Genomic DNA, 144,179 nt, shown 5'->3' with positions numbered 1-144,179 from the left:
CGCCGGGGGCGTCATGGCTCGGGTGGTTAGGGCGCCGTGCCATGAATGCGGGCGACCTGGGTTCGATTCCGGCCCGGGGTCGTTTCCCGATCCCTTCCCGTCTCTCTCTCTCCCGCTCGTTTCCTGTCTCTACACTGTCCTATCCAATAAAGGTGCAAAAAGCCCAAAAAAATATCTTAAAAAAAAAAAATTATCGCCGTTAAAATTGAGTCAAGTTAACACGATAATAATGCGACATTTTTGACAGCACTAATTTAAATGCAGTTAATAACAATAAGCCTGCAATAACAAAATGCCTTCTTGTAGTAACTAGCATTTTCTTGTAGTAACGAGATGTTTCCTTCCAGTAACGAGGTGTTTCCTTGTAATAGCTAGATATTTCCTTGTATTAGCAAGACGTTTCCTTGTAGTCATGTTTCCTTGTAGTAACGAGATGTTTCCTTGTAGTAACGAAGTGTTTCCTTGTAATAGCGAGATATTTCCTTGTAGTCATGGTTCCTTGTAGTAACGAGATGCTTCCTTGTAGTAACAAGGTGTTTCCTTCTAATAGCAAGATATTTCCTTGTAATAACGAGACGTTTCCTTGTAGTAACAAGATGTTTCCTTCTAATGATGAGATGTTTCCTTGTAGTAACGAGATATTTCCTTCTAGTAAGGATATGTCGTCGTGTAATAACAAGATATTGCTTAAAGTAACAAGATGTTTCCTTGTAGTAATGAGATGTTTTCTTCTAGTAACAGAATGTCTTCTTATAACTAACAAATTGTAAATAACAAGATGTTTGTCTACTTGTAACGAGTTACTTTCTTGTAATACGAATGTGTTTGTTTATTTATTTATTTGTTTGTTTGTTTGTTTGTTTGTTTTTGCATGGCAAGCATGGAAATTAAGTTATTCTGAAACAGGTCCTTGGATATAATTTTAATAAATAGATTAATAAATAAATGACGTCAGACCCCTAATCCAAATAACATTCAAACAGTGCACAGGGAGCACATCTTTGACCCATGCTGATGAAACTGAAAGTAAACAAAGTGTGCAGGTTCACCATGAAACACACTTTGTCATCACACACAGAAATCTGTTCTGTTTATCTGCTCTTTAAATAATCACACAGAGATCTGCTCTTTAAATAATCACACAGAGATCTGCTCTTTAAATAATCACACAGAGATCTGCTCTTTAAATGATCACACAGAGATCTGCTCTTTAAATGATCACACAGAGATCTGCTCTTTAAATGATCACACAGAGATCTGCTCTTTAAATGATCACACAGAGATCTGCTCTTTAAATAATCACACAGAGATCTGCTCTTTAAATGATCACACAGAGATCTGCTCTTTAAATGATCACACAGAGATCTGCTCTTTAAATAATCACACAGAGATCTGCTCTTTAAATGATCACAGAGATCTGCTCTTTAAATAATCACACAGAGACCTGCTCTTTAAATGATCACACAGAGATCTGCTCTTTAAATGATCACACAGAGATCTGCTCTTTAAATAATCACACAGAGATCTGCTCTTTAAATGATCACACAGAGATCTGCTCTTTAAATGATCACACAGAGATCTGCTCTTTAAATAATCACACAGAGATCTGCTCTTTAAATGATCACAGAGATCTGCTCTTTAAATAATCACACAGAGACCTGCTCTTTAAATGATCACACAGAGATCTGCTCTTTAAATAATCACACAGAGATCTGCTCTTTAAATAATCACACAGAGATCTGCTCTTTAAATAATCACACAGAGATCTGCTCTTTAAATAATCACACAGAGATCTGCTCTTTAAATGATCACACAGAGATCTGCTCTTTAAATGATCACACAGAGATCTGTTCTTTAAATGATCACACAGAGATCTGCTCTTTAAATAATCACACAGAGATCTGCTCTTTAAATGATCACACAGAGATCTGCTCTTTAAATGATCACACAGAGATCTGCTCTTTAAATAATCACACAGAGATCTGCTCTTTAAATGATCACACAGAGATCTGCTCTTTAAATAATCACACAGAGATCTGCTCTTTAAATGATCACAGAGATCTGCTCTTTAAATGATCACACAGAGACCTGCTCTTTAAATGATCACACAGAGATCTGCTCTTTAAATGATCACACAGAGATCTGCTCTTTAAATGATCACACAGAGATCTGCTCTTTAAATAATCACACAGAGATCTGCTCTTTAAATAATCACACAGAGATCTGCTCTTTAAATGATCACACAGAGATCTGCTCTTTAAATAATCACACAGAGACCTGCTCTTTAAATGATCACACAGAGATCTGCTCTTTAAATAATCACACAGAGATCTGCTCTTTAAATAATCACACAGAGATCTGCTCTTTAAATAATCACACAGAGATCTGCTCTTTAAATGATCACACAGAGATCTGCTCTTTAAATAATCACACAGAGATCTGCTCTTTAAATAATCACACAGAGATCTGCTCTTTAAATGATCACACAGAGATCTGCTCTTTAAATGATCACACAGAGATCTGCTCTTTAAATAATCACACAGAGATCTGCTCTTTAAATGATCACAGAGATCTGCTCTTTAAATAATCACACAGAGACCTGCTCTTTAAATGATCACACAGAGATCTGCTCTTTAAATGATCACACAGAGATCTGCTCTTTAAATGATCACACAGAGATCTGCTCTTTAAATAATCACACAGAGATCTGCTCTTTAAATAATCACACAGAGATCTGCTCTTTAAATGATCACACAGAGATCTGCTCTTTAAATAATCACACAGAGACCTGCTCTTTAAATGATCACACAGAGATCTGCTCTTTAAATAATCACACAGAGATCTGCTCTTTAAATAATCACACAGAGGTCTGCTCTTTAAATGATCACACAGAGATCTGCTCTTTAAATGATCACACAGAGATCTGCTCTTTAAATAATCACACAGAGATCTGCTCTTTAAATAATCACACAGAGATCTGCTCTTTAAATGATCACACAGAGATCTGCTCTTTAAATAATCACACAGAGATCTGCTCTTTAAATAATCACACAGAGATCTGCTCTTTAAATGATCACACAGAGATCTGCTCTTTAAATAATCACACAGAGATCTGCTCTTTAAATAATCACACAGAGATCTGCTCTTTAAATGATCACACAGAGATCTGCTCTTTAAATGATCACACAGAGATCTGCTCTTTAAATAATCACACAGAGATCTGCTCTTTAAATGATCACACAGAGATCTGCTCTTTAAATAATCACAGAGATCTGCTCTTTAAATAATCACACAGAGATCTGCTCTTTAAATAATCACACAGAGATCTGTTTTGTTTATTTTCTCTCAGACTCCTGTCAGTGCTGCAGCGCCGCTGAATAACGGTTTAAACGGCTCCAGACCAGTAAGCGCTGAACTGGTTTTCCAGTCTGACAGCACGCGCGATGTTTCTTCTCAGTCAGTTACGAGACTTTAATCTTTCACGCCACGCGGTATCGGTCTGGTTTACAGACAGAAACGCATCCCCGGTTCCTGGGGTTTAATCATCTGTGAGCTAATAATTCATTCATCACTAATAAGGAGCGCGCGCCGCGGCTCATCACCGCGCTAAACTTTAGCCTCGTTTTTAAACAAAGTGCCGAGTGTCGCCATTCCGGTTCCCGTCACTCGGTGTCATTGTGTAACTCGGACCGTTAGAAAGTTCATTTCCGCGAGTTGGGCTGGAGTCGGGTTTTAGAACGCCTGTCGGTATTTTAAAATAATAATTATAATAATAATCATAATCATTTTATAAATGTGTTAAATGTGTTGACTGTATTTCACGACGCTGCTGTTCTCGTCGGAATGTAAGAGAGGAATCCAGCTCGCGACGCGACTCGGCTGCGTTCCAAACCCCACACTCACCTACTACATAGTACAGACTACTAATCTACCACCATTCACTGTACTGGAGTGGACTGTAGTGTAGTGTACTGGACTGTAGTGTAGTAGAGTGTAGTGTAGTGGAGTGTACTGTAGTGTGGAGTGTACTGTAGTGTGGAGTGGAGAAAAGTGGACTGTAGTGGAGTGGAGTGGAATGGAGTGTACTGTAATGGAGTGGAGTGTCCTGGAGTGACATGTACTGTAGTGGAGTGGAGTGTACTGTAGTGGAGTGTACTGGACTGTAGTGTAGTGTAGTGTAGTGTAGTGTAGTGTACTGTAGTGTGGAGTGTACTGTAGTGTGGAGTGGAGAAAAGTGGACTGTAGTGGAGTGGAGTGGAATGGAGTGTACTGTAATGGAGTGGAGTGTCCTGGAGTGGCATGTACTGTAGTGGAGTGGAGTGTACTGTAGTGGAGTGTACTGTTGTGGAGTGGAGTGGAGTGTACTGTAGTGTACTGTAGTGTGGAGTGTACTGTAGTGGAATGGAGTGTACTGTAATGGAGTGGAGTGTCCTGGAGTGGCGTGTACTGTAGTGGAGTGGAGTGGAGTGTACTGTAGTGGAGTGGAGTGGAGTGTACTGTTGTGGAGTGGAGTGTACTGTAGTGTACTGTAGTGTGGAGTGTACTGTAGTGGAGTGGAGTGTACTGTAGTGGAGTGTACTGTTGTGGAGTGGAGTGGAGTGTACTGTAGTGGAGTGTACTGTAGTGTGGAGTGGAGTGTACTGTAGTGTGGAGTGTACTGTAGTGTGGAGTGGAGTGTACTGTAGTGTGGAGTGTACTGTAGTGGAGTGGAGAAAAGTGTACTGTAGAGGAGTGGAGTGAAGAAAAGTGGACTGGAGTGGAGTGGAGTGGAGTGGAGTGGAATGGAGTGTACTGTAATGGAGTGGAGTGTCCTGGAGTGGCGTGTACTGTAGTGGAGTGGAGTGTACTGTAGTGGAGTGTAGTGGAGTGTACTGTTGTGGAGTGGAGTGTACTGTAGTGTACTGTAGTGTGGAGTGTACTGAAGTGGAGTAGAGTGTACTGTAGTGGAGTGTACTGTTGTGGAGTGGAGTGGAGTGGAGTGGAGTGTACTGTAGTGGAGTGGAGTGGAGTGTACTGTAGTGGAGTGGAGTGTACTGTAGTAGAGTGTACTGTTGTGGAGTGGAGTGTACTGTAGTGGAGTGTACTGTAGTGTGGAGTGTACTGTAGTGGAGTGGAGTGGAGTGTACTGTAGTGGAGTGTACTGTAGTGGAGTGGAGTGTACTGTAGTGGAGTGGAGTGTACTGTAGTAGAGTGTACTGTTGTGGAGTGGAGTGTACTGTAGTGGAGTGTACTGTAGTGTGGAGTGTACTGTTGTGGAGTGGAGTGGAGTGTACTGTAGTGGAGTGTACTGTTGTGGAGTGGAGTGGAGTGTACTGTAGTGGAGTGGAGTGTACTGTAGTGGAGTGGAGTGTACTGTTGTGGAGTGGAGTGTACTGTAGTGGAGTGTACTGTAGTGTGGAGTGTACTGTAGTGGAGTGGAGTGGAGTGTACTGTAGTGGAGTGTACTGTAGTGGAGTGGAGTGTACTGTAGTGGAGTGGAGTGTACTGTAGTAGAGTGTACTGTTGTGGAGTGGAGTGTACTGTAGTGGAGTGTACTGTAGTGTGGAGTGTACTGTTGTGGAGTGGAGTGGAGTGTACTGTAGTGGAGTGTACTGTTGTGGAGTGGAGTGGAGTGTACTGTAGTGGAGTGGAGTGTACTGTAGTGGAGTGGAGTGTACTGTTGTGGAGTGGAGTGTACTGTAGTGGAGTGTACTGTAGTGTGGAGTGTACTGTAGTGGAGTGGAGTGTACTGTAGTGTAGTGTACTGTACTGTAGTGTACTGTAGTGTACTGTACTGTAGTGTAGTGGAGTGTACTGTACTGTAGTGTAGTGTACTGTACTGTAGTGTAGTGGAGTGTACTGTAGTGTAGTGTAGTGTAGTGTACTGTACTGTAGTGCAGTGTAGTGTACTGTAGTGTAGTGTAGTGTAGTGTAGTGTATTGTACTGTACTGTAGTGTAGTGGAGTGTACTGTAGTGTAGTGTAGTGTAGTGTAGTGTACTGTAGTGCAGTGGAGTGTACTGTAGTGTAGTAAATGTATCACGCCGCTGCTGCTGTTTAGTCGCCTACGGTAGTGCGGATTGGGACACAGCAGCCCTCTGACTTTGACAGCTTCCCAGCGAGCCCTAACAGCGGTGCTGCTGCAGTGCCTCCTGTCTGTCTGCTGTCCGTTAAATTGTGTCAAAAGCTTCGAGAAAACACCAGATATTATTCCATGTTATTAAAACAACATCTCAATATTTAATATAAAGTGAACAAAGCCATATTTGGCTATAATTATGATGTCAAGTCAGGTATAAAGTTGCGTCAAACAGATACAGAATGAGGAGTCAGAGAGAGAGAGAGAGAGAGAGAGACACTTACCTCGGCAGGGAGTGGAAACGTCTTGTCAAGTTGCATAAAACTGCCGCAGAAATCTCCGGATAGATTCACAGGGAGAGAAAGGAAAGGAAAGGAAAGGAAAGGAAAAGCGGCGAGACAACCTGAGCTGCCCGTGTGTCCGCTTCCACCAGCGGGCTGTGCGCACTCTCTCTCTCTCTCGCTCTCTCACTCTCTCAACCGCCCACTTCCGGTGTTGTTTCCTCGCTCTTGTTTTCTCTCATCTGTCTTTCTTCTTTGCTATTTATGCGCTGTATCCGCTGAGCGCTTATAAGCGCCTATAAACTGCGCGCCACTGTGTTTTGTTTTGGTCGCGCGGATCTCACAGGCTCACGAGGTCGCCAGGAGGCGTGAGCGCGCGCGAGAGAGGCGACCTGAGTGAGTCGCGCGCCTTCCGAAATATTCCCGGCGGTCGCACACGCGCGCGCGCACATTTACACTACTGTGCAGAAGTCTGAGGCGCAAATAAACAAACATCTCATCTCATTATCTCTAGCCGCTTTATCCTGTTCTACAGGGTCGCAGGCAAGCTGGAGCCTATCCCAGCTGACTACGGGCGAAAGGCGGGGTACACCCTGGACAAGTCGCCAGGTCATCACAGGGCTGACACATAGACACAGACAACCATTCACACTCACATTCACACCTACGGTCAATTTAGAGTCACCAGTTAACCTAACCTGCATGTCTTTGGACTGTGGGGGAAACCGGAGCACCCGGAGGAAACCCACACGGACACGGGGAGAACATGCAAACTCCGCACAGAAAGGCCCTCGCCGGCCAAGGGGGCTCGAACCCGGACCTTCTTGCTGTGAGGCGACAGCGCTAACCACTACACCACCGTGCCGCCCATAAACAAACATCTCTCATCTCATCTCATTATCTCTAGCCGCTTTATCCTTCTACAGGGTCGCAGGCAAGCTGGAGCCTATCCCAGCTGACTACGGGCGAAAGGCGGGGTACACCCTGGACAAGTCGCCAGGTCATCACAGGGCTGACACATAGACACAGACAACCATTCACACTCACATTCACACCTACGGTCAATTTAGAATCACCAGTTAACCTAACCTGCATGTCTTTGGACTGTGGTGGAAACCGGAGCACCCGGAGGAAACCCACACGGACACGGGGAGAACATGCAAACTCCGCACAGAAAGGCCCTCGCCGGCCAAGGGGGCTCGAACCCGGACCTTCTTGCTGTGAGGCGACACCGCTAACCACTACACCACCGTGCCACCCATAAACAAACATAATGAAATTAATAATAATGAACAGCAGTGAGCCATAATACATGAAACAGTCAGTATTTGGTGTGAGACGACCCTTTGCTTGAAAAAACTAGATAGAATAGATGGGGATGCCTCCGCCTGGTAGACTACACGCCTTATTGTGATTTGGTGATGGACATTTGACCGCACAGTAATCTTGACCTGTGACCTTTTAACTTCAAAATCTAATCAGTTCATGTTTGTCCCCAAATGCACAAATGGTGAAAGTTTGGTGAAATTCCTTTCATTTGCCTTGGAGATATTGCGTTCACAAGGTTTTCGGACAGACATTTGACCTCACAGTGACCTTGACCTTAGACCTTTTGATCTCAAAATCTAATATTTTCATCCTTGTCCCAAAGTGCACAAATGGTGAAAGTTTGGTGAAATTCCTTTCATTAGCCTTTGAGATATCTTGTTCACAAGGTTTCAGGACGAACGCACGGACGGACGCACGCAACCCAAAAACATAATGCCTCCTGCACCTTAAGGTGGCAGAGGCATAAAAATAGTAGTTTGAGGTACAATGAGTGCAGTTTGATAAGGAAATGAGCTGTAGGTTTTACTAAGCATCTTACAGAACCAGCCACAGTTCTTCTGGACACTTTTGCCGCTTTTCCACTACAAACGCGGCTGAGTCGGGCTGGCTGGAAGTGGGTGGACACATTGGGTGGAGTTAGCGAAAGTGGGTGGACGTCAGGTGATGTCGTTAAGCAGCGCAAACAGTGACATCAGTGACCTTTTAAGCGGTAGTCTCACGACCCGAATAGTAAACAATAAACATGGAGGACATGGAGTCGTTAGTGTTGCTGGTCTTGGTGCTGTGGCTTGTTGTCACCGACAACGCGGACAGATACTGGCAAGAGCGTATAGATGAGGCGAGGCGCATAAGGCTTCAGAAATTCTCGTAATTCTTCTTCTTCCGGGTTTACGGTGTTTACAGATCCCAGCGCGCTCGCGGGGCGTGTGTGGGCATGTGAGGACACTCCTCCTCACCAATCAGTGCACAGGGGAGTGTCTCCTCACGCCCCCAACCTCACTCGGCACGGCTTGGCTCGCTTCAGCCCCACTCCAAAACGGTGCGAGTTTTAGGGGCTAAGCAGGGCTGAAACGAGCTGAGTCGTGCTGGTTTTTGGTAGTCGAAACGCGAGCCGTGTCGGGCTGAAGTGAGCTGAAGCGAGCTGAAGTGAGCTGAAAAAGGGTAGTGGAAAAGGGCCATTTGACTGTCACACTCGCATCTTCATTTTGCACCAAAACCCAGTAGCCTTCATTATGTTTTCTTTTTTAATCTGAAAAGTGCTCGCTTATGGAATATGTTGCTCAGATACAAAAAAAATTTTCTGTAACATTTAATTTTGTGCTGGAACTCTAAAATGTTTTTGTACTGACACAATAATGTAGAAGTCCATCCATCCATCATCTGAGGCGGGCAAGACTATGGGTGAGAGGCAGGGTACACCCTGGACAAGTTGCCAGGTCATCGCAGGGCTGACACATAGACACAAACAACCACTCACACTCACGTTCACACCTACGGTCAATTTAGAGCCACCAATTAGCCTAACCTGCATGTCTTTGGACTGTGGGGGAAACCAGAGGAAACCCACGCAGACACGGGGAGAACATGCAAACTCCACACAGAAAGGTCCTCACCGGCCACTGGGCTCAAACCCAGGACCTTCTTCCTGGGAGGCGACAGTGCTAACCACTACACCACCATGCCACCCCCTTTAAATACCATCCATCCATCCATCCATCCATCCATTATCTGTAACCACTTATCCTGTCCTACAGGGTCACAGGCAAGCTGGAGCCTATCCCAGCTGACTATGGGCGAGAGGCGGGGTACACCCTGGACAAGTTGCCAGGTCATCGTAGGGCTGACACATAGACACAGACAACCAATCACACTCACGTTCACGTTCACACCTACGGTCAATTTAGAGCCACCAATTAGCCTAACCTGTATGCCTTTGGACTGTGGGGGAAACCGGAGCACCCAGAGGAAACCCACACAGACACGGGGAGAACATGCAAACTCCACACAGAAAGGCCCTCGCCGGCCACTGGGCTCGAACCCAGGACCTTCTTGCTGTGAGGCAACAGTGCTAACCACTACACCACCATGCCACCCCTTTTAAATACCATCCATCCATCCATTGTCTGTAGCCGCTTATCCTGTCCTACAGGGTCACAGGCAAGCTGGAGCCCATCCCAGCTGACTATGGGCGAGAGGTGGGTGTGGCAGCAGGGGCGTGGCCAAGCAGCAGTCTGTGAATGAAGGGCGGGGTCAGGGATAATGGCTAAGTCATTCCACCTGCTGTCAATTAATGTGTGTGTGTGTGTCTCTGTTTGTTACGGGGACGGAGCATAAAAGGAGAGAGAGAGCAGAGAAAGGGAGCTCTCTCCCCACCCACAATGCATGTGTGTGTGTGAGTGAGTGAGTGATGAAAGGAAGCAAGCTGAAAATCCCGAATAAAAAGATATTCGTACAAATATCAACTCTCGCCTGCCGTGCTTCTGTGCTCCACCCACATCAGGAAGTATTACAGTGGTGCCAAAACCCGGGAGCACAGAAGAGAACCACCCCTGGAGTCCCCGCCATTCGAAGAGCTCATCCTTGCCCTCGCTACCGCCCAGCAGAACCAGCATCAAGCACTGATTGCCCTCCGAAAGGAGCAGGAGCAACACTTCGAAGCCTTGATGCTGGCCCAGCAGGAAGATTGCCAGGCGTTCCGGCACCAGCTTGCATCCGCAGGGGCGTCGACCACCGCTGCCGTCACCCTCACAAAGATGGGACCGCAGGACGATCCGGAAGCGTTCCTCGCTCTTTTCGAGCATGCAGCCAAGGCGTGGGGGTGGCTGCATGAGCAGCGCACAGCGCGCCTTCTCCCGCTCCTGACTGGCGAGGTGCAGCTCGCAGTGCAGCAGCTCCCTGCTGACAGCCGGCTGGTCTACGCTGACCTAACGAAAGCCATCCTGCAGCAGCTCGGCTGCTCCCCGGAGCAACATCGCCAGCGCTTCCGGATGCTGGCATTGGAGGAAGTCGGCCGGCCGTTTGCATTCGGCCAGCAACTCCGGGACATCTGCCGGCGGTGGCTGAGGGCGGAAGACTGCGACGCCGACAAGATCATCGATCTGGTGGCACTGGAGCAGTTTGTCTTTCAACTTCTGGAAGGAACGGCGGAATGGGTCCAGTGTCATCACCTGGCGTCGCTGGAGCGAGCCATCGAGCTGGCGGAGGACCATCTGGAGGTGGCTCCGACGGCAGGCAGACGAGGTGTCTCCCCTCTTCTCCCCGCTTCTCTTCTCTCTCTCTCTCTCTCTCTCTCTCTGTCTCTCTCTCTTTTCTCCCCGTCTCTCACCCCCTCCCCACCCCGTTCCCCTGGCATGGAGGTGGCGGCTGGCTCCTCCCCAGCCGGCCCATCGCACCCGTGGTGTCCTTCTCTCTCCCTCTCTTGTGTCTGTGTTGTCTCCCCCTCAGGTGAGTGACACCCATAACACCAGTGCAGAGGGAAAGCCTGGGCCAGTGTGCTGGCGCGGCGGGGAATCGGAGCATCTCCAAGGTCAGAGCTCCGCAAGGGAGGTGGGTGCTATAATCTGGATCCCCGATGCCCCAGAAACCGCCCCGATCGGGCCGGAACATATCGCATACCGGTGAGTATTCAAGGGGCTACATATCACGCTTTGGTGGATTCTGGTTGTAATCAGACCTCAATTCATCAACGCCTGGTGCAAGGTGAGGCATTGGGGGGAGTATAAGCGGTGAAAGTGTTGTGTGTGCACGGGGATGTTCACCATTACCCTCTAGTGTCTGTCCAAATTCAATTCCGGGACCAAATGCATAGAATAAAGGCGGCAGTTAGTCCCCGTCTCACCCACTCGTTGATTTTGAGTACTGATTAGCCGGGATTTAAAAACCTAATGGAATATTTAACACACAGTGGGTCCTGCACTAGTAGGTCACAGGAAGGTCCCGGTGTGGCGTTGACTGGAGAAACTGTCACAGAGCCGTCTACGTCAACACCGCGACAGAGTAAGGAGCAGCCCGCTCCTCCTCCCTCTCTCAGGGATTCCCTTGGGGATTTCCCGTTAGAGCAGTCATGAGACAAGACTCTGCAGCATGCGTTTGACCAAGTGAGAGTAATCGATGGTCAAACTCTTCAGCCAAGCGCAGCACCAATCATCCTCTATTTTGCCATTATTAAACATAGATTGTACCGAGTGACACAGGACACTCAAACCAAGGAACAAATAACCCAGTTGTTAATCCCAAAGAGCCGTAGGGAACTCTTGTTCCATGTGGCTCACTTTAATCCCATGGCTGGACACTTGGGGCAAGACAAAACACTAGCCCGAATAATGGCCCGATTCTATTGGCCAGGAATTCGCGGGGATGTCTGTCGGTGGTGGCATGCCGTGAATGCCAATTAGTAAATCCCGCGGCCACTCCAAAAGCGCCTTTGGCCCTCTTCCTCTAATTGAGACCCCGTTTGAGTGAATTTGGATGGATCTCGTCGGGTCATTAGATCGGTCAGCACGGGGATATTGCTTTATTTTAGTTCTAGTGGACTATGCAAAGCGATATCCGGAAGCAGTGCCTCTCCGCAATATCTCAGCACGCAGTATTGCTGAAGTGGTCTTCCGCTTTATCTCCCGGGTTGGGATTCCGAAAGAAATCCTGACAGACCAAGGCACTTCGTTTATGTCACACACACTGCGCGAGCTGTACGGGTTCCTGGGGATTAAGTCTATCCGCACCAGTGTCTATCACCCACAAACGGATGGCTTAGTAGAGCGATTTAACCAAACACTCAAAAACATAATACATAAATTCGTAAGTGAAGATGCGCGTAATTGGGATAAGTGGCTCGAGCCCCTGTTGTTCGCAGTATGAGAGGTCCTGCAAGCCTCCATGGAGTTTTCGCCCTTCGAATTATTATATGGGCATAAGCCGCATGGCATTCTGGACGTGCTACAGGAAAATTGGGAGGAGGGACCTTCACCGAGTAAAAATGAAATCCACAACGTTCTTGACCTGCATGCAAAACTCCACACCCTCACGCACCTAACCCAGGAGAATTTACAGCAGGCACAAGAACATCAAAGCCAGCTGTATGACAGGGGCACGTGCCTTAGAGAGTTCACGCCGGGAGACAAAGTGCTCGTATTATTGCCCACATCGAGTTCTAAATTAGTCGCCAAGTGGCAAGGGTCCTTTGAGGTCACACGGCGAGTCGGGGACGTCGACTATGAGGTGAAGCGAATGGATAGGGGTGGGGTACTGCAAATCTACCACCTCAACCTTTTAAAACGCTGGAATGAGGGGGTCCCTGTGGCGTTGGCATCGGTAGTCCCAGAGAAGGCAGAGCTGGGGCCGGAGATAAAAAAGATAACATCTCGGACCACTCCGGTCCCTTGTGGAGACCACCTCTCACCGGCCCAACTCACGGAGGTAGCCAAGTTGCAGAAGGAATTTTCCGACGTGTTCTCGTCCCTTCCTGGTCGTACCCACCTCACAGAACACCACATTGAAACAACCCCGGGGGTGGTAGTGCATAGCTGCCTTTACCGCTTGCCCGAACACAAGAAAAAGGTGGTTCAGGACGAACTCAAGGCCATGCTTGAAATAGGCATAGTCGAGGAGTCCCACAGTGACTGGAGCAGCCCAGTGGTCCTGGTTCCCAAGACCGACGGGTCGGTCCGGTTCTGTGTGGACTATAGAAAGGTCAACGTGGTGTCTAAATTCGATGCATACCCAATGTCTCGCATTGATGAGTTGCTTGATCAGTTAGGTGCTGCTCGCTTTTATTCGACACTGGATCTAACAAAGGGATATTGGCAGATCCCCTTGACTCCTCTATCCCAAGAGAAAACGGCCTTTTCCACACCGTTTGGATTACACCAATTTGTCACGCTCCCTTTTGGGTTGTTTGGGGCGCCTGCTATGTTCCAGCGGCTTATGGACAGGGTCCTTCGCCCTCACGCTGCCTACACGGCCGCCTATCTAGACAACATCGTAATCTACAGTAATGATTGGCCGCAGCACTTGGAACACCTGAGGGCTGTTCTAAAGTCGCTGAGGCGAGTGGGCCTCACAGCTAACCCAAAAAAGTGTGCAATTGGGCGGGTGGAAGTATGGTATCTGGGGTTCCACTTGGGCCATGGGCAGGTGCGTCCCCAAATTAACAAGACCGCAGCAATTGCGGCCTGCCCGAGGCCCAAGACCAAAAAGGAGGTGAGACGGTTCTTGGGGCTGGCTGGCTATTATCGTAGGTTTCTACCTAATTATTCGGACGTCACCAGCCCGCTAACCGATCTCACTAAAAAGGGGGCTCCAGATCCGGCCCAGTAGACGGAGCAGTGCCAACAGGCCTTCTCTGAGGTAAAAGCTGCACTGTGTGGGGGGCCACTTTTACACTCCCCTGACTTCTCTCTCCCATTTATTTTGCAGACTGATGCATCGGACAGAGGGCTGGGGGCCATTTTGTCCCAGGAGGTGGAGGGCAAGGAACGCCCCGTGCTGTACATCAGCCGGAAACTGTCGATGCGTGAAAGCAGGTACAGCACAATCGAGAAGGAGTGTCTCGCCATCAAGTGGGCGGTCCTCGCCCTCTGATACTACCTGCTGGGGCGCCCTTTCACTCTCTGTTTGGACCACACACCTCTTCAGTGGCTCCACTGCATGAAGGATGCCAATGCGCGGATCACCCGTTGGTATCTCGCCCTCCAACCATTTAAGTTCGAGGTGATCCACAGGCCGGGGGCGCAGATGGTGGTGGCGGACTTCCTGTCCCGTCGGGGGGGGGGGGGGGGGGGGGGGGGTCAGCTTCAGGCCAGACGGCTCCCCGGCCTGAGTCGGGCGGTGGGGGTATGTGGCAGCAGGGGCGTGGCCAAGCAGCAGTCTGTGAATAGAGGGCGGGGTCAGGGAAGGTAAGTGGCTAAGTCATTCCACCTGCTGTCAATTAATGTGTGTGTGTGTGTCTCTGTTTGTTACAGGGATGGAGCATAAAAGGAGAGAGAGAGAGCAGAGAAAGGGAGCTTTCTCCCCAACCACAATGCATGTGTGTGTGTGAGTGATGAAAGGAAGCAAGCTGAAAAGCCCGAATAAAAAGATATTCATACAAATATCAACTCTTGCCTGCCATGCTTCTGTGCTCCACCCACATCAGGAAGTATTACAGTGGGGTACACCCTGGACAAGTCGGCAGGTCATCGAAGGGCTGACACATTGACACAAACAACCACTCACACTCACGTTCACACCTACGGTCAATTTAGAGCCACCAATTAGCCTAACCTGCATGCCTTTGGACTGTGGGGGAAAACATAGCACCCGGAAGAAACCCACGCAGACACAGGGAGAACATGCAAACTCCACACAGAAAGGCCCTCGCCGGCCACTGGGCTCAAACCCAGGACCTTCTTGCTGTGAGGCGACAGTGCTAACCACTACACCACCGAGCCACCCCCTTTAAATACCATCCATCCATTATTTGTAACCGCTTTATCCTGTCCTACAGGGTCACAGGCAAGCTGGAGCCCATCCCAGCTGACTATGGGCGAGAGGCGGGGTACACCCTGGACAAGTCGCCAGGTCATCGCAGGGCTGACACAGAGACACAAACAACCATTCATACTCACGTTCACACCTACGCTCAATTTAGAGTCACCAGTTAACCTAACCTGCATGTCTTTGGACTGTGGGGGAAACCGGAGCACCTGGAAGAAACTCACGCAGACACGGGGAGAACATGCAAACTCCACACAGAAAGGTCCTCGCCGGCTCTGATTGGGCACTACTAGGCTATCAGCTCATATACCATGAGTAGAGAAAAACAAAATGGCGGTGTTTTGCTGAACTAACCGAGGACGAAATAAAAACTATACTCCAAAACAAAACCCCAAAAAATACAAAAAAAAAGCAACAAAATATGGAATTAAGGATGGTACGGATGTATGTTTTTTTTTCAAGAATTATTATTATTGCATTTTTCACAAATTGCTCCTGTCATTTCGCCAGTTCGTTTACATCCTAAGCGGAAATGATTTTGCCGGACGTTTTGTATCGTTTTTATTTACCAAATTTGCAAAAAAAAAAATGCTCTGTTTCTCAAAATCCAGTGAATGTGGATAGAATAAAACAGTTATTCCACTCAATCTCGTTGTACATGGCTTATAGCCGATGTATATCAGGTCATGTACGGCTCGATTTCATGGAATAACTGTTAAATAGGAATTGAGTTTAATAGGTCTACTGGTATTTTTAATATAACATTTCTTCTCATTGAAGTTTATTTGTGTAATTTTGATTTATCATTATTCCTTTTTTAAAGCTTGTTCGCCACACAGTGTTTCTTAATGCTGTGGATCTCAGGTCAGTCCTCAGACCCATCGAGTCGATCCACATTTTTTGTTCTAGCTCACTTCACACAACAGAAGCACAAGGTAAACATGTGGATGATCTCAGGGGCCTGAGGATTGACTTGAGAACCAGTGGCCTAATCCAGTAAACTAACTAAACCTAGTGGCTTTCTTTAAAGTTTGAACTGGCTCCATGCTCATCTCGATTTGCGTTTGTGATAGAACACAGATGTTTGATTCATGTGCCTGTTCAGTTAATCTTCAGATAAATTTCCTCACATGATTCTTCCAAACTTAAAAGGAATGCCATCAGTCAAGATATGAACTCACAAAATATGCGCCCAGGCGTCCTATGGCTTCAAATATTCAACTTTTTTTTTTACCTCAGCACGGTGAACCTGGTTTCCCAAGACTTGAATTTCAATGAGTTGAGTCTCAATAAAGAAAAAAAAATCAATAAAATCAAATTATCCATTTTTTTTTTTTTTTTTTTACCCCAAGCATCATGAATTTGGGCTTCATTACATCATGAGCTTTATGGTCTAGAGTCTAGATGTTGTGGTTGCATCCTAAATTAGGCACAAATATACAGTAGTACGCTATGAAGAGGTAGTGCCATTATTTCCGGAGAGAGGTGCTCTAGTTTGATGCATAATACATGTAGTTTATAAGAAGGGAAGAACAAAAAAACCCCACCAACCATCTGTATGATTTTGCCCTTTCTGAATGACCCAAAGCACAAAACCTATGCAACCAAGAGCTTTGTTTAATTATTATTAAAAGGGTTTAGCGTTAAACAATACAAGTAGAGCATTTCCTCTGATTCACTTAGCGACACCGTTAAAGTGAATTTAATATCCCTAAACTACACTTTTTACCTTCTAGAAAGCAACAATCATTATGTTGACCGACCATGTGTTTTCGAACCATAGCTGATCCAAAAGGCCATAAATTAATGGAAAATCAATAAGATCAGATGATTTTCACGTTCTCTGCCGAGACTGAACCGGAAGATCCCGAAGGAGTGTGTGACGTCACGTGTAACAATTCGGATATCAGTTTCGTCCCCGTGCGCAGCAGTGGTTAGACCAGCTTCGGTATGGAATCATGTTTTGGAGAGAATTCTGATAGTGATTGGGATTCTTATATGTCAGATGAAGGGACAAATGATTATCAAGGATATTCCAGAGCAAATGGTTATCTTTTCGAGCCCCCAAGACGAGAAACAGATGCCAGTTCACTCAGTTCACGACAGTCCCGCTCACTGCCGATAGCGCACCACCAGCCAGAGAGAATCGGAAACACAGATTGGTTTGTGGATTTTTATTCTAAGCTGGCCGCTGCAAAATATAGGGAACATATTTACATGTACCTCAATAAATGCAGAAATATAATCTTTAAAATGTAAACTTATTCAGTGTAATTATTGAAAGAAAATATAAAGTGGACGATAATAGGGGAATCAACGAACTGATCAAATGTCATTTATTAAATAAATGGGTTTCTTTTTGCTCCAGTAATTCTCATGTGGTCGTTCTGGTGGCAATGAACACTTGATCACTTGATGAATCAGATTTATTATAAGTAAGTGACACGAAATCTGCCCGCTTCGTTTGCACAAACCTCACCCACTGTCGCTTTAGATTAATGTCATTTCTTGGAAATTCATGAACTCAATGTCCTGTTGTATATAGATTTGAACATCCAAACACAACACAGCACTTTCACATTGTTATTTTTGTAAGATTCCAACAACAATATCCAATTTCAGTTCCTAAACAAGCATGGAGTCAGATGAACGGAAATGACCCAGATAACCGGGGTTCCACGCATGATGTCATGTAGATTAGCCCTGAGGTAAGGCTGCCTTTTTGTCACTCACCTTTATCCTGCTCTACATTGTGGTGGATTTCAAGAAGACTGGATGCGAGGCGGGAATACATGCCACAATGCACACACACCTTCTTCTTCATCCCATAACCCACAGTAGGGGCACCACTGATGACATTTTAGCAGTCCATCATTGGTGTGTCTAGGCCGAGCCCATCCCCCTTCCAAGTTTTATCAATGGACAATTTGGAGTAGTCAGTTAACCTAACTGCTCTGGGAAACCGGAGCACCCAGAGGAAACCCATGCAGACACGGGGAGAACATACAAACTCCACACAGACAGGCCCTCGTCAGCCACTGGGCTTGAACCACTACACCACCGTGCTGCCCATCCATTCACATCTAGGAGTGATTTATCTTTGCCAGTCTACCAGCATGGTTGTGGGAGGTCAGAGTGAGGCTACATCCACACGACAACGGCAACGAGATTTTTTTTTTTTTAAATATCATGTCCACATGGGCAACGGATCAGTAAAATATCAGGTACATATGGCAACGCAACGCTTGCTGAAAACGATGCAATACACATGCCACACCTCTACGTGCGCTGTAAGACAGTCCCATCGGAGACACCAGAACAATAGAAGAAGTAGACGCATGCGCATAAACCCCTTCTTCTGTAGCATCAGCCACATAAAGTTTTGATTATTAATCAGTAGCGTAAAACGAAAGACGCGGAAAGAGGAATGAATGGGGGTAGATGGAAGCCGGTACGCCAACATTCTGATATCCTCCAGAATTCTTTAATGGTCCGGAATAAATTGAATGCTACATGTTGATGGATTACTTTGTTCTTCTACGCCCTTTTTGAGGAATGTATTGTCGGACTTAAACCAACATCTGAAGAGGTGAGATCGCTCCTTTTTTTTCCCTATTTTTGCTGGCGGGATTGTTTCTGTTTTTGGAAAGCAGTGAAAATATTTTGTAAGTACGTTTCATGAACCAAGTTATAGGATTTGTTGACAACTCGCATCGAGTTCGTTACACTTCTATCCAGCATGAAGCACTGACAGTCATGTGGTTGTGATGTCATCGTAAACAAATCCGTTCTACTCATCCAGACGACTTTGCAACGGCGCCGTTGCCAGATTTTTCCACTCTGGAACCCGTTCTCAAAAGATTTCGTTTTGGGGCACCCAAAACGCCGGTGCTGTGTGGACGCCAGGCCGAAACGATAAACAATTTTATCAGATTCACCTGAATCCGTTGCTGTGTGGACAGGGCCTGAAACAGACAACCTGGAGGAAACCCTCATGGACATTCGTAGAACAGACAGTAACCTGAGATCAGGATTGAACCAGGAATCCTGGAGCTGTAAGGCAGCAACACAATCCACATAGCTTTTTAAAGTAAGACTTTTGAGATTAATAGCATAAATAAACTGGGTTTTTTTAAATACATTATATATCAGTATAATTTGTCTATAATTTTGAGCATATCCCATAGATAGTGTTCGCCCATTTTTGACTCCTATTTCACTTCTTCTTGATGCTTGTTCACTTCAGTTATTTTTTAATATGTGAATTTTTTTTTTAGAAAAAGTTTTCTTTTTTTCAGAATTCAAAATACAATTTACATTCAGTATGACTTTGGATTTCTAACCAGAAGCACTTCTGGTCAGTAAAAAAAAGGAACCACAACTCGCCAAAACAGCAGAACAGCTACCGACACGCCTGGAACACACACACTTCTCAGAACTGTTTTGCACGTACTGTATTTTGTACATTAAACACCATCATTGCAACAGCTTAAAGAAACTGGATATGATTTCTAATAATATAAGCATGAAAGGCAATCAACACATTGAAACTAATATCTAATCAAAATAGTTTTACTTCTGGTGCTCAGAATGCAAGTTTATTTTCCAACTTGTGAATGTATAAGATTCAATAATTGTACTCATTTTAAATGAGATATTAAAAAAAAATCTTTAAAAAAAAAATTCCAGCCAGGACATTTACAAAATAACTACAGAGGCGACACAAAAGATAATACAGTGAAGTCAATTTAAGAAAAAAAAATCACAGGGCCTTCACTGAAAATTGTTACAGGGAGAGAGAGAGAGAGAGAGAGAGAGAGAGAGAGAGAGAGAGAGAGAGATGGAGGGGGAGGAAGGGGAAGGGAGAGAGGGGAGAGAGAGAGAGAGAGAGAGAGAGAGGAGGGGAGAAGGGGAAGAGGGAGAGGGGTGGGGGAGAGAGAGGGGTGGGGGAGAGGGCGAAAGAGGGAGGCAGGGAGAGGGGAGGGAGAGGGAGAGAGGGAAAGAGAGAAGGGGAAGAGAGGGAGAGGTGGGGGGAGAGAGAGGGGTGGGGGAGAGGGCGAAAGAGAGAGAGAGAGGCAGGGATGGGGGAGGGAGAGGGAGAGGGGGAAGAGAGAGAGGGGGTGAGAGGGGTGAGGAGAGGGAGAGAGAGAGGCAGGGAGAGGGGGAGGGAGAGAGAGAAGTAAAGAGAGAGGGGAAGAGGGAGGGGGAGGGAGGAGAAGGAGAGAGGGGGAGAGAGAAAGAGAGAGAAGCTTTGTATGCATTCCTCAGGTTTATTATGCTGATCTGGCACCAGGTTTTAAGGGTGAAGTCATGGCCTAACAGTTAGAGAAGCAGCTTTAGGACCAAAAGGTCACAGGTTTGATTCCCCGGACCAGCAGGAATGGCTGAAGTGAGCAAGGCACTGAACCCCCAATCATGTTGTACTTCAGTCTGGATAAGAGATTCTGCTAAATGTCTGTATAGCGTAAGGTTTTGCTCCACACAGGTTAATGAACTGTGCATCCGGGAAGAGAGGAGATCCGCTCCCTCAAACTGCACCTGCAGGTCTTCATGATGGATCTCTGAAAGCTATCAGAGAACTAGGGAACGTTTTAAATCTTCTTTTTAAATGCTGTCTGATGTCCATGGAGTAAATTACAATTACAGTGAAAGCAGAGACGTTTCTCCTTCTCCTTTCCAAACCCAAAAAGTTACCCTTAAAGGAAAAAAGGGCGGAGCTGAACAGCCCTGTTGTGCTGTAGAACTGCAGGACGAGTTTATTTCTGGGTCAGAAAAATGGAAACAGAGATTTACAAACCAGAGATTCAGTGCAATTTTGTGAATTATAAATCTTCAGGTGTGTATTTGAAAATATATTATTATTATTTATCTTTTTTTAATTATTTGTTTATAGGTCAAAGAACACCTTAATATCACAAACCACAGCTTTAATATTAATGAGTTAAAAAGAACACAAACCTTTTTTTTAAGCATGTCATAAGATGTGCCTCTTGGAGGATGTTGAAAGTGTACACACACACACACACACACACCTCATTGCATTGAGATGCTGACTTGGCACAGATGTCTGGGATTGATAGCGGCATTGCGAAAGTAAATCAAGTTCTAATCAAATGAACATCTATGAACTGCAGTGTTTTCAGAGATCTTCACGGAACTCACACACCATCTGTCAGTCAATAGTCTCTCACAATGCACAGGGAAACCACCACTGAAAGAAAGAAAGCACAACTTTATTCATCACACACTTGTGAAATTTCCTCTCTGCATTTAACCCATCTGAAGCAGTGAACACACACATGCACAATGAGTGTGCACACACATACCCAGAGCAGCGGGCAGCCATGCCAACAGCGCCCGGGGAGCAGTTGGGAGTTAAGTGCTTCAGCCCAAGGCCGTCCCATATTAACCTAACCGCGTGTCTTTGGACTGTGGGGGAAACCGGAGCACCCGGAGGAAACCCACACAGACATGGGGAGAACATGCAAACTCCATACAGAAAGGCCCTCGACAGCCACTGGGTTCGAACCCAGAACCTTCTTGCTGTGAGGCAACCGTGCTAACCACTACACCACCGTGCCACCACTGTATTGTAAACGGAGCGAGTGTGTGTGTGTGTGTGTGTGTACCTGCCGCAAAATTACAGAAATGTCAGATCTTTCAGGTTGTTTCTCAGACTGGATTGCTGTCTTCACTGGACTAACCCTCTCTTTGCTATGTTTTCAGATCCACACTGTCAGATTGTGGAAAAACACTCAAGCAAGCACTGCCCCCTGCTGGTTAACTCATGCAACTACAACTACTCATAGAGACAAAACAGGGCACAGCATTTCTACAGTGTGTTCGTGTATCCACACAATATGACCAAACCTTTAAGACCACACAGTAATTGAGAAAGAATTTTTCTATTCCCTGGTTGTATCTTCTCCTCATCCTTCACAGCTAACGGTGTTGGTCAGGAGACTGCGTCAGCGCTTTCACTCCGGCTCCCAGTGACGGCGCATCCGTCAAGACGTTCAGCAAATATTAATCTTTATGAAGTCTGTATTCACAACTCCATACATTTAATTTCCACTGAAATGCAAATGAGCTTTTCAAAGATTTTTGCTATTTGACAGATATTTAACAGTTATTCCATGAAATCGAGTCATACATGAGCTGATAGACGACAAGGAGCGTAGCACCGAGTTGGTAATAAGCCATGTATGACGAGATTGAGTGGAATAACTGTTTTATTCTATCCACATTCACTGGATTTTGAGAAACAGAGCATTTTTATTTATTTATGCTTTTTGCAAATTTGATAAATAAAAACTTTATACAAAACGTCCAACAAAATAATTTCCGCTTAGAATGTAAACAAACCGGCGAAATGACAGGAGCAATTTGTGGAAAATGCGATAATAATTCTTGAAATTTTATTTTATTTTTTTTAAAGACACGTTCTTACCGGGGCAGCACGGTGGTGTAGTGGTTAGCGCTGTCACCTCACAGCAAGAAGGTCCGGGTTCGAGCCCCATGGCCGGCGAGGGCCTTTCTGTGCGGAGTTTGCATGTTCTCGCCGTGTCCGCGTGGGTTTCCTCCGGGTGCTCCGGTTTCCCCCACAGCCCAAAGACATGCAGGTTAGGTTAACTGGTGACTCTAAATTGACCGTAGGTGTGAATGTGAGTGTGAATGGTTGTCTGTGTCTATGTGTCAGCCCTGTGATGACCTGGCGACTTGTCCAGGGTGTACCCCGCCTTTCGCCCGTAGTCAGCTGGGATAGGCTCCAGCTTGCCTGCGACCCTGTAGAACAGGATAAAGCGGCTAGAGATAATGAGATGAGATGAGACGTTCTTACCATCAAATACTTTTATTCCATATTTTGTTGCTTTTTTTTTTACTTTTTGGGGTTTTGTTTTCAAGTAGAGTTTTTATTTTGTTCTCGGTTGGTTCAGCAACACGCTCCGCCATTTTGTTTCTCTACTCACTGTATATGAGCTGATATCCTTGTAGTAGAGGAGCCAATCAGAGCGCGCGATTGCTCATATCCAGTGAATGTGGATAGAATAAAAGCTGATATTCCCTTGAAATGTTCGCCTTTATAGATGTTGAATGATTGTTGTGTAATTTTGCTAGCCTGGCAAGCCAGACTAAATGTGAATATTTAGTCTGGCCTCGATCCGTAGACATTTCCGACGGGGGTGGGTAGGGACAACCCGCTGTCTTTCAAACTGTCTCTGTGCGTACAGGCCAGCGCTGTCCAATCAGCGCAACAGTGACTGTGACGTAGTCAGAGCGCGCAGTGGGGGAGACCTTGAAATAACTAATTTTTCAAAATGCGTATTAATTAATAAACAGGTTCTAGATATTAAGAAGTTTGGAGATAATGACCACAAGTTTGGAGTCTGTACCACATACACATTTTTTTCCCAAGTGTTTTTCAAGGGTTTGGTTAAACTGTTTTTGAGAGTTTTTATTTAGAGGTGTTTGGTGAAATAATTTCCCTTAAATTTAAAATAACGGGAAAATAAGAAACAATCAAAAAGTAATGTTTCAAAGCTGTTTATTAATTCTTCGTACTGCACAAACTAGCCCCATCCTTTTGGCTACGAGCGGAGCCAGCTGGTAGATCAGACTTTTGCCATAGACGGTCGGCAAAACAGCGAAAACGTCCTTCTTGAAAAGGAATGAGCGGAGAGCCTCTTCCTGCTCATGTTTCAACGAAAACTCCAAGTCTAATTCTTCTAAAACTGATTCCAAAGCGGAGTCAAACGCGCGCTGTTCACTAGCCGCAGCCATCTTTCCTGTTGCGCTTTCTCCAGCGTCGCGCAGCTTTGTCGTCACTCCTGCAAAAGCCCGCCCAAAGAATCCAAACAAAAACCTTGCGTTGTGATTGGCGGGCACAATTTGATGCCCGGGGTGTTTTTGTTTATATGGTGCGAGGCTAGACCCATTCGCTAGGCAAAAAATATTTTTGGCCGCTAGGCGGGTGGGTCTAGTTTACTAGGCTATAATTTTGCTCCAGTTGTTTTTGTACCTAGTGGTCAAAAAAGGAATTGCATCAGGTGCTAATAGAAGCCCTATGAACATATTCAGTGGAGGAGCAGCAACACCTGGACAGTTAATGACTGTAATTTAGAATATAAACAGAGAGAGAGAGAGAGAGAGAGAGAGAGGGGTCCATAAGTATATGGACAGTGACCATTTCGCCTCTGTGCACCACCGCACTGGATTTGAAATGAAGCCATTGTGATGATTCAAGCTTCCAGTTTTAATTCAAGGGGTTAAACAATAATATTGCACTTTAGGAACTTATCTGTGAAGATACTCAGTCATCCAGGTACATAGTAATCTGTGGTTGGTAGAAGAGAGCAACTGGACTTGCTTGAAGATTCTTGAAGACGTTTCGCCTCTCATCTGAAGGCTTCCTCAGTTCTGTCTGACTAATAGGGAGTATTCAGTATTTATCCTCTCATGGATCATCATAGAATCCAAATCAGAATGCTGATGGCTGCATTGTAGGTGGCTGATAAAAGATGTCTTAGACACCCACCTCTGTTCAGTGATGGTCGTTCCAGGTTGACAAAAATGAACGATCCTCTCTGGCTAAGATGTCTGCCAGTTTTCTGGAAGTCCTCTCATACTCCCACACCAGTCAAAGGGGTCTCATCCCAAAGTGCGTAGAAACATATCTGTGAAGAATCTCAGTCATCCAGGTACATAGTAATCTGTGGTTGGTAGAAGAGAGCAACTGGACTTGCTTGAAGATTCTTGAAGACGTTTCGCCTCTCATCTGAAGGCTTCCTCAGTTCTGTCTGACTAATAGGGAGTATTCAAGTATATATTATCAAGAATATATATCAAGTATATATTCACAGATATGTTTCTATGTGGGGCGGCACGGTGGTGTAGTGGTTAGCGCTGTCGCCTCACAGCAAGAAGGTCCGGGTTCGAGCCCCATGGCCGGCGAGGGCCTTTCTGTGTGGAGTTTGCATGTTCTCTCCGTGTCTGCGTGGGTTTCCTCCGGGTGCTCCGGTTTCCCCCACAGTCCAAAGACATGCATGTTAGGTTAACTGGTGACTCTAAATTGACCGTAGGTGTGAATGTGAGTGTGAATGGTTGTCTGTGTCTATGTGTCAGCCCTGTGATGACCTGGCGACTTGTCCAGGGTGTACCCCGCCTTTCGCCCGTAGTCAGCTGGGATAGGCTCCAGCTTGCCTGCGACCCTGTAGAACAGGATAAAGCGGCTACAGATAATGAGATGAGATGACATGTTTCTACGCACTTTGGGATGAGATCCCTTCGACTGGTGTGGGAGTATGAGGCTACGTTTACATTAGACCGTATCTGTCTCGTTTTCTTCGCGGATGCACTGTCCGTTTACATTAAACCACCTGGAAAAGCCGGGAAACGGGAATCCGCCAGCGTCCACATATTCAATCTAGATCGTATCTGGTCCGGTGCTGTGTAAACATTGAGAATACGCGGATACGCTGTGCTGAGCTCTAGCTGGCGTCGTCATTGGACAACGTCACTGTGACATCCACCTTCCTGATTCGCTGGCGTTAGTCATGTGACGCGACTGCTGAAAAACGGTGCGGACTTCCGCCTTGTATCACCTTTCATTAAAGAGTATAAAAGTATGAAAATACTGCAAATACTGATGCAAATACTGCCCATTGTGTAGTTATGATTGTCTTTAGGCTTGCCATCCTTCCACTTGCAAGTGGTAAGTGATATGCGCTGGGATCACACACACAGCGGCTCAGTCCCGAATCGTGGCTTGTGCACTACACTCGCGCGCTCTGTGAGCTGCGCAGGGCCGGAGTGCGCACCCTCCAGAGGGCACTCGCTGTTCAGGGCAGAGTGATTTGGAGTGCAGGATGCCTGCAGAGCCGAGCGTATCCGTGTATTGGTGTTGCTGTGTGCACGGCTAACGGTTTTAGTGTAAACGCGAATCGTTTTAAGAACGTTAATCTGATGAGCCGCTGATTCGACGTAATGTAAACGTAGCCTGAGAGGACTTCCAGAAAACTGGCAGACATCTTAGCCAGAGAGGATCGTTCATTTTTGTCAACCTGGAACGACCATCACTGAACAGAGGTGGGTGTCTATGACATCTTTTATCAGCCACCTACAATGCAGCCATCAGCATTCTGATTCGGATTCTATGATGATCCATGAGAGGATAAATACTGAATACTCCCTATTAGTCAGACAGAACTGAGGATGTCTTCAGATGAGAGGTGAAACATCTTCAAGAATCTTCAAGCAAGTCCAGTTGCTCTCTTCTACCAACCACAGATCACTTTAGGAACTACGGCCATTTTTTTTAAAACATCGTCCCTCCATTTTCACAGGCTCAGAAATAATCGACTGATAAGCAGTTTTACGGACAGGTGTATTCTGTTTCCTCATTATTTCATGTTCATTTGCTGCCTAATATGGCAGGTGCTATTGTATTGAGATAATAAGTGTTATTCACATCACCGCTCAGTGGTTTTAATGTTATGGCTGATCTGTGTATATAATACAGTTAGGTCCATAACTATTTGGATAGTGACCCAAGTCACTTGTGAAGGTGATGAGTTGGAAGCAGGAAAAATGGGCAAGCATGAGGATCTGTACACTGGAGTGGCTAATCATCCTTTCTTGCAGCTGAAATACAAAGGACGCAGCTCTGAGGCACTTTGAGAATGGCCAAATTGTAATGGCGAGACGACTGGGTTAGAACATCTCCAAAACAACAGGTCTGGTGTGGTGTTCTCAGTATATAATGGTTAGTACCTACAAAAAAGTACTCCAACTGGTGAACCTGTGACAGTGTCAAGCTAAGGGCACTCAAGAATGCCCACCTGTCTGGTTCAATCCCACAGAAGAACAACTTCTTCTTCTTCACCCATCCAGTGTGTTCTGGGTTGGGTCCCCTTTTCTAGGGTTTCTTGGCTAAGTTAGTACAGCCAGCTAACCATTTATTTGATCATGGACAATTTAGAGTAGCCAATTAGCCTAACTGCATGTCTTTGGACTGTGGGGGGAACCAGATCACCCAGAGGAAACCCATGCAGACAAGGGGAGAACATTCAAACTCCACACAGCAAGGCCCCTCATCGGCTGTGAGGTTCAAACCTGGAACCTTCTTGCCGTGAGACGACAGTGTACCACTGCGCCACCCACAGAAGAGCTATTGTAGCACAAATTGCTGAAAATGTTTATACTGGCTATGATAGAAAGGTGTCAGAATACATAATGCATCACAGGTTGCCGCATATGGGGCTGTGTAGCCGCAGAGTGGTCAAAGTGCCCACACTGATCCCTGTCCACCACCAAAAGCACCTACAATGAGCAGGTGAGCATCAGAACTGGACCCTGGAGCAATGGAACCCTTACCGAGGGAAGAGATGGCACCAGGACACACTGTGGACACCAGGACAGCCTTCCAAGTAGTGTTCGGGAATCAGACACAGTCTCAGCATTTAAGTCTAGGCTGAAAACATATGGCATCTGTTTAGTCAAGCCTTTTGTTAATGGTGTTTATGAGGTAAAGGTGTAGATCTGGAGGGTCCTCAGACATAGAGTGTTTTGGTAAACTGGGATGTATGGATGCTGTCAGTCCCCCACTCGCTTGCTCACTCGAGTTTGTTGACGGTGTAGTGGCTGGCTGCTTTATGTCCCGGGGCTCCCTCATACCTGTGTTACCTTCTGGCTCTCCCCTTTTAGTTATGCTGTTAGTTTTGCCGGAGTCCCTGCTTGTACTCAGTGCAATATGTATACTGTACCTACTTATTCAGGTGACATTGGGCATACCTAACAACCTGTGTTTTCTCTCTCTTCTCTTGCTCCCCCCCAATCTGTCCCTCTGAGTTACATGTCAATCCTGGGATCGAGGTGCTGACCTCTTCTGCTCCATCCTGATGCTCTATGTCTGGTCAGAGTCTCATCACATCGCTCCTGTAGAGGACGGCCCCATATGGACAGTTGAAAGTCACACTTGGAAGACACTCTGGACACTTACAGTGATGCTTTTATGGCTGAGGACTACAGTTAGCTTGCTAACTTTAGGACTGCAGTTGTCATGAACAGTTTTGCACTCAAGTTTCCATCACTGAAGAGTTATAACATCAACGAAACTGACTTTATGTTAAAACTGTTAATGTTATAGTCATGTTGTCTGTTGTTGTCCACGTGAGGATGGGTTCCCTTTTGGGTCTGGTTCCTTCCTCATGTCGTCTGAGGGAGTTTTTCCTTGCCATCGTCGCTACGGGCTTGCTCATTGGGGATAGATTAAGGATAAAATTGGCTCATGTCTTGGGTCATTCAGATTCTGTAAAGCTGCTTTGGGACAATGTCTATTGTTAAAAGCGCTATACAAACAAACTTGACTTGACTGTGTGAAGAAGGCAAGTGTGATGCACTAGACGATGTTCTGCTGGAAAACCTTGTGCCCTGGCATTCATGTGGATGTTACTTTGATGCGAACCACCTACCTAAACATTGCTCCAGCCCAAGTGCACCTCTTCATGGTAACGGTATTCCTGAATAACAGCAGTGGCCCCTTTCAGCAGGAGAATACCCCCTGACACACGGCAAAAACTGTTCAGGAATGGTTTGAGGAACATGCCAGAGTTCAAGGTGTTGACTTTGCTTCAGATTCCCCAATCTCAATCTGATTGAGCATCTATGGGATGCACAGGACAAACAAGTCAGATTCATGGAGGTCCGACCTCGCAACATGCAGGATTTAAAGTATCTGCTGCTAAGGTCTTGGTGCCAGATACTACAGCACACCTTCAGAGGTCTTGTGGATCCTCTAGGTTCCTCTTGTGCCACCAAAACAGCTCTGACCCATTGAGGCATGGACTCCACAAGACCTCTGAAGGTGTGCTGTGGTATCTTATGTGGGATCAGACCAGACAGGTTGTAGTGGATGGACTACAACAGCAGAAGACTACAGGTTCCAATCCTTTTAGCCAAGGAGAAAAATCTGGGGCTATCATGGGCACAGACCACGGGCGATTGCTCTAAGACAATGAGGGAGGCTCAGCCTCCTCTAAAAATGACGAACATCGTGTAGGATGAATTGCGCTAGGTTTATGTTATAGCCGACCTTATAACATTGCTATTTCAGATCCAGAATCATAGAAATATATGTGCTCAACCCAACTACAGTGCGAAATCATTCTGTTATAACTTTCCCCAGTTCGCCTAATGTGTGCGTGAGTTTTTCCCCCTCGTGACAGCGCGATGCAGCCCAGCCTCAGTGGATTGGGAGCTCTGCACTTGTCAATCTCAAAATGCAAGACAGTTATTGGACAAATACTGCGAAAACGCCCGCCCACGGAGTCTCACAGACTCCCAGCCTCAGTGGACTTCGACGGCATTTGGGAGCTCTGCGCTTGTCAATCTCAAAATGCAAGACGGTTATTGGACAAATACTGCGAAAATGCCCACCCATGGACTCCCAGCCTCACAGTGGGAGGGACATAGCAGTTTCCGCGAGGAGACTGGTGATTGGTGAAAGCGGCCGGATATTTTCTTTGATTGACAGCTCGTTTCAACTATAGACAGGCAGCAGTGAATCTCAGTTCAGTTCCATGCGGATTCGCAAGTGCTGTGGTGTATTGTAAGAGATCAGCTTACATTTCGATTTCATTCATTACATAGGGTTTCTACCAGCTTTTTTAGTTTGTATATATTTTCATTGTAAATAAAGTGTAAATATAGTGTTGTCAAGTTTGCTATCTTAGTTCCAGAAATTTCGTTTATTTGAGTGACTGAACTTGAACTTGAGGGGGCTAGTCAGCTAGCAAGAAAGCTGCGCACGGATGCCAAGCATTGCGGATTTAATTTTGGCGAAGCCATTTGCCAGTCTTCCTTTCGAGGAAAAAATTAAAATTAAAGAGCAGGGTAGACCAACGCCTCAAATTGACTTGGTGAAAAAGGTAGGGAATAATACTCGTTCCTTTCAGCTCTCCTGGTACGAGAAAGTGAATTGGCTAACAGCAAGTGACCCACATCAACAACAGTAAATAGGCTACTTTAGTAATATGTCATGGATGGACCAAAAATATAGAATCTATTTAAAATGTTTATGCTGAGTATATTATATTGGGATATATATTTTTCTGGATATGAATTAAACACAGCTACAATTTGGAAAACATTTTTAAACAAAAACACAGCCGAGAACATTTCACACTACAGACCTGGATTAAAAGTGAAGGGTTATCAAAATTGTCAATAAAACATTTCTCAGTCAAAATAAGTAAAATATAGGGAAAGTGTCATTGAATGAAATGTGTGGCACCCAGCTCTATGTTTGGCTCCCCAAGGTCAGTGCTTGTGCCTATTCCAGAACACTCTGCTGTTACTGCTGAGGTTCCTGACAAAGAGCTGCTTTCAATAATGATCAATTTTTAAACAACATGTCACAATTTTAAAATATAAAATGTTAAAATATACCCCCCCCCAACACCACCATCATGTATATTGGACAGTAGGCTAATGGGCCAAAAGAACCTGTTATTTCACAGTTTGTGCCCCTGCCAACAATCAGCCAGATCAGAGGCAAAATTTATGTTTTTTCTTTTAAAATCTGGAAATATCGTAACCGACCAGCCTCCCCTGTTTGAAAGACTACCAGCCGCCACTGGCACAGACCCACTGAAACTGGACAGCTAGAAACTGGGGGAGTGATCTTCAACTAATTAAATTTAGAACCCTTATGGGTTCCTCATTTGTCCATCTCAGGAAGAGGCCCAAGTAGTCCCAAGCTAAAATGTCATTGGATGTACTATACTGGGCACCAAATTTTATCAAGTCTTGGGCATGAGGGCCAGCGCAGTGGTTAGCACGATTGCCTCATAGCAAGGTTCTGGGTTCAAGCCCAGTACCTGGCGGCAGCCTTTCTATGTGGAGTTTGCATGTTCTTCCCATGCCTGCGTGGGTTTCCTCCGGGTGCTCCAATTTCCCCCCACAGTCCAAAGACATGCAGTTAGGTTAACCAGCTACTCTAAATGGCGAATGGTTGTTTCCCAAGCCTGGAAATGGGAGGGTTGCGGCAGGAAGGGCGTCCGGCGTAAAACTATGCTCCAATTAATATGACATGTGGATCAACATGACCCTACACTTAAATTTGGCTTGATATCAATTCTATTAAATCTTTTCTTAGATGTTAGTTGAATAGGGAAAAAAAAGAAAAAAGATGTGCGTGCATTTGGGCCGTTAAAGAAAGTAACAATAAGTAATAGCCCCCTTTTTCTTTAACAGCATCCTGCATGATTTTATATACAAGGAATAGAGCAATGATAATTAAACAGCACTGTGTAAAATTAAATATGAAATGACTGGGGCAGTTATTTCTGATTCACTCAACACGTCTGGTGGAAGTGATGAACGGTGAATGTGACCAGGACATTTGCCCTGGTCACATTCACTACTCATCACTTCCACCAGACATACACTAGGCGGAAAGAAAAAAAAAAAAGTGCATAGAGACTATGAACTTAAAACCTACTAAATAAGCAAAAATGAGCTCGCTCTGTCTCTCTGCTCTTATGCGACAGGAATATGCATGATGCTCCAACACTACGTTTCTGACTGAAAAGAAGACAAAAACTAATGTAGGTTGTTGATTTTTTTTTTTTTAATTAAAAGTTATGCAGCCACTGTACAGAGAGCTCACAGGCAGGGAAATTTACAACACAGGACCTACAAATGCTCAGGGTAATGCACTGGGCAGTGTCCGACAAAATTAGTGCAGAAGGCCGACATCTTTAAATTAAAACAAAATTAGAGATACGAAGAATAATAAAAGATATGATTATACAGTCCTCATTCAGACACTGGTATAGAATCTTTGAGACATATTCAAATAAGGACAGCAATAAGAAGTGGACTGAAAATAATTACTGAAAACGTAAAGGTGGCGAATATCAGCCTCTGGGGGTAAGGCCAGGACGGTCATCTTTAACATCAGGAATCTATTATATTAATCTTTCTGCTTTTTTTTTCCCCTTCCTTAATTTCTTTACTGGTGTAAATGCTAAAGTCATATAATTACACTTACTCTTCATCATGCAAAAAACAAGATAAAAAAAAAAAGAGGAATTAATTTAACAGCTACTGAAATGGTGTAATCGAATCTTTCCGCCTCCCAATCTGCTGGTTAAATAAGTGCATATGGAGGGACGAAATGCTTCTGTTAAATACGTAACTGTTATACTGTAAATACTGATCACCAAATAAATTTGGGTTTCTGAGTAACAACCTGAGTAACAAGGATCTAAATGATTCAGACTTAAGGCTGGGTTCTGATCTTACCCACTGTATGCTGGACAGTGAATGATAGCAGAGCTGCTGCTAGCACCCGTGTCCATCTGTCTCTCTCTCTCTCTCTCACACACACACACACGAACACAGTATCTATGGACAACAGACAAACAGGAGGGGAAACGTATAGAGAATATAATACAATTAGCTCAAGGGGCCACTTTTTCCATGACACATATACAGCATTAGCTTACATGGGGGAAAATATAACCGTTACACAAAGCCGACATGAACATAATACACTTTGAGATAATTCTAAAAGAGTACATAAAAATAAGTACTATATAATATGGGAATCCATAGGTTAAGATCCAAAAAAAAAAAAAAAAAAAAACACATTACAGGTTTTATTTCTTTTGCAATATCAAACAAAATGGCACATACAATCAGTGCAAAGCTGTGACTCTTTCATGAGCCTTTTCTCTTTCTTTCTTTCTGAATGGTAACCACTCCATCCAAAATGGTTTATTAAGAAGGATTCACTTCGACAACCCACCAATCCAAAGTAGCAAATGTTTACAAGTGTTAGGAGAGTTCAGAGAAACACACGAAGAGTACAAGATCTAGTGAAAAGAGTTAAGAGTGCAAAGAGTAGCACCTATCTGAGAGCGATACGTAAAGAGGACGTGCTAAGGATGTGTCTCTCTCTCTCTCTCTCGTTCTCTCTCAATATATATGGCAGAAACAGCTAGAAGCGAAAGGTTAAACGCGGCTCGGCTGATCTGCACGAACCCGTCTCACATGGGCGAGGCCACATCTGTGTTCATGTCCATGTCCAGAGTGAGGGATTCTGGGAAAATAAGAGAAAGATGGTTGTGACACTCAAAGAGAAACAACCATGTGTGTGTGTGTGTGTGTGTGTGTTTTAATATTACAGACGGTATGATGATTGATCCAGTCCATCATACAAGTTTTTCCACACTGGTACAATGAACGTGAAAAACAACTCTGTATAAATAATCCACAGAACGTGATAGAACAGAGTGAAAAACCATGAAGGACCGGATAAAACAGAATAAAAAGAGTTTTATTCCTTATTTGTAAACATTAAGATTCATTAAAAAAACAAAATTGTAAATAAATAAACAAATTAATCAACTAACTTTAAAAAAAAATTAGACACGGATTATAAATAATGAATAAATAAATAATTATTAATACATAAATAAAACAACTTAATAAACAAATAATAAATAAAATTGAATGAATAAAAAATTCATAGTCATTCAATTTTATTTATTTTTGATTTATTCATAATTTATTATTTACAATTTATTGACTTTTTCCATTTATTTATTTATTGACAATTTTTAATTTTTATTATTCATTTTTATTTATTATTTCCATTCAGTTCAGTGCTCATTCAATTTTATATCCGGTCTAAATTTTAGTGTCTTGTTTTTAAAGCCTGTTTAGTAGAATAATTTTTTTTTTTTTTTTACTTCTGCCAATAAAGTAGTATGAAAGAAAGAAATGAAAGAAAATTATAATCTAGAATATACTGAAACTGTATTTTAAACTAGGATATAAAATTTTGGCTATACTGCATGCTAGTACACAGCAGTTTGTAACTGTATACAATAGAACGTAATAGTATTTTATAGCAGCATGAGAGCATGGATTAAAGCAAAAAAAAAATTATTTGACTGAAAATTTACGGGGGGTTATGGGTGGATTTCGATGAAATTCTACGGGGGGGGGGGGGGGGGGGGGGGGTTATGGGTGGATTTCGATGAAATTCTGAGAATGGTTAACTTAGAACTGATAACTTTATCATCAATTAATTAATGGATGGGCGGCACGGTGGTGTAGTGGTTAGCGCTGTCGCCTCACAGCAAGAAGGTCCTGGGTTCGAGCCCCGGGGCCGGCGAGGGCCTTTCTGTGCGGAGTTTGCATGTTCTCCCCGTGTCCGCGTGGGTTTCCTCCGGGTGCTCCGGTTTCCCCCACAGTCCAAAGACATGCAGGTTAGGTTAACTGGTGACTCTAAATTGACCGTAGGTGTGAATGTGAGTGTGAATGGTTGTCTGTGTCTATGTGTCAGCCCTGTGATGACCTGGCGACTTGTCCAGGGTGTACCCCGCCTTTCGCCTGTAGTCAGCTGGGATAGGCTCCAGCTTGCCTGCGACCCTGTAGAAGGATAAAGCGGCTAGAGATAATGTGAATGTGATGTGTGTAATTAATGGATTAATATATTCAATTTATTGCACTTTCTTTCCATTGCTTCCGTATATTATTTTTTTGTGGCAAACCACACAAATGCAAGCGTCTGGAATGTTTAGTTTTTTGCACCATGAACTAAATGGCTTTCCGTTTTCACCTATTTCGTACAGCCAAGCCCACCTCCACTTGTTTTACACCTTTATCGATGGCAGACACATCAGTACCTTCTTTCATGTAAAGTGCATCCATGCTGCCGAAACCGAAAGCAGAACAACATGCTCCTCTATGCTCGACGTCAATATAGAAAAAAGTTTGGATCTTCGCTTACATTAAAATTAAAATTATAATTTGACCTTACTTTGTGTTGAATACGACTTCAAAAACAATTCAAGATTTTATTAAGAGAAATATTGTGGCCAACACGAGTGTTAAGTTACCTAAAAGATCGCGTGAAGTTGGCTGCTATCTACTTTGCGTTCGTTCTCATTTTCCTCCATCATTTCATAGGCCAGAAACAGATGTTTTGACGTAATTTAACTTAGTAGGCTATGATTATTATTTAACCGTAGTCTTCTAGACATTTTGACTGTTTGGGGCATTGAACGCTGGTGTATGATTTTCAGGGAATAAAGTTTAGCGCATGTCGGAACATCATTGCGCTCGCAGCCTCCAACTCCTCAAACCTCCTTTAAATTGTGATCCAACATAGGCTATAAGGCACGGTTCTAACATACCTTACACATTGGCCTAACGAAAATAATAATTGTTGGGGCGTCTGCTGATTTGTTAGCTATAAATTTAGGTCTAATTACTTCTGACAGTCTGCGAGCATTGCACCGTCGGGTCTTCAAGTCTGGCTGAAGCAGAGGAGCGGGCTTTCCGGGGTTTATTTTTTCATTTTTTTTTTTTACATGCTCTATTTCTATATGTCCAGGTTTGAACTAAGTCATTTTGGCAAGATTTAATTTAATACAAAACAGAAATGGTCAGACGCAAGCACGGCAAGCACATGGGAATGCCAATTTTGACAGCGCATGTTTTTTTAATGCCGCACCGTAGACAGCGAACGTTTAAACATGATCAAACATAGGAAATGAACGACACAAAGCATGGCTCAAAAACAAAAAAGTTAAATAAACCCTGCTGATAGTTGATGATGTTGCAACACATCAGTGTTATAACCCAATCTCTACCCAACCACCCGTCATTTTAATTCTCCTCGGATCAGCACCGACCTCACATTTGGCCTTGGGAGAGTTCAGTTGACGGAAATCCATCACACGACGGAAAACTTTAATCCATGTGAGAGAGAGAGTGAGAGTGTTTGTGTGTGTGTGTGTGTGTGTGTGTGTGTTTGTGCGCGCGCGCGTTACCGAGAGGTCCAGGATTGGCCTCTGCCTCATTATGCATCAGAGAGTCGAGAGTGCGAGGAGACATGGGGAACAGGTCACTTGTGTTACCAGAGTTCGTCCTGAATTTAAAAAACACACATACACACACTGATAAGAAAAACTTCACAGACATGTTAAAGGGGAACTGAAGGCAAATTTTTTATTATCAAAATTCTCTCTCATTTTATTAAATATCGGAATGCATTTCTGATCGCTATTTTGTCACTGCTATAGCAAGCAATGAGTGTTTGAAATATGCTCTGTAATATATCAGTCCATATCAAAGCAATGGCCGTAAACGAGATTCGTTGAGACCTGTGCGAGACATCGTAGGACGGAAGTAAAACGTACAGCGGAAATCAAAGCAACCGACATCTGCCAACATTGTCAAAAGACGCGCGCGCCTTCTTTCGAATGCTGACGTAATCAAGCCGGAAGTTTTCCCTGTGTCCAAAATCGCTCCCTGGACACTATATAGTAGGGACGCCATTTTGTCGTGCTGTCCGAAACCTTAGTGAGGATTATGTAGGAAATGCGCTCAGTATAATATCACAAAAATACATGCATGTATTTATTATTTTGAAAACCTACCAGCCGCCTGATCTGGCACGTTTTAATTGTGCGACAGTAATGACGTAAATACCAGCGTGACGGACTCGTCCTTATCCTGTCGTCTTTCCAACTCTTCTCTATTCCACGTTGGTTCGGCGTCGTATAGAATAATCTCCATCACTGATGAAGCTGGCAAATCTCAAAATTAATCTAAACTGGAATGATATGGCGATCTGGCCGCTGTGTAAACGGTTTTCCAAATGGCGGCGCTGACACTTCATGTTTGAAGTCTTGCACAAGTTTCGTGACGATCGCGCGGATAAACGACGCCTGCTGTCGACCAAACGAACTACATTCAACATGGCTAAAAACCGAAAAGGCAGATAAGTGTAACATAATAATATGCCGATACGAGTCACGATATAAGGTTAATAAAACCGAAAACGTAATTAACACGCTAATTAAGAAATAAAACAAGTTTAAAAATGACTTCAGTTCCCCTTTAATGAACTGTATATTTTATATATGCAATTGCAGGAACACATGCCTCATAATAACTTTCTTTCTCTAAAACCCCCACACACAGTGCATCATGGACATATACAGAATGGTTCAAAACACGTTTCCAGTCAAGCATACTCATCAGAAAAATGGAAATGAATGTTAGTCAGAGGTTCGGTATAGGAGGCCGAGTCAGTAAAAGAGCAAGAACAATCTCATTTTGCACTTTTCCATATGAGCTTTAAGTCAAATTGATTAATGTGTAGAGCACACTGAAAGCCTTTTTTTCCCCTCCTCAAATGACCAGTAGTTGTTTTTTTTTGCTCCATTCTACACTTGGGGTGCTTTGTCACACACGGGTTTGTGATCGATTGCGTAAAAAGAAAAAAAAATTGCAAACTTTTCATTACAACCTGAAATCAGAGCACTAAGTAAGTCGTAAACTCGGTAATTTTACTAGATAGGATTTGTACTGCTCAATAAAAACATGACGTTGCCTATCACAGTGCAGACAATGGAAGGATCTGACAGACAAAATACGCTCTCAGGCCATGTACACACATAGCCGGGTATTTTTAAAACCGAACATTTCCCCCCCCTCCGTTTATAAAAATGTTTTATCCACACCACCTCGTCTTCGAAAAAAATCCCTTCCACACATAACCCAACATCTGCGTTTTCAATCACATTCATAAGCATTCCAAACCTGTAGATGGCATTATTTCCCCAAATCCTACCCCCTAATCACATCAGCAGTAGTTGGGCTTCTAAAATTAAACATGTAAATAGCACCTGCACAATAATTAACGCTTTCAAGGCACTACTCCGATCCATTACTCTTTGTCCATGCTTAATCTGGCTTCTGCAGTAAACAAAGGTCGCACGTTTGACGTCAGGGCAGATTTGTTGTCATTTTTTGGCGCAGATTGTGACGTTCTAAAACGCAAAACTCCGGTTATCTCTGTCTACACGAAAAGGCATACACGGAGTTTTCAAAAATCTTCACTTTGCCCGGAGTTCTTTTAAATATTTGTTTTTGATGTGTTTTCATGTGGATGACAGGCCAAAACGTAGAAAAATATCTTCGATTTAGCAGATACCCGGCTACGTGTGGACGGGGTCTCAGAGCCGGAAGTACAACTGAAAGTCTCCTTTAATCCCACTTGTTATTGCTTTTACAAGGAACAAGACTCCTGCATTAACAGTAAACTGGTGGAAACGTGGCTTAGCTCTGGCACAATGTCGATGGAAAAAAAGGGCACTTGTGTAATTTGTACGAGAAAAAGGTTGCTGTATGTGGGAAATTGAGCTGCTGAAGTGTGACTCAGGATCCAGGAAAACAGCATTATTTTGTGGGGGAACCATTTTAAAATTGCACAGATAATAAGACAAGAAAAAGTTAAACCAATGACTGTTTAAAAAAAAAAAAAAACATGGATGGTGCAGCTCCATGCCCTTCTGTTCTATATACCTCATCTCATCTCATCTCATTATCTCTAGCCGCTTTATCCTGTTCTACAGGGTCGCAGGCAAGCTGGAGCCTATCCCAGCTGACTACGACATGAAGCCAAAATTTGGAGCCAGAGCCTTTGCGGTACAGACGAGAGTTGAAATCAGGTACACCGAAGTCATTTGGTCGACCCGCCCCCTTCTTCCAATACAAAGGTCCAACACGTCACCAGAGCTATCAGTCATTTCATTCCCAAGTGTCTCTACGCCTTACAATATAGAACAACGCTTTAAAGTGCATATCACGGGTAAATTCAGGAGCAAGATCAATATAATTCTCCTATTTTATATTAAACTTGGGTCAAATATCTGTCACATTTTGCGCAATTTTTTTTACCTTCCGCAATACCAGAAAAATTAGTTGAAATCGAGCCATTTGAGGCGAATTGGTCCGCCTCTGAAAAAACTTGCCGTTTGGATTTCCCGGCAAACATTGATTTTCGTGACGTCGCGTGCGGGACGCCTCCTTCTGAATCCTACGTCAGCGCTGGTTTGTTTATGAGAAAACGACCTGGTAGTTTTCTGCAAATTTCTTCAACGTTATCGCGTAATTATTAAAATGGTTAACAGATGTATCGTAGGAGGGTGTAGCAACACCAATCTTGATGGGATTAGTGCTCATCGTTTCCCAAAAGACCGGACAATGAGAGAGAAATGGGAGCGCTTGGTCTACACAGGCTGTGCACTGAAACCGTGCAAAGCCCGCGCAGCCTGCTGGCACTTCCGCAGGTGACGTCACGAATCTGGCTCCAGGCTCCCTTGGGATTTTTCCAGACGCGTTTTATTATTTTATTTTTTTCTGCTGTAGACAGATGGCCTTGTGCAAAATTACCCTTCTGGATGAGTGTGTAAAGGGACATACTTTCATATTAAAAAAAAAAACCAAATTGGTCCAGAATATGCACTTTAAAAACAAACTTTTGGCGAAAAATACAAATATGTGCAGATATCATCTCATTATCTCTAGCCGCTTTATCCTTCTACAGGGTCGCAGGCAAGCTGGAGCCTATCCCAGCTGACTACGGGCGAAAGGCGGGGTACACCCTGGACAAGTCGCCAGGTCATCACAGGGCTGACACATAGACACAGACAACCATTCACACTCACATTCACACCTACGGTCAATTTAGAGTCACCAGTTAACCTAACCTGCATGTCTTTGGACTGTGGGGGAAACCGGAGCACCTGGAGGAAACCCACGCGGACACGGGGAGAACATGCAAACTCCACACAGAAAGGCCCTCGCCGGCCCCGGGGCTCGAACCCAGGACCTTCTTGCTGTGAGGCGACAGCGCTAACCACTACACCACCGTGCCGCCCTTGTGTAGATATCAGCATCAAGAAAACTAATGGTGATGATACACGGGGCAACTTTTTGGGCAATGTTGCCGAGTAATGTTGCTGGGCAATTGCGTTTTGACTCTTTTCTATTGAGATTGGGCAACATTGCTTCTTTCTGAATGGTTTTGATAATCTCTGGCAACTTTTTGAGATAAGCCAATCAGAATGCGAGTATCGAGTCATGTGACCTCCGGTGAGGTTCGGATCAGAAATTTCAAACAAATATGGCGGCCGCTCAGTGTCAGTGGAGTGAAGAGACTCCTCATCTGTTTTTATGCCGGTAAGTTGTTATTTTAATATTCTATATGGAGGAATTTACCTCACCAAAGCTCTAAAAAACAACAGACAGCTTGATTAAATGGTCACAGCAAAAATTAAGACATCGATTTTTTTTTTAGCTAACTGTAAACTGCCGTTGCTAACTGTTGTTGCCCTGAAAAGTTGCCCTGTGTCTCACCTAGTTGCCCGTTGCCAGCAACTTTGCTCGGCAACATTGCCCAAAAAGTTGCCCCGTGTATCATCACCATAACTGTTTGAATCGGACACTGTAGATGAAGAGACACGGTTTTGATGGGAAAAGTGATATTTGTCACTGAAACACTTGGGGATGGGCGGGGCAACACAATTACATTGCAGTCAGCCAGGAGGGGCGCTAAACCTGTAGTGGCTTCCATTTTTAAAGACCTTACACTGTCCATGGTGTGTGTGTGTGTGTTTTTATTTTAAACAGTCACTGAGAAACACAGATACAGAGAGACTGAAGTCATCCCTTTGAGTACTGATTTTACTGAATGAGCCTCCTTCACCTGGACACAACAACAACATACACAAAGTGGAAATAATGTGACCAAGGAACCTCAGTGGCCCTTGGTCAAAAATGGGAGAAATTAGTTTGAGGTAAACAAAAGATAAGAAATAGTCAGGCCTCCTTTCCTGTAAGAGCAGCTCTGCTGAGTGTTAGTGATGATGTTAATTAAATGAAAACCAACACCATTGACACAAAATGGACAGAAAAAACAAGAGGGTGAACTTTGATACCATAAAGTCTGTTTAAAAAGGAAAAAAAAAAAAGCCTCCCCCCACACACACACATGCGCGCACACACACACGCACACACAATGCCTTTATGAAAAAAATGTTCCACAAAATAGAAGATTATACTGCGCTCCAAAGCACACACGCATGAAAAGGTTAAGATTGCTCAGGTAGGGGAAGAAAATGAGATTAATGTGAGATGAGGGGAAAGAGGCGAGGGGTGGGGCCTGTACAACTGTCTCCTCCCTGTGCAGCTGTCAATCAATCCAGATTAGACTGGCTGATCTGCCATTTATATATTTTGGCGGGAGGGGGGGAAAGAGATGACTGGGCAGTAGTGTAGTGGTTAGCACTATCGCCTCAGAGCAAGAAGGTTCTGGGTTCGAGCCCAGCAGCCGACGAGGGCCTTTCTGTATGGCGTTTGCATGTTCTTTGTGTGGGTTTGCTCCGGTTTCCCCCACAGTCCAAACACATGCAGTTAGGTTAACTGGTTACTCTCAATTGCCTATAGGTGTGAATGGTTATAATTAAGGCTGGCACGATTTGCGTATTGCATCATCCAGAAATATTGTGACACCTTACCCTAACTGTTCGCTTTTGTTTTCAAAAGATTTTCGTTGAAGAAACTCACGATTTTTACTTCTGTTCAGCTCCGACGCGTCTTGCAACAGAGGCCGCCATTTTAGATCTCGCAAAAATCCCGCTCGCTTAAACAGGGATCTGTTAGAAGCGGACGTGAATATGCGAGATTTCATTTCTAAGCCGGCGCCATCTATCGTTTCTGCTTTACGTTTTTACGGTAGTGTGGTTGGTGATAACTCGCTCGTGGCTAGTTAATCAGTACTTATTTGATATATTTCACAAATCCTATCATATTTGTTAGAAAAGTGAAGGAGGATAAAATGCCCATAGCGAACGCGCTTTCTCGACTGCTGGAGATACAGTTACGGCCCAAAGGGCATCGCTCGGCCCAGAAAATGTGGGCATCCTGCTGTTCTTAAAAAAGAACATGTAATTTATCTCGGTCAAAACAGCTAATACAGGAAATGAGCATATTCAAACATACTTTTCTTGTTTTTGTCTTCTTAATTACATTTGACCAAAATGCCAGATAATGTACAGTGTATCGCGAAAATATCGTGACCACCGTATCGCGATACGTATCGTATCGTGACCCTACCCAGCGATGCCACCCTTAGGTATAATCCAGTAGAAGGTAACAGAAAACCACTACTATAATCCTTCCGGACAAACTTTGATGGCTGAAGAGCGGACCTGCCATCAGGCAAAACACTGAAGAAGACGACGACTGCTCTTCTTGCATATTTTTGAGTGATAACGTCCAGTGAACTGATCCGTCATGGCCAATTGACTACATTTTTTTTTTTTACAACTATTCCTTTCAGCATTTAGAGCACAGTATAGATAAGACCCTGCTATTAGGCCCTGTCCAAATCCAAGGACTTCACCTGTCGTGAAAAAGCCATATGTACTGCACGTAACAGTAAATAATGGCAGAACAGCATGTTGCAGTAACAATGTTATTCTCATTACTTTCTGTTCTGTTGATTGCAATGATTTCGGATTTTCATGCATTGCAGTGTTGGAGCAGTGATGAGGATGAAGTGTTGGAGTGGACAGGACCTTCTGTCTCCGTCTCTCTCCCTCACACACACACACTCTTAAAGTGCCATTCCACCATTGGATGTATTCTTTGGCATAAAATACAATATATTTTGACAACATATATAAATGGTATCACTAGACAGAGCAATCTTTTAGCTTCAGAATGATATATCAAACATAATTTTTTGACAACGACAAGTATATTAATTTTGCGACCAAACTCACCTACCCTTTTAATTTCCGCGCGTGATGTCATCGGCAGGTTCCCCTTCTTGTGTACCACGTGACGTGGCACATATTATCAGCAATGGCGGATAGAATGCGATAAAAATAATACCAATAAATCTAGCTAATACCAATAAATCTAGCTAACTGAAAGATTAACTCAAAATTTTTCGCAATTTTTTTGGCCCCCATATACGAGGAGAAATGACTCTCTCACTTTGGGGGTTTCCTGGTCTAAAAATAGACCGACACGTGGTACACAAGAAGGGGAACCTGCCGATGACATCACGTGCGGAAATTAAAAGGGTAGGTGACTTTGGTCGCAAAATTAATATACTTATCGTTGTCAAAAAATTATGTTTGATATATCATTTTGAAGCTAAAAGATTTCTCTATCTAGTCATGTTGTCATAAAATATATTGTATTTTATGCCAAAGAGTACATCCAATGGTGGAATGGCACTTTAAAGTCAAATGAGACCTTACATAGAGTTAGACAAAAGGATTCCAGTGTTAACAGTTTTTGTAGGAGTGTTCCATCACTGATGCTATCGTTATGCAGAACAGAATTGTATCAAGACACTCTCTCTCTCTCACACACACACACACACACACACACACACACACACACACACCAGCTCCCTAGTGCCTACCCAGGGAAGCCGTTAGCCAGCAGTTCACTGTCCGGAAGGTCCATGAAGATGGAAGGACACCTATGGAAAGAGGTCAGTTTACAGCCTGCGCGCGCACACACACACACACACGTGCGCGCGCACACCATGTACAGCCACGTAAACACAAGTGCACACACCTCTCCACACATGGCTTTCAAGCATGAGGTTTCAACAAAGCAAAATGAACCTTAAAACCCATTTTTACTCCTTGGCCTTTAACTCCGCATGAGACTCTGCTCTTGTTTTAGTGTTTGCTTTTATTTATTGTTTTATTGTTTCTAATTGTTTTTAAAAACAACGAAACAACTGTTCTACTGTCGGTTTTATTTATTTCATTGCTTTTAATTGTTTTATATGTCTTTATGTACAGCACTTTTTCAACTACGGTTGTTTTAAAGTGCTATATAAATAAAGTTGAGTTCAAATATTTTCCACTGCTTCAGAGTAACATAAGCTCTATTCTGTTTATTCTCTATTCAAACTATGGATGGATGGATGGACGCTAAGCTCTCACTAAGCTCTTTTCCTATTACGGTCACTGTTTGAATTTTAAAAACCTCCCATGTACCCTACGTCCGGCGTACGACGTTAAACTACATCCCTGGTCCTCCAGTTTGGGGGCTGGACAACAGAGCAATCATCTACTTCTGTAAAAACTTATACGGTTACTGAATCCAAGCCGAAGTACCCTTTCAAGCAACAAAAAAAAGTCACTTTTGTGCCCCAAATCTCCTCTCTTCCAGCATCTTCTAGATCAATATTGTTGAATGCAGGGTGAGGTTTTTGATGAGACACAACTCATGACAGCAGCAAGTCTTAAAACACACAGAGCTGGTTCGTGTGTTTAAAGTCATTGGGCATGAAATAGCTAAACATTACAGTTGAACTTGGAATACAGAAGTACAGAGATGTCATGGCTCTGATGTGCTATCCAGTGGACGATGCTTTTAAAGGGGAACTGAAGGAAAATTTTTTATGATCAAAATTCTATTTCTCTCATTTTATTAAATATAGGAATGCATTTCTGATTGCTATTTTGTCACTGCTAGAGCAAGCTATGAGTGTTTGAAATACGCTCTGTAATATATCAGTCCATATCAAAGCAATGGCTGTAAACGAGATTCGTTGAGACCTGTGCGAGACATCGTAGGACGGAAGTAAAACGTACAGCGGAAATCAAAGCGACCGACATCTGCCAACGTTGTCAAAAGACGCACCGTGTTCGAAATCGCTCCCTGGGCACTATATAGTAGGGACGCCATTTTGTAGTGCTGTCCGAAACCTTAGTGAGGACTATGCAGGAAATGCGCTCAGTATAATATCACAAAAATACATGCATGTATTTATTATTTTGAAAACCTACCAGCGGCCTGACCTGGCACGTTTTAATTGTGCGACAGTAATGACGTAAATACCAGCGCGACGGACTCGTCCTTATCCTGTCGTCTTTCTCAGTCGGTTCGAAGTCGTATGGAATAATCTCCATGTCACGTACGCGAAGGAGGCGGATGTACAGTATGTGCAGAAGTATACAGTTTAATAAAGTGCAGAATATATATACAGTGAGACGATATATACACAGGCGAACAATCCAAAACGGCAGGCGAGATCAAAAACGAGAAAACAGGCAACAGGGTCGGTCGAGGCACAAATGCCGCTTTTCCACTACAAACGCGGCTGAGTCGGGCTGAGCCGTGCCGTGCTGAGTCGAGCTGAGTGGGGCTGTTGGAGTTGCATTTCAACTACAACCGCGCTGAACCGTGCTGGCTGGAAGTGGGTGGACACATTGGGTGGAGTTAGCAAAAGTGGGTGGACATCACGTGATGTCGTTAGGCGGCGCAAACAGTGACATCAGTGACCTTTTAAGCGGTAGTCTCACGACCCGGATAGTAAACAATAAACATGGAGTCGTTAGTGTTGCTGGTCTTGGTGCTGTGGCTTGTTGTCACCGACAACGCCAACAGATACTGGCAAGAGCGTATAGATGAGGCGAGGCGCATAAGGCTTCAGAAATTCTCGTAATTCTTCTCCTTCCGGGTTTACGGTGTTTACAGATCCCAGCGTGCTCGCGGGGCGTGTGGGGGCGTGTGAGGACACTCCTCCTCACCAATCAGTGCACAGGGGAGTGTCTCCTCACGCCCCTAGCCCCACTCGGCTCGGTTTGGCTTGCTTCAGCCCCACTCCAAAACCATGCAAGTTTTGGGTGCTGAGTAGGGCTGAAGCGAGCTGAGTCGTGCTGCTCTGAGGTAGTCGAAACGCGAGCCGTGTCGGGCTGAAGTGAACTGAAAAAGGGTAGTGGAAAAGGGCCAAAACAGTACATCAAAGGCTAAGCAAGGACAAGAACAAGAAACAGGAAATCAAGACAACGGGTAGAAAGGCTCGGTAATGCGTACAGGCGTATCGTAATACTTCACGATACAAATGCGTCAGCACAGTCCTTAAACAGGCAAACACACAGTTCCTTAATTGAGCTCAGGTGCGCCTTGTTCACGGCGCGCGTGCTGGAGTCCACTCGGCGCGCCTTCACGTGCACGCGCTACAGCGCGCAGGACTGACACTCCGTCACTGATGAAGCTGGCAAATCTCGAAATTAATCTAAACTGGAATGATATGGCGATCTGGCCGCTGTGTAAACGGTTTTCAAAATGGCGGCGCTGACACTTCACGTTGCACAAGTCTCGTGAAGATTGCATGGATAAGCGACACCTGCTGTCGACCAAACGAACTACATTCAACATGGGTTAAAAACCGAAAAGGCTGATAAGTGTAATATAATAATAATAATAATAAGCCGATACAAGTCATGATATAAGGTTACTAAAACCGAAAACGTAATTGAATAACATGTTAATTAAGAAATAAAGCAAGTTTAAAAATAACTTCAGTTCCCCTTTAAGCCTCCAGATGTACACAAGATACACAAGCCAGTGATATGAACCATGCAGCTCGTCTTGCTGTTGCTTCTGCATGCACAAAGTCATGCGTCACGTATAAACCAATCTGTAGACGCCCGGTCTCATGGCATCACGAAGATTTAAACTTGATGCTTTAAAATGTTTTTCAGTACCACTTCTTCCTCACGTACAATGCCACTGCTGGCTGTTTCTACGAGTCACTCCAGTGCTGTATATACGTTTAGAAATCTGAGCAACACTATTATTACTTCTAAGCCATTTCTTTCGTGCAAACACTAAAGCGCAGAACATGAGAACATGTTTTCATACAGAACATGATTTACATATGAACAAAGTGGCCAGAATGTTATTTAGGTCTCAACAAAGAGTTTCTAATAACACAATCACCTGCTGTCGTGCAACATAACATTTGCCTTCTCTATATGTATTTAGTTCCTCTCCGCTGTCTTTATGCATTCAGGGCTGAGAAGACGACATGGTGAGGTGGCGAGTGGAAAGTTTCCTGGCTTCATGTGGGAAGTTTGTAAAGAAAACATCCTCTTTCTGTTTTGCTTCTCAGGCGAGCAGCGTGTGGACAGAGGAAACAGGCGAACGGGAGATTCCAGAGATGCCCTCTTCTCTCTCTCTCTCTCTCACACACACATACACACACACAAAGAAAAGTAACGGCCACTTACGGGGTGACGCAGATGAACTTGGTCTTCAGGTACGGCTGAGTGACTGGAAATAAAAACAGTAAACATACACGTGAGTACTCCTTATATTCAGGAACCCGCACAAACACAAGACAAGACACGCATGATGATGACGACATTCCTGCCAAGTGTGGATCTGACAGCAGCTCTGGTTTACACGCATCATGATATTTTCAGAAAACACGACAGCATCCAGAGGAAGCCTTGTCAACTAAAAACACTGTATTTGGTTTTTCACACACACACACACACACACACAAAAAAAAAAGAGCGCAATTTCCACGCAGAACTTTCCATCATTTTCAAACATCTCTAGAAAACAATTCTGAGTACGCTGTTACTTTCCTGACCTCTTGTACAACAAGGACTTTATAACATAACCAAAGATGGATTTATTTTTTTTAAATAAAAAAGAAGAAAGAAGAATTCTTCAGTGCAATGTTACAGGTTTAAAGTTTGGAGCAACACATGAGCCTGTTTGAGTGGAACATCCACAGTCACATCTCACCTGGATACGACCATATTTCAAGATGAATAAATGAAAAACGTTGCACTGCTGTCTTCTCCACTAAACACTGCACTTCTAGCTGCACTGAATATTCCATGCATGTAAAAATCAAGTCTCTCTCAATAAACACTTTCACTTCTCCATTTATTTTCTCCGGAGAGAGAAACAGACCGCGGTCAAAACCGTTTTCATCGTACTGTAAATTTCCTAACTTAGTTTTCAGCCTATTCTTCTCTGACCTGTTCCTTTCAAAGGAGAGCAACATTATAATTTGGGAAAATAATAAATGCGTCTTAGAAGCTAGGAACAAACAAATAAATAAATATGTAGATAAATGTTCACATGAAATGTGGGTGTACCCTGCATGTACAGGAAAACTCTCCATAACGTACAGCAAAGCCAGCATAAAAATAACATGAAAAATGCAGTGACTGAGTTATAACACCGAGGAAGAATGGGGCAACTGTTCAGAGGATATGTAAAGAGACTGAAAGCAGTTTTTAAGGCAAATAGTGTGTATACTTCAGGGCTCTACGTTAACTTTGAGACATAGAAATCTGGTTGCCCGAACTCAGAACATGGTTGCCCAAATATTACATACTTTTTTCCTTTGAATATGCCACAAACACATATGCTTACAACACAATGTTCACTCGCATGCTCTACTAATGCCTCTTAAATAGGGGTCGACCGATAATTGGCCTGGCCGATATATCGGGCCGATATTCTGCATTTTTAGGGTTAAAGTAGAGTGGGGTAATACGCCCCCGTGGGGTAATACGCCCCCGGCCTGTTTTACCCAAAATAACCACCAGATGGCGCAAAGTTACATTTCTATTGTTGCTATGGACTGGCTTGACAACGGGGATATACAAATATCCACTGTGGATCGCATATCAGCAACGCAGCAGAGAGAAATCAAATTTCATGGTAAGTGATATAATTTTCAGATATCAGTAAAACTGTATTTAGATAGCTGCTATTTCGTCAGATATCACAGCTGTGTATGTGGTATGAGTAGACAAGTCAGTACGTTAAAAAAATACATTAGGTATAAAAAGTTGAATCACATTTTGAAAGTAAGACCCTTTTTTGTAAAAGTGTAGTCTGTGGGGTAAAACGCCCCCTTAATGGCGGGGTAAATGGCCCCCAGGGGGCATCGTTTCCTTTTATCATAATTACTGTATTTCATACATTTCTGAATAGCAGATACATAGTTTTTAATAACATCTCGCTTACCTGGTTGAGTAAAGCAAGTAATTTGAACTTAATATTAAAAATAATTGAAATTAAAAAAAAAATTTGAAATTAAAATGCGAAATATAATAAAATAATGCATCTATTCATTAATTCAGGGATATTTTCTTGTTTCTTTCACATTACAGGCTTAAGTAAACACTTTTGCTATCCAAACAGCTTTTTTTGAGTGAGGGGGCCTATTGCCTCACCTCAGGGGGCCTTTTACTCCACTGGGGGGGTAAAAGGCCCCCTTGGCACAATGTTTGTTTTTGTTTTTTTAAAAAAAAAATTTAAGTATTAACTTTAGGCAAACTTTAGGTGGCATTATTGTTCATGTCACTGTTGTCAAAAACTATGATTAAAACTAAACACATGGTTCATTTCAACTTGGAGAAAAACTGAATTTTCATTAAGGGGGGCTTTTTCCCCCACTCTACTCTATCGGTATCGGCCATAATTTCCACCGATATGCCGATAACATGCCTTTTTGCAGCCATTTCGTTCCTAACGCGACTGTCACTGCACGTCCTTTCCTGCACTCGCCTCTCTGAGTTCAAGAACACGGTCCCGCCCACCACAACATCTGATTTGTTTGGCACAAGAGATATAGCCAATCGACACGTGTAGCTAAACGCTGTGAACTGTTTCAAGGCGGCCGTACGGGCACTCGGGCAGAAGCGGCACAAGGGATACAGCCAATCAACACGCGTAGCTAAACGCTGTGAACTGTTTCAAGGCGGCCGTATGGGCACTCGGGCAGAAGCAGACCCCACTTCAAGGTAAGGACACGCTGCTTTTGCCGCAATAAGTCACAAACACACAAGTTGCAAAAGCACAACATCATTATATGTTTACATTCTTCAACTACTACTCATTAAAATTGTCCATTTGCATCTGTGTAGCCAGGCAAACTTAGCTTACGGAAGGAAGCACTTGAATTAGCCTACAACCAACTAGTCTCGCTGAAACTACATGTAATGCTTCCTTCACTACAATATAATCCTCCTAAATTGGGAATATTAGGCTTGGGCATTAAAAGCATTAGAATGTAGATGGTTACTTGTTAAGTTGTTACATAATAGGGAGTGATAGCCTACTTTATGTTTGATTTTACTTTTTAAAAAATGCTGCAGGCAGCTCCCTACACTTGATTTGTTATTTAAAAACTACTTGAAGTTGGTAAGTCTTACTTAGTTCTTAGTGGAAAAGAATCCAGAGTGTATTTTCATTTATTTTCCACTGAAAATGGTGAGCTGTAATATAGTAGGGAGTGATTTATTTTTTTAATTGGTGAATATTTATTTTATTATTATTTTATTTCTCATTTTATTCTAACTAATGTTTGACTTTATTGTACAAATGCTGCTGGCATCTCCCTGCACAAAATTTCATGTTCAATTTTACAATTAAACATACATTTCATGGATATGAAGGTCTGTGTCAGTGTGTGCTATGTTTAATTTCATGTGAATTATAATGTTTACATTTATCGGTTGCACATATCGGTTATCGGCATCCCAATTCCATAATAATCGGTATCGGCCCTGAAAAAAACATATCAGTCGATCCCTACTCTTAAAAGCTTATTTTGTTGATTTTCTTATCTTTCTTTGTGTTCCCTTGGTTTCTGAGTTCAATTATATTGTGTCTAACCACTTTTTGTGTAAACCACCATGAATGTGCATTGTGTTCTTCTTTTGTGTGCTCATAATTCTATAATTCCACAATTACAATCCAGGAAACTCTGAATACCAGCTGGGAATAACAGTTATTTGCCTTTTCACCTCATACAGTTTCTTTGAATCCACTGATGAGCTTGATTGAGTTTTCTTTTTCTTCTCTTTCTTGTCTTCGTTTATTTTAAAACCAAATTTCTCCAAACCAGACATAATGCCAAAGTTTGTGACTTTAATGTTTATTTTATTTTATTTATTATTCAACCTTCTCAGACGCTGTCTGTATCAACAAGCATTGACACTAGCGCCCCGTGCGAGTAATGCGGTAATTAGTCATGTAGTGAAGGACATACCAATAGAACACTGAATATGCACTACGCGATAATTATTAGCAATGGGAAACTGCATTGCGAGCCCGCGATGTGCAAATGTGAATTCCGCTAGTTGTTGAACATCCCGTAATGATAACATGGACGCGGTCTTTCCGAGTCAAACAATCGCAAATCGTGATGGGATTTCATCATAATATGAATGAATAAACATCGTTTTTCACGTAAGTTGACATATTTGGGTAGTTGCCCGATCGGGCAAGCATTTGTGAGAGTCTGATTGTCCGAATCTATTGAATGGTTGCCCCGGGCAATCGGGCTACTGTTAATGTCGAGCCCTGTACTTAAATTATTCCACAAAATCAAGTTGTACATGAGCTGATAGCTGACGAGGCATGTAGCGCTGAGTTGGCTATAAGCCATGTACAACAAGATTGAGTGGAATAACTGTTTTATTCTATCCACATTCATTGGATTTTGAGAAACAGAGCATCTATCTATCTATCTATCTATCTATCTATCTATCTATCTATCTATCTATCTATCTATCTATCTATCTATCTATCTATCTATCTATCTATCATCTGTAGCCGCTTATCCTGTTCAGGGTCGCGGGCAACCTGGAGCCTATCCCAGCTGACTATAGGTGAGAGGCGGGCTACACCCTGGACAGGTCATCGCAGGGCTGACACAGACACAAACAACCATTCACACACACTCTCATTCACACCTACGGTCAATTTAGAGCCACCAGTTAACCTAACCTGCATGTCTTTGGACTGTTGGGGAACCTGGAGCACCCGGAGGAAACCCACGCGGACACGGGGAGAACATGCAAACTCCACACAGAAAGGCCCTCGTTGGCCACGGGGCTCGAACCAGGACCGTCTTGCTGTGAGGCGACAGTGCTAACCACTACATCACCGTGCCGCCCCAGGGCATTTTTATTTTTTGCAAATTCGATAAATAAATACTTTATACAAAACGTCCGACAAAATTTCTGCTGAGAATGTAGACAAACCGGCGAAATGACAGGAGCAATTTGTGAAAAATGCGATAATGATAATTCCTGAAAAAAAAAGATACACTCTTACCATCAAATACTTTTATTCCATATTTTATTGCTTTTTTTTGTATTTTTGGGGGTTTTGTTTTCGAGTAGAGTTTTTATTTCGTCCTCGGTTGTTTCAGCAACACGCGCCGCCATTTTGTTTTTCTCTACTCACGATATACGAGTCGATAGCCTAGTAGTAGAGTAGCCAATCAGAGCACACGATTAATCATATCCAGTGAATGTGGATAGAATAAATTAACATATCCTATTAGGACATTGTTACTTGTGCTGATGAAAGACCCAATTCATGATGTGGTATCCAAAAGTTTTGTAGTTTTTATTTAGATGTAAGGGTGTGCAAACAACAGTGTGTATATCATTTTCACTTCACAGAGAAACCACCGACAGAGTTCAGAGTGGTGTGAGTGAGTGAGTGAGTGTGCGCATGCGTGCGTGCCATCTGCTGCAGACAGCAACTGAAAGCTCTTACCACATCCGGATAAATCCTGGATGTCTGCATCAGGCTGGGCTTCTGGCCTGCAGTACTTCCCAAAGGCCTCCTCTTTTGGGATGTCGGGGAAAAGGTAGACGAGCGGAGACACCAGGATGTTTGTGGCGTCCATGATCTTGTAGCCCATGATGATTTCGGCGAAGGACATGCTGTTCAGCTGCTGCTTAGTGTACGGCTCCACTGACTGGATCTGTGTCTTACCTAAAACACACGCACATGCGGTGTTTTCAGAATTCTACAAATCAGGTGCTGATAAAGGTCTACTACTTACAAGAAAACGAGGCAGGGATTAAAACTGATCTCACACACACACACTCACCACTGATGTCTTTCTCCACCCAGGTGAACGTGATGCCACCCTCCTTACTACTCTCACTGAAACGCAGCAGAAATGTCCCAGGAGGCTTTGGGCTCAAGATGGCTCTCTCCCTCTCCTTACTGATGAAGCCCATGATATACCTGTTACGCAAAAACATGTCCACAAGCACACACACACACACACACACACACCCAAATGAATTTAGCAAAGTAGGAACAGTGGGGCTTTGCTTATTGCCACACAGTAAGATTACAGTACAAGTTCACTGAGACTTAGGTTTGGGCAGAATATTAAAAATACTGATCTAACCAATATTATATCACATTACTCATCAAAAAAAATCCTGTGCAGGGATTGGCCAAGGACGGCTCACGTGACATAAAATAGCTCCATCATTGATTAAGCAATATATCTTGTGATATTTAAAAATAAATAAATAAATATTTAAAAAAAAAAAAGATACAGTGCGAGTCAGGCATGGTATATCCTGGATATACCATGCCTGACTCACACCATATCTTTTTTTTTTTAAATATCAAAGATATGGTGCGAGTCAGGCATGGTATATCCTGGACATACCATAAATCAAAGTTGCAATTTCAAGCTTTACGGCCAACTCGAGTCTTTTTCATCTATTTATTTTTAAATTTTACAATAAAAGAGACAATATATACGTTATTTACCAGCTGGGAGGTCCGTATCGTGAAATACCGTGACCAAGGTCTTGAAAGTACTGACCGCGGCCCTCTGGGCTGAGATAACACTGAAAGTAATGTCCGTGATTTGGTGTATATATAGAACATTTCAGCCAGGGGGATTTTCAACTGAACACGTTAAAATAAAATCACACAAATCAATAGTTTTAACAGCTTTCTGATTTTTAATTGTTTTAACGTGCTGCTTGAGCTCCTTTTCAAATAACAAAAATAATGGTTTAGTAACCAACTCGAGTCACAGCTGCGGCTCCGCGAGCATTTCTGTGTGTGCAGATCGACGTGGCATGATCATGCCTGGCGAGGCAGGTGACAGCATGGTGTAAACAAACAAATAAATAATAAAATAAAAAGTAATAACAAATGATTAAAAAAAAGAAAAAAAAAAAAGTGATAGCATGGTACATTGTACATGTGCAGACTGAAGGCCGCTCCAGTGTAAACCACAAACATGGCTGCTTCCAGTGACTTTATGCTGAGATTCAATTTTAACGCTTTCGGTTTGGAATTTTTTGATGAGGGATATAAATCTAATATACCATGCACTGAGAGGCTCTGGTTGAAATTATGGATTCTCTGAGGTGACTGGCATAGGATTACCGTACCATTCTGAGGGGCGCAGCCACGAAGAAAATAGTACTATGCCATGTTTTTTTTTTTTCGTTTTCGTTTCCGGTTGAGAGTACGTCGTGCGCATTCTGGCTGCCGCTTCTCACCAGAGCTTTTTTTTTTTATTTTATTTCTTTTTCAATTTTCATTTTATTTATTTATTTTTTCTGTGTGTTTGTGTAGTTTGATGTTTGTTTGAGTGTTTTGTCCGCCGGCTTTAGTGTAGCTCCGGACCCAGTTTTGGGCGTCGGTTCCCTCCAGGCCTTGGTACGCTGTGGGTGATGCCTGTGCTCCCAGTTATGGACTGCAGTGAGCTCGCTGCTCATTTAACATTCGTGGTTGTCCAGCGCTCTGCGCTTTAATGTTTGGCGTGATGTTCCGAGCGATGTTGCTCGGTGGCGTCGCGGCGGCTGTGCAGGCGGATTGGGACACACCAGCGCTCTGCGTGGCGGAGCTTCTTTGCTCGCTTTGTGGATCCACGGCGTGGTGTTCGAGCGATGTGGCTGACGGCGTCACGGCGGCTGTGCTGGAGATGTGGGACTCGTTTTCATGCGCCTTTTGGTGGGACTGTGGCTGCTACACCACTGGAATTACATCTTGACCCCTACTTGGTGGACTTTTTACTTTTATTTTTTATTATTTATTAATTTATTATGTTTTATTGTTATTATTTTTTTCTTTGTCTATAATTGTAAAGCGTCCTTGGGTTTCTTGAAAGGCGCTATAGAAGTTGAACTTATTATTATGCCGGTCACCTCAGAGAATCCATAATTTCAACCGGAGCCTGTCAGTGCATGGTATATTTGATTACTATTTTACAGAAGAGATAGGATTTTTAAGCTCGATTTCTGTGCAATATTGGCTACATGGGTTATGTGCATTTTAAACCAATTGCATTTTAACAGGAAGGAGTGGCAGCTCTGTTGTTTACATGCACACACAGACACACACACCACTGTCACCACACCTACCCATCACTGTCAGTGTATATTGCTGTCGCAATTCCCACCACTTTCCCACACTCAGATAAATCAGTCAACAACGGAGGAAAACAAAGCCTAATTCCTAAAAAGAACATGCGTGGGTCGGCAATGTCAAAACAGGTCGGTGACGACACTCAGAGTGATGTAGAAACGCTGCAACTAAACGTAGCAGCATGATGAATTAATTTCACCACCTTAAACCACATCACCCGGTGCAGTGAAAGAGAAACATACAGCTTTGTTTTTAAGCGCTGTGCCATAATCACAGAAAATGTGGCACATAAAAACTCATAAATATTGAACCTTTGAAACAATTTAAGGCTTTCGTCGTATCCTATCACCATTTCTGTTATGAGATAAGAGAGATTTTTTTAGCCATATCACTCAGCACGAATGAGTGTGTAGTGGGAGTGCAGTAGGCGTGCAAAGGAAATACGCTGTGCATGTAGTGAGAGTGCACTGCGAATACAGTGAGGCGGGAGTCCAGTGCTCAGACACAGAGAGTGCAGTGAGAGTACAGCGGGAGCACTCACCCCTCATTCCACAGAGCCAGAATGTACTTTTTCACCAGGTCAATGATGTTATCCAACCAAACCCAGAATGAGAACCCTTTTCCTGCCATGTTCTCCTGCAACACACACACAAAGCAACATTAAAGGAGAACTGAAGTCATTTTTAAACTGCTTTATTTCTTAATTAACGTGTTATTCAATTACGTTTTCAGTTTTATTAACCTTATATCGTGACTCGTATAGGCATATTATTATTATATTACGCTTATCGGCCTTTTCGGTTTTTAACCCATGTTGAATGTAGTTCGTTTGGTCCACGGCAGGCGTCGCTTATCCGTGTGATCTTCACGAGACTTCAAACATGACGTGTCAGCGCCGCCATTTTGAAAACCGTTTACACAGCGGCCAGATCGCCATATCATTCCAGTTTAGATTAATTTCGAGATTTGCCAGCTTCATCAGTGACGGACTGTCAGTCCTGCGCGCTGTAGCGCGTGCACGTGAAGGCGCACCGAGTGGACTCCAGCACGCGCGCCGTGAACAAGGCGCACCTGAGCTCAATTAAGGAACTGTGTGTTTGCCTGTTTAAGGACTGTGCTGACGCATTTGTATCGCGAAGTATTACGATACGCCTGTACGCATTACCGAGCCTTTCTACCCGTTGTCTTGATTTCCTGTTTCTCGTTCTTGTCCTCGCTTAGCCTTTGATGTACTGTTTGCACCTCGACCGACCCTTTTGCCCGTTTTCTCGTTTTTGATCTCGCCTGCCGTTTTGGATTGTTCGCCTGTGTATATATCGTCTCACTGTATATATATTCTGCACTTTATTAAACTGTATACTTCTGCACATACTGTACATCCGCCTCCCTCGCGTACGTGACGTGGAGATTATTCCATACGACACCAAACCAACTGAGAAAGACGACAGGATAAGGACGAGTCCGTCGTGCTGGTATTTACGTCATTACTGTCGCACAATTAAAACGTGCCAGATCAGGCCGCTGGTAGGTTTTCAAAATAATAAATACATGCATGTATTTTTGTGATATTATACTGAGCGCATTTCCTGCATAGTCCTCACTAAGGTTTCAGACAGCACTACAAAATGGCGTCCCTACTATATAGTGCCCAGGGAGCGATTTCGGACACAGGGTGCGCCTTTTGACAACGTTGGCCGCTTTGATTTACGCTGTGCGTTTTACTTCTGTCCTACGATGTCTCGCACAGGTCTCAAGGAATCTCGTTTACGGCCATTGCTTTGACATATGGACTGATATATTACAGAGCACATTTCAAACACTCATAGCTTGCTCTAGCAGTGACAAAATAGCTATCAGAAATGCGTTCCGATATTTAATAAAATGAGATAAATACAGTTTTGAGAAGAAAAAAAAATCTGCCTTCAGTTTCCCCTTTAAACTGTGATTGGTGTAGTTTGCAATGGGTTAAAACTGAACAAGATCTGTGTAGCAGAAACATACTTTGCAAAACTTGGCCCAAGTGATCTGGCAACCGGAGTAGTTCACACAAGGACCTAAAGGCAAGAAGGAAAGATCAGCAAGTGCAATTATTTATTCATGAAAAAGGTTTTGCGCAAACATGAATAGTTCTTTCTCTCTCAGACATCTAGGGCTGTCAAATTTGTTCAATATTGTCCTGGAATGTAAAGCCTTTTAAAATATTTTACTATCGATATTACTTAAGAAGTGTTTTTGTTCATTTACAAACATTAACAGCATTGTACAACCTACGTCTATGTACTAGACATAATTTAACATTCGACAACAACAAAAGTGAATATGTAAAAAGTAAACAAGAGTGCTCTGAGAGCACAATATCCCCTGCTGGCAACTATACCATAACTCTGGTAAAATGCGACTGAATTGAACGAAATTACAATATGCGTAGTACTGATGTATAACAAAGAATCCTGCCAAGTTTTGTGAAAGTCCTCCAAAAACTGTGAGGGAAGTTGATTTCAGAAAGCAAGCACACTTTGATGAAATTGCCAAAGTACAAGTTTGTTAATCAGGGATCCCAGCAGTAATTGAAAAAAATAGAGGAATGTAAGAAACTATCAGCAGGGGTCAAGGGGGCTGCCTGAAGCTGTTGAGATTTTAACATTTAAAGATGCTATAGAACACATTTTTTACATAGATTTAACATAGAAAAGCAACAGAATTTAACAATAATGTGTATCTATTTGATACCATATTTTGTAATCAATGGCATAAGTGGCAAAAAAAAATTATAAAAATTAGACGAAAATGTAGCTTTGAAGAATATACTTGCCTAAATATTCCACTGATTTTGTTATAATATAACAATAGTAGGGCTGTAACGATACACCCAACTCACGATTCGATTCGTATCGCGATTTTTGACCCACGATTCGATACGCCCACGATTTTTTTTAAAATGTTTTTTTAAAGTAGTAAATTTGACTTCTTAACATTTACTTACTTACATTAACTATTTAATAACAAATAATTCAGACCACTGCAGAGAATGAGTAATATGTATGCAAAAATGAACAAATGTATATCCAAAGACTGTTTTATTTCTCAAAATAATACTGTTGAGCCGGAAGCTCTGTTTTTTTCGGTTCTGAAAAAGTCATTTTTCCAAATCGTGTAAATCCGTTAAGATTTTTTTTTGGGGGGGGGGGGGGGGGGGGTATAGGGGTGGCTCTCTCACTGTCTCACTCTCATAGGGCCAATGATTTTCTGTGATCGCGGAAAACAGATGGAAATTACGGAATTTTTATGGTGAACATTGCTCGCGTGTCAAAATGTAACTGCCGCAGAAGGCTTCCGCCCAAGCAGACATGCTTTCAGTGTTGCCAGATATTGCTAACGTTTTCCACCCCAAAATATGTTCAAAACCAGCCAAAAAGCACCTAAACCTGCCCAATCTGGCAACACTGCATGCCTTTCCGGTCAAGTGATTGTGATTGGCTTGTGGCACACCTAGCCAGCCAATGAGCTGCTTGTTTACAGATTCGCTCCCCGCGTCGCAACCAGAATGGCGACCGCTTAAAAGAAATGAATGCTCTGCCAGTGGCGAGTGTGGACGTTGCGTGACTCGCAGAAGATTGTCGCAGGTCGGCGAAAAAACGACTTACTAATAGATATAAAAAATAAAAGTAATTTAAGTAAGTTTAAAATGTAATTTAAATAAAAAGTAAAGTATTCATAAATTGAAGTTTGGAAGCGCCTCTGTTTTTGGGCTGAGGAGAAGTTTGAAAGGGTGTACCGCGATTCTGCCTTCTTGTATCGCGATACGGATCGTGGCTCTGCGTATCGCGATTTCGATATGCATATTGTTACAGCCCTAAACAATAGTATCCATAGTGCATCTCATTTGTTTATTTTTTTGTTTCAAGCTAATGTCAAAACTAGTCTAATATAAGCCACATTCATTTTTCAAAAATCATGAATATGAGCATAAATCAAATGATTCAGTAATATTAGATATATACATATGTACAGCAAATACTGGAGATATTTGATTTAAACCTTTCTCTTTTTGAAAGGTTTCACTGCAAAGGAATTTAATGCTCTTTTCTGGGGTGCATCTTTCCTCCAGTTTTCTCTGCTTTTGTGTCTCTGATCTTTCCTTCTGCTTTTCTGATGTTCCTGCAGTGCTCTGAATTAAGTTCAACACATTAGAATTAAATTAAGTTCAACGCATTAGAAACAAAAGCACGAACGGAGTTAAAACATGTTTTCTAGCAAATGAGCGCAGCCATATTGTTTTCTCGTTCTATCGCGTACAGTCTCGTGGTATTTACATCAATTTAACTTCCGATCAGCCCGGTAGATGGCGGTAATACACATCGATTGTTAACCGCCAATAAATCGACAGAAGAAGAGCGTTCCCGAATGTCAACGAGAACAAACGAAGCCGACGAAAACGTCGCTAAACAAGCAAACCAAATCAGAACGTATTCTGCTGGTCATTTTACTTAAAGATATTATTAATGGATATACAAGAGATTTAAAAAAAACTTTCGCTAGAAAATAGCGGAATTCCGCTAAATAGCGGACGTCTGGGATCCCTGGTTAATAATCAAGCGCATAACTCTGGTAAAAACTGCCCAAATTAAACGAAATTTCAATCTGCGTATAACTGTCATATAACAAAGGCTTTTGCCAAGTTTGGTGAAATTCCTCTACAAATTGTGAGAGGAGTCAAGGGCAAATACAGCCCCAATTACATACCGTATAACGGCGCCCAAATTACGGGCTTGTCAAAAGGCCCAAAATAGAACATACGAAAATCGCCCAAATTAGAAGAAAATATCCTGTTTCATAAGGGTGGAGAACCCAAAACATTTTTAAATTATTGTTAAATGTCATTTTTTGGCATATATATATTTCAATTTGTTGTTCAGTCACTTCATAACATGAAGTGAACATGAAATGCATCTAGCGATTACTGTAAACCGTGTCTGAGTCTCTGACGTCTGAATGTCGTAAAATAGACTTCCTTTGTTTATGTTGTGAAATTCTCAACGATTCATGATAACACATGAGTAACACAAGCATGTGTGTGACTGAATGAATGAATGAATCTTTTTTTTTTTCCGTTTCCGGTTGAGAGTACGTCGTGCGCATTCTGGCTGCCACTTCTCACCAGAGCTTTTTTTAATTTTATTTTCTTTTTCAATTTTCATTTTATTTATTTATTTTTGTGTGTGTTTGTGTAGTTTGTTGTTTGAGTGTTTTGTCCGCCGGTTGTGGTGTAGCTCCGGACCCAGTTTTGGGCGTTGGTTCCCTCCAGGCCTTGGTTCGCCGTGGGTGATGCCTGCGCTCCCGGCTGTGGACTGCAGTGAGCTCGTTGCTCATTTAACATTCGTGGTTGTCCAGTGCTCTGCGCTTTAACGCTTGGCGTGATGTTCTGAGCGATGTTGCTCGGTGGCGTCGCGGCGGCTGTGCAAGCGGATTGGGACACACCAGCGCTCTGTGTGGCGGAGCTTCTCTGCTCGCTTTGTGGATCCACGGCGTGGTGTTCGAGCGATGTTGCTGGCGGCGTCGCGGCGGCTGTGCTGGAGATGTGGGACTCGTTTTCGTGCGCCTTTTGGTGGGACTGTGGCTGCTACACCACTGGAATTACATCTTGACCCCTACTTGGTGGACTTTTTACTTTTATTTTTTATTATTTACTCATTTATTTATTATTGTTATTTTTTTCTTTGTCTATAATTGTAAAGCGTCCTTGGGTTTTTTGAAAGGCGCTATACAAATTGAACTTATTATTATTATTATTATTATAACACATGGCTGTCGGTTTGTGATACTGCTGATAGTACAGATTGACAAGTGGTCGTCATGCCGGGTCGTGGTAGACCTAAGACAACTGGTAAATCACATAATAAGAACAGCAGTTCATATATTCATGGAAAACGCACAATCAATGGCATTATTAATTCTACAGGCGGGGGAATGGGGAGGTTTATCACACGACAGAACAGTCAGAAGACATCAGACGATATTGTTGACAAGGTCGAGGTCATTGACTTGTCGTCTGCAACAGCTGCCTTACAGTTGCCAGGTACGCTATGGATTTTTATTACATATTTTATGTGAGACTTTTATGTAATCTGCTTTGTACCAGCTTATTGTTAAACTTAAGTGAAAATTATTTTTATCCCATTTATGCCCAAATTAATTTATACCAAATTATATTGGAAGTTGAATTGAAATAGATGTGCGCCCAAATAGATGCTGTGATCATAATTAGGCTTACAAAATATTTTTATCTTTTTTATTTATTCAGAATGTTGGAGAAAACTTTTGACTTTTTAGATACAGCACTACTTTATACTTGCACATGATTATGTAATTTCTATTATTTTTATTGCTCGATATATTTATAATTGGTTAAAAAAAATTACACGTCAAAAATTTTCAGCACGCTACGCGCGAAAATAGTAAAAAAAAAAAAAAATTTTTACGCTCGCTACGGTCGCCATGGTGCCCAAATTAAAAACCTGTCTTTGCCCCTGGGAGTTGATTTCAGAAGAACGTACACCCTCATGAAATTGTCAAAGTACAAGTTATTTAATTTAATCAAGGGTCAAAACTCTGGGAAAATTTTCACAAACAAAATTAAATCGTAATACACGTATTACCGTTATATAAAACAAGGCCTTTTGCCAAGCTTCGAGAAATTCGTCCAAAAATTATGAGAGGAGTTGATTTCAGAACGCAAGCGCACCTTCATGAAATTATGAAAGTACAAGGTTGTTAATCGAGGGCTGTAACTCTGGTAAAATGCGACCGAATTGAACAAAATAACAATATGCGTACTACCGACATATAACAGAGAATCCTGCCAAGTTTTGTGAAATTCCTCCAAAAATTGTGAGAGGAGTTGATTTCAGAAGGTGAGCACCCTTTCCTGGGACGGACAGAAATCGCCACGACATAATCCCCCGTCGGGCCTTTTGGCCAGTGGGGGCTAAAAACACGACAAAGTACGAGACATTTTAATATCAATGTCAATTTTTTTTTTTCCTGCAAGTGTGTAAATTCCAACAGCGTTCATTCCGACAGCCTAGAACAAGCACGCAAAGACATAGCCAAGCATACCAAGCAGTTTCTCAGCCAGTGTGGTGAGTTGCTCAATAGTCAGGCCTCTCTTGGTTGTGGAAGAAAACTGCCAGCTCAGAACTTCAGCCACCTGATCCCATGTACCCACAGGAGGTTTCGTGAAGAAATTTACATTCTGACAGAAAAAAAAAAAAAAGAGAACAAATTTCAGACAGCGTACGCATTCATTCTTTCATCGTCTATCTAAGGTCAGCAGAAAATGGAGCGCAATGCTGTTTTTCATTCACCTTGGGATGATTAGTCAGCATGTTGTACCACAGAATGGACGCCCAGGCATTGGGCATCTGGCAGATATTAGAAATGACGACGACAGGAAGGGAGTGTGTCTGTAGAAAATGAAAGAAAAACTTAAATGAGACAACACTGAAAGTAATGTCCGTGATTTGGTGTATATATAGAGTAGACTGAAAGACACCATTTCTATTTATGGCTTCTTTTAAAGATGAGGTGCATTTGAAAAAAAGACCCATCGATTCTTGTTATTTTAGCCACAGCGACATCTGGAAGGTTTTCCCCAGACCTCTCACATATATGTCAGGGTAATATATAGCTAGACTCCTGGCTAGTTATAAGCCGTTACACAATACTTGGTGTCCTTTTCGTAACTGAGCCTGTACGCTTCTGCTGCCAAGTTAGACAAACCCGAGAGGTCTGATGGTAACAGGCTTTCAGAGATTCTGTGCCTTATGTTAATGTTCATTATCTAGGCCATCGCTACCAGCATCCGTTCATCACATCTGTAGTAGGGCTGCGTACCTAAACGTAACATCAGGTACAGGTACCGGTACAGAGGTTTAGGTACAGGTCCGGACCTGTACCTGAACAATTTGACAAATTAACATGTGTTCTTCTGAACTTCTTCAATAATGACAGACACATTAATAAACTGTTGACAACTTGTCAGTATCTTTATTCAAAGAAAACCGAACATAACTAGGTTTCCTACCTCACTTCTCAGGCCCTGTCCACACGGCAACGGATTCAGGTGAATCTGATAAAATTGTTTATCGTTTCGGCCTGGCGTCCACACGGCACCGGCGTTCTGGGTGCCCCAAAACGAAATCTTTTGAGAACGGGTTCCAGAGTGGAAAGATCTGGCTACGGCGCCGTTGCGAAGTCGTCTGGATGAGTAGAACGGATTTGTTTATGATGACGTCACAACCACATGTGCTTCACGCCGGGTAGAAGTGTAACGAACTCGATGCGAGTTGTCAACAAATCCTATAACTTGGTTCATGAAACGCGCTTACAAAATATTTTCACTGTGAATATTTATTGTGTAATGGTGCAAAGTGAGAGAGTGAGATTCTCTGCCCTTAGGGCAGAGTCAATCCTGCCAGCAAAAATAGGGAAAAAAAAAAGGAGCAATCTCACCTCTTCAGATGTTGGTTTAAGTCCTACAATACATTCCTCAAAAAGGGCGTAGAAGAACAAATTAATCCATCAATGTGTAGCATTCAATTTATTCCGGACCATTAAAGACGCCGCCTTCCGCATAGAATCATACGTCATCCTTGCCGCCATATTGGATGGGGCAAAGCGGAGAATAAAGATGCCTCATTCATGTGCAGCGTTTAACTGTACCAACAGGTTTACCGTCCAAACGAGATCACATGGGATTACCTTTCACAGCTGAGACTGGAAAAATACTTTTCATTGTATTTGGTCATTATAACGTAACTTTACGAACAGATTTTCCTGACTTTGTGGCTAATATGAAGTCTCGCGCATAATAGTTTATGCGCATGCGTCCTTACTTCTTCTATTGTCCTGGTGTCTCCAATGGGACCGTCTTACAGCGCACCTAGAGGTGTGGCATGTGTATTGCATCGTTTTCAGCAAGCGTTGCGTTGCCATATGTACTTGATATTTTACTGATCCGTTGCCCATGTGGACGCGATATATATATTTTTTCAATCTTGTTGTCGTGTGGATGTAGCCTTAGTTAACTTGGGACAAAAAGTCATAAGTTGACTCACAGCGAGACAACTTGCATTCTGGCCCCCTGAAAGCTTTGTTACGTGATCCCAGACCTTACTGGTCTTCCCACGTGGCATGACAAACAAATTCACTCCGCGCAGTCCGCGGCCTTTAACTTGCGCGGCAAAATTACACAAAGCAACAAAGGCCGCCAATGACAGCAAAGGAAAAATGGCTGACTTACTTTTGAGTCTTTTTGACCAATCAGAACGCTGGATCAGTCAAGCTCTCGCAATGTCTCGCGAGACTGTGGCGAGAGGATCTCAAATCAAAGATGGCTCTGCTTTCAAGTTTCAGTGCGGCATTTTACGTCTTTTCCAGTGCTAAATTTTCGTAGGATTTACGCATCTTCGGTCACAAAATAAGCAGATACTTGGTGTAAATTTATATCGGTACAGTACCGGTACTTCATGATCCGGTATGTTGGACCTGTACCGAATCAATTTTCACGGTACAGTACCGGTACGCAGCCCTAACCTGTAGAATACATTCAGTCGAGTTTTAATAATTGAAGTGCTGACAGTGGGCACCATGGCGACAACCATTAGCACAAGCTCGTTAGCAATCAGCAGACTGCACCAATCGCCAGGAGTCATGAAATGGACTTGCAAACCAATTAGCTGTAATGCACTAACATGATTAATCCTAAGTGCCTCTGACTATATGCCGAGGGTCCTGATTCAGACATCTGTCCTACTTTCAGATTTTTAATTGTTGACCAGAGCCTGTGGTTTATATTAAAATGTTCCAGTTTGTGTGTCCTCACCTCAAGGTCGATTTTAAGGCCCTGGTGGTACACTTCTGTCTCAAAGGTGATGAGATGAAGCTCCTCAGTGACGATCAGAGAGGCCTGGAGGTCAGAGGACAAATTCATAAGCGCTCTCTTATTCAGGTTAATTTCTCTGTTAGGTTACTGAATTAGGGTGTGTGTGTGTGTGTGTGTGTGTGTGTGTGTGTGTGTGTGTATATATATATATATATATATATCATGTCACTGTCTATCATAGAGCAGCCACTTACATCGCTGTTGGTCCGGCCACCGTTGCCACACCTCTGTTCTCGCAGAGTCTGTGAAAGAGGACGAGCAGTGAGAACGACATTTCACACATCATAACACAATTAAAGGGGAACTGAAGTCATTTTTAAACTTGCTTTATTTCTTAATTAACATGTTACGTTTTCGGTTTTATTAACCTTATATTGTGACTCGTATCGGCATATTAGTATATTACACTTATCGGCCTTTTTGGTTTTTAGCCATGTTGAATGTAGTTCGTTTGGTCGACGGCAGGCGTCGCTTATCCGCGCGATCGTCGCGAGACTTGTGCGAGACTTCAAACATGAAGTGTCAGCGCCGCCATTTAGAAAACTGTTTACACAGCGGCCAGACCGCCATATCATTCCAATTTAGATTAATTTTGAGATTTGCCAGCTTCATCAGTGATGGAGATTATTCCATACGACGCCGAACCAACGTGGAGTAGAGAAGAGTTGGAAAGACGACGGGATAAGGACGAGTCCGTCACGCTGGTATTTACGTCATTACTGTCGCACAATTAAAACGTGCCAGATCAGGCGGCTGGTGGATTTTCAAAATAATAAATACACGCATGCATTTTTGTGATATTATACTGAGCGCATTTCCTGCATAGTCCTCACTAAGGTTTCGGACAGCACGACAAAATGGTGTCCCTACTATATAGTGTCCAGGGAGCGATTTCGGACACAGGGAAAACTTCCGGCTTGATTACGTCAGCATTCGAAAAAGGGCGCGCGCGTCTTTTGACAACGTTGGCAGATGTCGGTCGCTTTGATTTCCGCTGTACGTTTTAGTTCCGTCCTACGATGTCTCGTACAGGTCTCAACGAATCATGTTTACGGCCATCGCTTTGACATATGGACTGATATATTACAGAGCGTATTTCAAACACTCATAACTTGCTATAGCAGTGACAAAATAGCTATCAGAAATACATTCCTATATTTTATAAAATGAGATAAATAGAATTTTGATAAGCCCTGTGATGACCTGGCGACTTGTCCAGGGTGTACCCCGCCTTTCGCCCGTAGTCAGCTGGGATAGGCTCCAGCTTGCCTGCGACCCTGTAGAACAGGATAAAGCGGCTACAGATAATGAGATGAGATGAGAATTTTGATAATAAAAAAAATTTGCCTTCAGTTCCCCTTTAAGCCAACTGAAATCTATTGGCCGTCACAAACAGCCAAGTCAAGCTAATTATAATAAAGAAGCTTCAGGAAGAAAATGGACATTTTTTTTGCCCTATATGCTACAATGTGCTTATAAAATCTCCCACGGTGCATTTGAGGTCCTCACCAGGTGTTTGAACTCAGCTGACAGGCTGCCATTGTTGGACTCCTCCATGTTCATCACCTTGGTGTTTGTACCCAGGATGTTGAACTTTCGTGACCTGGATGAAGAAAAAACAAGACTTACATTCATACAGGCACAAACGTAATTAAGTGGTATAACATCTACAACTCAATTCACCAAATCTACCTCTTGATAAATACCACATCCAGGATACACATGTAAGCAAACACCCACAAAGTGCATAAGAAAAATTGAGAAGAGAACACATTTGCGGTACGTTCTGTCAAACAGTCAGGTACTTCTACAGTAAACAACGTTATAATGAAATCTATTCGTACGTCATTATCAAAACATTATCACGCTTTTTACAGAGCGTGAAAGGATTTGATAGTTATCAGGCTGCTATCTAACCCTGAGACAATGCTCACAGAAATACGCATTATATATAAAATCTTCTCATCTGACTGTTTGTGTACTGATTATGAAAATAAGGCCCTATGTCGGATCCTGTACGTTAACAGTTACCCATGAATAACTGACCTAGGACTACACTACCGTTCAAAAGTTTGGGGTCACCCAGACAATTGTGTGTTTTCCATGAAAAGTCACACTTTTATTTACCACCATAAGTTGTAAAATGAATAGAAAATATAGTCAAGACGTTTTTCTGGCCATTTTGAGCATTTAATCGACCCCACAAATGTGATGCTCCAGAAACTCAATCTGCTCAAAGGAAGGTCAGTTTTATAACTTCTCTAAAGAGCTCAACTGTTTTCAGCTGTGCTAACATGATTGTACAAGGGTTTTCTAATCATCCATTAGCCTTCTGAGGCAATGAGCAAACACATTGTACCATTAGAACACTGGAGTGAGAGTTGCTGGAAATGGGCCTCTATACACCTATGGAGATATTGCACCAAAAACCAGACATTTGCAGCTAGAATAGTCATTTACCACATTAGCAATGTATAGAGTGGATTTCTGATTAGTTTAAAGTGATCTTCATTGAAAAGAACAGTGCTTTTCTTTCAAAAATAAGGACATTTCAAAGTGACCCCAAACTTTTGAACGGTAGTGTATGAGCAGAACATAAGCTTAAAGCATATACGCAGAGCCATGGCCTCACTTTCATTTATAAATGCCTTGAGACCTCAAGAATGGCACAGGAATAGCTTTAAGCGTAAACAACAAACCTAATATAGTAATTTTTACAATTAAAGTAATTCATATAGGTAGCGGTCTGAGTGAATGACCTTGACGTCCGTAACGTCACAGCAGGAAGTCTATCGGTCTCATTGCCATTTCCGCTATACTAAAACACAGAGCTGACTGCAACTCCGATCCTCCATTTTGAGCTAATTTATCGCCATTCCATGTAGGTGTGTTGGTGGCCGGTGCAGCAACACGACAGAAGGTGGATTTAACGTTGCATTCATGGCCCAAGAATGTTCAAACTGCAAAGATTTAGACGCGTTTTGCGAGTAGTTCACAGGCGCATACGAAGTGCTCTGTACATTTTACTGAAGACTCGTACGAAACCTCTGATCTGCTGAGGAGTGTTGGTTATAAGCCCGTATTGAAAGAGGGTGCAGTATAGGGATGTTAACCGATGACCGTTTGACCGGTGGTTGACCGAATCAACGTTAACCGGTTAATTTTTTTTTGGTTGTCGGTGAAAAAAAAAAATCAATCGTTTTGAAGCTGCCGATTTTGGAGCGGAGAACCTGGAATTCTGTGTTTGTAAACGCTTGGGGCATGCCATGCGGTGTAAGGACGACAGCTGACCAATCAGAAACACCCATTCAGTCATGTCCCGCCCCAGTTAAAGACAGCTGACAAATCAGAAACGCCCATTCAGTCATGTCCCGCCCCAGTTAAAGACAGCTGACAAATCAGAAACGCCCATTCAGTCATGTCCCACCCCAGTTAAAGACAGCTGACAAATCAGAAACACCCATTCAGTCATGTCCCGCCCCAGTTAAAGACAGCTGACAAATCAGAAACACCCATTCAGTCATGTCCCGCCCCAGTTAAAGACAGCTGACAAATCAGAAACACCCATTCAGTCATGTCCTGCCCCAGTTGAACACAGCTGCCACCAGTGTTGCCAGATTGGGCGGTTTCCTGCCCATTTGGGCGGTTTTAAGTGGATTTTGGCGGGTTTTGGACATATTTTGGGCTGGAAAACGTCAGCAGTATCTGGCAACATTGGCTGCCACTCGGCGAAAGAAAAGTGTAGACACAGGGTTTTTAGCTTACAAATTACTATTCTGGTTTTTTTTAATTATTATTATTATTATTATTATTATTAGAAGGCACATGGAGTTTAGTCCTGCCTTGGCCAGTGCATTCTGAAAGTATGTTTCGGTCTGTAGCCAACAATGCATGTTATTGCAGATATCATGCAATACCATGCAGATATCTCTCCACACAAACTAAAGGCGCAGATGCTGACTTTTTCACGGCTTTTTCATGGACTGTAACGGCATTTGCTTATGTAGTAATTTTAATACAGAATTTACTCTGATGAAATTATTCAGACACTCCAACGCCCCCCCTAAAAAAATCGGATCTGCACGAGCCGTGAAAAAGGCGCGCCGTTTGCATCCCTGTTTAAACTCATAGGTTAACTGACTTTAACCGGCTAATGAGGCTCGGTGGTCGGTCAAGATTTTTTTTAGTTTTCGCCATCCCTAGTGCAGTATTAACAATTAAATAAAACTACAAGAAAAGGAAAGATTATTTATTTATTTTTAGAAGGAAAGTGAGTTTAGTTGCACCAGTTCTCCCGGAGCGCGAGCTGAGGGTTGCTGGTAAAACCCAGGACGGAACAGGACGTGGCATATCGCTCGGGCAGTGACCTCCCCGCAATTGTTACTAAAACCGGTGACGTCCCGTTCCGTCCCGGGTTTTAGTAATTGCCTAAGCCGAGCAGTAATGGCGGAATACACGGTAATGGAGAAAGAGTGGAGCAGCCGTCTTATTTCTAAACTGGATATTGCTGCCATCTCGCTCTTATGTGAAAGAAGTGAATGAACAGAGAACTGAACGAACAACTGAAAGTCAGATTGTTTCAAAACAATCAGCCACAAGATCGGCCTTCAAGAAGCGAGAACACAGACGGGTAAGCCCCGACTCTCATTTGGATACAAAACAACACGTTTACCTGCATTTAGATTAATACATGCAACTTGTATTGTGTGTTTAAGTTAGCGGTATAAGATTATTTAATTGGCTTCAGAATGTGATTGTCTCTGATTATTTAATTTTACGTTTTATCAGTGAAAATGCATGCATGTACATGTCTGCTGCATAAGTTATAACACCCATCCTGTTTTAATGAGAGTCAACCCACAATCAATGAAGTCAAATCAGTCTTAGTTGAGCAAGTCGGTAACGGGATTTCTTACTTAACATAAATGTTTATTTATATGACTTTGGTCTATAGCTGTAAAAGGCCTCGGCCTTAAAACCGGTTACCGCAGTGACGTCACGCGCTCAGGGCTGGCTGGCTCAGCGGGGCAGCTCGAATGCCAACTTTGCAGTCGATTTTAACTCTCGAAAAAATATATTTTTATTCCCATTTATGCAGCACACAAGAGTCAAGGATGGAGAGACTATCCACTCTTTAAAAATAAAGATTCTGCGTATCTCCTTAAATTTACACAAGTCTATGCACAATTTATGCAGTTTAATTCCAGCACCATCATACTTCACACTGAAATATCAGAAAAAATATCAAACAACTGGGACTCACCCTCGAATGGCTGCAACATCTCCAGATTCCCTGAAGTTAAACATAGTTTACAATAGTAAATACATCATCAGGTAATGTGCGTGTCAATTTTTTCCTCATTTTGACTGAAAGCATGCACTCACTTGTCGATGCAAACTTTGATTTTCAGCTGGTAATTCAATTCTGGGAATTTCACGAGTAACCTTAAAGAGGGGTGGGGGGAAAAACAAGGGGGGGCATTCGTTACCTTTTGGATCATTTTCTTCTTCTGAACAATCAGTGGTGTGTGTTTAGAGTTATCGACGTTTGAAGGAATCTTACCGAACTTTGTTGGTGAACTGGACTCCTGTCTTTATGACCAGAGGTCTGTCAGGGTGCATTGGCATACATGGCTGTCTCTCGACCACAAATGCACTGCAATGACAGAAACACGTCACAAGGGGCATCTAAAGCTGAGGGATTTAACACCATGTTACATAAGAGTGTCATAACTTTCCCTGACTAACTTCCTGATTTGAAGTGCGTGTGTGTGTAGGGCACCTTTTCATAAGATTGCGAAAGAGGTCTACAATCTTCTCCTCCAGGGCAGGGCGGTGCTGAACTATGGGGTCTCCTTTATATGAAACTTTCTGCTGGAGCTCCTCCAGTTTCTTTATTTGCTGTCTGATCTGTAGTTGAGACTCGGCCAAGGATGTGATCCTGAAAGGAATTCATAGTGATATGATAAGCGATATAAAGCTCCCCACACAAAAACAATAAAACTTCCCCAAAAGCTTTAAATGTACTTTTGCTCTTATTTATTTCACAATGCTCTTGAATTCTCAAACCTGACTGGTCAGAATGTGTTGATTAATTTTCAATACCAGCAGCGAGGAATACAGTGGTGCTTGAAAGTCTGTGAACCCTTTAGAATTTTCTATATTTCTGCATAAATATGACCTAAAACATCATCAGATTTTCACACAAGTCCTAAAAGCAGATAAAGAGAACCCAGTTAAACAAATGAGACAAAATGATTATACTTGGTCATTTATTTATTGAGGAAAATGATCCAATATTACATATCTGTGAGTAGCAAAAGTATGTGAACCTCTAGGATTAGCAGTTAATTTGAAGGTGAAATTAGAGTCGGGTGTTTTCAATCAATGGGATGACAATCAGGTGTGAGTGGGCACCCTGTTTTATTTAAAGAACAGGGATCTATCAAAGTCTGATCTTCACAACACGTTTGTGGAAGTGTATCATGGCACGAACAAAGGAGATTTCTGAGGACCTCGGAAAAAGCATTGTTGATGCTCATCAGGCTGGAAAAGGTTACAAAACCATCTCTAAAGAGTTTGGACTCCACCAATCCACAGTCAGACAGATTGTGTATAAATGGAGGAAATTCAAGACCATTGTTACCCTCCCCAGGAGTGGTCAACCAACAAAGATCACTCCAAGAGCAAGGCGTGTAATAGTCGGCGAGGTCACAAAGGACCCCAGGGTAACTTCTAAGCAACTGAAGGCCTCTCTTACATTGGCTAATGTTAATGTTCCTGAGTCCACCATCAGGAGAACACTAAACAGCAATGGTGTGCATGGCAGGGTTGCAAGGAGAAAGCCACTGCTCTCCAAAAAGAACATTGCTGCTCGTCTGCAGTTTGCTAAAGATCACGTGGACAAGCCAGAAGGCTATTGGAAAAATGTTTTGTGGACGGATGAGACCAAAATAGAACCTTTTGGTTTAAATGAGACGCGTTATGTTTGGAGAAAGGAAAACACTGCATTCCAGCATAAGAACCTTATCCCATCTGTGAAACATGGTGGTGGTAGTATCATGGTTTGGGCCTGTTTTGCTGCATCTGGGCCAGGACGGCTTGCCATCATTGATAGAATTCTAAAGGAAAATGTCAGGACATCTGTCCATGAACTGAATCTCAAGAGAAGGTGGCTCATGCAGCAAGACAACGACCCTAAGCACACAAGTCATTCTACCAAAGAATGGTTAAAGAAGAATAATGTTTTGGAATGGCCAAGTCAAAGTCCTGACCTTAATCCAATCGAAATGTTGTGGAAGGACCTGAAGCGAGCAGTTCATGTGAGGAAACCCACCAACATCCCAGACTTGAAGCTGTTCTGTACAGACGAATGGGATAAAATTCCTCCAAGCCGGTGTGCAGGACTGATCAACAGTTACCGCAAATGTTTAGTTGCAGTTATTGCTGCACAAGGGGGTCACATCAGATACTGAAAGCAAAGGTTCACATACTTTTGCCACTTACAGATATGTAATATTGGATCGTTTTCCTCAATAAATAAATGACCAAGTATAATATTTTTGTCTCGTTTGTTTAACTGGGTTCTCTTTATCTACTTTTAGGACTTGTGTGAAAATCTGATGATGTTTTAGGTCATATTTATGCAGAAATATAGAAAATTCTAAAGGGTTCACAAACTTTCAAGCACCACTGTAGAGCTCTGGTTCTAACACAAATCACAAGTAATATATGTTACTGCATCTATAGTATCTGTATCTATAACAACTAATGGCAGAAGTTCTATGTAATTCAAGCTGAACAACAATTATTCGCTGAAGCTGAAGTGAATATTGGTGAATAATAACCGAGACGGACTCAAGGTTATTATTCGCTGATATTCACTGAGCCTGAGGCAGATAACTGTTTCAGTATAAATACACCGGTGACTAATTTTAAAAAAATCATATTAAAAAATAAATTTTTCAATCTTAAAAAGCGGCATGCAAATGTAATGCGGGTAGGGTTGTATCACTTATCTACACTGAGTCACATAAAATACTTTGCTGTGAAATCGATAAATCACAATTCCACCTTACCTTTGAATAGTTTTAAACCAAACTTCATAGCATTTTTAGCGCTTTTAGGAACAGCATTTTCTTTCATCATTTGTAATTCTTCCTCGCTTACAGTGACTGGACACCGTTTTGGCGAGTTGCTTATCAAGAAATTATTGAATCTCTCGACCAATCAGCGCATGCGATTTCTCTGTATTTATACTCACAGATGTTAACAAATGGTTTGTTTAATATTTATGGAAGGAATCTCCAGTGTCAATGCTTTGTAAAAGTCAGAGGTAAAACCGTAACGAGACGAATCCAGGAGAGAGGAAGCTGCATTTCTCAGTTTCTTAGTAACAAGCTGCATTTTTTTCTTATCAACATCAAGATAACTTGTTTCAAGGACGTTCCACAACAACAAATGTAACTGTAAATGGATAAAAAGAATGAAGTATGATTGTTTAATGCATCAGGCAGCATCAGTCCACTTCACTGTTAATTATTTTCCTGTCACAGTTAATCTATTTATCATTTCTAGCATGGGGCGGCACGGTGGTGTAGCGGTTAGGACTGTCGCCTCACAGCAAGAAGGTTCTGGGTTCGTGTCCAGCAGCCGACGAGGGCCTTTCTGTGTGGAGTTTGCATGCTATGTCTGTGTCGGTTTCCTACACAGTCCAAAGACGTGCAGGTTAGGCTGATTGGTGGCTCTAAATTGACCGTATGCGTGTTTGTGTGAATGGTTGTTTGCCTCTGTGTGTGTCAGCCCTGCGATGACCTGGCGACTTGTCCAGGGTGTACCCCGTCTCTCACCCATGGTCAGCTGGGATAGACTCCAGCTTGCCCACGACCCCGTAGAACAGGATAAGCGGCTACAGATAATGGATGGATTTCTAGCACGTTTGTCCTTTAAACATAGGCTAAATATATTTTTTTTAAACAGGCTTGCTGATATCTGAAGGAGTTAGCATAATGTTAATGGTTTACCGATTTTATCATCAAGGTACATTAACACAGGTCTAATGTGTATGCTGTAGGGCTGCCAGAACAAATTTCACTGTTGAAATACAAGTCCGACTCGAGTTCTCATAACAGATTAACATCTGAATCTTATGTTCTATTCTAGTTAGTGTGCTTGAAAAAAAAAAACCACTATTGTTCTTCTTAAGTTTTATTTTTATTATTATTATTCGTTTTCACCCGTTTTTTGGATCCACTACTCGTCCTAGGGCTTTTGAGATAGAGACACTGTTCCAATGCTGAAACGTAGGGCCCGATCTGGAATGGTGTGCTTGTTAAAATGGCTGCGCTACCCCTTGTCGTTCGTCCGGTATTCCTGTTTCTCGGTAAAATTCCGTGCCATTGAAATGAATGGGAGTGATGACATCATAAGGAGCTCCCCCACTCCAGACGTTAGAGCGCGCGCAGCAGAAAAAAACAAAATTAAAACTGCGACTTTACAGCCAAAATCTGTTTTAAACCCTGTAAAACCTCTGAATTAAATTGAAAAACATAAAAAGGCAGAGAGGAGATTTTACTGCGTGAAGCACAGTGAAATCTCCCTTCAAAATGCTGTGAAAGAGTGTGACGGGCTGAGCCGTGACGCTGACAGAGCGCACAGGCAGCCATTTTTAAAATCACTGCTGTCCTGTCGCTACATTTTTCATCTGTATAATCATTGTCTCATCTCAAAAAGTGGCTCAGGTGGATAAGGCGCCATACCATAAATCCGGGGACCCGGGTTCGATTCCGACCTGAGGTCATTTCCCGATCCCTCCCCGTCTCTCTCTCCCGCTCATTTCCTGTCTCTACACTGTCCTATCCAATAAAGGTGAAAAAAGCCCCCCAAAAAATAAATATCTAAAACTCTTGTTATTACAACTCCGGCTGCAACTCACTCACCGGCATTCAAAACATTCTTCTGTGTCTCGTTTGGGGAAACAGATGGACTGTTCCACTAGGGGTAAAATAGAGGGGTGTCCCGGGGCAGTCCATTGTGATGGGGGTGTTTTAGGGGTAATGACTTAAAAGCCATTTGAAGGGTTCAATAAGGTATTTTTGTGCATGTCAGTTATTGTATGTATTTGAGAGAATGTGGCTTCGTTTGAGCAAGCACACTCCAGCAGTTTCTGCAGAGGAAATGCAATCTAGTTTCAGTTACTCTCTGTAAACAAACTTTGTTTAAACAACCATTGTGTCATCTGATGTAGGAAAAGAACGAGACTGAAAAAAGCAACTTTTCGTGTGGATCTCGAAACGTTTAAAGAGGCATTCCACCATTGGATGTACTCTTTGGCATAAAATACAATATACTTTTATGACAGCATGACTAGACAGAGAAATCTTTTAGCTTCAAAATGATATATCAAACAATTTTTTGACAACGACAAGTATATTCATTTTGCGACCAAAGTCACCTACCCTTTTAATTTCTGCGCGGTAGTGAAACGTGATGTCATCGGCAGGTGCCCCTTCTTGTGTACCACGTGACGTATCCTGCCTCTCGAATTTGTCCTACCAAGCCTACTGCGCATGCGTGAAATCGCCTACTGCGCATGCACGAAATCCAGGAGGGGAGGAAAATTCAACAGTAGTAGTGATGGGAATTTCGGCTCTTTTTCGGGAGCCGGCTCTTTTGGTTCTTCTTACTATAAGGAGCCGGCTCTTTCGGCTCCCAAACGGCTCCTGAGATTTTATTTTTGATTTAATTGCTGCAATTAACTAGTTAATTCTGATTCTATTTCTCCTCTCAGTTATCATCTGTCCTGCTTTTGAAAAGATCCTCTCTGAAGGGACAGATGCTGCCACTATACACATCCTCCGTGCCATCACGTGTGTAAGCCGTGGATAGAGTGCAGCCTTGGTCTCCCACCAGCTTAGTGGGTCTGCGTTTCGCTGTAACAGGGGCTCCTTTGAATGGTAATAGACAACACAAAGACGCAATCGGACAGCAACTTTTTTTGTGAAAGTCTCTCTCTCTCTCTCTCTCTGAGGCACCTAAGGACAAAAAACTAATTCGGCTCCCCAACTCGGCTCCCACCGAAGAGCCGGCTCCCGTCGTTCACTTCAAAGAGCCGGCTCTTTGAACTGGATCGTTCGCGACCGACACATCACTAAACAGTAGTTTTGTCCTACCGATCAGCTGGGCTGATAGAAAATCGGTGAGTATTTCACGCATTTGCCGATTTTTATGTTTTGTGCGTATTGGTCGAGTCTTTGGCCGAGTCAAATAATTTGTAATGACTTGTTGTGAATAATAAAACGGTCTGCATGAGAACTTGCTAATTGTAATGGCGTCATGTGTTCTGCGCATGCGCAGTAGGCTTCGCGCATGCGCAGTAGGCTTGGTAGGACAAATCCAAGAGGTGGGATAACTTTACAGAACACCGACACGTGGTACACAAGAAGGGGCACCTGCTGATGACATCACGTTTCACTACCGCGCGGAAATTAAAAGGGTAGGTGACTTTGGTCGCAAAATTAATATACTTGTCGTTGTCAAAAAATTATGTTTGATATATCATTTTGAAGCTAAAAGATTTCTCCGTCTAGTCATGTTGTCATAAAATATATTGTATTTTATGCCAAAGAGTACATCCAATGGTGGAATGCCTCTTTAAGAAAGGCAAACTTTAGTGACCTTAAAAGTTTACCGTGATTAAACAGATGAAAATCAATATGAAGCAAAAAATACTATCAATTTATATATCTATATTGTTCTCCTTATTTTTAGAATATCTCATTTTCTTTCGAGAAGTAAAAAACAATAGTGTTTTTGAAGTAATCTAAATCAGCGTGAATGTCCAGCACGTCTACCATGTCTCTAGCCGGTCCAGGCAAATGTTTGGAGGACCTCCGATGCAGGCGATCTGCTGTCTCCTTTTCCAATCGGCCAGCTCCTCATCAGTCAGATTCTTCTGCACAAAGTCCATGGCCTGCAGCAGCCCTGCCATGTCAGTCACAATTTGCTGCAAGAAGAACAAAAGACACAACACTCTGTTTATCATCGCCTCTCTGTAGATAGATCACAAAACCGGAGTGCAATGACAACTGTAACGCTATGCACGAGTGTATGATATATTCATTCATTCATTCATTCTCACCCTCCTGAGCTGATCCAGCGCACTCAGCATCTGCTCCAGCTGGGCCATCTTCTGTCTGGTGGCTGCAGCCTGGCTGTTTCCATTCAGGTCCTGGGACAGCTCTGAAAGGAAGTGACGTCAACAGATTTATGATTACAGACGTGAGCACGGAGCAGAACGTAATGAAAACCTTTAGCACCATGCCCTAAAGACACCAAACCTAAAGCGTGAACTGTTTGATTCTTACCTCCTGCACTCTTCAGAGTCTTGTAGTTGAAATCAAAATCATCCTGTAAGTTCTCCAGCATCTTCATTTTTTGCTCCATATCCTGAAATGCAATCGAGTGAGTATTTAAGAAACCATCAACTAAAAAAAAAAAAAAAAAAAAAAAGACAGCGTAACATCTCCAAAAAAAAAAAAAAATGTGAAGCAACTTCGGTACAGGCCTCAGCTGGCTGGTTGAAGTACAATGTGTAGCTCCGCCCATCCCCATGTGTTTCAATGACAAAAGAGCCTATTTTTCATGTCACTTTATTCATCTAAACTGTCTTTCTAGATACAGTGTATAATTCATACAGTTAGTATTCCCAATGCTGATATCTGTACATTTTTCCCCCAAAAAAATTAAACATTATTCTACTATATCATAAGAAGGCATAACTACACTTGGGAATCAAGTGATTGACAGGCTTGGTTGGAAGAGGCCAACTGCAGCACCTGTCTCATGCCCTGTGGGTTCAATACACGGAGTAGCCGAGTTCGTACAGCCTAGTCTGACCTACCATCCATCCATCCATTATCTTTAGCCACTTATCCTGTTCTACAAGGTCACAGGCAAGCTGGAGCCTACCCCAGCTGACCATGGGCGAAAGGCGGGGTACACCCTGGACAAGTCGCTAGGTCATCGCAGGGCTGACCTGACCTACCATTGTTTTATCATTTCTTATAATTTAAATTTAAACGTCTTGACGGGTCATGTCCTGTTCTGATGTTGCGACACACTGTGCAAAGTTCTTTCCATTTCTTGGTAAGTCTAATGCTTCACCATAAAATGGCCAACGTGATCTAATTAGTTATTAGCCAGTCAGTTAACTTCACCACACAATTTACCGTAATATACTTACTTATTTGCACTTTTCTGGACATATGCACTAATACAGCGGCGGCATGGTGGTGTAGTGGTTAGCGCTGTCGCCTCACAGCAAGAAGGTCCGGGTTCGAGCCCCGTGGCCGGCGAGGGCCATTCTGTGCAGAGTTTGCATGTTCTCCCCATGTCCACGTGGGTTTCCTCCGGGTGCTCCGGTTTCCCCCAAAGACATGCAGGTTAGGTTAACTGGTGACTCTAAATTGACTGTAGGTGCACTAATACAAACTCATCTCATCTCATTATCTCTAGCCGCTTTATCCTGTTCTACAGGGTCGCAGGCAAGCTGGAGCCTATCCCAGCTGACTACGGGCGAAAGGCGGGGTACACCCTGGACAAGTTGCCAGGTCATCACAGGGCTGACACATAGACACAGACAACCATTCACACCTACGGTCAATTTAGAGTCACCAGTTAACCTAACCTGCATGTCGTTGGACTGTGGGGGAAACCGGAGCACCCGGAGGAAACCCACGCGGACACGGGGAGAACATGCAAACTCCGCACAGAAAGGCCCTCGCCGGCCACGGGGCTCGAACCCGGACCTTCTTGCTGTGAGGCGACAGCGCTAATCACTACACCACCGTGCTGCCTCTAATACAAACTGTTAACAATTTATATTAAAAATGTCTGAAATACCAAGAGGTTTAATAGGAAAAGAATAGAATAGACTTTTATTGTCACTGCACAGTGGGGTACAACGAAACTGTGGGTGCTCTATTCAAAACAGCGTACAGAAACAAACAGAATAAAAACAATAATAAAATAAATAAAAAACACAACATATAAAAGGCACCATTTTCAATCTGCAATACAAGTTAAAACTTTCAAAAAAAAAGTTCTTAAAATAGTGAAGCAGGTGAAGGTGTGTGTGTGTACACGTGTGCATGAGTGAATTGGGGGGGATTCAGTGATTGTTTATGATGCGTATGGCCCAGGGGAAGAAACTGTTAGAAAGTCTAATGGTGTGGGATTTGACTGATCCATCGCGCTTCTCAGAGGTTAAACAGGTGATGGGCTGGATGTGAGGGGTCTGAGGTTATTGAGTCGACCCTTTTGAGGCAGCAGGACCTTGAGATATCATCCAGGGAGGGCAGAGAGCAGCCGATGATTGTTTGTGCCTAGTTTAATCATGGTTAAAAGGCTAGTTTAATCATGCTAGCTACCTAGCCATATAGCCACCTTGACAGCTGCATCGTTTCATTATTAACGACATCCAGCCAGTCAGCAATGTCGTTAATATTTTGCACAAAAGCTATTATTCATCAGTGAACATATTCACTATACCAATAACATTAGGACAGATTTCAGTAGTCTAGTTAGTGTACAGTGCATTCGGAATAGCCATGTGTCCAAAATAATAACTCATCGAATGAGTAACGTTAGTATGGGAAGAAGGGGGCGGGGCCAATGGGTGGGCATACCTAACTTCAACTCGTCTCTACTACATAGACTCTGGCTCCAAATTTCACAACATCGTGGAGGACTTTTGGCTTCTTTTCTACAGAACAGAAAGCAATCGAGCCACGCCGTCCGTGTTTTTCTTTTTTTTTTTCCACACAGTCATTGCTATCAACCAACATGTACTGATCCAGACAGATCCTGAAGAACCACTTCTAAGAGAAGCCCTGCCCTCTACATTACTGTTACGCTTCTTCAAAACACCCTTGAATCAGCATGATCAGTTAATTACACTTATTACACAAATTATTGGCACCCTTCATGGAAATGTGCTGCCTTTTTTTTTAACTGATTGATATTTAAAGTTGGGCGGCACGGTGGTGTAGTGGTTAGCACTGTCGCCTCACAGCAAGAAGGTCCTGGGTTCGAGCCCCGTAGCCGGCGAGGGCCTTTCTGTGTGGAGTTTGCATGTTGTGTCCGTGTGGGTTTCCTCCGGGTGCGCCGGTTTCCCCCACAGTCCAAAGACATGCAGGTTAGGTTAACTGGTGGCTCTAAATTGACGGTAGGTGTGAATGTGAATGGTTGTTTGTCTCTATGGTGACTTGTCCAAGGTGTGCCCCGCCTCTCGCCCAAAGTCAGCTGGGATAGGCTCCAGCTTGCCTGTAGAACAGGATAAGCAGCTACAGATAATGGATGGATGGATGATATTTAAAGTTTATACTTGAGTAGTCAAGACTGCCATTGGCAAGCTGAGATCGAGTCAAGACCAAATCTTAAGATGGTCAAGGCAAAGTCAAGACTGAGACTGAATACCATCAAATCCTTTTTTCACCCCCAAGGCCTTTACTTCAACTATTTGGCTTCCTTCATGCATGAAACCAACAATGTTTTCAACAAGAAGGAAGAACTTCTCGTCAAACTCTGTGCATGTCAAAAGAAAAGACAACACAAACACCTTTTTTTGGTCGAGAACAAGACCAATGCCCAAAACCGAGATGAGTTCAAGTACAAATGCCAGTATATCTAAGAAGCCCAACTCAATACAGAAATCCTCTTGAGACAGGACTCAAGTCCTACAGCCTAATATAGCAGCACTGGATATATTTTAATATATTTTTACACAAATTGACTTCTTAAGTAGTGCAAAATAGTGCAGTTTTTCAGCAAAATAGTGAAATTATTATTTGGTGAAATGCGTCAATGATAGAATCAATAACATCAAACGTCTTTTTTCAATATTTCACACGTTCTGGTTGATTTTTTTAAGCTTTTTGTTTTATGTTTAATGGCATTTTTAACTACTTATGTGTTTTTTTATTTTTTAATCTGTTGTTCAAGTTCCTTGTGCAGATCAACAAGGACAATTTGGTAAATATTACACATGGGGGAATGCTGCATTTATTTCTAATAGAAAACAGATTTACAAGAAGGGTTTTTGTTCGAGGAAAAAAGGGATGCACTTGCCAAAGTGAATTGTAATAATCATTTTAAACAATATTTTTGCCCTTTAATTCAAAGGGTGGCGATAATTAGAGTCTTGAGGTGCAGGACTTGTAAGAACTGGATTTGCGCCTTACAGTAAACCGCAAAATCTTTTCTTCCCCCAGTCGCATACCAACGAACACCTACCTTGAACAAATTACCTGAATAATAAGTGGTCTCATTAACATCTGTTGAAATTACCAAGATGACTCGCATATTACTCATTCTAGTTCATCGTGGTCATTATTTTGGTTGTTAACGTTAATTAGAAACACTCTGTTGGGTGAAGTTTCACAGTGACACACCTGCACTTTCTTCCTGATGTCCTGCAGTCTGTGCTCCAGGAGCTGCTGTTTCTCCGTCACCACTGTCCCGCTGTGCTGGGCGGCCTGGCCATCCTGTGGAGAAAAGAGAGCAAAACTACTGTGACTGCTGCTCCAGTCTGAAGGAAATCACCTTCAAAAACATCTGATTCAGGGAGTTTTAGGAAAACAAAACAACTGCTAGAGTAAAAGGTGTCATGTTCTGCTTAGCAGTGGTTCTCTCTTAGACCACTGCCTTTGATTTTACAGGAGAAGTTTAAAATGTACTATAAATTACATACATTATTTACCAGCTGGGAGGTCCGTATGGTGAAATACCGTGACCGAGGTCTTGAAAGTACTGTACTGTACAGTATTCAAGGCTGAGGTCACGGTATTTCACCATACGGACCGACCTTAAGCTGGTAAATAATATATATATTTTTTTATTTACCAAATTCTAACAGAAAACGAGAGCACCCGAAAGGGAAAACCGAGACGAGCCACCATTTTGAATCCTCATTCATGGCTGTAATGCAAATGGCTTCCTCCTCGGTATACAAGTGCACTTTCATGGCAGGAAAAAAATCTATATTTTGCCGCCTACGTAGTTCCCTATTTATACAAATAGGAGTCATTCAGGATTCAGCCATGTTTTTGCTCGGCGTTAGCAACAGTTACGGGTTTTTAGCTTTCTTCTGAAATGTTTTAATTTATTTCTTCTTCCTCAGGGTAGTAAAACTCGCTTTCGCTGTGAAGACTGTCGTTATCACTATCCATGCTGTAAAATTAATGCTGTTATGCTGAGACATGCTGGCAAAAATTTATAAGCTTTTCGATAAAAATCTTATAAATAAATCTTATAAAAAAGATAAATGTTGGCAAAAATTGCTACTATGTTTGTTGTTGTTGTGAATGAGTGAGTCGCCAGAGGTCCGTAACCGGGGTCCGTACCGTAGGATACGGACCCGCTCGCCAGCCAATCAGAGCGCAGGATTTGATGGAAACCGGACTGCGAAAAAAATAAATATATATGTTATTTACCAGCTGGGAGGTCCGTATCGTGAAATACCATGACCGAGGTCATGAAAATACTGACGGAGGCCTCTGGGCCTCTTAAGCTGGTAAATAATATATTTATTTTTTCTTTACCAAATTCTAACAGAAAACGAGAGCGCCCAAAAGGCGCATATTTAGGGTAGTATCTCACTGGGCTGCGACAGCCTGCGACTAGTTGGAGACAACAATTGCGATAAAATGTGCGAATTAGCGACAATTTTCATTTGGAATCATAGTGAATTGATATTCGCATATTTTATCGCGATTGTTGTGTCTCCAACTAGTCGCAGGTTGTCGCAGCCCAGTGAGATACACTCGCGCTTCCTGTCTCACGGAAACTGACTTGAGAAGGGTTCGTGATGGCTTTGTGACACCAGCGACGCATTTGCGGCTATTTTGAGAGAAATTTTGTCGCACATGTTCAAAATTTCAGCGAGGAAGGAGCGACACTTTGTGACTCATGCGAGGAAATTGAGAAGCCCCGCGAATGTTTCAAGACACTTTTGAAACTCTCTCGCAAATGACGTTCGCAATTTGTCGCAAGCTGTCACGGCCCAGTGAGATACTGGCTTTAGAACAAACCTGCTACAAGCTTGTCAAAAACCTGTTTGACGAGCTACGTCAGCTCGGAATTTTCCAAAAATAAAAAACTTGATCTAGGCGACACAAAAGCAGGTGCTTTCATCATAGTGAAATGCAAAAAATAAATGTTGACAAAAAATTGCTACTACGTTTGTTGTTGTTGTGAACGAACGAGTCGCCAAAGTTCCGTAACCGGGGTCCGGATTGTAGGATTCCGGACCGCTCGCGAGCCAATCAGAGTGCACGATTTGATGGAAACCGCACCACAAAAAAAAAAAAAAAAAAGATTATTATTATTGTTTCCTCACTTATATTCAGCCATACATCACATCTTATATGTTCGGCTAGTACCTGATCCTCAAACACTATAGCCCCGAGCACTGTTTTCCCATGATTTTATGAAGTATTTGTACAATCCATGCATCGTGATCACATATCGATGGATGTAAAGGCAACATTTTTATCAAATCCTTCATTCCGCCAAAACACAGAGACGCAAAGCCGTGCTGCAGAACAGGGATGGCGGACATGACCACAACTCATCAGTACTGTGAAAAATCATGTCGCAATAAACCAGACTGAACATTAAAATATATGATAATGAGTCAACCAAAAACTCTAATTTTTAAAAAATATTTTGTACTGTGTACTGCAAATAGGTGTCACAAAAGCCCCCCCCCACACACACACATAATCTCCATTTTATTCAGTGGAAATGTTCCAGTGCTTCATGACTGAAGATTCTCAGTCATCCAGGTCATAGTAACTGTGGGTGGTAAAAGAGAGCAACTGGACTTGCTTGAAGATTCTTGAAGATGTTTCACCTCTCATCCGAAAGGCTTCTTCAGTTCTGTCTGACTAATACTCTGTCCACATTAGGGATGCTAACCGATGACCGTTTGACCGGTGGTTGACCGAATCAACGTCAACCGGTTAATTTTTTTTTGGTTGTCGGTTAAAAAAAAAATCAATCGTTTTGAAGCTGCCGATTTTGGAGCGGAGAACCTGGAATTCTGTGTTGTAAACGCTTGGGGCATGCCATGAGGTGTAAGGACAACAGCTGACAAATCAGAAACACCCATTCAGTCATGTCCCGCCCTCCCGCCCCAGTTGAAGACAGCTGACAAATCAGAAACACCCATTCAGTCATGTCCCGCCCTCCCGCCCTAGTTGAAGACAGCTGACAAATCAGAAACACCCATTCAGTCATGTCCCGCCCTCCCGCCCTAGTTGAAGACAGCTGACAAATCAGAAACACCCATTCAGTCATGTCCCGCCCTCCCGCCCTAGTTGAAGACAGCTGACAAATCAGAAACACCCATTCAGTCATGTCCCGCCCTCCCGCCCTAGTTGAAGACAGCTGACAAATCAGAAACACCCATTTCAGTCATGTCCCGCCCTCCCGCCCCAGTTGAACACAGCTGCCACTCGGCAAAAGAAAAGTGTAGACACAGGCTTTTTAGCTTACAAATTACTATTCTGTTTTTTTTTTATTTTATTATTATTAGAAGGCACATGGAGTTTAGTCCTGCCTTGGCCAGTGCATTCTGAAAGTATGTTTCGGTCTGTAGCCAACAATGCATGTTATTGCAGATCATATCTCTCCACATAAACTAAAGGCGCAGATGCCGACTTTTTCACGGCTGAATCGTGCAGATCCGATTTTTTAAAAAAAATTTTAGGGGGGGCGTTGGAGTGTCTGAATAATTTCATCAGAGTAAATTCTGTATTAAAATTACTATATAAGCAAATGCCGTTGAAATTATTCAGACACTCCAACGCCCCCCCTAAAAATTTTTAAAAAAAAAATCGGATCTGCACGATTCAGCCGTGAAAAAGGCAGCATCCGCCAAAAGGCGCACCGTTTGCATCCCTGTTAAACTCATAGGTTAACCGACTTTAACCGGCTAATGAGGCTCGGTGGTCGGTCAAGATTTTTTTTAGTTTTCGCCATCCCTAGTCCACACTAGGGATTTTGTACCGATACGATACTACTTTCGTACCGCAACACCTGTCCAGACTAGCAACTATACCGGTACTGTAGCGGTATAACTGTATCGGTACGAAACCCACAAATGTATGGGTTTCGTACCGGTACAGTATCGGTACTGTAGCACTTCGCTGTAGTCTGGACAGATGAAGCGGCTCTGTATCGATACAAATATAATGCGCATGCGCAATGAACCATTCCTACATCTTCCGGTTATTCATACAATACAATACGCACGTGCTTTCCAGCTGTAAATAAAACGTCAAAATGGCTCAAAACGACCGTGGAGCTACATGGAGCAAAGATGAAGTTATGTGTTTGTTGGAGCTTTGGGGAGACGAGCGATGCCAGGAACAGTTGAGGGGTACACGTCGAAATATCAACGTGTACAGACAACTGTCGAGTGATCTTCTTTCTCAACCGCCTCGTGCGTTTTATACGATTCGACTGCATAAATGACCACCAGAAATACAGACTGTACATTGACAACAAAAAGCACACACACGTTGTTTCATCCGCCATATTCTCAGAAGGAAGTTACTCGGTAACCACGGAAACATTTTGCGCACGCGCATTTCAACTACCGTGAAAGAAAACCGCAAACATTTCTCGCTAGTGTGGACAGATGCACTAAACTGTACCGGTATACTTTGTATCGATACAGTTATACCACTGTCGTACCGGTATAAGTGTGAACACAGTATAATAGGGAGTATCAGGGATTTATCCTCTCATGGATGAGAAGCAAATCCTAAGGTGTCGTTGAGTCATCCTGTTGGTGTGGGTCACTGGGGGCTGGGTGTGAACAGCCTAGAGAGTCGTTGGGGTGATCAGTGGTTGTTGGTTCTCTCTGTCCTCCTGTGAGTCGCTGAAAACAGCTGGGTTTTGGTGTGCATTCAGTTGCCTGGGAAGTGTGCCAAGGACTGCATTGTAGTGGCTGATAAATGGTGTCTTAGACCGCCACCTCTGTTCAGTGATGGCCGCTCCAGGTTGACAAAAATGGCTTCTTTAACTCCTCGCTCATATCAACGATCCTCTCTGGCTAAAATGTGTACGTTGCAATCCTGAAATGAGTGTCCTTTGTTGTTAAGATGAAGATAGACAGCAGAGTCCTGGCCTGAAGAACTGGCCTAAGGACAGAATAGCCAGACACAAACAGGACAACGTAGTGTATGCAATTCAGTGCAGTGAGGAATGCACGGACTCGTTTATTGGGAAAACAAAACAACTGCTTCACAGGCGCATGGCTCAACACAGGACAGCCAGTTCCTCAGGCCAGGACTCTGCTGTCTACCTTCATCTGAAAGTGCATATTCTGGACCAATTTCATTATGTTTTTTTATATGAAAGCATGTCCCTTTACACACTCATCCAGAAAGGTAATTTTGCACAAGGCCATCTGTCTACAGCAGAAAAAAATAAAATAACGAAATGCGTCTGGAAAAATCCCAAGGGAGCCTGGAGCCAGATTCGTGACGTTATCTGCGGAAGCGCCAGCAGGCTGCGAGAGCTTTGCACGGTTTCAGTGCACAGCCTGTGTAGACCAAGCGCTCCCATTTCTCTCTCACTGTCCGGTCTTTTGGGAAACGATGAGTACTAATCCCATCAAGATTGGTGTTGCTACACCCTCCTATGATACATCTGTTAACCATTTTAATAATTACGCGATAACGTTGAAGAAATTTCCAGAAAACCACCAGGTCGTTTTCTCATAAACAAACCAGCGCTGACGTAGGATTCAGAGGGAGGTGTCCCGCACGCGACGTCACGAAAATCAATGTTTCCCAGGAAATCCAAATGCCAAGTTTTTTCAGAGGCGGACCAATTCGCCTCAAATGGTTTGATTTCAACTGAATTTTTCTGGTATTGCGGAAGGTAAAAAAATTGCACAAAATGCAAAAATGTGACAGATGTTTTACCAAAGTTTAATATAAAATAGGAGAATTACATTGATCTTGCTCCTGAATTTACCCGTAATATGCACTTTAACAACAAAGGACACTCATTTCAGGATTGCAATGTACACATTTTAGCTAGAGAGGATCGTTGGGATGAGCGAGGAGTTAAAGAAGCCATTTTTGTCAACCTGGAGCGGCCATCACTGAACAGAGGTGGCGGTCTAAGACACCATTTATCAGCCACTACAATGCAGTCCTTGGCACACTTCCCAGGCAACTGAATGCACACCAAAACCCAGCTGTTTTCAGCGACTCACAGGAGGACAGAGAGAACCAACAACCACTGATCACCCCAACGACTCTCTAGGCCGTTCACACCCAGCCCCCAGTGACCCACACCAACAGGATGACTCAACGACACCTTAGGATTTGCTTCTCATCCATGAGAGGATAAGGTGGGGTTTACATTAGACCGTATCAGCGGATCATCAGGTTAACGTTTTTAAAACGATTAGTGTGCACACAGCAACGCCAATACACGATTCGCGTGCACACAGCAACACCAATACACGGATACGCTCGGCTCCGCAGGCATCCTGCGCTCCAAATCACTCCGCCCTGAACAGCGAGTGCCCTCTGGAGGGTGCGCACTCCGGCCCTGCGCAGCTCACAGAGTGCGCGAGTATAGCGCACGAGCAGTGATTCGGGACTGAGCCGCTGTGTGTGTGATCTCAGCGCATATCACTTACCACTTGCAAGTGGAAGGATGGCAAGCCTAAAGACAATCATAACTACACAATGGGCAGTATTTGCATCAGTATTTGCAGTATTTTCATACTTTTATACTCTTTAATGAAAGGTGATACAAGGCGGAAGTCCGCGCTGTTTTTCAGCAGTCGCGTCACATGACCAACGCTAGCGAATCAGGAAGGTGGATGTCACAGTGACGTTGTCCAATGACGACGCCAGCTAGAGCTCAGCACAGCGTATCCACGTATCCTCAATGTTTACACAGCACCGGACCAGACACGATCTGGATTGAATACGTGGACCCTGGCGGATTCCCGTTTCCCGGCATTTTAATGTAAACGGACAGTGCATCCGCGAAGAAAACGAGACAGATACGGTCTAATGTAAACTTGGCCTAAATCCCTGATACTCCCTATTAGTCAGACAGAACTGAAGAAGCCTTTCGGATGAGAGGTGAAACGTCTGCAAGAATCTTCAAGCAAGTCCAGCTGCTCTCCCAAAGTGCTTCATGAGTGTCACACTTTTAAGGTTTTCATCTGATTCACCCACCAAAGCGTTATATGACCTCCTTTGTCCTTAAAATTATTTAGCTTTGCAAGTGAAGCAAAAACTGAATAAACTGAGCTCCATTTGGTGCAGATGCTTTTAAAAATTCAGCACTGCCACTTTGGTAGCAAACCTAAATACTGTGAAAAAGTTTGCATACCCTTCGGACAAAATGAAGTCGACAGGAATTGCAATTTGTAGCTATAAAGAAGCTGTACAACCTTCTGGACTAGAACAAAATACTGCGTAACTTCAGCATCATCGTATGACTTTAACCCCATAATCGCACACCTTTACTACCGAATACTACATTACAGGACACACCATTTTTTCTGACTGAATCTGTCCAGAAGGGTTATATTTATATTATATAGCATGTATCAGAGTGCTGTGTGTGTGTGTGCGCGGCGCGTACTTGCTGAGCGGTGGTGGCAGTCTGCAGCAGTCTCTGCTCCTCCCACAGACAGCGTGCGACGATGCGAGCGATCTCCATGGGCTTCTCCAGGTACTTGCTCTGCAGGTGCTGTTTGATGCGCCTCAGGTTGTGCTGGTAAAGAACGTTGTTCTCCTGCAGGAAGCGGCTGTACTGCTGGTCGATCTCTCCCAGCAGGTTATGAAACACCAGCGTGGCGTGAGACTCCTTATTGGCTGCATACGCCCTGGGGAGGAAATGAGGTTCAGGGTGAAAGACAGGAAAACTCCGTTTATGCCATTTCCATCTGCCTCCTAATTAAGTGTAATATGCTGTATATTGCTGTGTACAAGGTGGACTGTGCCCACAGACGACGGACGTCTCTGCCCACAAACTTGTCAATTTAAGGGAACGCAGAATCCATCAACAGACTTCTGAAAACCTCATAACAGCGAGACTTCTCATGAGAGAACATTAATGTCCAAATACAGTACGTGTGGTCAAAGTTTAGGTCATGACGAAATGTCTTTCAGCTGCGCAGTGTTCATTTCACATGGTACAGTGCTCGGCGTAAATGAGTGCACCCCCTTTGAAAAGTCACATTTTAAACAATATCTCAATGAACACAAACAATTTCCAAAATGTTGACAAGACAAAGTTTAATATAACATCTGTTTAACTTATAACGTGAAAGTAAGGTTAATAATATAACTTAGATTACACATTTTTCAGTTTTACTCAAATTAGGGTGGTGCAGAAATGAGTACACCCCACAACAAAAACTACTACATCTAGTACTTTGTATGGCCTCCATGATTTTTAATGACGGCACCAAGTCTTCTAGGCATGGAATGAACAAGTTGGCGACATTTTGCAACATCAATCTTTTTCCATTCTTCAACAACGACCTCTTTTAGTGACTGGATGGAGAGTGATGCTCAACTTGTCTCTTCATAATTCCCCAAAGAAAATAATTCCTTTACACCACAAAGGTGAAGGCTACAAGAAGATCAGCAAAGCTTTACTTATCAGTCAGAATACTGTAGCAAAAGTGGTACAAAAATTTAAGAAAGATGGAACTGCAACCATCTCACAGAGACGTCCAGGTCGTCCACGGAAGTTAACACCTCGCCAGGAGCGTCTTCTGATGAGAAGGGTTGAAGAAAATCGGCATGCAAGTTCACTGCAGTTATCTAAAGAAGTAGAAAGCCAAACTGGGGTGACTATTTCCCGTGACACAATACGGCGTACACTGCAGAGGAACGGCATGCGTGGATGCCGTCCACGAAAGAAGCCTCTCCTAAAGCCCAGGCACAAAAAAGCCCACCTAGAGTTTGCCAGGGCCCGTGCTGACAAAGATGAAGACTACTGGGACTCTATACTCTGGAGTGATGAGACCAAGATAAATGTTTTTGGAACTGATGGCTTCAAAACTGTATGGCGTCGCAAAGGTGAGGAATACAAAGAAAAATGCCTGGTGCCTACAGTGAAACATGGTGGTGGCAGTGTCCTTATGTGGGGCTGCGTGAGTGCTGCTGGTGTCGGGGAGCTGCATTTCATTGATGGCATCATGAATTCACAGATGTATTGCTCCATACTGAAAGAGATGCTACCATCACTCCGTGCCCTTGGTCGTCGTGCACTTTTCCAACATGACTAAACACACATCTAAGGCCACTGTTGGATTTCTGAAGAAGAACAGGGTGAAAGTGATTCAGTGGCCGAGTATGTCTCCTGATCTGAACCCAATCAAACACCTATGGGGAATTCTGAAGAGACAAGTTGAGCATCGCTCTCCATCCAGCATCCAGTCACTAAAAGAGGTCGTTGTTGAAGAATGGAAAAAGATTGATGTTGCAAAATGTCGCCAACTTGTTCATTCCATGCCTAGAAGACTTGGTGCTGTCATTAAAAATCATGGAGGCCATACAAAGTACTAGATGTAGTAGTTTTTGTTGTGGGGTGTACTCATTTTTGCACCACCCTAATTTGAGTAAAACTGAAAAAATGTGTAATCTAAGTTATATTATTAACCTTACTCTCACGTTATTAGTTAAACAGATGTTATATTAAACTTTGTCTCGTCAACATTTTGGAAATTCTTTGTGTTCATTGAGATATTGTTTAAAATGTGACTTTTCAAAGGGGGTGCACTCATTTACGCTGAGCACTGTATGCTGTGACCCAATTTGAGGCTGAAACACATTTAGCATTCGCAGTCTAACTCAGTGTTTCTTAAACTGTGGTCCGCAAGCGACCCCTTGGCGGTCTGTGAGTTGATGTCGTGAAATATTACGTTTTATCAGTGTTTCTCAAATCACCTATGTGACTCCAAAAGCAAAGTTATGAGTAGCACGGACGAGTTGTTTTCTATACTGAATCAAGTCCTAGGTGAATTCAAATAGTAGCCTATAATTTGAATTTGCCTGACATTAAGCAAGTTTTGCGACACTGCCTATAGCTACATCAGTTTAGATTACACTTTCACATCAGCGTCGCCTCTGAATGTGTAGGGAATGTGGAATGCGGAGAAACTACGAGTAACCAAGTTAGACTTAGCATCAAACTGTCAAAAAGATAACGGATCGGTGGCTGAAAAGCACAAGAAACATCCGACACGAGCGAGGACAAAGTGCAAATACATGATGATTCTTTGTTTGTTTCTTTTTTTTCATCCCTTTTTCCTTTTCTGTTTCCGGTTGAGAGTACGTCATGCGCATTCTGGCTGCTGCTTCTCACCGAAGCTTTTTATTTTATTTTCTCTCCTTTGTTTGTGTAGTTTGATGTTTGTTTGAGTGTTTTGTCCGCTGGTTGTGGTGTAGCTCCGGACCCAGTTTTGGGCGTCGGTTCCCTCCAGGCCTTGGTTCGCTGTGGGTGATGCCTGTGCTCCTAGCTATGGACTGCAGGGAGCTCGTTGCTCATTATGGCATTGTGGTTGTCCAGCGCTCTGTGCTTTAGTGCTTGGCGTGATGTTCTGAGCGATGTTGCTCGGTGGCGTCGCGGCGGCTGTGCAGGCGGTTTGGGACGTACCAGAGCTCTGCGTGGCGGTGCTTCTATGCTCGCTTTGTGGATCCATGGCGTGCTGTTCCGAGTGATGTTGTCCGGCAGCTGTGCTGGCAGTGCGGGACTTGTTTTCGTGCGCCTTTTGGCGCGACTGTGGCTGCTACACCATTGGAATGACATCCTGACCTCTACTTGATGGCCTTTTTTTTTCCCCTCCCTATAATTGTAAAGTGACCTTGAGTTTTTAGAAAGGCGCTATATAAATTGAACTTATTATTATTATTTTGTTTGCAGCACAACCGGATCAATATGGCCCCCAATATGAGATTAAACCTGTCCAGTTTGGAGCCATTGCTTCACTGATGTATCAGAATAAGCAGCACCATTCTTCCCATTAAGATAAGGACAACAATGATTGAATTGGCGATACTATTCGTAAAACTATCATTTCATTAATGTGTAATTTGTAACATGCTGTTGAAATCGGCTCATTGTTTTTTGTTCGGCGGTTAGGTGGTCTGTGAATTTATATATTTATTTTTGTAATGGATAAACTGGCCATTGGTCTGAAAAGGTTTTGAGAAACCCTGGTCTTACTGATCTCCTCATATTTACATACAGGGCTTCTGATTGTAATTCGTGTCCTCATTTAACAGAAATGATCAGTATTTAGAAATAACTCCTCACACCCCAGTCAGACACTTGATCCACCCAGTAGATGTGTGAAAATTTCTTGAAACACACACTACACATCAAATACGTTGTCCTGTTCCATTCAGGTTCACATTAAATCTGTTAACGTGAACATTAGTGTACACTGGTATGCAAAAGTTTGGGCACCCCGGTCAAAATTGCTATTACTGTGAACAGTGAAGCAAGTTGAAGATGAAATGATCGTCAGAAGGCATAAAGTTAAAGATGACTCATTCCCTTTATATTTTAAGCAAAAACAATTTTTTTTTTATTTTCATCTTTTACAGTTTCAAAATGACTAAAAAGGAAAAGGGCCCGAAGCAAAAAAGTTTGGGCCCCCTGCATGGTTAGTACCTAGTAACACCCCCTTTGGCAAGTATCACAGCTTGTAAACACTTTTTGTAGCCAGCTAATAATCTTTCAGTTCTTACCTGGGGGAATTTTCACACATTTGTCCTTGCAAAAGGCTTCCAGTTCTACAAGTTTCTTGGGCTGTCTTGCATGCGCTGCTCTTTTGAGATCTATCCACAGATTTTCAATGATGTTTAGGTCAGGGGACTGTGAGGGCCAGGGCAAAACCTTCAGCTTGGGCCTCTTGAGGTATTCCATTGTAGATTTTGAGGTGTGTTTTGGATCATCGTCTTATTGTAGGACCCATCCTCTTTTTAACTTCAACTTTTTTACAGATGGTGTGATGTTTGCTTCCAGAATTTGCTGGTATTTATTCGAATCCATGCTTCCCTCAACCAATGAAATGTGCCCTGTGCCACTGGCTGCAACACAACCCCAAAGCATGATCGATCCACACCCATGCTTCAGAGTTGGAGAGGTGTTCTTTTCCTGGAATTTGGCACCCTTTTTTCTCCAAACATACCTTTGCACATTGTGGCCAAAAAGTTCTATTTTGATTTCATCAGTCCACAGGACTTGTTTCCAAAATGCATCAGGCTTATTTAGATGTTCATTTGCAAACTTCAGACGCTGAATTTTGTGGCACGGATGCAGGAACGGTTTTCTTCTGATGACTTTCCCATGAAGGTCATATTTGTTCAGGTGTCGCTGCATAGTAGAACAGTGCACCACCACTCCAGGGTCTACTAAATCTTTCTGAAGGTCTTTTGCAGTCAAACAGGGGTTTTTATTTGCCTTTCTAGCAATCCAACGAGCAGTTCTTTCAGAAAGTTTTCTTCATCTTCCAGACCTCACCTTGATCTCCACTGTTTCTGTTAACTGCCATTTCTTAATAACATTACGATCTGAGGAAACAGCTACCTGAAAACACTTTGCTACGTTCTTGTAGCCTTCTCCTGCTTTGTGAGCATCAATTATTTTATTATTCAGAATGCTAGGGAGTTGCTTAGAGGAGCCCATGGCTGTTGATTTTAGGGACAAGTTTCAGGAGTCAGAGAATTTGTACAGCTTTGAAATCTGCATCATCTGACCTTTCCTAATGAAGAATTTGAACAAGCCACAGCTCAATAAGCTAATTAAGGTCTGGAACCTTGGTAAAAGTTACCTGAGAACTCAAATGTATTGGGGTGCCCAAACTTTCACACGGCGTTCCTTTTCTTTTTTTCACTCTCCAATTGTACAAAACAAAAATAATACACAAATCTTGCAGAAAACGCTGCAAAGAAATGTGTCGTCTTTACCTTTATGCCTTTTGGTGATCAGTTCATCTTCTGCTCACTTAACTATTCACAGTAACAGACATTTTCAGTAAGGGTGCCCAAACTTTTGCATGCCACCGTATGTATACGGTACGTCTTTATAGATGTTATCCTAGCTGCGATACATTTCCACATAACACACCTAAATAATGTCAGTAATTTTCGATTAGAGTTGGGCAATATAATATCGATATCGTGATAAATAATTGTACGATACGCTTTGAGATAACGCAAGCACCATGTCCTTTTTTTTTTAAAATAGAACAATTACAGACTAAGTAGCTGAATTGAATGTGACAATTTTGTACTGAACCTTTAAAATGTTTTAAATTTATTATTAGCTGCATTTGGTTTGAATTTTATTTTGCATATTAAAATTATCACAAAGCAATTTTGATTTTATTTTTAGAATATTAATAATAAAAGTACTTAAAGTAGTTTATTCTTTAATCCAAGTTGGTTTGCAAACCTATATATCGTAAATCATAGAAATGCCTTCGAGTATCGTGATTGGATCATTTTGTCCAGCCCGATTCTAGACCGCTGCGTTTCGGACAGATTCGAGAAAGACACTGAACAGATCATATCTGGGTCAGTCCATGAAATGATGTTACTTTTCATTGGTCCGGGTTTACATAATCATTTCATCTTTAATTTCCATGATTTAAAGAAATATTTAGCAGATTATCCATAAATATTGTTTGAAGAAATAAAATAAATAAAAAAATGAAGTTTTCTTTTGAAATAAAGAAATGTGAAACATTTTCTTCCCCTGTGACTGGACACGGATGACACGTTTTTTGTGACATGGAATATTTGCTGACTTTGAGCTTAAATAAACCTTCATTACTTTCTGAGAATTTCAATAAAATTAGTTTCATGGCACTTGCAATTTAGTTTTACACTCACATAATAAAAGTTAAGAAGGTTCTATAAACTATTTAGCTTCGAATTCATCCACGAAAAATAGGTTGTGAACGTAACATTGTGATGTCCTACCGTGTTGCGTTAGAAACCAGGCTTATAAAAAATGATAAAACGAGTTGAAATCATGACTGATGTTTTTAATATAAAGAAGAACATACTATAAAACGATGTAGGTAGAAAGACATTTAAACAAACGGCAATAAAAGAAATTATCGATGTTTTTTCTCACATCCTAACTTAGCGTCCACTCACTTCCTGGTTCGTTCACAACCTGCGAGACCTATTTACTCAATCTAGGTCAGCTGAACTGACGCGAGATAACTTCTCGCGAGATCTCACACACCACAACACGTGCTCTTGTCGCTATTAATGGCATCAAAATGGCGGCCAGCAAGAGCAGGTAGGTGATATCAGCGTGTCCAGCAAAGTTACGCTTAAAACCATGTTGCGTTCGACCGACAGTTGGTGATATTGTGTGATAAGGAAGTAGGGCTGCACAATATATCGAAAAAGTATCGATATCGCGATATCATAGTTTGCGATACACATACCGCAAAAATTACTTAAATTTCGATAAAAGGCACATTTTTCTGTGCCGTCCAATCACATTTGAATGTCAACAAGCGCCGCGGGATAACTCTGCCCCCTATTGCAAAGCAAGTAAAAGCCTCGTGGTGATGGCGGAAGGCGGGAGCAAGTGTGGTGAGACAAACTTGTGTGAGGAGGAACTGGTTTCCAAAAAAAAAAAAAAATGCACGTCTGCTATTTGGAATTACTTTGGATTCAGGAGGGGTGATGTACTGCAAACTCAGGTACTTTGCAAGACATGTACCTGTAAAACAGTGGTGGGGCGGCTCACTGGGACAAACGCTGCTGTACAGAAGCATAAAAACATAAAACCGCGCTCTCTCTCACTCTCTCTCTCTCTCACACACACACACACACTACCTCTCACTCTCACACACACACACACACACTGCCGCTCTCACTCTCTCTCTCTCTCACACACACACACACACACACACACACACACACACACACACACTACCGCTCGCTCACTCACACACGCTACCGCTCTCTCTCTCTCTCTCTCTCACACACACACACCACTGCTCTCTCACCTGCATGTGTTATTAATAGATTGTGTTTGAGTTTATGGTGAATCTGTGTCGCTCACCTTCATCTCCCGGGAGCCGCTGAAATTGCCATTTTGAATGCTTTATGTTAATGTAATGTAGTTTTCAGTTTTTTGTTTACTTCAACTTAAGACATTTTCTGCTGCGCTCACAAAAATTAAGAGATTTAAAGATGATTGATGGACACCATTGCAGGTGTAGCCATGTTTTTCCAATAAAAAATAATGTTGGAATGGAAGCGATGCATTGGGTGTTTTTTTAAAATGCTAGATACAGGGCAGAACGGCGAGTAGAGGTAAGAAAAACATTATATATTTAATTATCGTGATACATATCGATATCGAGATATTCAGTCATGTTATCGAATATCGCATATTTTTCTGATATCGTGCAGCCCTATAAGGAAGTCTACTATTTTTAAAAGCTTGTTCGTGTCCTTGTTACATTAGCAACCGGGTAAATATTTATGGATTTTATCATACATTGTAGAGCAGGAGTTATGTTATATTTTCTTATATGGTCAATGCTTCATGGAAATAAAAAAGTTGTTTTCAGTTGTAAATTGTTTTAAGTGACTCCCTCTATGTCACATTTTGGTAACCCCATTTCATGGACTGATCCATATCTGAATATCTATTCAGTGAATTAGGTCTTAATTCACCAGCTGTTACATAATCGACTTCAATAAACAGCGGTTCTTCCTCTAACCATGTGCTGCTTACATTTCTCCACGTTCACGCAATGGTGGCACGAATTCAGCTGCTAATCAACATTTAAGGAACAAGGAAGTACATCTGGCATGTGACGCTTGCAGCTACATCATGGACACTGGCTACAAGTCATGTTCACTCTTTCAGCAATCAATAAAAAAAAATAAAAAAAAAGACAGCGTATATTTAATTGGAGGACAGTGTTCCTCCTCTATCGGTTACACACCAGTCCTGACTCTCGATCCAGGGAGCAAGAAACTGGCGGAGCTCCATAGGGAAGCTGTCACTGTACAGATGGTACAGCTGCTCCAGGTAGCGCGTCTCCAACTGCTGCAACTGGTTCCACTGGGCCATGCTGACCTGAAGGAGAGAGACACGCAGAGAGCAGTGTGATGGACTGTAGTGAGCTACAGAAATGGTATGAACTGAACTGGGGCAAGTCTTCCTAAAGCACTACCAAGTTTACACGGAACCAGTTAAAACAAATTAAATAAAAAAAAAAAAAAAGAAAGAAGCGTGATGCTCGTGCTATCATTTAATGATGCCCCAAACCTATAAACTTAACTGAATTAAAGCAATAGTTCGGGATTTTTGACATGAATCTGTATGGCATCCCCGTCAACAGTGTCGTGCAAATACACTGACTTACCCCCGACAGCATCCTGTGAGTCCAGTTCTTGTCTAGTTTTGGTCCAGACGAAAGTAGTCCGGCAAGTTTGTTGGGGTCACGAAAGTAAAACGTTTTTCTTCTCAAAACAGTATGTGTTCAAAAGAGTGATATATTTGCATCACAAAACCGTTGCCAAATAAAAAGTCAGACCTCGCAATTATCTCATCTCATCTCATTATCTTCTACAGGGTCGCAGGCAAGCTGGAGCCTATCCCAGCTGACTACAGGCGAAAGGCGGGGTACACCCTGGACAAGTCGCCAGGTCATCACAGGGCTGACACATAGACACAGACAACCATTCACACTCACACTCACACCTACGGTCAATTTAGAGTCACCAGTTAACCTAACCTGCATGTCTTTGGACTGTGGGGGAAACCGGAGCACCCGGAGGAAACCCACGCGGACACGGGGAGAACATGCAAACTCCGCACAGAAAGGCCCTCGCCGGCCCCGGGGCTCGAACCCAGGACCTTCTTGCTGTGAGGCGACAGCGCTAACCACTACACCACCGTGCCGCCCCCTCGCAATTATTTGGCGCTATATTTTGTCTCCCTCGGTATCACTGCGCGCTGTCATGTTGACATCTGCGCAGGAATCAACACCTTTCCCATTGTTTGGCAGTGATTAGGAGTTCAGATCAGCGGCGCTAACAAGCTGCGGCTCCAGCTTCACCTTCTTCCACTTCTCTGTCCACCCTTTCTCTCTCTGCCCGTTCTAACTCCATCTGGCGAATTTCTTCATCTGTATATTCGGGTTCATAAAGATATCCCTTTGGCTGTGAGATGAAGTCAATGTTTTCAACGTCGCTGTCGTAGTCAGACATGTTGTCGCTAACTTTGCTAGCAGTAAACAAGGAATGAAACAGCCGTGGCTGTCACCTGGCGGCAGCGCGCAGTGATAAGAAGGGAGAGAAAATAGTGCCACGCGATTTCGAGGTCTGACTTTTTATTTGGCAACGGTTTTGTGATGCAAATATATCACTCTTTTGAACACGTACTGTTTTGAGATGAAAAACGTTTTACTTTCGTGACCCCAACAAACTTGCCGGACTACTTTCGTCTGGACCAAAACTGGACAAGAACTGGACTCACAGGATGCTGTCGGGGGTAAGTCAGTGTGTTTGCACGACACTATTGATGGGGATGCCATACAGATTCATGTCAAAAATCCCGAACTATCCCTTTAAAGTGAAACTGAAACCACGAGCTGGCCTAGTGGTTAGCGTGTTCACGTCTTGACCAGGAGATCGTGAGTTCTACTTGCAGTCGGGTCATAACAAAGACCATTATAAAAATGGTACCTACTGCTATCTGGCAAGGCACGCTACAATACAGATCTGAGTAGTGAGTCAAACTCTTGCGGTTACCAGAGGACTAGGCCCCCTCGCTGTAACCCTAGCTATATAATAGGCGAGAGGCCAAGGGCTTTAGAAATGGAGATCGGCGCTGCACCCATGTGCCTCAAAGAGCTGGTTAGTACTGGGACAGGATCCTGGCATGGGAGGGACTTTGAACTGACGTAACCTGAAGAAGTGCGATTCCCAGAATTAATCTGAACTATACTAAACCTAATCGAATCAGTCTGAAAGGATATGAATTGCACTGAAATTAATTTAACTTCTAAATGAATTTCACAGAACTGTATCGAACTAAGCTGAATGAAATTAAATTTGTCTAATCTGAACAGAATTTACTCCACACTAAAATGATTCAAAATGAAATGAACTAGAATCAAACTGAATGGAAATTACTTCAGGGTAACTGCATTGAATTAAACCTAATGAAATGTGACTCAGCTGAACTGATGAATGAACTTAAATGACTTCAGATGAATTGAACCAAACTTGATCGAGCTAACGTGAACTAATGCCGCTTTTCCACTACAAACGCGGCTGAGTCGGGCTGAGCCGTGCCGTGCTGAGTCGAGCTGAGTGGGGCTATTGGAGTTGCATTTCGACTACAACCGCGCTGAACCGTGCTGGCTGGAAGTGGGTGGACACATTGGGTGGAGTTAGCGAAAGTGGGTGGACGTCACGTGATGTCGTTAAGCGGCGCAAACAGTGACATCAGTGAGCTTTTAAGCGGTAGTCTCACGATCCGGATAGTAAACAATAAACATGGAGGACATGGAGTCGTTAGTGTTGCTGGTCTTGGTGCTGTGGCTTGTTGTCACCGACAACGCCAACAGATACTGGCAAGAGCGTATAGATGAGGCGAGGCGCATAAGGCTTCAGAAATTCTCGTAATTCGTAATTATTCTTCTTCCGGGTTTGCGGTGTTTACAGATCCCAGCGTGCTCGCGGGGCGTGTGTGGGCATGTGAGGACACTCCTCCTCACCAATCAGTGCACAGGGAAGTGTCTGCTCACGCCCCCAACCTCACTTGGCTCGCTTTGGCTCGCTTCAGCCCCACTCCAAAACGGTGCGAGTTTTAGGGGCTAAGCAGGGCTGAAGCGAGCTGAGTCGTGCTGTTTTTTGGTAGTCGAAACGCGAGCCGTGTCGGGCTGAAGTGAGCTGAAGTGAGCTGAAAAAGGGTAGTGGAAAAGGGCCATAAGTATAATTTACTTACATTGCACTGTATTTAAACTGAACAGAATAAACTTTTTTTCACTCCCAATTTGGGTCAATTTGTGTTCATGTGGCTTGTACGAAAAAGCAGAAAAGACCTTCATTGATAAATTCATCGCCGCAGCGCTACAGCACAACATAAAGCTGCAGAAAATCAACAAAATGGGACAGCAAGTACAAGTAACGAAAGGAATACAAAGCTGGAAACAGCAAATTATATTTCTACTCTCGCGGTGATCATGTGAAATCTGATATCCTCTAAGAAACGCAAAATCAATTTGTCATAAACGAGCTCAGGGGCAGGTTAAAGCAGTGCAGTTTTTCACTCTCATTAAGGGAAACGGATTAGTCAGCTCACTCTAGCGGTTTTGGCATCTCTCTGAACCTTCACCAACAGCGCTGAGAGGAAACAATGACAGCCTACTCAGAAAGAAACGCTACAGCCACGCCGTTCAAGTACCATCAGACCGCCGATCTCACAGCAGCGAGAGCATCCGCTCTCAGAGGAAAACCTCGAAACCCAGAGTCAGAGTCAGCTTCATCCTGCTACCCATCGACACGCACGCATCCTGTTCAGCACTCACAGGTTTGCTCATCCGCCCACACGAAAACATACTCGCAAATCAGTACACGCCAGCATGTATATCTGCAACGGCTAACACTTTGGCCAATGAGGTGCTCAGGCTCTCATTAAAACGAATGCAGTTTTTCGTTCCCGCTTCCAGCTCCGATCCGGATTAGGGAATTCAGAAAGCCACGATCAGCCAGGAAGTCCTGTGTGCCAGGTTATCTGAAAGTAGGTTACATACAGTATGAGCGATACCGAATGTAGGTGTGATTAAGATCCAATACGTCTGCTTCTCCTTCAATGACAGAAAAACCGGTTTGGATTTTGGATAATAACTTACTTCAATTAGTCAAGTCACCTCTCTTTTATTTCACCTGACAATCACACAAACAATGACTCCCCTGTAATGACTGACTTTTTAAACACATGGTCTTTGGCTCACATCCCATATTCTTCCTTAAGTAGAATAATGGAGGGGGCGCATAACTGATAACTTGCAAGTTATGATCCGGCGACTCTTTGCAGTGCTCGGAGTCAGATTTCAGATGAGGTGTGGTTTCACATTTCACAAAGAAGTCACAACGGGGGCAAGAAGGAAATAAAAATCAGTTGGCTGTGGCATTAAAGTGCTTTTTTGCTGATCTTGTGAGAGGAGATCATAGATCATAGTGGATGGATTAGATATGCCCGAGATGTGCGTGTGTGTGTGTCGTTTAGGGTTGCAAGCAGTTTAGCAGATTCAGCTGCTACTCTTATAATCGGAAAGGGACCACAAAACCAAAAGCACAGAAATGAAGAAGAGAACAGAGAGCTGAGCTACTGCACTACTCTATTGAAATTGCTTGCCTGTAAAAATACATAAGGCCAAAAAAAAAAAAGTGTGTTTCCGGTAACATGAAATACTAAAATAAGGTCGGTAGGTAGGAAAAAGTTTTTTTTTTTCTTAATTTTTTTTTATTTTGTTCGAAAAAATTAACACAAGTAAACATCTTACAAAATAGTATTTTGGCACAGAATCCTTTATACCACACATCATAATAAAATAAAAAAGTGTTTTAAATCTTTAAACGAATTAAAAAATATATATATATCGCGAGAGTTCGAGTTATGATCTACGGAAGCGTATTGCTGCCACACTCAAAAAAATTGGCTTAGAATCAAGTAATTACATGAAAAGATATTGTTAACAAAGTTATCACGTTTTTACAATATATTTATCATGTAATAACATATCACATAATTTCATGATACGAAATTATCATGTTATTTCATGATATTTTCATGTAATAATGTGAAAACACCTTATCAAGAAATAACGTGAAACTAACGTCCTAGGCTCGGCTACTTCCATTAAAAGCAGACGGCCTAGCCTAGCCTACTGTAGAACTTGGGTCGAGCAAAAACACTGAGCAAAAACATGGCTGAATCCTGAATGACTCCTATTTGTATAAATAGGGGACTACATAGGCGGCAAAACGTAGTGTTTTTCCCTGCCATGGAAGTGCACTTGTATACTGAAGAGGAAGCAATTTGCATTACAGCCTTGAATGAGGATTCAAAATGGCGGCTTGGCTCAGTTTTCCCTTCCTCCTTCAGTATACAAGTGCGCTTCCATGTTTATGCAGGAGGGCTGATAGAAGTGGCGAAACATTTTACTTTTTATCGTTTCTTTCACAACTTGAATGCGTTGAAACAAAAAATTATGACAAACTAGCGCCGCTTACACTAAAACATCGAGGGAAATTTGTAATAAAAACTTTACGGTCGGCAATTTCGATGCGGAAATTCTCGATCGGTCGGGTTACCGGAAACAGGCTTTCATCTAAACGGGGGAACAGGGGCGCTGCGCCCTCTTACTCTCAGCGTGCGCCCCCTTACCGACTCCGTGAAAACATCCCAGCAACACTACGTGACAATGTGTCTGATCATCAAATACGTTATAATTGCTCCAAAAATATTCCAATCATAGTAGATACACCGCCAGACGGTGCAAAAACAATCCCAATTGGCGTTTTCCAGACTGAGGCGCCATGTTGTTTAGTTATTTACTTGTTGCGGCTGCTCTCACGAGATTTGACATGGGTTACATACAAGGTCAGCTGACTTGTAGAGCGAGATTTCTCGAGACTGAATGACCTTTCACCCACCGGCACGGGAGCTTTTGACAGAAGTAGTTCGCGAGTTGTTTTTGTTGACACTTGGGCATTTAAAGATGTCATCCCGCGGCACGAAGCGGAAGAAAGCCAAAGACTGTCCGGGGCAGAAGAAGATTACTTCTTTCTTTTTCAATGTTGACAGACAATTTGTTACAATTTCCCTCTCAGATAGCCTCAGAATGTCCCATTGGAGCATTTTTCAAAGGCTTTGCACGGCGGGGGGGGACGACAACCGGCACCATCTCCCCCTCCCGCTTCGCTCCCTCGCCATGGTGAGCGCCCTCATACTAAATTTTTCTAGAAAAAACCCTGCCGGAAACACACTTTTTTTTTTTTTGGGCCTAATTTTATTCAAAAACATTATGCTCATCATAGTATTGTCTCAAACAGTTCATCAAAAATCAAACACGCTTTTATATATCACCATCTCAATTCCCTACGTTACCACACATGCTCCCTGCGCTGACCTCTATCTATTCTGACTTCCGGCTCATTTTCATTTCCATCACACACGCACATGGGTTGAAAGCATGACTGATGTTTTTGACCTCATCCCTGTCTCTCACCTCCTACTCTGTAGTTGCAATTACATCTTTAACCCCCCACACACACACACTTTTCCCTTGTGTAGAGTCCATAAAGCCACTTCAATCTACTTTACCAATAAAAACCTGTTTATTACAGCGTGTTCCTTTATTGTACCATTGCACTTATAATTACACCATGGTGGCGTTGAATTCTCGATTCTGATTGGTCAGAAGGTGCAGAGTAATTTTCTATAACGGCAGCAGCTCGGGCAGTAGAGTAATCGCAGATTAAATTAATGCTCTTGGTACACGTTTGCAGAAGGAGTCTCTGGTGCCAGAGCTTTGCAACATTTACGTTTTCGAATATTAGTCAAAGTCTTCGCGCCGCTGTGTTTTGCAGTTTCTTGGGAACAATCTGCGCGTTTTGTTTTTTTTCGTCCTGTTAACTTCAAGAGACTGAAGAAAGGAGAAGCTGGTGAGGAAATGGCATTTAAAGCTGCTCTGACAAAGGAACAGTCTTGTTTCATGGACGCTCCACAACATTAAATGCAATTCTAAATGGATTTTTAAAAAATATTATTCATAGTTAAAACATTTTAATGGCTAGAAAATTGCTGGGGCGCGTACAAGCGGATTACAACCATGTTACTGGAAAATAATCAACACTGGGTGACTCAGACATTAATGTACATTAACAGAGAGCTATTTAATATGACATGTATTGTACAAACCATAAGGTTGGCCCTAAGCTTTTAGCAGAACTTAAATCTCTGTCCACAACACTGTATAATTTCAGATCTGAAAAATAGGGAAGGACCATCTTTCAAGTTCTCCGAACTCTTGGCTTCAAACATTAAACGAGGAACTGACAAAAACAAAACAGAAACCTTACATCAGCGCACAATTAATTTATTTCATTTTGGCAAAAGGCAAAAGCATCGCATCCTCACAACAATAGTGAGAATAACAGCTGATAGCTGGGGACTTTTGATTTCCTGAAAGTGTGAGAAGTTTCGGAAGACTGTTATACAGAAATGGTGCAGCAGATCACTGTAATAACAGGACGAGTCACAAGAAGCCCAGCTGTCGGCTCTCTAAACTGAGTGATTCCTGAAATACTTCAGACCATGTTCTGAGGTATTTACTGAGGTTATGTGGGTTGGAAGAGACACACAGGGAACTTCCACTGCAGTGTACAATTAGACTTACTTATCGACACATGTGCATGCAGATCATCTTTCCTTTTTACACCATCCACGACATTTTACAGTACAAATCTCGGCTCTATTGGCACCTGACGCACTTGAATTTCGTTTTAAATTAGCTCTTAAGAAAACTCTCTCATATTTGCATACAAAAATCAACACACTTTTAGATATCACCGTCTCAATTCCCTACGTTACCACACATGCTCCCTGTGCTGACCTCTATCTATTCTGACTTCCGGCTCGTTTTCATTTCCATCACACACGCACACGGGATGAAAGCATGACTGTTATTTACCAGCTTAAGGTCGGTCCGTATGGTGAAATACCGTGACCGAGGCCTTGAAAGTACTGTACTGTACAGTCAGCGCTCGAAACTAACGGTGTCCCGATGTCCCGGGGACCATAAAAAATGTCATCGGGACACAAAATTATCATATCTGGGACAATCCCGGGACAATGGAAAAAAATAGATCTAGAAAAAAAGTTCTACATTAATATTATTTACAAAGCCGTAACACATACGTAGACATTAACCTAATTTGTCAATTTTAATTTTAAAACGTTAACAGCGAAAAATACATAGTAGCTACACTTTCGATGCACCTGCATCCGTAGGCTACAGAGCAGCGCATTCTGTTCTAGAATCTTCGGCCGGTGTCCGCATTATATGGACTTGGAATGGAATTGCTACCGCACACGCTGCGCCGACTCTTGCCAGCACAAAAATGCTTAAGTGGTTGAAGCGGACCGACCGCGGGGAAGAAACTGAAAGCCCAGACATAACGTCTCCGGGACCTTCAGGATCCAAAGTGTCATCGCCTTGTCTGCAGGCAACGCTAGCAACTGAATGAACTTAATGAACACTGTTAGACACGTTATAAAATACAACAGGAATGATGTGGATGATATTGACGGAAGATACCGTTCAACAGAATAAGTGAGTTTTCTTGGTGTCTTTCTAGTTCAGAAAGTTTAGTCAGTCAGCAGCACAACTAGGCTCGGACCTGCCACTATGCTGATGTTGCTAACATTTGCACCCGGCAGCGAAAGTTCATAAAATGGATAACGGAAAGTTCATAAAAATGGATAACGGTAATGGTGAAAATTATAAGTTGGCCTTATAAGTGCCAACAGATATTCAAGGTATAAGTAGATGAAATGAACATAAAAGGGGTCTTATTTTCAACTAAAGTGTACTGCAGATGTAGGGAGTTGAAACATTTTCTGAATGAGCTAGTTGGCCCCTTTAAATAAACGGGTATCTATTCATACAGTGAGATCGCCAAAGTTTAATAAACTGAAAATGCAATAACTGTAATTTTGAAGTAGATGATGTATAGGACATGTGTCGCTTGTGTCTTGTGACTTATTGTAAAAATGATATAAAGGGTTCAAAATCGCATAGTTACAAATATAATAGTAACTTCATATGATAATATTAACCACTGGTTATTTCAGAGAGGAAAAAAATGGGGACACTATTGCTTCCATTCGGGACAATACAACACAGAATTCGGGACCACTGGGGGACACAAAGAAAAAAAGTTAATTTCGAGCCCTGTGTACAGTATTCAAGGCCGAGGTCACGGTATTTCACCATACGGATCGACCTTAAGCTGGTAAATAATATATTTATTTTTTTCTTTACCAAATTCTAACAGAAAACGAGAGCGCCCGAAAGGGAAAACCGAGCCGAGCTGCCATTTTGAATCCTCATTCACGGCTGTAATGCAAATTGCTTCCTCCTCGGTATAGAGATCTTGCATGTGACGTCACAGCCGATCCAGATTGTAACAGACACCATCTTGTCAGTCAAACGCCATATTTCCGCCTTCTACTTCTACCTTTTCTTCTGGAAAACCCTACTATATACAATTCTACTACAACGGCTGCAAGCTCTCCCTACCTGTGCACGTTTTTTGTGTGTATTTTTGCGTGTTGTTCGTCTGTACCGGACTTCAATATCCACTACAACCGTATGGACTTACTGGACATTGGTTTCCAGCAGAAAATGACGGTTTGTAGCGATTTCCATCGCATGCACAACATTCCGGACGAGATAGCGAGACCGTGGATTGTTATCGGGTCTGGCAGGCGAAGGAGGCGGCGTCGGGAGCGGAAGCAAAAGCGAGGCTGCAGAGCCGGCCTGTTGACTAAGCTCAGAAAACAGCCACTCAAACCTCCACTGCCAAGCCTCTACCTCTCCAACGCCAGATCCATGGTAAACAAGACAGACGATTTGGAATTACAGCTGGAATTACCTTATTCTATTCTATAATCGGCTGGTCAGTGCTATACTAGATACTACTGATATATCTAGTATCAGTACTAGTAATACTTAAGTGACTTACCCGTCCAATGAGGATTGTTATTTTCTTGTTTACAAGATGCCACATCTGAGGGCGGCTGACAAATCCTGAATTTCTGTAAAGATAACTGTCCAGAGATTTATAAGCACGCAGTGCTTCACCACTGAATGGCGAGGAAAAGTTAATGAGGTAATTATACACGTCTGGGTATTCCACCTCTGGCAGTTCAATATCCACTGACACGGTCGTGAAAACTACGTCCGGTAAGCCATAAGGGTCACTAATCTGTAGGTCGTTTATTTTAGACATATATCTAGTTATCTGTTCATTAGAAAAATGAGCCGTGTAGTCCGTCGGTTGAAATTTATCCATTTTGTACACGAGTGCAGCAGTATTCAGCGGTGTTTTTTACCGACAAGATGGCAGCTGTGTACTTTCCGGTCACGTGACTGCAAGATGTAGTCCTCTATTTATACAAAATTGAGTCATTCAGGATTCAGCCATGTTCTTGCTCAGCATTAGCAACAGTTACAGGTTTTTAGTTTTCTCCTGAAATGTTTTCTTTTATTTCGTCTTCCACAGGGTAGTAAAACTCGCTTTCGCTGTGAACACTGTCGTTATCGCTATCCATGCTGTAAAATTAATGCTGTTCTCTTGAGAAATGCGAAAATAAATGTTGACAAAAATTGCAACTATGTTTGCTGTTGTTGTGAACGAGCGAGTCGCCAGAGGTCCGTAACTGGGGTCCGTATCGTAGGATACGGACCTGCTCGCCAGCCAATCAGAGCGCAGGATTTGATGGAAACCGCACCGCGAAAAAAATAAAAATTGATATGTGGCCGAAAATACATCACTTACTTGTGTAATGGAGTATATTATAAATCAAATTAAACGTTCTGATTGGAACGGACTGCACCTGAACCAGCTTTTTCTGCTCCATCCATCACGTAATTCATTTGCATATCCAGCAACAGACGCGCACACAGATACAAAAGGCTCAAAAGGGCTTTCATCAAATTATTTATGCATTTTGAACAAACTACCTGATTTTGGGGGGAAGCCATGGCCTAATGGTTAGAAAAACAACTTTGGGACCAAAAAGGTTGCCGGTTCGATTCCTTGGACCAGCAGGATTGGCTTAAGTGCCCTTGAGTAAGGCACCTCCAGCAAAAGTGGTGGCGTACCTTGTGTCTGATTAGCCAGAGAAAAACTGATGATGTGATTATCAGTTTGGGCACTGACCTGATTTTATTCTATTTTATTACCTCGCCTGCTATGGAGTAAGCGGGGCGAGGTATTGTTTTCACTCGGGTTTCTTTGTTTTTTGTTTTTGTAAACGATATTACGGGAAAACGGCTGGATCAATCTTCATGAAACTTTCAGGATAGACGGGCGTTGGTCTCAAAAAGAATCTTCAACATTTTGAGGGTCATCCAGTCAAGGTCACCAAAAAGGTCAAAATCGTTTTTTTGTTGTGCCTCATTTCGAGGCGCTAGGCACTACGTCATCGTTCCGTAAGAATATAAAAGAGCGTAACGATCGCGCACTGTGCATGCGCATACATGTGCTCCGATTAAAATGGCTGGTGAGTGTATACAATTCGGTTCACCATTCGAAATAGACTAGACTAAAGAAATCGTTTTCAGACATGTTATTACAGAGGGAAAGTGCGTTCCACTGAGCTCTAGCGCCGGGCCATTTCCGGGAAATAAGAGTTTCAGTCATGGCAACAGTGTGTGTAGGTCAGCCTCGGTTCGGAGGTTTCAGTTTCGAAAGTTATAAGAGGTAAGAATAGAATAATATAAAGTACAGACACTTGGTATATTTTACTTCTGTGATTTTTAAATTGTTCATTTTTGGATTACGCTTCATTTTTGTGGCTACTGCCTCATAGAGTAAATATCTCATCTCATCTCATTATCTCTAGCTGCTTTATCCTGTTCTACAGGGTCGCAGGCAAGCTGGAGCCTATCCCAGCTGACTACGGGCGAAAGGCGGGGTACACCCTGGACAAGTCGCCAGGTCATCACAGGGCTGACACATAGACACAGACAACCATTCACACTCACATTCACACCTACGCTCAATTTAAATATATATATGCTATATTTACTGTATGGACATGGCATCAGAAAACTATTTTATTTATAAGCAGTAGCCACATGGACCCATAGGGTATCTATTTTTTTCGCGATATCTTCCTTCATATTCATCATAAGTGCTACCGGGCGAGGTTCGTTTTGCCCGGCAGTACTTTTATTATACATGTCTTTATTCTAATTTTTTTTTTCCACTTGGTCTACATTTATCTATATTTTACTCTGGTACTTGAGCTGCTGCAACACTTGAATTTCCCCTTATGGGGATCAATAAAGGAATATCTTATCTCTTATCACAACGGCTGCGTTAGGGCAAGTGTTGTTTTGTTTTTTCTCCTGAGCACTGGCATCTTTTTTCAATTGTTCCCAAAGAGGAAAGAGAGCGTACGTGTAGAGAAAAAGCACTGCACCCAGAGTCCTCTGGCTTTTTTGTGTCTCTGCGCCGAGCTCTGGAGTCACCACTGTTGCTCCTTTTTAGGAAACAAATCACACGGGTTGGACTCGTCGCCTGGTAACCAATAAAATACAAGAGAAGCTTGTTCTGGCCGTGTCTCTCTATCCCAAACTGTATGATACTGTAGATCGGACAGAAATTAAGAATAATAAATATAAAAAGCAAAGCGGCAATGACAGTCTATCGGCAATTAGAGAGGCGATATGTTGTCAAGGTATTGATGCCATGGAAACAAAATCCATGCACAGCGCTTTTGCGGAAGCTTTCCCCCCCCCCCAATTATTTTAACGAAGTGCTCCACGGCGCTTTTTTCTACCAGAGATAAAACACTATATAGACACATGTCCTTACTCCTACTACATAAATAAAAGTCGTTACTGGCAATTGACGGATTTTTCAGAATCCTGTGCTGTAATTATTGCAGCAACGACCATCAGGGAAAGTATGTACGTCAGGTCGCGTTATTTGACATGTTATTTCAGGTCAAACTCTTGTTTTGTCTCTAACACAAGTATACAGCAGATACGTTCCACACACTTGTGGTTGAATGCTGATCTGGAGGTTTACGAGGTTAAATTATTTCTACAGCAGCCGCTTTGTAAAGAATAGAATCACAATCAGGGAGATGTGACAGTTGATCATTTTACAATAACATCATATCCTGAAGGGTGTTATTTAGGGCTGCACGATATCAGAAAAATATGCGATATTCGATAACATGACTGAATATCTCGATATCGATATGTATCACGATAATTAAATATATAATGTTTTTCTTACCTCTACTCGCCGTTCTGCCCTGTATCTAGCATTTTAAAAAAACGCCCAATGCATCGCTTCCATTCCAACATTATTTTTTATTGGAAAAACATGGCTACACCTGCAATGGTGTCCATCAATCATCTTTAAATCTCTTAATTTTTGTGAGCGCAGCAGAAAATGTCTTAAGTTGAAGTAAACAAAAAACTGAAAACTACATTACATTAACATAAAGCATTCAAAATGGCAATTTCAGCGGCTCCCGGGAGATGAAGGTGAGCGACACAGATTCACCATAAACTCAAACACAATCTGTTAATAACACATGCGGGTGAGAGAGCAGTGGTGTGTGTGTGTGTGTGTGTGTGTGTGTGTGTGTGTGTGTGTGTGTGAGAGAGAGAGTGGTAGTGTGTGTGAGTGAGCGAGCGGTAGTGTGTGTGTGTGTGTGAGAGTGAGAGGTAGTGTGTGTGTGTGTGTGTGTGTGTGTGTGAGTGAGAGAGAGCGCGGTTTTATGTTTTTATGCTTCTGTACAGCAGCGTTTGTCCCAGTGAGCCGCCCCACCACTGTTTTACAGGTACATGTCTTGCAAAGTACCTGAGTTTGCAGTACATCACCCCTCCTGAATCCAAAGTAATTCCAAATAGCAGACGTGCATTTTTTTTTTTTTTGGAAACCAGTTCCTCCTCACACAAGTTTGTCTCACCACACTTGCTCCCGCCTTCCGCCATCACCACGAGGCTTTTACTTGCTTTGCAATAGGGAGCGGAGTTATCCCGCGGCGCTTGTTGACATTCAAATGTGATTGGACGGCACAGAAAAATGTGCCTTTTATCGAAATTTAAGTAATTTTTGCGGTATGTGTATCGCAAACTATGATATCGCGATATCGATACTTTTTCGATATATTGTGCAGCCCTAGTGTTATTCCTCTTTTTAAATTTATTTTATGTGAAATGCCTGTGAGACAGATTAGTTCCTGTTACCACTTGCGATAATAAACAGGGATGGGAATCAAGAACCGGTTCCAAACCATCCACTGGACTGGCATGCCTGCAGAGATAGAGATGCTGGTACCTCTTTCTGACAGTCACGCATGTCAAACTCTGTCTGTGCTGCTGAAAACTTGCGACCAGAAGGAGTCATGGCCGAGATGAAGACGTGATCCAAAGCATGGCTTCATTTCAAGAAGAGAACAGTGCTACCTGCAATATCTGTAAATGGTCATTTCAAGTAAGGATGGAAAAACCAGCAATATGTTAAAACGCCTTTGGACACAACGGGCTACAATTAATTGCTTGTCGGTTGTATACAAGTTTCCCAAGTTATATCCTTTTAAAGGGGAACTGAAGTCATTTTTAAACTTGCTTTATTTCTTAATTAACATGTTATTCAATTACGTTTTCGGTTTTAGTAACCTTATATCGTGACTCGTATTGGCAACTAATTGGAATTAAAGATTATACTGATCGGCCTATTCAGTTTTTAGCCATGTTGAATTTAGTTCGCTTGGTCCACAGCAGGCGTCGGCGTCGCTTATCCGCGCGATCTTCACGAGACTTGTGCGAGACTTCGAAGCGTGACGTGTCAGCCAGGTATCAGTGCCGCCATTTTGAAAACTGTTTTCCAAACGAAATATTGCACAAAAACGAGTTTAAATGACGATTACTGCCTACTTTTTTCAAACTTTCCTGATTGCTGTCGGGTCAGCCAAGATCAGATGGACCTTATAGGTTCCAAAATAACAAAAAACCCAAGGTTACCCAAAATGGTCAAAACTGTAATATTATGGGCTTGAACATATTGGGGTCCCATACCTAAAATTTCATGTAGCATTCTCTTTCCGTTTTGAAAATATACCTCATTTTATACATGCCCCATTCTGCTAGGTTGTTGACGTTACGGACACTACATTAAAAGATATAACGGGATAGATCCACTTAAAACACCTCAAAAGCAAATGTTGATGGGGCAACGAACTGTTATGCCATAAAGTGCCCTGTCGAATGTTACAATTGAGTATAGTTACATATATTTGCTGGGTCTTCTAGTTATGTGACACGTTATCAGGGACCCCGATATTAGACAGAGAAACACAAAATTTCACAACACTTTATTAAAGCTCCAATTATTGGGCTCACAAAACATCATTTTATGCATAGTATCGGCTTATTATACTAGTTCCTTAATTAATTGACAGTTGGTTGTCCTTTCCATCAAAGATTACATAGCTTATATACTTGTTGAACAATGTTACACATAACGTTACGGACACTACACCCGTTACGGACACTACATATTGCAAATATATCTATTAATATAACAACTAAAGACGTATGAATATGTAACTAGAGCCCTACATGAGGCCAACAGGACCAATGCATGTCATAATCACCAAAAACGGTAAACAATTCTGCAGCATTCTGTTACAGCAAGACCGTTACGGACACTACAGAAAACAACGGAAATGACACGCAAAATCTTTGGCATGTGAATTTTGCAAACATATGCCCCCAGCAACAAGGTTTTTGTATCAAATCATATCACATACTACATAAAATGTCTGTATTTAATTTAAAGTGTTTATTAAAATGCATTAAATAAGATTTCTCAGGCCATTTTCAACTTTGCAGTGACAAAGAAAACAAATTAGGTTCAGCACCCCCCATTAACAAAACTATTGTGAAAGATTTCATTTTTATCGGAATTCCGTGATTCAGCTGTCAATTTGTTCCTCAAAAATCTGCTGATTTACTAAAACAGTTAGTGTCTGACAAATTATTGCCAAGTTTAAGCAGCAATGATGCATTCTGGGGTATTAAATCAAATGAACATGCGTTACATGGTGAAAATGTGCAATATGAAGAGTTTGTCTGATAAAAAAAACTGAAACATGGATTCAGTGGTGGTAAATTATGATCTGGCTTTGAAACGTCATACATTGGCAATGATAGTCTACCATTACAACATATGAAATAGTTTAATAAACATAAATAGAAGGCTGTTACATAGTGTTACATGATCTCAAACAAGTAGGTACATCTGATTGTGGCGGACCCATATCAAAACAAACAAAACTTCTGGCTTGATTCCGTCAGCATTCGAAAGCGGGCGCGTGTGTCTTTTGACAACGTTGGCAGATGTCGGTCGCTTTGATTTCCGCTGTACGTTTTACTTTCGTCCTACGATGTCTTGCACAGGTCTGAACGAATCTCGTTTACGGCCATCGCTTTGACATACGGACTGATATATTACAGAGCGTATTTCAAACACTCATAACTTGCTATAGCGGTGACAAAATAGCGATCAAAAATGCATTCCGATATTTAATAAAATGACAGAATTTTGAAAATAAAAAATTTGCCTTCAGTTCTCCTTTACGAAAAGAAGCATTGTAATTTATTTTAACATGTTCAAATGTTAGAGATAATTTTAAAAAAAGGCTGCATTGATGCTGAAAGCCTGTGTAGGCCTATTCCCCCCCCCGAAAAGTGATCAGAAATTAATAATGGCATTGGTATCACTAAAATCTTATCAATTTCCATCTCTAATAATTCAACATCTGACTAATCGGATCCCGAAATTAAATGCAGCTATACTGTGAACTACTGGAACATCTTCAGGGTCATTTTTAAAATATCTTAAATAGCTAATCGGAAATTATAAACAAATCCATTTATATATTTATAAGCAGCCCATACTACCACCACTCATCATCATTGTTTAACAGGTCGTACTATCAGTCTTGATCAAATCACAAAGCCTCAACCTCAAACACCTGCTGAAGTGACGAATTCTTAACCTTTCTTGCTCAGTGGGGATTATATGAAAACGGCGCTGATGGGGACGGCTAAAGGTTTTTGTTGAATTTCATATGAAAGCAAGAAAAAAAAAAAACCCTAAATACAACCATTAAAACCTTACCGTAGTTTTTGTTATGTTTCGGGAGAATTCCTGCGCAATTGCAAACGTAAGAGCCATGACATAACTTACAAACTACACCTAGGGCTTTGTTCTCTCTCTCTCTCTCTCTCTCTCTCTCAGAAGTCACAGCATGGTTTATATACGAGGCGCGGCACCCTGACTGAGGCTAAGATTGAGGTTATGTAATATCAGACCATAGGAAGCTCTACATTTTCAGTTCGGGGAAAAAGAAAAAAAAAAACTGAACTCAAAGCAGCCATGAACTAAATATTTCACTGTGTTCCTCTTATATCGAGCGCGTTAGTGCTGATTCAAAACAGATTAAAACACATGCTCAGCACATACACAGCAAATTCCCCAGTGTTGAAGTAACACTTTCAGTTCATTTGTGTCCAATTGGACATATATAAACACAGTACGGCATTAAATCAACACTCTGGGTGTTAATTCAACACTGCGGATTTTACTGTGTACAACTGGGTTCAACAAATTACAGAAAGAAAAAACACACACACACACACACACACCGTGTTTCAGTAAGGTGCCGGGCCACCGCCAGCTACCACAGCAACCTCAGTGACAGGTAAATGGGGTTATTTCATTAGGTTAGGGCTTTAATAATGCCGCAAACACTCTGGGTGTTAATTCAACACTGCGGATTTTACTGTGTACAACTGGGTTCAACAAATTACAGAAAGAAAAAACACACACACACACACACACACACACACACACACACACACACACACACACACACACACCGTGTTTCAGTAAGGTGCCGGGCCACCGCCAGCTACCACAGCAACCTCAGTGACAGGTAAATGGGGTTATTTCATTAGGTTAGGGCTTTAATAATGCTGCAAACACATCACTCCAAAGCCTCCAACAGGTGTTCAACCTGGGTTGACAGGAAGATCCAGAAATGGTGACTGCGAAAGACTGTTGTGTACAATACATCGTTTTCATCCTTATCAAACCATTCCAGTAAACCTTCATGCCCTGATCATCCTTGAACAGATTACGCCCATCAAGATAAAAACGTTTCGTCAGAGGATAAAAGATAAAGGTGATCGTTCAGAAGAACTTTGTACTGATATGCTATCAGTTTTCTCTTCAAGGAGAATAAAACATGCTGGCAAAATCAATAAACACCTCTCTAAAGGCTGCACGTACACTAGATCCAAAAGTTTACGGACACCTGACCATCACACCCAAACTTTGGCCATTTCAGAAGATGTCTTTGTATACTACAGCGTACAAAGAGCCCTAAATGTTCCAGCATGACAATGCTCCTGTGCACAAAGCGAGCTCTATAAAGACCAAGGTTTAACAACTGGAGTGTCCTTCTGCACTGAAGACCTTTGGGATGAACTGAAACGCCGACTGCACCTCAGACCTCCTCACTCAACATCAGCTGAGTCGTTTGATCTTACTAACGTTCTTTCAGCTGAATGATCACAGCTACACTCCAAAGTCTAGTAGGAAGAATGGAGGTTATTATGACAGTAAAGTCGGGAAAACGTGATTGTGACTGCTAATGATACGCAATCTTTCGGCTTTATGGTGCATGTTGGGAAATGATCCTGTTACAAAGTACCGTGCAGGGGCGTAGCTAGGACGGGGGGGGTCCTGGGGTGCCCGTGACTCCCCCCCCTTTGTCGGACCATACATTTTTTCAATAGCCGGATAAGAATATTAGAAAAAGCGCCCACTGTAATTTTTCTAACTTTTTTTTTTCAATTAGATTGTCACCTCAGCCTCATTAGGGTTTCTATAACCTTGTATGGACTTCCTGTGGTTTGGGCACAAAAACCCAGTTCTGCGCAAGCGCAACACGATCACAATGGAAAGCATGGTCAAGCTGCCAGTGTAGCTGCAGTCTTTTTAGTTGCAAATTACAAGTATTTCCTTTTGTGTTAATAATTTGCCATGTCAAAACAAGCGAAACTTTCCTCCTTTCGACGTGAAGACAGGTAAGCGATTTATTATATATTTTTTTTCCGTCAAAGTTGCATTTTGTGGCTTCGAAGCTAAGTTTTAGTGGCGTTTCTAGAACGCAGCATCAAGAAAACGTGGAAGAAACAGCAATCATGAAAGAGCCGGTTTCTAAGCTACCTAAAACTAGCAATGGTAATTATTTTTTGTTACATACTTTTCATAGTTGGGACTGGCGATGATGAACAGACACGATGACAGAGCAATCGACACTGACAAGATCATTGACATCTTTGCCATTTGTCAGCCACGACGCCTTTTACTTCGAAACATTTTGCCCGATGAGCAGCAAGACAACAAGAACAGAGAGATCTGCATCGGTTGTCTAGGGTAAGATGTCGAGCCGCTACCCATACACTGCCGGATAAAGCTGATTTGGCCTAATCGTTGTCCGACATCTCAACAGCTCGCAACGTGAGATGAAAGAATGATGCAAAGACCATGTTATTTTCTCAAATGTATTCAATGTATTTTTTGCATTTACAAACCTGCGGGTATGTACTCAGGCTGCCAGTCAGTGTGTGACACCCCCCCTTTGAAAAATCTTAGCTACGCCCCTGCCATAGAATACGTTTAGGAAAGCTAATGAACTTTTTTTTTTACATTCCAAAGATCTGGCACAAAGGAAATGTTTTTAACAATCTTAATCTACCAGTGAATCGGCTGAATGCTCTGAATTATTAGTGTGTTACAGATTAATATCTGCTGACAGGGCCTTGTACTACCACTCAGATGTGAGAAGTACATGATGTTCTTTCGGTAGTGTTCATCAACACACGCAGTCATCTAAAATACTGAAATGACTTCAGAGTGTTTTGTTTTCTCCTTTACTGTTTGCAGAGCTTAACGTGATCAAACCGCCTCCCGGAGGCTCACGCTATTCTCAAACTCCTATACTATTCTGGTACAGCTTGAATCAAAGGAATCTGGGTGTGTTATGGCCTTGTATGGATACTTGGGGGAAAAAAGGCATTTCATTCTTCAAAACATGTTACGTAATAATACATTTCTAATTACTGCGAATGAAGCTGTCATATAATGACAATAAAATCATATCAATAATGAGAAAAACCAAATCTCGATGACGTCATCATAAAGCCAAACAGGTGACAAATTAAAGGAAAAGCTAACATGAATGACCACCTTGGCATTGATGCTACAAGTCTCTGAAGCTGTTCCGATAATAATCGAAATTTTCTGAAAGATTTCCCTTCAGCTGGTCTTTTGAGGATGCGGTGGAGCACGCTATCGAACGCATCGCTCAAAAATCTCCCCCAAACATCTGATTAGGCCAAGATCTGGTAACTGCAAAGAACACAGCATATGGTTTAAATTCTCATCAAAGCATTCAGTGAGCCTCAGGGCCCTGTGGGTGTGGGCGGAGTCATCCCGGAAGAGACCACAGCTACTGGGATAGGACAAAAGTGATCAGTCTCTGTTTAAAAAAATAAATAAATAAATAAATAAATAAATAAATAGCAAAATAAATAATGTCCTTCAATACAGCATAACACCAGTTTTTCCCCTTTCCTTTGTCACTTGTCTGTATGAATTTATATTCAGGGCATACATACTGGGGCATCCAGTGGTGCAACTAAAATTATAGCTTTGACAATTAAAGTGTTTTGAAGCCACCTATCCGCATAAGCATTTCCTCATACTGCAGGACAGTAATTATCATGCAATGAAAAACACACGCTGAAAAAAATTTAACTGCTCTTCACTGTTACGGTGCCAAAATAAACAAGGAAGAGAAATGAAAATATAGGCAAAGTTCACACGTTACGCATGTAAATGTTCAAAAGTCTTAAATGTGTGTGTGTCGGAGTCTGATCTGAACACTCTCTCCTAGTTAAGATGCTCTTTGCATTAAGAGGCTTTTGGGAAACCCACCACTGATTGATCTGTGTCGTGTCACAGTTCTGTCGTATTACTCATCCATTTCACTTTTGCTTATTATGTAAATTAATCCCTGGAATGAAGTCTCAAGTTCATATTTACGCCACCAAACCCAAACGCCCAAATCCAAAGCCCTTAAAGGAACAGTCCACCGTACTTCCATAATGAAATATGCTCTTATCTGAATTGAGACGAGCTGATCCGTACCTCTCCGAGCTTTGCGCGACCTCCCAGTCAGACGCGCTGTCACTCCTGTTAGCAATGTAGCTAGGCTCAGTATGGCCAACGGTATTTTTTGGGGCTGTAGTTAGATGCGACCAAACTCTTCCACGTTTTTCCTGTTTACATAGGTTTATATGACCAGTGGTATGAAAAAAGTTCAGTTACACAAATTGAAACGTAGCGATTTTCTATGCTATGGAAAGTGCGCACTATAATGACAGGCGTACTAACACCTTCTGCGCGCTTCGGCAGCGCATTGATATCTGAGCTCCGTATCAATGCGCTGCCGAAGCGTGCAGAAGGTGTTAGTACGCCTGTCATTATAGTGCGGACTTTCCATAGCATAGAAAATCGCTACGTTTCAATTTGTGTAACTGAACTTGTTTCATATCACTGGTCATATAAACCTATGTAAACAGGAAAAACGCGGAAGAGTTTGGTCGCATCTAACTACAGCCCCCAAAAATACCATTGGCCATACTGAGCCTAGCTACATTGCTAATAGGGATGGCGAAAACTAAAAAAAATCTTGGCCGACCACCGAGCCTCATTAGCCGGTTAAAGTCGGTTAACCTACGAGTTTAAAATTCTAGAATTGGAATTATTACAGGGATGCAAACGGCGCACCTTTTGGCGGATGCCGCCCTCTCCACGGTTAAATTGCGCAGATCCGACCTTCCTTTCCCAAGGGGGGGGGGCGTTGGAGCGTCCGACCACAAGTTCATCAAAGCAAATTCTGCATATAAGCAAATGCCGCCACAGTCCACGAAACACAGGAAGTACAAGCACGAGAAGAAAACAGCAAATCAGAAAGCCGCACACGCCCGCGCCTAAGCCGCGCAAAATTTAATGTACAGTTTAATAATCTGATTGCGCTGCTTCCGCGCAAACGCGCGCAGCCCCCCGATCCACTGCCCTCCTCCCCCACGCCTCATGGACTGCAACGGCACCCGCCTATTTAGTAATTTTAATACAGAATCCACCTTGAAATTACAATCAGACACTCCAACGCCCCCCCCCCCAAAAAAAACGGATCTGCGCGATTCAAAAAAAAGTCGGCATCTGCGCCTTTAGTTTGTGTGGAGAGATATGATCTGCAATAACTTGCATTGTTGGCTACAGACCGAAACATACTTTCAGAATGCACTGGCCAAGGCAGGACTAAACTCGATGTGCCTTCTAATAATAATTTTAAAAAAAAACAGAATAGTAATTTGTAAGCTAAAAAGCCTGTGTCTACACTTTTCTTTCGCCGAGTGGCAGCTGGGCGGGACATGACTGAATGGGTGTTTCTGATTTGTCAGCTGTCTTTAACTGTGGCAGGAGGGCAGGACATGACTGAATGGGTGTTTCTGATTTGTCAGCTGTCGTCCTTACACCGCATGGCATGCCCCAAGCGTTTACAACACGGAATTCCAGGTTCTCCGCTCCAAAATCGGCAGCTTCAAAACGATTGATTTTTTTTTTTTTTAACCGACAACCAAAAAAAAATTTAACCGGTTGACGTTGATTCGGTCAACCATCGGTCAACCGGTCATCGGTTAACATCCCTAATTGCTAACAGGAGTGACAGCGCGTCTGACTGCGTCTGACTGACTGGGAGGTCGCGCAAAGCTCGGAGAGGTACGGAGCAGCTCGTCTCAATTCAGATAAGAGCATATTTCATTATGGAAGTACGGTGGACTGTTCCTTTAAAGTGCATATTCTGGAACAATTTCGTTTTTTTTTAAAATATGAAAGTATGTCCCTTTACACACTCATCCAGAAGGGTAATTTTGCACAAGGCCATCTGTCTACAGCAGAAAAAAATAAAACGCGTCTGGAAAAATCCCAAGGGAGTCTGGAGCCAGATTTGTGACGTTATCTGCGGAAGCGCCAGCAGGCTGGGAGGGTTTTGCACGGTTTCAGTGCACAGCCTGTGTAGACCAAGCGCTCCCGTTTCTCTCTCACTGTCCGGTCTTTTGGAAAACGATGAGTACTAATCCCATCAAGATTGGTGTTGCTACACCCTCCTACGATACATCTGTTAACCATTTTAATAATTACGCGATAACGTTGAAGAAATTTGCAGAAAACCACCAGGTCGTTTTCTCATAAACAAACCAGCGCTGACGTAGGATTCAGAGGGAGGCGTCCCGCAAGCGACATCACGAAAATCAATGTTTGCCAGGAAATCCAAATGGCAAGTTTTTTCAGAGGCGGACCAATCCGCCTCAAATGGCTCGATTTCAACTGAATTTTTCTGGTATTGTGCAAGGTAAAAAAAATTGCGCAAAATGTGACAGATATTTTACCAAAGTTTAATATAAAATAGGAGAATTACACTGATCTTGCTCCTGAATTTACCCGTGATATGCCCTTTAAGCCTTTAAGGTTCGCTTCCCAGTTCTTTGAGAATGCGTTCGATTTATGATAAATACACACACAATCCAACCTAAAACATCCTTTCAGGTCATAATTACAACTAGGAGCTTCAGAAACAATTCTGATTGGTGGAAAAAGTCACAAACCTATCCTGATCCTAAAGCTCCAATGGGCTACTGTGCTTTGGTTGAAACTAAACCGAGTGCTAAAGAAATGACAGCTAATATAATATAATATAATATATAATAATTATGATGAGCTGCAGTGTTCTCACATCACATTTAAAAGCTCTTATTCGAGTCTGAGTAGTGTTTATATTTTCTCTCAATATATTTAACTGTGAGATGAGTGCATGCACCAAGTAAAACAGTAACGTCGGTGTATTTTGGTCAACGTTTCCCGATTTACAAAAGATCATCCGTATCTGATAATCGAAACGCCTAGTAAAACATTCAACTGAGAGACAGATGGCAGGTGGTGGGATTCAGGATGTCGCATTAATTATAGCTTCAGCATTGAGGTGCGGGTAGGTTTCCAATGAAAGTCAAGTTATAATTCAGCTTGATTTTGTCACGGCAGAGAAATTTTCAGCACTGGGATAGAACATGAATGTAGGGAAAGACGAACAGGCCTTGTAGCATGACGATCAAAAGAACAGCGATGTGGCATCTGGGACGGCCCACAACACCCTGACAAAAAGTTTAGCATGTCAAAATTTTTGGATTTTCTTGCCTGGAGTGACAGCTCCTACAACAGCCATGATTGACAATTTCTTGTCCCTCCTCCCCGACGACACACAAGGACACGAACGATGACTGGCCGGGGTCAAACCTGTAGTGTTGCCAGTCTCCTGATCAAAAACACGGCAATATTTTATAGCGCTATGATTGTCCAATCGGACACGGTGACTGTCGTGAAAGACAAAAATATCATGTCATCTGATCCTGATCCTGGGAGACTATTAACTTAAAAAATTTAAAAATTAAAATAAAAAAACTAGCCCTGGCATGAAACCTGATTGGCCCACGCATAGACACCAGGTTATGTCTTTAGTTGCCAACTGCACCGTGTGTGTGTGTGTGTGTGTGTGTGTGTGTGTGTGTGAGAGAGAGAGAGTGAGTCTGATCTGAATACTCTCTCCTAGTTAAGATGCTCTTTGCATTAAGAGGCTTTTATGAAACCCACCACTGATTGATCTGTGTCGTGTCACAGTTCTGTTGTATTACTCATCCATTTCACTCCTGCTTATTATGTAAATTAATCCCTGGAATGAAGTCGCAAGTTCATATTTGTGTCACCAAACCCAGACGCCCAAATCCAAAGCCCTTAAGCCTTGCTTCACAGTTCTTTGACATGGCGTTCGATTTATGATAAATACACACATAATCACACACAATTTTAACAACAGCTAGATCAGGCTGTCAGAGACTGGACATAACAAAACAATACTGCTGCACTTGAATTAACCAGAATCCTGTGCAAGTCTGAGCTCAGCCTTTGTTGGGCTTTGACTTTGTGGGCGGCACGGTGGTGTAGTGGTTAGCACGGTCGCCTCACAGCAAGAAGGTTCTGGGTTCGAACCCAGCGGCTGGCGAGGGCCTTTCTGTGTGGTGTTTGCATTGCGTGGGTTTCCTCCGGTTTCCCCCACAATCCAAAGACATGCAGGTTAGGTTAATATGGGACGGCCTTGGGCTGAGGTGCCCTTGAGCGAGGCACCGAACTCCCAGGTACTGTTGGCATGGCTGCCCACTGCTCTGGGTATGTGTGTGTGCTCATTGCGCACGTGTGTGTTCACTGCTTCAGATGGGCTAAATGCAGAGGGGAAATTTCACAAGTGTGTGATGAATAAAGTTGTGCTTTCTTTCTTTGTCTGATTGAGAGATAGAAACGATGGGACATAAATAGAAAAAAACAGCTCGCTCAGAAATACGTCGACGCCGGGATTCAAGCTGAAAAATCAGTCCCTATCCTGAACAGCAAGTCTGTTCTTCATCTTATAATTACAGATGTGCTTCAAATTATAAATACATCCCTGGAGACTGGCGTTGTTCCTGTGTCCCTAAAAAAAGCCCCTACTTAAAAAAAATAACCTGGATCCTTCAGTATTAAATAACTACAGGCCAATATCAAATTTATCGTTCATCGGGAAAATCCTTGAAAAAATTGTCTTCAATCAATTAACTGCCTTCTTGATATCAAACAGCCATTTTGATAATTTTCAGTCAGGATTTCGTGCCAATCATAGCACTGAAACAGCGCTGATTAAAGTTATAAATGACATACGTCTTAATACTGATGCAGGCAAAACATCGGACCTGGTATTACTGGACCTCAGTGCAGCTTTTGATACTGTTGATCACAACATACTGCTATATCGACTTGAACACTGGGTTGGATTGACTGGTAAAGTTATCAACTGGTTAAATTCATACTTAAAAGATAGAAGCTTCTTTGTTACCCTGGGAAATTGTTCCTCAACGTCAATGTCCTTGACCTGTGGTGTCCCCCAGGGGTCGATTCTTGGACCATTACTTTTCAACCTTTATATGCTCCCACTTGGGCAAATTATCAATAAAAATTCAATTTTGTATCACTGCTATGCAGATGACACCCAAATTTATTTTGCTCTATCACCTAATGATTATGCCCCCCTTGAATGTCTCTACCAGTGTATCGATCAAATCAATAGCTGGATGTCACAAAATTTTCTTCAGCTGGACACAGATAAAACAGAAGTAATTCTATTTGGAAAAAAAGATGAAAGACTCAGGATTACCACTATTCTTGACACAAAAGGGATTAAAACTAAAGAAATGGTTAAAAATCTTGGTGTTTTCATTGACAGCGAGCTAAACTTTGACAGTCACATGAAAGCAATCACTAAAACGGCATTTTATCACCTAAAAAACATTTCCAAACTAAGAGGACTTGTGTCAAAAAATGATCTGGAAAAACTAATACATGCCTTCATCTCTAGTAGGGTTGATTACTGCAATGGCCTTTTCACAGGCCTGCCAAAAAAGACCATCAAACGACTTCAGCTGGTTCAAAATGCAGCGGCGAGGGTTCTCACACGAACAAAAAGAACAGAGCGCATTACTCCAATTCTAAGGTCCCTTCACTGGCTTCCAGTAAGCTACAGAATTGACTTTAAAGCATTGCTGCTGGTGTACAAATCTCTAAATGGTACAGGGCCCAATTACCTCTCTGATATGTTGCAGCGGCCTAACCCAATCAGATCTACCAGATCGAAACAGAAAAATTTACTATTAAAACCAGTTGTTAAAACAAAGTATGGTGAAGCAGCTTTTAGCTACTATGCAGTACAGCTATGGAACCAACTCCCAGAGGACATTAAAAATGCTCCTGCTGTTGGCAGCTTCAAATCTAGGTTAAAGACCAAGCTGTTTTCAGATGCTTTCTGTTAAATAATTAATATTGTCTTCTTTACATTTTTTATAATCTTTACTTTCTCTGCATGTTTTAAATTTACTTTAACTTTATTCTATTTTATTCTTTATTCTATTCTGCTGGTTTCTTTTTTCTCCTCCTATTTGAACTACTACTTCATTTTATTATTTTATTTCTACTATTGTTTAATTCTTATTATTTTCTTTTAATTCTTTTAATTCTTTTAATTGTTTTTGAATAAAAATAAAATTATTTTATGTAATTTTATTTCTCTATTGTTTACTGTTTTTGTTTTTACTTCTGTAAAGCACATTGAACTGCCATTGTGTATGAAATATGCTATATAAATAAACTTGCCTTGCCTTGAACAGCACTCTAGAGCACTCAGCCACGGAGGATTACACTGTGAGCTGAGGTTATATAATATGACACTTACACAGCTGTGCGACTCTGGAATCGCTACCAGAGGCTGGCACGCCAATTACATTCTTAAATACGCTCGAACTCGGTTAAACATAGACAGACAGACAGGTGCCTCTATAGGTTTCAGCCAAAGGCTGAGCCAAAAACAACACGCACCTGTGTGAAACTGTGCAGCATGTGAGAGCAGCATGACTGTTTAAAACAACAACAACAACAAAATCCCCTTTATCTACACTCTACGTAATCATGCTAAAGAACCTGGTGTAAAAAAAAAAACCAAAAGTCCCCTAAAAAGCTAGTCAAGTGACCAAACCTGAAACTTGAGGCCACTTAGAAGAGCACAAGGGGACCGGGCGATACACAAGCACGCGTGTGCGCGTGCACGAGCAAGGATTCTCTCGGCTACTCCAAATACTGGAAGAGGTGACGTCATGGGAGGGTATTTAATGAGGGACTACCCCGCTGTAACCTCAAAAAATGTGAGAAAGACCAAAAAGAACAAAAGGCGAGCACTTCTACCTGCTTATAGCATGGGCATAAAGACTTGTATCATTTATGCGGCGGGAAAGACATGGCACTTGCTTGTTTTTTCCTTTTGTTTGTTTTTCCTGTACAAACAAACGTGTGTAAAACATATTTCAGATTATATATATATATATATATATATATATATATATATATATATATATATATAGTACTATACAATAGACCTTGGGATAAACTTAGAAAAAAAGGGTTAAGATATTTAATCTCACTGCATAATATATGACTTATAATTACATTTATATTATTATTATAAACCCTAATATCTGTATCCACTGCACTGTATATAGTCTATATATAAAATGCTAGAAATAAAAAAAAAGTTACAGAAACACGTTTTAAAACACTCCTGTGTGTGTGTGTGTGTGTATGTATATATATATATATATATTATATATATAAAATTGTATTACTTTTATGTGATATATATAATCAAATAAAAGTAATACAATTTTATATTTCGATATTTAAATTATTAGCATTTATGCTACACAGACACACCGGTATTGAGTGGCATTACATTAGTCCAAGTACCTTGACATGCTTACATAAACTGTACAATCTTTAATTAAGGGTAAGTGGATTTTAAACACATTTCAACATTTGTCAGGATGTAAAAATGTAAATAATTTAGTATCTCTAACTCTTACAGAAAGTAAACTGTTAAGTTAAAGAAGCTGACTGACTGACGGAACAGCGGTGGGTTTTGTAAATGACTATCGAGTGTCGTTACTTACCCTTTATGGATGTGACTTGACAAAATATGAGGAGGAAAAAACTTGTTAAAGTCTTGCGACTCCTCTCTACGGACAATTCTGCCAAATAAACCGTATTCAACCCTGATATTTATTTGTTATGAACTATGTATGTACGGAATAACTAACCGACACCAGCCTCCTGTTAACTTTACAGTAGCTGCAGCAGTGTAGTCTGTAACGTTCCGACGATGATTGACAGGTCTTTGAGGAATTGCCGCGCGAGGGCGGGACGACATCCAATCAGAACGCCGAAGAGGCGTCAAGGAGGCGGGATTGAAAGCCAGCACGGTTGTATACGCCTGTGTTTTTGGCCCTTAGTCGGTTGGCTGTTCCGTAATTTCCTCCCTCCCGCCGTACCTCGCTCTGCTGAAGGCTGAGTGCGGAGGGCGCGCGGCTGAGTTCCCGGAACAGCCCGGCTGGAAGTCATCTGAATTACTGGCAGTGCTTGCGTCATCACAACTTTACCTCAATGAAAGTGAGGGATATTGGCAGCTTAGCATTATGAATCCTTATTTATTCTTATGAAGGTCACTGCTGCATAGAAACAACTGTGGATGGTCAAATAACAAACAAGATTAAGTGCTAAGAATGTGTTGTTGTGATATGAAATGTTACTGGATGTAAAAAACACTTTTATTTAATCATAAACTGAGATTGAAGGCCTACACAATCAGCACAATCCCCTCCCCACACTCTCTCTCTCTCTCTCTCTCTTTACTATCTTCATCAAGATCTTCCATTGGCATAATTGTTAATGCTGCTAATTAATGCTTTTACAAAAAAAATTAATAGAGGATATAACATAATTGTGCGAAGATATGAAGCCTATCTTCATGTGGTGAATGGATAGATCACAAGGCGAATTGTCAACATGAGAAGAGAAACTTCATATCTTCACACGATGGTGTAATGTCCTTTATATTACCATATGGACACACACACACACAAAACACGTTAATCAAAAGAATTTTAATTTTGAGCTGGTTCGCTATTTTGACAATGCGTGTCTAGTGAGCAGGAAAACACCGGGAGTGACATCATCAGAGTGAAATACACATACAGGACACTTTTTCAATGGAATAAAAACGTGTTCTATTCCCTTCTCGTGGGTTTCATTCATTTGGTTTGATAGCATGCAATATTGTTAGCATACCGCTTATCCTACGTGTGTTACGTCACTCTACCCAATGGAGAATGAGCGTTCAATATGGTTTACGATATTGCACGGTTGTCGAGACAAAATGACATCACACGTCGAAGATGTAAAAATTCCATGCTAGCGAGAGATTGTGACAATTTGTAAGCAAACATACAGTAGCTGCCAGGTTTACTTAGTTAAATATGGAAGATTTTGAGAGAATTTTGAAAGAGAAAGACGCGTTGAACACCCGAAAGGAATGAGTATGTATACTAATAATAATAATAACAATCGCGCCGGGCGGCACGGTGGTGTAGTGGTTAGCGCTGTCGCCTCACAGCAAGAAGGCCACAGGGTTCGAGCCCCGTGGCCGGCGAGGGCCTTTCTGCGCAGAGTTTGCATGTTCTCCCCGTGTCCGCGTGGGTTTCCTCCGGGTGCTCCGGTTTCCCCCACAGTCCAAAGACATGCAGGTTAGGTTAACTGGTGACTCTAAATTGACCGTAGGTGTGAATGTGAGTGTGAATGGTTGTCTGTGTCTATGTGTCAGCCCTGTGATGACCTGGCGACTTGTCCAGGGTGTACCCCGCCTTTCGCCCGTAGTCAGCCAGGATAGGCTCCAGCTTGCCTGCGACCCTGTAGAACAGGATAAAGCGGCTAGAGATAATGAGATGAGATGAGACAATTGTGCCATGGTGGTGTAGTGGTTAGCCCTGTCGCCTCACAGCAAGAAGGTCCTGGGTTCGAGCCCAGCGGCCGGCGAGGGCCTTTCTGCATGGAGTTTGCATGTTCTCCCCGTGTCCGCGTGGGTGTGCTCCGGTTTCCCCCACGGTCCAAAAACATGCAGGTTAGGTTAACTGGTGACTCTAAATTGACCGTAGATGTGAATGGTTGTTTGTCTCTGTGTCAGCCCTGTGATGACCTGGTGACTTGTCCAGGGTGTACCCCGCCTCTCGCCCATAGTCAGCTAGGATAGGCTCCAGCTTGCCTGCGACCCTGTAGAACAGGATAAAGCGGCTACAGATAATGGATGGATAATAATAATAATAATATTGGCTGGCTTTTTTCATGGTATATCAGATATATTCCATTCAGCTACTCGTCTTCGACTCGTTCAGTATCATGCTAGCTGAATGGAGTATATCTGATATACCACTCAACGTCACCCAATATTATTTAAATATGTCACTCAGGTCCACGATGTATTTTGTTTGAAAAACGCAAGTCTTTCAACACGAGAAGATAAATTTCATATCTTCAAGCCGAAGTGTGATTTTCTTTTTATGATAGAGACTCACATTCACAAACAAAAAGTCTCCATATTTATCAAAACAATTCATCAACTTCCTCACGAGTGATAGGGATTTATGTCCCGGTTTTGGTTCTCAATGTCCCAGATGTAGCTTGTATGAAAAATACAAGTGCACTGTAAAAAAAAATAGTTGAGAATACTTGAAATTTCAAGGCAACCGTCTGCATTAAGAATTTTATGTTTTGCCAACGATGTGCCCATGATAATCCAAACTATGATAAAACTGTTATCTTTATTAAGAATTCTTAATTAAGTCAATTTTCAATTCCTCATTCTGCCAACATAGATTTCTCTTTTTGCTGAACAGTGGCATTCACAGTAGTGCAAAAAGGCAATTGAGGTTATCACAATTTTTTTTTTTTTTTCACCTCTATTTGGATAGGACAGTGTAGAGACAGGAAATGAGCAGGAGAGAGACGGGGAGGGATTGGGAAATGACTTCAGGTCGGAACCGAACCCGAGTCCCCGGATTTATGGTATGGCGCCTTATCCACCTGAGCCACGATGCCCCTGAGGTTATCACAATTTATCATTAAACTATACATGCCTTTTTTCATTGTTCTACACAATTACAAAACTTCAATATTGAAATAAAGTTTTTAAAACCCATGTCGTGGGTATGGTGTCGTGGCTCAGGTGGATAAGGTGCCATACCATAAATCCGGGGACCCGGGTTCGATTCCGACCCAAGGTCATTTCCTGATCCCTCCCTCTCTCCTGCTCATTTCCTCTCTCTACACTGTCCTATCCAAATAAAGGTGAAAAAAGCCCCCCAAAAAAGTCTGATAACCTCAATTGCCTTTTTGTACTACTGTGAATGCCACTGTTCAGCAAAAAGAGAAATCTATGTTGGCAGAATGAGGAATTGAAAATTGACTTAATTAAGAATTCTTAATAAAGATAACAGTTTTATCATAGTTTGGATTATCATGGGCACATCATTGGCAAAACATAAAATTCTTAATGCAGACTGTTGCCTTGAAATTTCAAGTATTCTCAGCTATTCTTTTTTTACAGTGTACTCCTATACAACGTCTCGTGTCAGTTTCCATGGACTTCTCACTCCACCCGACCATTGAAACTTTTAAACTTGTGAAGTGCGCATGCGCAGTGGCATCTGTTATGGGGCGTCAATCAGCACTTGAATATATAAGTTCACTTAACTTAATTTTCCAATTCCTATGAACTTGTGGCGAAGGAAAGGCATCTCAACTATTTTTTTTTAGTTACTTGAACAATTAGAGGGAAATTTGTTCATTCAACTTAGAATCCTTTTTTCACTCAACAATTTTGCAAGTTACATTTTTTACAGTGTGGTGTATTTCCCAGTAAAACACTCATTTCCCTCTAATATATTCCTGTCACTGTGTACACATGCAAACACCCACTCTAAGATAAATACGGTACCTATGCTGGTAAAGATACTGAACAAGATAAGATTTAAATAAATAGATGGTTCCTTCCTAGTTTCCATTAACTGAAGGAACAGGATGTGACAGAGCCATAATCCGTGTACCCTTGGCTGGTAATGAATTTCTAAATGATGTTCCAGTACACTCTTTGAAACATAAGGGACCGATATGTACTTTTCCTTGTAGCTGCTATACGGTACCATCGACAGTACATCTTTAATATGCGTCTTTCACCTTTAACATTAATGTAAGACACATAACTGGACCTAGTGGATGTTTAAAGCTTAAAAGCTACATACCACCGTACAGGTACAAAAGATATACCCTTGATGCTACCATCCAAGGAAACTTTATTTCTGAGAGTGTAAGGTACAAGTATTTGGCCTAAGCCATGAGTTAGTTCAACCCAGACAGTCTTTCTTAGTGAGTGTCCCATACAAACCATCGAAGCTTCTTCCTTGCTGAAAATAGGAATTGGCATCATGGTTTCCATTAAACATATTCTGCTTAGTATCTGTAAAGTTTTCTAAGAGTCCACTCATTTCTGATTTAGTGTGTTATTAAAGAAAGTTGTACCTTAATTAAATAATCAGCGGTGAAAACTGTATTTAAAAGCTATACTATGAAAGCTATATTTATTAGCTTTCTTATAGACAGCCTGAAATACAGGTGTGAATATCACAGGGCCTTTGGATAATACAAAAAAACTCCAGCATAACACTACAAAGGTGGCCTATTGGCCTCTTATATCTTTGAATTCCACGAGAAATCAACCAGATGCATCTAGAAACAACCACAGATCACTGTTAGGACAAATTAGAACATTTATGTCATGATACCAACCAAACGACTAAACATAACTTGTCATTATACACCATTATATAAGAGCACTGTCGCATTCATGATTCCGATTGCTCAGAAAGTGTTGATTCATTTTCTAGAACAGCACAGTGTTTCCCACAGACCAGATAGCAATTTGTGGTGTTCCACTGTGCCGATGAGGGAATCGTGCGCGGTGGTGTCGTGGCGGTCGGTGGAGTCGGTCATTGGGGTGTATGCAAAGTGTTTACAGCGGGCGGTGTTCAAACACACAGTATTTTTCTTCAGAGTCACCTGCTGGGACTATTTTAAAGCTACAAGAAGCATTTGAGATTATTCAGTTCAATCTAAATTCTTTTAAGTTCTTTAAGAGAAGACCGCTAAAACAATTTTTACCAGAACCCTGCCTGGTTTCATTCCTCAACCCAACTTTACATTACAGGGCAGGCCATTAGTTTGCTGGGCTTGATGTTGGTAGAAAACCTGTCTTTTAAATTTATGAAAATTACTCACCAAAATTGAAGTTAAAGTTTAGTTTTTACTAGAGATGCACCGATTGCAATTTTTTGGGCTGATTCCGATTTCCGATTTTCCACGACCTGCCGATACCGATTTTGGCCGATTCCGATTTCATTTTTTCAAACCACTTCACAGCACACACAAAGACTATTTTCTTTTTATCTTTTCTTTAATAGAACATTCTGCCAGATTTCCAGTAATAAATTTTCAACACCTCAAAGGTTGAAAACAAACAAAAAGACATTGTTCTTTGTACAATCTTTCTTCATGTTTGGTATTAACATATTAATTCCTGAAATAGGAAATTCACACAAACATTTTTTCTTTTCCCATCCAATATCTGGCACAAAAACAACTTCCCCCTCATATATTATTTGCCTACTGCTATGGAACACACTTTCATAAGCCTATTTAGATCTGAAAACTTATGCCTTATAGAACAACCCATTTCTTCATTCAGTATCAAAATACAAAAATAATTTCCAGTCATACTTGCACCATAGCCATTCTATCATCTTTGTCAAATGTGTATTTGTAGAGTAATTTCCAATGAAATCAAGTGCAGCCAAGGTTGTAAAACAAACAAAGACTTTTTTTTCTTTCTCTCTTTGTACAAATCTAACTAGATGTTTGGTAATAGGCTAACGTATTAATTCCTGTAATGGGAAATTCACACAACCACAAACATTTTCTCCTTTTCATATCCAATATCTGGCACAAAAAAAAATCACTATATTTGGATATCCAAATATAGTGAATTTTTTTGTTAACGGCGTGTGCGCCGGAGCTCGTTAGGTGCGCAGGACTGACACTGTTCTGCTCAAGCGCAACACAATCGCACTAGAAAGCATGTTCAAGCTGCCAGTGTAGCTGCAGTCTTTTTAGTTGCGAATTACGAGTATTTCCACTTTCATCTCTATGTGATACACAAGTTTTGATCGGCAGAAAATCGGCATATTTTAATTTTGACCGGCCGGTCGCCGGTCATGGCCGATCACGTGAAAATCGGCCGATTCCGATCAGCAGCCGGTCAATCGGTGCATCTCTGGTTTTTACCTTAGTTTTTTGCCTTTTTGGTGGCGATCTTTCAATCATTCTTTAGTTGACATTCAAGGAATAAATTGCAAAAAACAAGCTGGAGGTTTTTATTTTAAATATTGAACTCAACACTTACCTCAACCAATACTAAAATGAAATAAATAGTATAATGTAACAAAAGAATAATAAAATAAAATATCATAATTAGATGTAAGAAACCACTTGAGGTAACACCAAGGCAACTAACAATAATGAAAAAGCATTACCCTGATTGGTGCAAAGCCTGCATGCCCTATCAGAACATTTAATTCTGCGTGGCTTCCTGAAAAAAAACTCCAGTGCCCTATCGTAAGGGAAGTCATTGCTGAAGCGGGATAAACGGGATAATGCAATAAGGCCGGTTCCTCGCGTCAAGCTGCTACTGTATGCATCAAAATTGGTTTATAGCCTGACTCAGGGATGTCCGTTTCCTGTAAGCCAAGAAGGCTATGATAAAGCTCATCACGAGCATGACGTAGGCTACCTTTTAAAATAAGGGGTCGGAGGCGAATCGGGAAGGCTGCGTTACTTTTTAATTAGCCTAACAGGCCTACTTGCAGTCCGGGTATATGCGCAACGGCAAGCCTGTGGACACGCCTCTCTGTCTCTGTCTCTGTGTGCGTGCGCGCGTGAACAAGAAGAAAGGGCACTATGAATGAACGGAACGATACGCAACGGAATTTTTTTTTTCAAAATCGCGAGTCTGATTGTGTGGCGATAGGAATCCATTGTGTGGCGCTGCACAACACAGTGGTCTATGTATGGGAAACCCTGCAGCAGATCTGATCATCTCATCTCATCTCATTATATGTAGCCGCTTTATCCTGTTCTACAGGGTCGCAGGCAAGCTGGAGCCTATCCCAGCTGACTACGGGTGAAAGGCAGGGTACACCCTGGACAAGCCAGGTCATCACCAGACCCGTTGCAACGAGGTAGGCAGACTTGGCAATTGCCTAGGGCCCCAGCCCTCGAAGGGCCCCCGCTGCCGAACGACTGGTTATGTATTCAATAGCAATGACAACTTTTTGAGCGCGGCAGCGCAGCACCTAATGACACTTGTTGACTGGGTGCGATTTGCTGGGGGGGGATCATCCCCCCCTCAGGTTTTTATCTCTGCTGAAAAAACATCCTCAGGGACAACCCCGTCAATAAAACAAACAAACCAAAAAAAAAGTTGACATGACAGGCATGTTGTGACACAGTTTTCTATGGTCTACATTGCACTCACTTTCAAAATGACCCGAAGTGGCAGCTTTGATGTTCACGAACGTCCCCAGCAAATAGATACATTGTAGATAATAACTATATCTTTGCGTTCTGCAGGGATGCAAACAGCGCGCCTTTTCGCGGATGCCGCCTTTTTCACGGCCGATATTTTTTTAGGGGGGGCGTTGGAGTGTCTGATTATAGTTTCAAAGTAAATTCTGTATTAAAATTACTAAATAAGCAAATCCGTTACAGTCCATGAAACAGGAAGTATAAGGATGAGAAAAAAAAACAGTTTAAATCGGGAAGCTGCGCACAATGTGAACTGCGCCATCAGACCAAACTGTTTATTTAGTATTCATGTATTTTAGTGATTTTCGAGTCACTGTCCATTTAATCCGGAGGGAGAGAAACATCACAGCAACGCGACAAGCAATGCGAACTTTATTGTGTTAGTGTTCGTGTATTTAGTCAGAGAGATAGGAAGATGAATTTACTATCTCTGGTTTAGTGTTCGTTTTCATTTAGTGTTATTCATTTGAGATCATCGGATGTTATTGAGCTGTTAGCCGATAGATAGTTTTCACATGACGTCACAGAGTCGGGGATTCCCTGGTGGCGGCCATCTTGGAGGGCTAGCTTACCGTACGGGTCACTGAGCACACATTGTAGCGCGCGAGTTACATTCATTTATATATTATTTACATTTATAGTTACATTACTACTATTTAAAGCTAGCAATGGTGCACACCTGTTGTATTCACGGCTGTCGTAATAGGTCAGATGATGAAGTCAAGCGGAGCTTTTATGGAATTCCCACTGTACGGGAGCACAAAGGCAGCAAACAAACTCAGCATACAAAGGAGAAATCTATGGCTTGCGAGAATCAACCGCAAGTATTATCAGCCTTACAAACACAGCAAAGTCTGCTCCGATCATTTTATCAGTGGTAAGTTGTTTAAATAAACAATCAATTGTGTTTAAGTTTGTTTTTGGAAACCAAAACATCATGTGAACACTCTCTGGAGAATGCCTAACTGGAACCGCTGAGTGTATGTTTACATTGTAATGTACACTTAATATCGCTTATTTGTCACGTTTCTATTTGACACTTGTCACTTCACTCACGCAAGGGTCATTTTTGAAAAACATTTTAGGTCTATTCTGTATGATTTCATTTGTGTTTGGGATGCAAACAGCGCGCCTTTTGGCGGATGCCACCTGAATCACGCAGATCCGTTTTTTTTTTTTAGCAGGGGTGTTGGAGTGTCTGATTATAATTTCAAAGTAAATTCTGTATTAAAATTACTAAATAAGCAAATCCGTTACAGTCCATGAAACAGGAAGTATAAGGATAAGAAAAAAACAGTTTAAATCAGGAAGCTGCGCACATTTGTGCAGCCCGAGCGGTGTGCAGGACTGCGCAAATGTGCGCAGCTTTCCGATTTAAACTGTTTTTTTCTCATCCTTATACTTCCTATGTTTCATGGACTGTAATGGATTTGCTTATTTAGTAATTTTAATACAGAATTTACTTTGAAATTACAATCAGACACTCCAACGCCCCCCCTAAAAAAAAAAAACCCGGATCTGCGCGATTCAGGCGGCATCCGCCAAAAGGCGCGCTGTGAATATATAAAGTTGTATATATCAGACAGCCTTTAAAGTTTGATGAAGTCAGTTTCGGGCTTTGGAGCAGGCTTTGGCAGTTTCAGGCTTTGGCAGCCCTGCATAGTCACTTGAAAATGCATCTTTGTCCACTTCGTAGGGGTCAATTCCCCCAATCAAGGCCAGTTTGGCTGCATACCGTTGTCATGAGATGTCGTCTAATGTATCTATATACTTCTGTTTGCTTGATTTTGCCGACATTGATCTTTATTTTAGAAAACTGACTATATAACTTCATAAATTCGTCCGAGAGAACGTAGCCGGTAGTGGCGATGGTCCGTTTTGTTTGCCCTCCAAGATGGCAGCTGGGGGGCGTTCCCCGGAATGCCGTGACGTCAGTGAAAACTATCTATTGTTACCTTAATTTTGTGACATTTCATGATTAAAAAAAAAAAATCCCCCCTTCTGGTGTGTGTGTGTGTGGGGGGGGGGGGGGGGGGGGGGGGGGTTGCAGAGTGGTTGCAGAGCTCCGCGGCAAAAAAAACAAACAAAAAAAATCAAATATGAAGCGAAATTACCCCTCAGGGAGCCAGAAGAGAAAGAAGAAAAGGGAAGAGGAAGACAGAAAAAAACAAGACACTGGTAAGTGAGAATGTACACACTCATTAATACCAAGCGGGTCGACAAGCAAATTTGGTAGCTAGCTTACGTTAATGGTAGTTATCTTGTAGACAGTGTTTATAACAGTGATGTAAACATTGTCATGCACAACAGGCTTACAAACTTGCAAGGACTGGCTAAAAATTCTAATATGTGCCACACAAATAGGTGAAAGACTGCCAACTTCTCCCAGATTAACTTATTGTGTTTATCAAAATGTCAGAGTTAGTTTCAGCGAGCTGCATGGCTTTCATCAGAAGTAGCTAGTGTGTCGTGAGCATGAATGGAGTAGGACAGGGGATGGCTCACAAGAAAGCTCTTTTTTACATAAATAGGCTACGTTTGTGACCTTGGTCGGATATTGACGCAGAGGACTTAGCACTGGAGATCAGTTCTGCTGTCCACACTTTCCCAGATAATGCATCCACCTGCCCATTTGACATGCTTGACTACATATACAGTGAGAAGCTACTAGACTTGTACAGCAATTTAAGCATTGCACTACGTTTACTTCTTACACTTCCTGTGTCAGTTGCCTCAAGTGAGAGGAGCTTTTCAGCTCTGAAGCTTATTAAGAACTATACTAAGTAACTTTAAAAACGCACAATGGAATTCAACACGATATCACTTTAGATCCATGCATATATTTGAAATTTATGATATTGTATGTAATGCACACACATCTTGAAACGTCGATAAAGGACATTTATTGTCAAACTCAAGAATTAATTCACAATAAAAAAATTCAAAGTGACAGTTGGTCCATGTTCGGACCGTCATGCTGGAGATTCTGGGTCTGTGTCGTCCAGGGGTCTCAGCAGCAGTGACTGAGGGTGTCAGGAATCTGTCACGGAGGTGAGCTAGCCTGATGTGCTGATCCTGAACTGGCGTCGTGACTCGAGGCTGACCAGGGCGTGGACGATCCCTGGTGCTCCCTGTCTGTCTGTAACGCTGACTCAAACGGGAAATGGTCGAATGATGAACACCGAAGTGCCGGGCGACCTCTGTCTGTGTACTTCCGGCACGCAACATCCCGATGGCCTGTTCACGTTGATTTTGGCTTAGGCGTGGCATCTTCAATAATGACAATTTTCCCATCATTTCCCCCGAGTATTTATAGGCAAGATTGTGTGTGTACAGTGTATGCAAAATTTGTTTGAAAATTAAAGCCTGTCCATGTCATTGACTACCCGAGTCATATTGTACGTTATTGAGTACAACTCCCTTAAATTCTGATTTGAGCACAGATTTGGAACTTATTCGGGCGGAACGAAGTTATTTTTCCATTGTGATATATTTCTTTTCTTCTTGAGATAAACTCAGCACGAATTCAGCAAGTTTTATCAATGTGCGTTTTTAAAGTTACTTAGTGTATATGAGGTCCACCATGGGCCAAGAGAGGCTCTCCGGACTGGCACTGATGTCAGTTGAATGTGATGTCCGCAGGTCTTTGGACATGGAGGGTATTGTGGCTGCCTTTGCTGAAGCCAAAGCCCGCAAGCAGCAGTTTTAGACATTTTGCCCATGATTCTAGTTGTGTATTCTTAAATTTATGTGTTTTTCTATACCTTTTGCACTTTTCTGTGTGTGCTGGTTCTTATTAAGATTCTTATTCATGTTTGTAATCATTTAATCACCATTTGAAGTTATTTCTACTTGTGTATATACTGTAAATATTTAGTGTTGTGTTATTTGCACATTTTATATTACTTTGTCTTATTTTCATATTTGATTTATATATATATATATATATTTCATCTCATTATCTCTAGCCGCTTTATCCTTCTACAGGGTCGCAGGCAAGCCGGAGCCTATCCCAGCTGACTACGGGCGAAAGGCGGGGTACACCCTGGACAAGTCGCCAGGTCATCACAGGGCTGACACATAGACACAGACAACCATTCACACTCACATTCACACCTACGGTCAATTTAGAGTCACCAGTTAACCTAACCTGCATGTCTTTGGACTGTGGGGGAAACCGGAGCACCCGGAGGAAACCCACGCGGACACGGGGAGAACATGCAAACTCCACACAGAAAGGCCCTCGCCGGCCACGGGGCTCGAACCCGGACCTTCTTGCTGTGAGGCGACAGCGCTAACCACTACACCACCGTGCCGCCAGATCTGATCATTTTATAGGTTTATATGTTAAGGTTTATATTAATGCACTTGTTTTAATACATTATCGCTTCTAGATTAACAACTTACATAGGGACGTCTGATGGTAAAAGCTCCACATACACACAAAAAAAATTCCGTGTAATTGTTGACAGAGTGATGTTTTCTGTGAGGAGTTGTTTATTTTGCATTTCTGGAAAGACTCGCCAGTGTTGGCACTTTGTAACACGTCAGAGACAAAAGTGTTCCTTTAAGTTTTCCGACATGGAAAAAAATTCCAGGAGATTTTCAGGAGATTTTTCATCTTATTAACTTAAAGAGAGAGGCAGAAAAAAATAGACAGTGACTGTTTCCGACTGTTATAATGGAATTGCTAAGAGGAATTAACTTTGTTCAGTGTTCCACAACAGTACTATAAATGGATAAAAGTATGACTGAGATTCTTAAATAAATAAATAAATAAATTGGCATTGCTGCTGTGGTATAAGTGAAATAAAACACTTTGGGACATGCTTTTGGAAAATATTCAATCACACCACTTTATCACTGATTATTTTCCTATAACAGTACAACACCGAGTGTTTTATTCCTGACTTGCATTTCAACAGGAACCGACAGAACCATCCATCCATCCATCCATTACCTGTAGCCGCTTATCCTGTGCAGGGTCGCAGGCAAACTGGAGCCAATCCAAGCTGGCTATGGGTGAGAGGCGGGGTACACCCTGGACAAGTCGCCAGATCATAGCAGGGCTGACACATAGAGACAAACAACCATTCATACTCACATTCACACATACGGTCAATTTAGAGCCACCAATTAGCCTAACCTGCATGTCTTTGGACTGTGGAGGAAACCGGAGCACCCGGAGGAAACTCCACATAGAATGGCCCTCGTCGGCCACTGGGCTCGAACCCAGAACCTTCTTGCTGTGAGGCGACAGTGCTAACCACTACACCACCATGCCGCCCACCAACAGAACCCTGTAATGGTATTTGTTCAGTCAGACAGACAAAAGCAGGAAGTTTCCTGCTGTGGAAGTGATTACTGTTTAATGCAGCCATTAAAACGCACGCTGTATTAGTGTCTGTTCAACTGTGTATTTACGCTTTAGAAAAACTCTGAGCTAAGTAAGCTATGGTGATGTCTCAATCAATCAACTTTATTTAACCAGGAGTAAGAGACTCACTGAGATTAAACATTTCTTTTCCAAGAGTGTCCTGGCCAAGACAGCAGCACACAGCAGTGTCGGACACAAACATACGGGAATACATTCCCAAAAAATCTAAATCAAAATCAATTTTTGAAACATATACAACCAGTTGTAGCTGTATCCAAGTCGTAAAGTCATTGTGTCTGGTTGCTGGGGCGTGACTGTAGAAGGAAATTTGAATCTTAAGTTGACATTTTTGTTGTTGTATAAAAGAAAGAACGAACAAACGTTCAAGAAATGAACACATTAGAAATCATAACACACCTAAACGTGTAAAATAATAAATGAGAATCGACCTATCTGATGGAAAGTATCAGATTGTTCTCTCGGGTATTTCATCTTATAAGCAGCTGATACTGGAAATTAGATTGCTTCAGACTGAATTCGAACTGTTTCCTTTTTCCGGTCCTCTGATACATTTAATACCCTAAACGTGTATGATGTTGATCTACCATGATACACTTGTCTTAGACACGTACACCCTGACACTTCAGATGTAGGCATTTTTCATATTTTGGCAGATGAGTCACTCGGTTGTACAAGGAAGTCTAATGAAACTACCAGATCAGCTGCGGGTATGAGGAATTCTGCTGAAGCCTTGTTTTAACATCAAATTGAAGTTATAGTAAGGAGGAACATCTTATCAGACCATTTAGTATAATCTCATCTCATCTCATTATCTCTAGCCGCTTTATCCTGTTCTACAGGGTCGCAGGCGAGCTGGAGCCTATCCCAGCTGACTACGGGCGAAAGGCGGGGTACACCCTGGACAAGTCGCCAGGTCATCACAGGGCTGACACATAGACACAGACAACCATTCACACTCACATTCACACCTACGGCCAATTTAGAGTCACCAGTTAACCTAACCTGCATGTCTTTGGACTGTGGGGGAAACTGGAGCACCCGGAGGAAACCCACGCGGACACGGGGAGAACATGCAAACTCCGCACAGAAAGGCCCTCACCAGCCACGGGGCTCGAACCCGGACCTTCTTGCTGTGAGGCGACAGCCCTAACCACTACACCACCGTGCCGCCCCATTTAGTATAATAGGTTCTGAAATTAAGCAGATCTCCACAGTTGGAACAGACTCTACCTACAGAGAGAGAGAGACATTTGGCCTTTCAAAGCTCACATTCAAACACAGTATAGTGGTTTCACCATTAGACCAAGACCCTGACGTTAGAAGATGCAAATCCATGTTGGATTTGCATTACTTGTGGTTAATGGACATTGATTCACAGCTAGATAAAAACAAAGAACTCTTATGGTCCAAAGCAAAAAAAACCCCCACCACATCAATCTATTTGCCTTTTCTGTCGCTGAAAGGACAACGAACAAAATATGATTTATTTATTAATATGATTCTCTCTTACTGATCAGTGGCCAGTACTAGAGCGTACTTACAGACGTTGTGTTTTTGCAGGAGAATGAAGTCTCGAATACAAAGCAGGTCCTTATTAATTAACTGTAAAAGCCACAGCCACGTGTGCTGATGTTAATGCGAACTGAATCGAAAATGAAGTGAAGAAAAACAAGCAACGTCTGACCACTTCATTGCATTTTCAGTTTAAATCCGTTCACTGATCTCTCACGGCTTCTGTTTATCATCGATTATCATCTACAGACTATGCATGCTATTGACTGGAACTTCCCAAAACATTATATACGTTTGCTGAATTGTACAAAAAGTGTTTGGATTCCCACTGCGAGCTTTGCTTCACACCCAAAGCTTGGTGTAGAAGAAAGTGAAATGTTTTAATTTACGTACTTCTTCTTCCTTCCTCCTTTTGTGTATCAGCTGTGCAAAGTTTCTGATAGCCACTGATGGAAAGAGCAGATATGTGTGTGTGTGTGTTTTAAATATGTATGCATGCATGAACCAGCAATTCATATATTTCCTGTTTCAAGTGTCATCATGTTCTTCTTCCTATTAAATGCATGCATATTAGAGGGGTAACTCAATGCCACTATCTGTAGCTATATCTGAATATTGCTCCAAATATTTATTGTCAAAACCAAAAAGTTTTGAGGTTTAAGAAAAAAAATACCCAAGATATTTTTGAATGAATTTATTGAGCTGGATTCCTAAAATATACACAAACTACATAGCAGCCTTGGGGGAAGCCATGGCCTAATGGTTAGAGAAACAACTTTGGGACCAAAAGGTTGCTGGTTCGATTCCCTGGACCAGCAGGACTGGCTTAAGTGCCCTTGAGCAAGGCACCTAACCCCCAACTGCTCCGGCAAGAGTAGTGGCGTACCTTGTGTCTGATTAGCCAGAGAAAAACTGATGATGCGATTATCAGTTTGGGCATTGAACCCGAAGCCTAATTTAAACCTGACCAGGCAGTTACTAAGGATGAACTGTTCTGTGGGATCGTAGTCCTGATGAACACTGAGAGTCTCAACCAGATACCATGTGAAACTTTCTAAAAAATATAGTGCTCCTCCTATTCACGTATGTGTTTGTATATGCTTAGAACACATGATCTTTTCATTTCAAGTAATGTATTCGTATCAATTACATCCCTAATGTGTGAACTGTATAGTGATTTTCAGTGCTTTTTTTAAAGAAAAAAAAAACTTTTTTCACTATTTTCACCATTTTCTTTGAAATGACCTCTTTTTCTTTCTTTCTTTGAACTGCTGCATCACAGTGCTGTCTACCCTCTTCTGCATACCTGAGCTCACGGAGGCCCATGACTAGTGGCTAGTGGCGCTCCCAGAGAGCACGGCCTACTTCGTACTCTTGGCTCCCAGCTATGGATGGCTGTGGCATCAATGGCATCAAATGAACATGCAAGTGCCTAACAAATGGTTTACTGTTTTCTGTTGTCTCATCTCATCTCATCATCTCTAGCCGCTTTATCCTGTTCTACAGGGTCGCAGGCAAGCTGGAGCCTATCCCAGCTGACTACGGGCGAAAGGCGGGGTACACCCTGGACAAGTCGCCAGGTCATCACAGGGCTGACACATAGACACAGACAACCATTCACACCTACGGTCAATTTAGAGTCACCAGTTAACCTAACCTGCATGTCTTTGGACTGTGGGGGAAACCAGAGCACCCGGAGGAAACCCACGCGGACACGGGGAGAACATGCAAACTCCTCACAGAAAGGCCCTCGCCGGCCACGGGGCTCGAACCCGGACCTTCTTGCTGTGAGGCGACAGCGCTAACCACTACACCACCGTGCCGCCTGTTTTCTATTGTTTTTATGTAACAAAGAACAAAAGTAATTCCAGAAATCAAGAGTTTGTCAATTTGGGAAGCTTGAATGGGTCTGTTTCGATAACAAAGCTTCCCTTTTCAGTGTATGGTACATTAAGTATAGTGGCACATTTACTGTAGATTTAATGTAAGTGCTAATAAGTTCTTGTCTAAAAGTTCAGCACTTCTTGTACACAACTTTTGCACTTGTTGTGCAGTATGTCGTTCTGGATAAAAGTGTCTGCCAAATGTAATGTATTTTAGATTCACTATGAATTGTTAAAAAAAATATACAGGATGATGCATAATGCAGTGAAGTAGTAGGCTGATGTAATGGCTTGTTTATTAATATATATTTCATATGGTTTCATTTTCCCCCCCTCACATTGGATATGATACACCTGTAGATCCCTACAAACGATCATCTTTATAAATATTTGAACTGGTTCTCATTCACATTAATTGTGGTTGCATTTTCAGTATTAATCGAACGGTTATGAGCGATCACACAATCCATTATCATTTTTATTTTTATTTTAATTCCATGCAATGGAATAAGAAACAAAAACAATACTTCCAGTTTGTTGTGCAGGTAATGAAACAGTGTGGGGTGTGGTGTTATACAGGAAAATACAGGTTAAACTACTACATATCTGCAAAAGAAACTAGTTCCTGTTATGACTTGATTATAATTATGCTGTATATACAGTCATTCCATTACCATGTTCTCTTTTATTTTCTCTTTCTTAATCCTCTCGAAAATAATTTTACTCTTGAAATTAATAAGAAAAAAAATCAGCTGATCATGTTACTGACAAAAAACTCCACAGTGCTGACACTGGAGACTCCTTCCATTAATAATAAATAAACATCTCTGTACAGAAAGTGTCAAAATTCTAATTATACATTCTTCTTGTTAAATATACATTTTTATTTTCAGTTAATTTATTATTAGGCTGAGATTATGTGGAGCGTCCGCCATATCAGTTCCTATAAATGATCTGTTGCTATGGAAATGAGAACATATGGGAATTTACTGGAATGTACTATATATAAGCCTGTGAGTTGCCTTGCTGCTGTCAGCGCTTTAAATAACTGATGAAGATGATTAGTAGCTTTGCAGTAAAAATGAGCATTTAATTCCAGTGAGATATAATAATAATAATAATAATAATAATAATAATAATAATAATAATAATAATGCACCAAGTAAGCATTTATTATGTTTTAACTGATGGGCTGAGTTTACCAAAAGCACTATAACACAAACATTACTGTTATATGGTCAAGTGAGCACCACACTGAACACTCACTCACTCACTCACTCATTCACTCACTCACTCACTCACTCACTCACTCACTCACTCACTCACTCACTCACTCACTCTAACTCTCACTAACTCACTCTCTCTAACTCTCACTCTCACACACACTCTCTGTAAGTCTCTCCCACTCATTCGCTCTCACTCTCTCTCTCACTTACTCACTCTCACACTCACTCTGTCTAACTTTCACTTTATAACTCATGCTCTCTCTCACTCACTCTCACTCTAACTCTCACTCTGTCTAACTCTCACACTCGCTCTCTCTAACTCTCATGCTCTCACTCACTCTGTCTAACTTTCATGCTCTCACTCACACTCACTCTCTCTAACTCTCATGCTCACTCTATTTCTCACTCACTCTCACTCTGTCTAACTCTCACACTCGCTCTCTAACTCTCATGCTCTCACTCACTCTCACACTCTCTCTAACTCTCATGCTCTCACTCACTCTCACACTCTAACTCTCATGCTCTCACTCTCACACTCACTCTCTCACTCTAACTCTCACGCTCACTCTATTTCTCACTCTCTAACTCTCACGCTCTCCCTCACTCTCACACTCACTCTCCCTAACACTCTCTCTCTAACTCTCATGCTCACTCTATTTCTCACTCTCTCACTCTGTCTAACTCTCACACTCTCTCTAACTCTCATGCTCTCACTCACCCTCACACTCTCTCTAACTCTCATGCTCTCACTCACTCTCACTCTCACACTCTCTCTAACTCTCATGCTCTCACTCTCACACTCTCTAACTCTCATGCTCTCACTCACTCTCACACTCTAACTCTCATGCTCTCACTCTCACACTCACTCTCTCTAACTCTTACACTCTAACTCTCACGCTCACTCTATTTCTCACTCTCTAACTCTCATGCTCTCCCTCACTCTCACACTCACTCTCTCTAACTCTTACACTCTAAC

General features: G+C 42.4%; 2 protein-coding genes across 5 annotated transcripts in view; both read right to left on the bottom strand.

Moving 5' to 3' along the window:
• stat5a (signal transducer and activator of transcription 5a) overlaps positions 1-6,742 on the bottom strand; it is a 193,460-nt gene extending 186,718 nt beyond the window's left edge. Inside the window, exon 1 of one of the 2 annotated variants that reach the window (XM_060901976.1) lies at positions 6,342-6,742. The gene's annotated coding sequence lies outside the window, so the exon portion shown is untranslated. The remainder of the gene's footprint in view (positions 1-6,341) is intronic. The other variant, XM_060901978.1, reaches the window with a different exon arrangement.
• Positions 6,743-31,749: 25,007 nt separating this feature from the next.
• stat3 (signal transducer and activator of transcription 3 (acute-phase response factor)) lies at positions 31,750-125,811 on the bottom strand. 3 transcript variants are annotated; one of them, XM_060901975.1, is made up of 24 exons: positions 125,612-125,811; positions 97,004-97,137; positions 88,642-88,885; positions 81,405-81,497; positions 77,319-77,400; positions 77,093-77,193; positions 76,806-76,957; positions 70,736-70,894; positions 70,517-70,609; positions 70,339-70,398; positions 70,217-70,246; positions 66,463-66,556; positions 65,148-65,195; positions 64,894-64,977; positions 62,375-62,473; positions 62,127-62,262; positions 57,012-57,064; positions 55,552-55,646; positions 52,714-52,853; positions 52,374-52,595; positions 47,060-47,102; positions 43,447-43,506; positions 35,987-36,084; positions 31,750-33,243 (listed from the first exon to the last, which is right to left on the bottom strand). In XM_060901975.1, the coding sequence occupies exons 2-24, from the start codon at positions 97,129-97,131 to the stop codon at positions 33,191-33,193; spliced, it is 2,367 nt and encodes a 788-aa protein (XP_060757958.1). In that variant the 5' UTR covers positions 97,132-97,137; positions 125,612-125,811; the 3' UTR covers positions 31,750-33,190. The 3 variants fall into 3 exon arrangements, with proteins under 3 accessions (XP_060757958.1, XP_060757956.1, XP_060757957.1); XM_060901973.1 differs by lacking the exon at positions 125,612-125,811 and adding an exon at positions 114,018-114,100; XM_060901974.1 differs by lacking the exons at positions 43,447-43,506; positions 125,612-125,811 and adding an exon at positions 114,018-114,100.
• Between the last annotated feature and the right edge of the window lie 18,368 nt (positions 125,812-144,179).

The sequence above is a fragment of the Neoarius graeffei genome, chromosome 20, assembly GCF_027579695.1.
Source record: "Neoarius graeffei isolate fNeoGra1 chromosome 20, fNeoGra1.pri, whole genome shotgun sequence".
NCBI lineage: Eukaryota > Metazoa > Chordata > Actinopteri > Siluriformes > Ariidae > Neoarius > Neoarius graeffei.
Note: the sequence above shows the minus strand (reverse complement) of the source record. Positions and strands in the feature narration are given on the sequence as shown.

Bases quoted from the DNA above. Each gene is read 5' to 3' on its own strand.
- stat3 (XM_060901973.1), bottom strand. From the start codon at position 114,074: ATGGCTCTTACGTTTGCAATTGCGCAGGAATTCTCCCGAAACATAACA. The intron at 76,958-77,092 runs GTGAGAATGAAT...TTCTTCTTGCAG, and splicing joins CGCTGGATCAGCTCAGGAGG to CAAATTGTGACTGACATGGC. The intron at 36,085-43,446 runs GTAGGCACTAGG...TTTTAAATTCAG, and splicing joins CTGGCTAACGGCTTCCCTGG to GACGAACTCTGGTAACACAA.